The following is a 120,670-nucleotide window of genomic DNA, read 5'->3' on the forward strand; positions in this document are numbered from 1 at the left end:
GAGCGTCCCTGCCCCAGAGGCAGGAAGGGCACTGGATCCCTCAGCTTCTGACACACACACACACACACACACACACACACACACACACACACCCAAATGCCCTTTGGTCAAGGGCCTTCCCATCATGACTGCATTTTGCAAATATCGAGATTCGCAAACGCCGGGAGCCCCGCCAGAGGCAGCCCAAGGCTCCATGCTGTGCAGTCTTGGGCAATCACTTGGCCTTTCTGGGCAACACAGGGATGATGATACCGACATCTCAGAGGATGGCTCGTGCGGGACGCAGCTAGGAGCCCACAAACCCTTGAGCGGAGCGCCCTCTGTTGGTCGCCCTGCGGTACTGCTGTTCCTCCCTGGCGCCGGCGGAAGATCAAATTCAAGGCAGTTATTGAAACTCCGCAGAGGGCGCGCCTGTTCTGGGTGTGAGTGTCCAGGCGGAGGCAAGACAGGCGCGGTTCCCGCCCAATTCGAGCCCACATACTCTAGTGGGGCAAAAAGACAGTCACAGATGCAATATAGAGTAAGCTCATGATAAATGCTGGGAGACACCACCACAAAGGTAGGAAAACACCCTACTTGAGGGAAGGGTTTTTGGAGGAGGTGATGTTTAAGGTGAACCTCAGGGGACTCAGCCACATGAAAATCGAGGGATGAGCTCACTGCACGGCGATGAGAGAGGAGACTGGTGGGCATGTGGGGTTTGAACAGGCCAACAGGAGCGGGGGCCAGTGTAGCAGATGGCAGGTGCTCGCCCTCCAGAGGCCGGAGCCTGTCAGGGACCCTGCAGGGCCCCGGGGCCGCCTTGACACATCACTCAGGACAGGATTGCTGCATAACAGACAGCCCCAAGTTAGTGGCTTAAAATCATGAAGATGCTCTGCTTCCCACCATCCTGCATCCATGGGACACTCATTCCATGTAGTGTCTGCTGAGGCTGGGACCCTGAGGGTGGCCTCTTCCCTCACCGTCTGGGACACACACATAGAAGTCTCCATGGTTGCCAAGTTCATAGGCTCGGCAATGCCACCAGAGACCCACCCTCAGCTCACGATCCTCAGACCAGCAGGTGTCATGGTCACGAGCGAGCGGCCCGAGCTCTACCACCGCAGGCGGGCTCAAAAGTAACCACGGAGAAGAGAAAGGCATTTGCTTCCTGTGCCTCCTTTCACTCGGCGGGAAGCCGTCTCTAGAAGCCCCTTGCAGGCTCCCCTCAGGCCTCATTCCTAAGTCAGTCCTGGGAAGGACCCCCGGTGAGCCGTGACCACCAGCATTGGCTTCCTCCATCTGAGCACAAGTGGAGTCTTTTACGGAGAAGAAATGTAGGCCGTGGCCAGGGTGGCTCAGTCGGTTGAGCATCATCCCATGCACCAAAGGATCCACAGACTCGATTCCTGGGCAGGGCACCTGCCCGGGTTGTGGGCTCAATCCCCAGGGGGCTTACAGGAGGGGCCAACCAATGTCTCTCTCTCACTCTCTTTCTCTCTCCCCCTCCCTCTTTCTCCCCCCCCCCTCTCATCAATAAGAACATATTTTTTTTTAATAGAAGGAATGTAGGATAGAGTCGGGTCTGCTCCAGCACTGAGCCAAGCTCCCAATCTAACCATTCATGCAACAGCCCTTTCTGAGAGCCTTCTGTGGGCCCTGCCATTCTAGGTACCAGGATGTGCAGGATGGGACACTCTCAAGCCCTCATTTGAAGAGGTGATTTCTACAAAGCAGAGGAGAAAATAAGTGAGTCAACAATGTCATTTTAGGTGATGACAAATGCCTCGGAGAAGTAAAACAAAATGCTGGGATGCAGAGGGACCCAGGACTGGGGCTGCCTTCCCGAGTAGGAGCTGGCCTGGGACTCGTGTGGGCAGAGATCGCAGGCAGAGGGACCAGCAGTGCAAAGGCCCCGAAGAGGGGTACACACCCGGCATGTTCATGGAGAAGTGACAGGAGGGGGCAAATGAGGGCGGAGGTTGGAGGAGTGAGTGGGCCCCACACAGGACCTAGTGGAGGGGCACTGGGAGGAGCTCCGGCGATACCCAGTGATGAGCACCTGCAGAGTGGAATGTGGATGCTGAGAATGCGGGCAGGCCATTCTCCTGTTGCCAGGTGACCACAGACACATTGGGTGTGTTGGGAGTAAGGTTGAAGGGCTGGCGAAGGGCCCTGTTCATGGGGGACTATCGGCAAAGTTTGCTCAACCCTTACCATACCTCGAAGGCCGAGGACAGCTCGGGAAGGGGACAGAAAGATGATGCTCTGGGCCTCCAGAACCCTGTGTACGAGGGCCTACGGTCCGCGGACCTCAAATACAAAGACCTAGATGATGGGAAACTGGGGTTCGAAGACCAGGAAGAGGAAACTCCCCCTGAGGAGGTGACCGAGGAAGAACTTACAGATGCCCAGGAGCCAGGAGAGGCCCTCCTAGCGGTGAACAGGGCCCTGGAGAAAGAGGAGGAGGGTGTGGCTGAGATGAGGTGGGTATGGGGAGCGGGGCTCAGGCGCTGGGGAGAGAGCCTATCCCCACGTCCACCCTCTGTCCCCGTGGCCTCTGTGTCACTGCTGTTAGTGTGGGTCTCCCCGCCCCCCGGCCCATGTAGTCATTCTAGGGTGAGGGTATCAGACAGAGCGGGCAGTACCCCCACTGGCCTCCGAGGTGAAGTTGGCAAACACAATCTCTGTCGAGGTAGCAGGTGAGTTACAGTGGGAAACCCTACGAAAGCTCCGATTTTGGAGTCAGACAGTGTTTAGATGCCAGAGTTGAGAAGTCAAGACAGGTGGCCCTCACTTAAGAAAGAAATGGGGACGGTCCTGGCTCAGAAGCCGCCACCATTCCCACTGTTACAAATTGCCAGAAAAGTTGAAGGTGGCTGGGAGCTCATGAGCTGGTGGAACCGAGAATTGGGGAATCAAGCATTTGGGGGACTGATTTTTGGCAATTGATGGTATCCTGGAAAGAGCCAGGTGCCCCTCACCTGTGGACTCAGTGTGTGCATCCCTCCCTCCCTCCACTAGGCCACGTTCTGGGCTCTTCCGGACTGTGGCTGTCTAGGCAGGAAGGAGGCCAGTGGGTCAGCAGGAGCTGGCCAGTGCCCTCCCCCATCGGCTGCCCTTTCTGTGGGGGAAAAGGTGCAGGCAGTGACAGGGCCCAGGGAGGACATCTGAGCCCAGGGCCAAAGGAAGTGAGGAGAAGGCCCGTTCCTTCCATAGTCTGGGGGCTGCCCGGGGCCTCTCTGTGGCTCAGTCCCCCTGGGGGCCTGGATACACACGAGATGAGAAAACGTCTCATGTAATAACTGCAGCCATCCTGCGAGGTGGGGGCGGGTCTCTATTCCATTTCACAGAGGAGGGAACGAGGCCAGCTGGCCAGGGTCACACATCTGGCTGCCGCTGGGGTGAAGGTGGCAGTCCACCTCTTTGGATGCCAGAATTCGCCCCCAGAGAGGCCCCTTCAGAGGGCGAGGAGATTCAGGGGGGCTGGAAGGCCAGAGACTCCGGCCTCACCATCCAACTCTCCCCAAGCCGGCTGTCCATCACCCAGAGGTTCCCCAGCACCTTCATGAGAAGAGGGAAGAAGAAGAAGAGGCGGCTTCTTGAGCTGGCAAAACCCAAGACCAACTGGCAGACCTTGAAAAACAAGTGAGCGCTGCAGGTGGTCTTGCTGGAGGCGGGGATGGGGGTCTGCGAGGGGGAGAGCAGCCCCTGGGGGTCCCATCTGTCACCTGCATGGTAAACTTGGGGTGAAGAGTCAGGGTACCAACCATGGGGGTTTGGGGGGGCGTGGTGGCCGGCAGTGGCCTCTGGGTGCTGGCCCAGGAGAGTGAGGCCCAGGAGAGCACGTGGGAGCTGCAGAGCAAGGCAGGGGCTGGGCTGTCTCATCGCAGGATGGGGTGCCGCTGTAAGGGCTTTGTCTGGATCTCCCCATGCATGACGAACTTGCGGTTCTGTGTCTACTGGTAAGTCCCAGAGTGTCTCCTCTCTCCACCTCCTGCCCGTGTTGGGGGGAACAGCCAGGCCCCAGGCCCCTTTCCTTAGTTACGCCTTTTCCCCAGCTCCCCACTTCGCTGCACATCAGCCTTGCTCACAGTAATCTACACTGCCCCCTGTCTCTAAGATTCTCCTCCCCATGTCCCTCTCTGACCTGCCCCTCTCTTGTGCCTCCACATTCTCTCCTTCCTTCCCACTGGTCACTCCGCCAGGTCTTCCTCCAGCCACCCTGCCTCTGCCTCGCTGTGTCCCCGTCTGCACGTGTGTCTGTGTTTGTGGGGAGCCCTGAGTTTTGTTTCAGAGCAGGGCTTAGGGAGCCTCTGCCCTGGCTTCCCTCACCCTGAGCCACGACTGGATGCATTCCAGGCCATCCGTGTATTGGACAGAGAGATTTCTGGAAGACACCACCCTCTCCATCACGCTGCCTGGTAGGTTGAGCCCACTCACCATCTCCACTTCCCCATTAGTGGCCGCCTGGCTCAGGGGTTGGCCACAGGTGGCCTTTGTCCCAGCCATGGCTCTCGGCCACTCTGTCTGACATGCTGCTCCTGGCCTCCTGGGGCTGGGTTGCCCCCATCTCACCCCAACCCGTGCCCTGTTCAGATTGGGGAGACCTTGGGGACTCCCCTAGCCCTAAGGCCCCTTGGGACTCCCTCAGGCTCCTCCCCTCTCCTCCGTATATCTCCCAGGAGTGTCTGTCCTCCACAGCGTTCCAGGGCCTCATCTCTGGACACGATAACCTCAAGAAGCCAGAGCCAGATGGAAGCTGGTCTTGGGGGTGAGGGGTGTGGGGGAAATTCTCCAAGGGAAACCCCAGTTGGCACCATAGCCAAAATGGGTGTTAGTATTCACTTTACAAAAAGGCTTTCTTCTTCCCTCTCACAATGGTTTCTATCCTCTTTGAGAGCAATGGATCCCTTCAAATAAAACATGTCAAGAAAGCTCATTATTGGAGAGAAGTGAAGGGCAGGGTCTCTCTTGGGGTTTAGAATCTCCCTCAGAGGGAACACTAAGCCCCTGGAAACCCTAGGCCTGTGCAAACTTCAGACCAAAACCCACTTTCCAAACCAGGGCGCCGTTGGAACCATCAGGGCCCTGCTGAGGAACTGGCCCAGCCCTGACGCTCCCATCTTGTGTGCTCGAATGAGACTTCAGGCTCTGAGCCTGTTGTCCCTAGAATGGGGACAGCCAAAGTCACCTCTCTGTACGGTGTCTAATACTAGCTGAACTGTTTGGGCCCATAGTTCCTCACATTTTGCCTCTTGCTTTAGCCCAGCGGTTCTCAACCTGTGGGTCGCGACCCCTTTGGGGGTCGAACGACCCTTTCACAGGGGTCGCCTAAGACCATCGGAAAACACATATATAATTACATATTGTTTTTGTGGTTAATCACTATGCTTTAATGATGTTCAATTTGTAACAATGAAATTGGGGGTCACCACAACATGAGGAACTGTATTAAAGGGTTGCGGCATTAGGAAGGTTGAGAACCACTGCTCTAGCCCATGGAAAGCTGAATTCAGTAGGAAGAGAACCCCAGGGGGTGGGCAGGTTTCAAGTTGGGGCTGTTTCCCATTTGTGTAGCAGTGTCCCGCCGAGTGGAGGAACTTGCTCGACCCAAAAAGTTCTACACGGATTATTGCGACAGCAATAGGTAAGGATAGGAGGGATGGGTAGGCACTCGGAGGGCAGAGTTTGGCAGAAAACCATTCTCTTCCCTTGACAGGCTGTAGCATGGGGGGAGGGGGGTTCAGGTTCTAGGCTAGATAACCCAAGTCTAAGCTGGATGCCTGCAGGCAGGCACATGACCCTTGGGATCTCAGTTCTCCACCTGCAGAGCAGGTGGTAGTAGAGATCACACACAAAAGCTACTTAGTACAGTGCCTGTCACAGTAAGTCCTCAGGAATGTTATTTACGACTATCATGGGTTCTGTTGGCTCTGAAAAGCTAGCAATTGTAAGACATTTTTATTTTATGTACAATGAATGACACAATTCTTTGTTATCACTTAGAACTTTTATGCTTCTCAAAAGTTATCTTCAAAGTTATTTAGACACAAATTTTAATTACCTATATTAATGTATTCAGAAAAAGGAAAATACAATGGACCTAAATTAACTGAAGTGTGTTTGAATCACTTTTTAAAAAAATATATTTTTATTGGTTTTTTTTACAGAAAGGAAGGGAGAGGGATAGAGAGTTAGAAACATCGATGAGAGAGAAACATTGATCAGCTGCCTCCTGCACACCCCCAACTGGGGATGTGCCCACAACCAAGGTATATGCCCTTGACCAGAATCGAACCTGGGACCCTTCAGTCCTCAGACCGACGTTCTATCCACTAAGCCAAACCGGTTAGGGCTGAATCACTTTTTTAAAAAATCATTTTTTATTTTTCAATGACACTTGGCATACATGATTATATTAGTTTCAGATGTACACCGTAGTGATTGGACATTACATAACTAGGTGTTCATCCTGATAAATCTTGCCCCTATTGGACACCATCCATAATTATTAGAATATTATTGACTATATTCTCTATGCTGTACTTTACATCCCCATGACTAATTTGTAACAGCCAATCTGCACTTCTTAATCCCTTCACCCTTTTCACCCTTTCCCCAATCCCCTCCCATCTGGCAACCATCAAAATGTTCTCTGTATCTGTGAGTCTGTTTCTGTTCTGCTTGTTTGTTTATTTTGGTTTTTTTTTTAGATTCAATTGTTGGTAGATATATATTTATTGCCATTCTATTGTTCATGTTTTTGGTCATTTCTGTTCTTCTTTTTCTTAAAGAAGACCTTTTAACATTTCATGTAATATTGGTTTGATGGTGATGAACTCCTTTAGCTTTTTCTTGTCTGGGAAGCTCTTTATCTGTCCTTCAATTCTAAATGACAGCTTTGTTGGGTGGCATAATCTTGGTTGTAGGTTCTTGTTTTTCATCACTTTGAATATTTCTTGCCAATCCCTTCTGACCTGCCAAGTTTCTGTTAAGAAATTGTTGAGTCTTATGGGAGCTCCCTTTAGGTAACCAACTGCTGCTTTTATTTTTAATTTTTAAAATATATTTTATTGATTATTTTACAGAGAGGAAGGGAGAGGGATAGAGAGTTAGAAACATCGATGAGAGAGAAACATTGACCAGCTGCCTCCTGCACACCCACTACTGGGGATGTGCCCGAAACCAAGGTTCATGCCCTTGACCGGAATCGAACCTGGGACCCTTCAGTCCGCAGGCCGACGCTCTATCTCAGGGGTCCTCAAACTACGGCCCGCGGGCCACATGCAAATATAAATATTGTATTTGTTCCTGTTTTGTTTTTTTACTTCAAAATAAGATACGTGCAGTGTGCATAGGAATTTGTTCATAGTTTTTTTTTAAACTATAGTCCGGCCCTCCAACGGTCTGAGGGACAGTGAACTGGCCCCCTGTTTAAAAAGTTTGAGGACGCATGCTCTATCCACTGAGCCAAACCGGTTAGGGCCCAACTGCTGCTTTTAAGATTCTCTCTTTGTTTTTAAACTTTTGCATTTTAATTATGATGGGTCTTCGTGTGGGCCGCTTTGGGCTCACCTTGTTTGGACTCTCTGTGCTTCCTGGACTTGTATGTCTATTTTCTTTATCAGGTTAGGGAAGTTTTCTGTCATTTTTTCAAATAGGTTTTCAATGTCTTGCTCTCTCTCTCTTCTCCTGATGCAAATGTTGGTACACTTGAAGTATCCCAGAGGCTCCTGACACTCTCATTTTTTTTTTGAAATCTTTTTTTCTTTTTGCTGTTCTGATTGGGTGTTTTTGCTTCCTTATATTCCAAATTACTGATTTGAGTCTCAGCTTCATCTACTCTACTATTGATTCCCTGTAAATTATTCTTCATTTCAGTTAGGGTATGCTCCATTTCTGACTGGTCCTTTTTTATGCTGTTGAAGCTCTCACTAATTCATTGAGCCTCCTTATAACCAGTGTTTCGAACTCAGCATCTAGGAGATTGCTTGTCTCCATTTTGTTTTGTTCTTTTACTGGAATGTTATTCTGTTCTCTCATTTGGGACATGTTTCTTTGTCTCCTCTTTTTGGCAGGCTCCCTGTGCTTGTTTGTATGTATTGGGTAGAGCTGCTGTGTCTCCTGGGCTTGGTAGAGTGCCTTAATGTAGGAGGTGTTCTGTACGGCCCAGTGGCACAGTCTCCATGATCACCCAGGCTGGACACTTGCGTTGTGTCTCCCTCCATGTGGGCTGTTTTCACCCTCCTGTTGTAGTTGAGCCTTGACTGCTGTTGGCATGTCAAAGGGGGGGATTTAACCCCAGGCTGATCAGCTGCAAGGACTGACTGTGACCAAAGACCTTTGACCATCCATGGAGGATGAGCGGTGCAGGGGCCCAACCCGCAGAGCAGGACTCAATTCAGCAGAGCACTGATGCCCACTGAGTCCACCCCTTGAGTGTGTCACCTGTGGGAGTGGCTGGGTGGTGATGCTTTGATGCGGTCTGAAACTATCCACTTGGTGTGTTGGCCCTGGGACCTCCTGGGGAGTGCAGGCCAAGGTCAGCCACCACCTGTGTTCTGCCTGGGGCCACTCTGCATGAGCTACAAAGCGATCTGAAGATGGCTGCTACTTGTGCTGGGCTTGGAGGTGGCCAGGCGAGGCAAAGCTTTGAACCAAGGCCGGCTGCTGCTAGTGCTGGGCCTTGGGCCACTTAACAAAAGGTATGGGTTTGCTGAGGCCAAATGCTGCTTTTTTGAGATATTTTAGGAAAATGTGAAGCATGAGCCAAGACCGGACAAACATATGGAAAAGCCACTGGAAATAGCTTGGATGGGCTTGAAAGTTGGGTGGGTGAGGCCTCAGGGTGTCATGAGAGCGGGGCAACACAGAGGAGGCAGGTTGATGGTCTCAGGTATGGTACCCACATACTGGCTCTGTCGGGGGAGAGCTCATCAAAGGAACATGGCCTCTGCCAGCATGTCTGTCTGGGAAAAAGCAGCCACTGCAGCTCTTGCGCTGATGCTGGACAATTCAGTTTCTTCCTGTATGTCTTTGGTGCTTTTCAAGCTGCTGTCCCCGTGCTGGAGCACTGAGGGAGTGAGCCCGAGTAAGTCTGTATGTGAGCCCTTATTGTAAAAATTCTCAGCTAAGGATAGGTTCCACTGATTTTGGAGAGAGAGGAAGGGAGAGGGAGAGAGAGAGAGAGAGAAACATCAATGTGAGAGAAACATCGACTGGTTGCCTACTGCATGCATCCTAACCAGGGATCGAACCTGCAACCTGGTATGTGTCCCAAATGGGAATTGAACCATGACCTTTTCATATAAGGGACAATGCTCTAACCAACTGAGTCACACCATTCAGGGCCATGTGTGGGCCCTATAAGAGGAACTGCCTGGGACCCAAGCAGCCCTCTGTCTCCCTTAGTCTCAATCCCCATTGATTTCTACATCCCGAAGTTATGGGGAGTTCTCTTCTTGGCACTGGAACCCTGGGCTGAGGGGCCTGGTGTGAGGCTGGGACCTCTTGCTCCTCAGGGGAGACCTCTGCAGCCAAGATATGCCCCCCAACTTTTTTTTTACACTATCTTCGTATTTTTGGATTCTTTTTTCATTTTGCTTTTCCGGTTGGGTGTTTTTTGCTTCTTCGTATTTGAAATCATTGACTTGATTCTTGTGATCTCTAGTCCAACTTTTTTTTAAATCCTCACCTGAGGATATTTTTCTATTGATTTTTAGAGAGAGTAGAAGGGACGGAGACAGACACACAGAGAGAAACATCCATGTGAGAGAGAGACATCAATTGGTTGCCTCCTGCACATGCCCTGACTAGGGCCAGGGATCGAGTCTGCAACTGAAGTATGTGCCCTTGACTGGAATCAAACCTGGGCCCCTTCATGCCGGGGGCCAACACTCTATACACTGAGACAAACCAGCTAGGGCTCTCTCCCAGTTTTTATCTGCCACACATGGGTGTGTGACCAGCCTGTTCTGTGCCTCCACCCCTCCTACCAGTCTCGATGTGTCTCCTTCTTGAATTCCCTAGTTGTGGGACTTCCATCCAACCAGATTTCAGGTGTCTCTGAACGATGTTTGTTCTGCAGTTTAGCTGTAATTTTGATGTGGTTGTGGGAGGAGGCCAGTATTGCATTTACCTATGCTGCCATCTTGACAGGAAGTCTGAATCATTTTTGATTCAGAGATGTTGACATGTTTCACACACTGTTTTTAAGCCTGTTTTTGGTGAACATAACTTTTTTATTTTCATGCTGAATGATAACATAATCTGAAGATAATTTAAACTGCAATTAGACCACATCTGTAGAACCAAGAACACATATAACTCGACTTAGGCTATTTCAGTGAGAACAGCTACATCCACACACCAGCGAGGATGACTGTGGAGCTCCTGACGTCCGGCTGGCATGTACAAGCTGCATCCTGACCTCAGAGACGTGAAAATATAAAAAGTCTGCCTTAGATCAATGAAGCGGGGTTTTATTTCTAGAGCAGAGGCATAGCTGAGACCTGATTTTAGGAGGCGTGGGCTCAGCAAACCCAGTGGAAATTCACTTTCCCAGCTTTCTCTGACAACTGCTGGACACACTGCTATCTCTTGTGTTCAAGTCTGGACCCTGGCGATGATGTGGGAGTGGACAGACGGCCCTGGGGGAGGGGGAATGACCTCAGGACAGCATATCTCCAGCCTTGAGAATACATAAGGGCTCCTGTTATGATTCTTTTATGAATCCCTTCTTGGAGGTGTTTTCCAAACCCTCCACTTTCCCTCCCTTATCCCAGGGAACAGAGAAGAGCTGAGAAAGAGATCACACACACACACACACACACACACACACACTAACAGATATCTCCCCCTTTGGCTGAGCTAGTGTCTCAAATGTTGATGTCCCCTAGGACTACCCACAACATGCCCATTTCTCAGTGTACCTTTGACTACCAACTATCTAATCGCCTGAGGGAGCTGGCTACCCCGAAGGTCCGGAATAACATTTGGAACATAGACATGTCTGAGGTAGGTGACTGGCTCTCCTGAGAACCCCACTTCAATGGTAGGGGCACTGCCTGCCCTCAGTGGGCTGGGATCAGGGACCTAGACAGACAAGTGGGAACGGACTCCAGAGCAATAGACGAGTGGCTTTGGCCAGCTGTCTTATTTTCATCAATCTATACTTTATTTCATACACAGACCCATAAACCATAATCATCATGTTTTTAATATACATATACTAGAGGTCTGGTGCACGAAATTCATGCACGGGGGGGGAGGGGTCCCTCAGCCTGGCCTGTGCCCTCTTGCAGTCTGGGAGCCATCAGTCGGACATCCTTAGTGCTGCCATGGAGGCAGGAGAGGCTCCTGCCACCACCATTGCACTCACCAGCCATGAGCCCGGCTTCTGGCTGAGCGGCACTCCCCCTGTGGGAGCGCACCGACCACCAGGGGGCAGCTCCTGCATTGAGCGTCTGCCCCTGGTGGTCAGTGCTTGTCATAGCGACAGATCATTCTGTTCGGTCGATTTGCATATTAGCCTTTTATTATATAGGATGACATCTTCTTGCTTTTCCCCTCAATATTTGTTTTTGAGAGCACATCATGCTGATTTATATAGAAGCAACATTTTAACTGCTTGGTCATGTTCTATCCTACGAACATACCATAGCTAGTTTACTCAGTCCCCTATCAATGGACAACTAGGTTGTTTCCAGCTGCAATGAATACCACTGCCCTCAAATCCTTGTACCCCCACTAGGTGTTTCTCTATATGGTGGTTATCGAGTGTGCACATACTCAGCTTTGTTTGAGATGGACAAATGGTTCTTCAAGTGCTTGTACTAATTTACTCTCCAACCAGCAATGCATGCGGACATCTCTGCTCCCACATTCTTTTTTAAAAAATTGATTTCAGAGAGAAAGGAAGAGGGAGAGAGAGATAGAAACACCAATGAGAGAGAACCATTGATGGGCTGCCTCCTGCACGCCCCACCCTGGGGATCGAGCCTGCAACCCGGCATGTGCTGACCGGGAATTGAACCATGAACTCCTGATTCATAGGTTGACACTCAACCACCAAGCCATGCTAGCTGGGTTCCTCCCACATTCTTGCCAGGGCTTGACAATGTCAGACATTTTCATTTTTGCCTCATTTGTTTGCATTCAGTGATACTTTGTTGTCTTAATTTACATTTCCCTGGTCAACGGAGAGCATTATTGACCATTTAGGTTTACTGTCCTATATGATTAGCCTAGTCCCCTATGGATTCTTTTGGGTTATTGACCTAGAGGAGCTCTTTACATATGATAGCTACTAAGCCTTTTGTTGAACACATTGCAAACTAACTCATTTCCAGCCAGTCATCTGTCTGTTGGCATTGCTTATGGTTTGTTTGTTTTTGTTTTCTATCCAGGGGCCTCTGAGGCATTATGGACTGTTTCACTCTTTCCCCTCTCATTCTGTTTCCAGGTGTCCAAGGTGTCCAAGGCAGCCCAGATGGCCATCCCCAGTTCAAGGATCATGCAGTTGGCAAAGCCCAGGCCTCCGGCCACCCTTTTGGAAGAATGGGACCCTGTGCCAAAACCTAAGCCACATGCATTAAACTATAACCGGCTCCTTTACTTGGCCAGTAAGTAGGTCCTTGTGTCCATCCCCAATGGACATAGGCAGGGGCGGGGAGCAGTCAGAGACTTGGACTTTAGGCTTGCTTCTGCCAGATGTGTGCTTTCCTCTTCATCTCCTCCCTTAGCTGCAGACCAGTTGTTGGATTCCTGTGGGTAAGTCGTACTGTGCAGGCTCCCAGGGGAAGAGAGGCAACCGTCAGAGGGGGCCATGGTCCTGAAGCTGAGTGCTGTCTGAGTGGGTCTCCTAGCAGGACAAAGGGGTGCAGAAGAGAAAGTTGGGGGGACAGGGCCAAGAATGAGGGAGCCAAGCTGAGGCGACGGGCAGCATTGTTTTCTAAGCCTTACCCAAGGACATGCTGGAGAGAGAGAGAGAGAGAGAGAGAGAGAGAGAGAGAGAGAGAGAGAGATCAGAGAGAAACATAATTTGGTTGCCTGACCAGGAATCAAACCTGCAACCCTTTGGTGCATGGAACAGCACTCAACCAACTGAGCCACTCTGGCCAGGCATGAAGGACAGCTTTGAAGGGGAGTTGGCCTGATTCTCTTCTGTCCTTTAAAACAAATGAGATACCCAGTCTCGCCATGACAACAGTAATGTGTACCAGCTGTAGAGAATTGGAAAAATGCAGGCTAGCCTAGAGAAGAAAGGAACCCACCCAAACATAAAGCAGTTTTGTGTGTTTCCTTCTGGGTGTAACACTTGCAGAGCCACAAACGCCTGCCGTTGAGTGTGTGCCCGTTGAGTGTGCATGCGACAAGCGCTCTCCTGCCAGTCCCCTCCCGTCACACACTACATCCAATGCACTGACAACTCCTGTGGGCTTGGTCTTCTGAGCACATGAAGAACCCGCCCACAGCTCCCCCTGCCCTCCGCATGGCCCCCTAAGGTGTCCCTGGACCAGAGCAGTCACCTCCACCCTTATCCCTGGTGCCACCCTTGCCCGCTTCCCATGTGGCAGCCACAGAGGTCCTGCTAAATTTAAGTTGGATTCCCCCCTTCTCTGCTCATGACCCTCCCAGGGTCCTGTCTCACTCTGTGTGGCCCACAGGCCCTTGTGATCTGTTTGACCCTTGCCCACCCCCTCTATGTGGTTCCTCTCCCGCTGCCTAGAACACTGATCACAGACACCTGCATGGCTCACTCTGCCCCCCATGGGGCGGAGCTCCAATATGTCCTCTAGGTGAGACTCCTCTGAGCGCCCTGCTTAACCCATGAGCTATGCCCACCTCTGGACACCTGTGTGCACCGTGACTGCTCTGAGCTCTTTTTCTGCAGCATCTGCTGCATTCTAACATACATATTTACAATATATTGATGTGTCTCTTCATTCTCTGCGGTCTGTTATAAGCCAGGCCTGCAATGCCAGAGGCTTTGGAGATGCTGTGTGTCCCCTACTCCTGACAGATAATCACCAGAAGGTGTGGCTGGCCATTCTGATTCACTCTGCTCTGTCATCTCCCCAGTTTTCTATTTCCTGTGTTTTTTGGTTATTGATTTAGAGCAGCTTTTTATATAAGGTGATCCCTAATCCTTTGTTGAGCACATTGCAAAATACCTTCTCCCCAAATCCGTATTCTCTTTTAACTCTGCTTACAGGATATTTTGTTTGTTTGTTTAATCCATTCATTCATTTATCCTTTACCTTAATACTTATTAAATGATTGGTTAAATGAACAAAAACATATGAGTACATATGCACTGCTTCATAAGACCGTTTTGTTTCTCTCTCACATATACCTGGAATATAAATATATACACATTCGTACCTACACATTCATCTATATATTGATCTGTATTTCAGATGTACCTATAAATACACATCCGTGTGTGTGTGTGTAAGAATGTGTTGGGTTGTGCTTTTCAAACAGCAAACTTCCACCCACTAATGGGTGTGACCAGCATTTAAAAAATTGAAATGATGACAAACGAAGAGCATGAACTATGTGGGTATGAGTCCATTATTCTCTGTGTGACCACAAGTGTGCTGTGTGTGGTGGTGGATTTCATCAATAGTTTAATATTCCAGAGATTACAACAGTGGAAATACTCCAGAATTCTCACACAGGAGGGCAGAGAAGTCTGGGTTCTGGCCATGGTCTTCCCAGCCCCTCAAGGGGCCACTGAGGCCCAACTGCTTCGGCCTCTTCCCTTTGGAAGGAATGGTCATCGGCCCGGCAAAGCCCTGGTACAGCCTGGATGGCCTTGCCCAGCAGTGGGCCTGTGTGGGCTTGTGACTGCCTGGGGGAAGGAACCCCACTCTCTTTCATCAAGGGCCCCTCCACCGAGGCAGGGCCTGTCCGCTGAGAAGCGGGGAGATGGCCTTTTCCATTTGCACAGGGGCTCTAAACCAGTGGTTCTCAACCTTCCTAATGCTGCGACCCTTTAATACAGCTCCTCATGTTGTGGTGACCCCAACCATAAAATTATTTTTGTTGCTACTTCATAACTGTAATTTTGCTACTGTTATGAATCGTAATGTAAATATCTGATATGCAGGATGTATTTTCATTGTTACAAATTGAACAAAATTAAAGCATAGTGATTAATCACAAAAACTATATGTAATTATATATGTGTTTTCCAATGGTCTTAGGCGACCCCTGTGAAAGGGTCGTTCAACCCCCAAAGTGTCGCGACCCACAGGTTGGAACCGCTGCTCTAAACAAAGGGGTTAGAAAGGAGCCTGAGCACCCCTCAAAGCCAAGGATCCTGAGGTTTTCAGACACTGATGGCTAAGTGACCAGTAGTGATCACCTCCCTTCTAGTCCCTAAAGGAGGGGGTGGCAGTGAAAGGGACCCTGGCTGAGCCACAGTTCTCTGCACTTCAGAGCTGTCTGTCATGACAACAGCCACTGGCCATGATTTCAATGCAATTAAAATCAATCTATCAGTTGATGTAAATCAATTAATTGCTTTCATTAAAATTAAATAGAAGAAAACTCCAGCCCATATCAGGTGCTGCCGCATGTGGTTGGTAGCAGCCATGTTGCCAGCACTCCTGAGAGGGCCTGGCTGAGGCTGCAGTCATGTTGGACAGTGAGGGCAGGAACCCAGAACGAGGTGGGAGACTGAATCCTGAAAGGACCTGTGCACCCAGGAGCTGCCCTGGATCCACGCAGCAGGCCTGCAGGGCCAGCCAAGGAGAGCTGCCTCCTGTGGCCATTACTCGCCCCTTCTCCCCACCATGACATCAGAGGACGGAGGAGGGAGTGTGAACGGCCTACTGAGCCCCCAGGACACTTTTGCCTGGCCCCTCTGAGTCCCCTGTCCAGGATGTGACCATTTGAAATATTTTTTTCCTTACAATTTACCCTTTTATTATTTTTATTTTTAAAATACATTTTTATTGATTTCAGAGAGGAAGGGAAGGGGGAGAGAGAGAGATAGAAACATCAGTGATAAGAGAGAATCACTGATCAGCTGCCTCCTGTACATGCTGGGGTTGCGGGCCCCCTACTGGGGATTGAGCCTGCAACCCCAGCATGTGCCCTGACCGGGAATTGAACCCAGGACCCTGCAGTCCACAGGCCAATGCTTTATCCACTGAGCTAAACCGGCTAGGGCCAATTTATCCTTTTAAAGTGTAATTCATTATACCTCCATAAAAAAGAAAGTACATTTCAATGCTTTTTAATACACTCAGAGTTGTGTACTCATCACAATACATTTTAGAACATTTTCATCACCCCAAAGAGAAACCCCTTATTAGCAGTCACTTTCCACCCTGTCCCCAGCCCCTGACACCCACGAACCCACTTCCTGTCTCTGTGGGTGTGCCTGTTCTGGGCATTTCACATTGATGGACTCACACACCGTGTGGCCTTTTGTGTCTGGCTTCTCTCACTGAGCATCATGGTTTCAAGGTCCATCCAGGTTGTAGTGAGTGTCAGTGCTCCACTCCCTTTCATGGCCGGGTGATATTCCAGTGTGTGGATGGGACATGTTGTGTTTTTCCATTCCTTCATCACTGGAGAGGCCCTTGAACCTGGGAACTTTGACCTTGCGGGTTGCTCTCCCTCGGGGGAGTGCCTGATGCTGTCACTCTCTCCTGCCCCTGTAGTGCCCAAGGCCCAGTCAGATCAGTGTGTTCCTGACCGAGATCCACGCTGGGAGGTGCTGGACGTCACCAAGAAGGCAGTGGCCAGTGCCCGGATCCGCGTGCTGGCCAAGCCCAAAGTGCGGAAGGAGCTCAATGAGGGCTACGACCCCTACTACATTTCCCCGGCTTCCCTGAAGGCTCGGGCATCCCCTCGCCTATATGAGCTCGCCACCCCCAAAAGCATCACCAAAAAAGTGTGACTGAACCCAGGCCGGGCCTCTGAGGCCTTATTCCCAGTAAACACCCAAGTGCATCCTAACCTTGTATGTGTGGCTGGCTCTGAGAATTTTGGCCTGGAGGGGGGAGGGCAAGCTGGAAGGCCAAAAGGATGAGAAGAGGAAAAATAATAATATTTATGTTCGCATCACCTGTGATTTGTACAGTCCTTTATTTCCACAATCACTTTTCCCCGCTGTCTTGACTTTCTCAGATGTCACACGTCAGCCTCCCACAACTGCACAATTTCCCCCCGAATCTATGTCCAGACTTGCTTCTCCAGATCCGTCCGAGGAACTACCAACCACTCATTTGTGCAAGACGCCTTGGCCGAGCGAGCTTCACGCCCTTCCCGCCTGCCTGCCATCCGGGGCCTTGTGGGGTGTACCTTCCCAGCTCGCTCCACGTCTCTGCTCCCGGCCACCACCGGAGTCCTGCCGGACGCCTCCGCCTACTCACTGCCCCGTCCTCTCTGGCTCTCCATAAACCACCCGCCCGATGCTCACAGCACTTGTAAGTCTGAAATTTAAAATGTAGCGAACCCAGGCTGTACTGTTCAAATTCTCCCGCAGCGCCCACCACAGGTTCAGAACCTGCAGACGGTCCATCGTCATGAATTCAGAGCCCAACGGCCGGCCATGGGTTTGAATACACCTTTCCATCCTCAGTCGGCACTCGCGTTCCTTGGTATAGACAGGGTCGCAGTGCCCGTTAAAACTCGCCCGACGGTGCACCTCGCAAGCTCCCCGATCGGTTCTTTGGAACACGGGATGGACCATCACTGATGAAAAACTGAGGAAAGTTCCAGAACCACGCTACCGACGTCGGTCCTGGCACTACCACTTGTGCATTGGGTGCCCCATCATTCTAGGCCTCAGTTTCCTCACCTGTAACACCGGGTACTTACAGTATTTAGCGAAGCTATTGGCAGGGGCAACTAGGACCAAAGCTCCCGACACAGGTGGTGGTATCAGGAATCAATGTTTTTATTAACAGCATCCTCCACGTCCCACGCCGAGGCCGAGACCCCCAACCCTCGCTTCCCGAGCCCGCCCCGCCCCCGCACACATCCGCGCAACCCCGTCCGCGCACCTACTACGCCCCGCCCGCGCCCCGCCCTCACAGGCCACGCCCTCACCAGGCCCCGCCTTCCAAGGCGCCGCAGCCAATGAGCCCGCGGCTCCGTATCCGGGGATCCCGGTGCGGCCACCGCCTCCCGCGCACACACGGCCATGGCGGAGGTGAGTGAGCGGGCCGGGGGAGCCGGCCCCCCACCTCCGCGCACCCGTGCTCCCCGCCGCCGGACCTCAGCCACGTCGGGGCCCTGGGCGCGGAGACCCGTCCCGCCCCCGGCTCCGAGGATGCGAGGCGTTACCCAGGGCGCTGCGTCCGTTGGGACCCGAGGGGCGCGGGGCTCCGTCGATAGCCGCCCCCGGCCCTTGCCCCCCCTTCCCCGGCTGCCACATCGCGGGCTGCAGTGCGCATGTGCAGGAGCCGTGGCGCTGGCGGGGGCTGCGGAGTGGGGAGGGGGCGAGGAGGGGGCGCCCGACGGGGGCGTGGGAGGTGCGCCGGGGTGTCCCCTCCCTCCGCTGGCCCGGCGGTGCGCGTGCCGCCCCTCCCCTGCCTTGACCAACTTTGCAGAGCACTCTCTGGTCGCGCGGTCGCGCTCTCCCCGCCCAGACCCTGCTTGGGACCCAGCGCCGCCGCATCCCGCTCTCGAGCGCCCAGGTGCGGGGCACCGCGGAGTCGCCCTCCCGCCAGATGCCGGGCGGGATTCGAACTCTAGGTTTCTTGAGGGCGGGTAGAGTTAGACCAGCCTTTCCCGGGGACTCGAAGTTACTTCTAGGAGCCTCTTCTCTCCGTCCGGGAAAGCAGGCCCAAGACCCTTACCCCAAATCCTTGAGGCCTGATAGGATTTGGAATTCCGAGCTTTTCCGGTTTATGGATCTGTCTGTGGAGTTTGGAACTGTGATGCTTGACCAAACTCACCTAGGCCATCTGGGATCAGGAGCGACACCTAAGAGCTTCTTGCCAGGTCAAAGCAGGGACGAAAAACTTTCACTTTGGGGGGGTTTCTTGACTTGGGAATATTGAGTAAGACAGTGTGGACCTGCTCTCACCTTCTAGGACACTAGTGAGGATGAAATGAGGTAATGCACCTGCTAGGGGCTCAGTAAATGTGACTTTTAGTGCATGGTGATTCCTTCTGGGGACGCAGCAGTGAAGGCCCCTGCCAGACAGGTCCACAGACTCTGCAAGTGGTCCTCACCGAATGGGTGGGCGGTGCCACTGAGGCCAACGGGGAGGAAGGTACTCACTCACCCCATGAGGTGCAGCAGTTTCGCGGGATATTCGGCCTGGTCATGGCCCCACGTCTTAGCAGAACTTGGGCAGGTGTTGCGGAGGGCAGGGCTGGCCATTCTTTCCCACCAGGGACTTTCTCGGGGGCAGCAACAGGCTCTGCATTGGTGCCAAAGAGGGTGTGGGCAATTGGGTGCAAGGCTAGACCTCTCCAGCCAGTTGTGGCCCTGTGCTGGGTGCCTGGATCCAAAGGGGTCTTAGAGAGTTAATCATCCTTTCTTAAGGGGCATTTAGGGAAACAGGCCTCGTGGGGGCAGTGGCTGGCCTTACTGTTTGGAGGGAGGTGGGGTGGTTGAGAGAGAGAGAGAGAGAGAGAGAGAGAGAGAGAGAGAGTTTGTGTGTGTGTGTGTGCGCGCGCACCCGCACTCTTGGCTCAGGGGCATGGGTGGTGGTTTTCCTGGGCACCAGGTGTCATTGGGGCAGCACTCTTGGCCTGGAAGATAGCTGTGTGTCATGGATGGAAGGACAGATTCCCCAGCCAGCCTGCCTGGATTGCTGCTGGGTTTGGCTGTTGACTTTGCCTTGCCCAATGTTGAGGCTCTGGAGCCCTCACAGCAGCCAGCTGCCCTGGGTGCTCCTGTTACCCCTGTTGACAGTTTGGGGAGGTGCCCCTTTGAGTGAATTTGAGTTGGTTTCCTTGGAGAAAGCCTACATGTGGGGTCCCCTATATGCCTGGCTCTGTGGGAGGCCCTGAGGGCCTGGTTGTGAGTAGAAACCCAACAGTGACGGTCCTAAAGGGCCTTAGGGGCTGCTGGTCAATAAAGGCACAAGTGTGCAAATGTCGGACATGGTGGCCAGGGCCAGCCTCTGCCTAGGAGACTTGTGGCTCTGGAGCCTCTTATTCTTTGTGACTTGGGGCAGGTTACTGAATATCTCAGCCACGATTTCCTAATCTCTGAAATGGGAAGAGCCGAGGGCAAGAGGTTGCATGAGATCTGAGCCTCATAAAATCACTGATAACCAGCTGTGTAACCGATGAAAATGGCGATGTGTTACCTAGCAGTAAGCACTTGATCAGGATTCACTGCTTTTCGTCATCTCTAAAGTAGCCATCAGTACCCTGTCGGCACTGTGAGAGGAGAGGCGGTGCTTGAGAGTGGACGGGGTGCTTTGTACTGCTTTCCTCATACCGAAGTACATGGTCATTGCCTTGTGCTTAAACGCCCCCCATGGCTGTCATCATCCCCTCCCTGTGGTCTCCGCCTGGTGGTGTGGTCCCCACAGGTCTCTGTCACCCACACCAACCCCCTGGCTCTTCCTTTTTCTTGTGTACTCTGCACCTGGAGGCACTCTGCTACCACAGTGCTGTTCCAGTGCTCCACAGGCCCTACCTAGAAATGCCCTCGGGGGCTTTCCCTGACCCCAGCTGTGCAGGCCCCCGCCCTGTTTTCTCCTTTAATACTGTGTATATCCACTTGTTTGTATCTGTGTCACCAACTAGACTAGGAACTCATGTGGGTGGAGATGGGCAGAACCTGTTTCTGGATTGACCTCCATGCACCCAGTGCCTACTGCCTTTCCTGGCCCAGAGGAAGCACTCGGTAAACGCTGGTCTAATGGAGCAATGCAGTGCTGCCCAGTGGGACCGGCCACCTTTGCTGGTGTGGGTGAAGGATGTTTCATTTAACTATTGCTGTGAAATGAGTCACTTGGAAACTGAGTTTTTCTAACAGTCATTTTATTATTATGTTTCATAGTCCTGAGGGTTGACTGGACTCAGCTAGGCAGTTTTCATTCAGAGTTAGTCATGTGGTTGGAGTCAGGTGATGGCTGGGGCTGGAAGGAAAGCTTCCTTGCTCAGGTGTGGCTGCTGGTGCAGGCCACCTACTTGTGGCCTGTGTGGCTTGGGCTTCCTCACAGCATGGCAGCTGGGTTCCAACAGTGACTGTCTCAGAAGGTACCAGGTGGAATCTGAGTTGCATTTTACCGCCTAATCTAGAAAGTCACATAGCACCCCTCCCACCAAAGTCACAGGCCCACCCCTGCGGACAGCGAGGGGGTGCAGAACCCCACCTCTTGAAGGGAGGCAAGCATATTAGCATCACATGGGAAGAGCGTGTGGGGTGCACCAGCTTGGAGAATTGGATCTGCCACAATGTCACTGGGGGTTAAACTGGGAGGGGCTAAGTTGGATGCAGTCCTGGAAGAAGGCTGTTCTTCGCCTGAGGAGTCAAGGCTGCCCCCCTCCAGACAGGGCCGTCTTCCAGCTGATGAGCTTGTACCTCCTTCGTGCGCAAAAGACCTGGCCTGGACACCAGGTTATGCGGCCCCCGCTTGTTTGGGACTGAGTCTCTGGAATGCTATCTTTCTTCCTTCTCTCCCCCTCCCCCCACTGTTTTTACCCAGAATGCCCTTAGCCAGCTACCCATCCTTCTTTTTCCATCTTGGCAAGAGGAGCAGTGACTGCTGGAATTGTGGTGGTTGTGAACCAGGGGAAGTGCAGGCCGTGGGAATGCCATTGAGGGTGGGCTTGCACTGGAAGTCAGGGAAGGGAGAGGGAAGAAAGTTTGGAAATTCTTTCTAAACTTTTTTTTCTAAATTTAAAACTTTATTTTAGTAAATATTCTAGTATTTTTCCTTTTTTCTTTTTGCAAACTGCTTTATTGATGTATGATTTACTTGTTTTAATGTGCACAGTCCAGTGGTTCATAGAGTTGTGCAACTATCATTAATCGATTTTAAAACATTTTCATTTCCCCCAAAGAAACCTTGTATTCCTTGGTTGTCACTCCCCATCCTCCTCCCCCGTCCCCGCCACCCATGAACCCACTCTCTGTCTCTGTGGATTGCCTCTTCTGGACATGTCACATGACCTTCATGTGTTCAAGGTCCATATGTGGTAGCAGGTGTCAGTGCCTCGTTCCTTTTCATGGCTGAGTTATATTTTATTGTTTTGTTTGGTATTTCTGTTCATCAGCAGATGGACATTAGGGTTCTTTCCACCTTTGGCTGGTGTGAGAAATCCTGCTATGAATGTTTATATGCAAGTTTCAGTGTAGATGTACAGTTTTCTTTTCTCTTGGATATCACAGGGGAGGAGGAACCTAACTTGGTCCCTTTACTCTCCTAGGTTCTCCTTGAGGTTCCTGTGATTTAAACTGACAAAAGGCAGCCTAACTAATAAGAGTGAAACAAGTAGTGCCCATCACACGGAGAACTAGGTGATGGGTAACTGGGGTGGTGAGGATTTGGGCTTCAGTAGCATCTAACAGTAAACTTAGAGGAGTGACGACAAAGGAAAAAGACTGAGTTTCTAAGGGCATCAAGTTGTGGGAAGGTAAACATGGGGGAACTAGTGGAAATTCAGGCGAGTCAGTAAGGTCTTGGTGTGCAGATTCTCTCTTGGTGCCATCTTGTCCCCAGTGATGCGGGGGCTCTCTTCCTGGTTTGGGGGAGCACCCTCACAGGAGGTTATGTTCTGCTTTCAGCTCATCCCGTGTCTGGTTTTCTCAGTTGTCTTCTGTTTGAAATAATGCTTATGCCAGAGTGGTATTTTGGGGTGGCATACTCTGAACCCCTAGGAGTGAAATTGCCAGTTAACACTGTAGTAAACTTTTGGAGGAACTGTAGATTGTTTCCCAAAGTGGCTGCTCCATTTTACATTCCCTCCTGGATGGTCTGCATTCTTCCTGACACAACTTGTTCTGTCTTTTTAGTCATAGTCATTCTGTGGTTATGAAGTGGTATCTTACTGTGTTTTTTATTTGATTTCCCCTGTTGAATATTTTTTCACATGCTTATTGGCTGGCCATTTGTGCATCTCTGGAGAAATGTCTTTTCAGACCCTTAACCCATTTTAAAATAGGTTATCTTGTTATTAATGCATTGTAAGAATTCTTTATATATTCTAGATGCAAGTCCTTTTTCAGCTATATGATTTACAAGTATCTTTTCCCATTCTGTGAGCTGTCTTTTCACTTTCTTGATAATGTCCTTTGAAGCACAAAAGTCTTTTATTTTTATGAAGTCCAGTTTATCAATTTTTTTCTTTTGTTGCTTGTGCTTTTGGTGTCTTATCTCAGAAACCATTGCCTAGTCCAATGTAACAAAGATTTATCCCTATGTTTCTTTCTAAGAGTTTGATAGCTTTAGCTCTCATATTTAAGGTCTTTGACCTATTTTGAGTTAATTTTTGTATATGGTGTAAGATAGGTGTTCCGTTCTGTTCTTTTGCATGTGAATATCCTAGTGGTCCTAGCGTCATTGTTGAAAAGGCTGTTCATTCCCCATTGAATTGTTTTGTCACCTTTGTAAAAATTCAATTGATTGTATATATGTGGGTTTATTTTTGGATTCTCATTTCTATTCCTTTGATTTAAATGCCCAGCCTTATGCCAGTACCACATTGTTCTGATTGCTGTAGCTTTGTAGTAATTTTGAAATCAGGAGTGTTCTCTTTCAAGATTGTTTTGGCTACTCTGGGCCCCTGGAGTGTGCATACTATTTTTGGAATCTGTTTGTCAGTAGACAAGTAAAAGACAGCTGAGATTCTGATAGGCACCGCATTGAATCTGTAGATCAGCTGGGAATATTGACATCTTAACCGTATTAAGTCTTCTGAGCCATGAATATAGGTTATCTTTCCACTTATTTAGCTCTTTAATTTCTTAAACATGTTTTGTTTCAGAACATGTTTTGCACTTTTTAGAGTGTAAGTTTCTAACTTCTTTTGCTAAATTTATTCCTAAGTATTTTATTCTTGTTGTAAATTGTTTTCTTAATTTTATTTTTGGCTTGTTAATTGTTAATATATGAGAATAAAATTGATTTTTATATGTTGATCTTGTAATCTGCTACCTTGCTGAACTTATATATTAAATATATAAGTTTTTAGTGGATTCTTAGTACCTTCTATGCAAGATTATTTTGTCTGCAAAAAGAAATAGCTTTACTTTTCGCTTTCCATTTTGGATTCCTTTTATTCCATTTTCTTGCCCCGACTAGAACCTTCAGTGCTACTTTGAACAGACATGGTGAAGGCGGACATTCCTGTTTTGTGCCTTTCATCACTAAGGGGTGTTTTTGGATTTCATCAGCGGGTTCTTTATGAGTAGTTTCCATTCTTTCCCTAGTTTGTTGACCTTTTAAAAAAATTTGAGGTTTTTATTATACCACAAAATATACCCATTTAAAATGTGTAATTCGGTGGTTTATAATATGCTCATAAAGTTTTAAAACTGTCACCTCTATCTAGTTCTGGGACATTTTCATCACCCCAAAAGGATGCCCAACCCCATCTGTAGTCATCCTACCCCCTCTTCAGTCCTGGGCAACCATGAATCCACTTTCTGTCTCTGGGTTTGCTTGTTCTGGACATTTCACATAAATGGAATCACATACTGTGTGGCCTTTTGTGTTTTCAAGGTTTATCTACCTATTAATGTTTCACTTCTTTTCATGGCTGAGTCATATTCCAGTGTGTGCGTAGACAACACCTTGTTTATCATTCGTATGCTGTAGGACTTTTGGGTTGCTTTATCTTTTGGCCTTTGTGAATCATGCTAATGTGTGAACATGTGTGTTTAGTATGGATGCATGTTTTTAGTCTTCTTGGGTATGTACTGGGAATGGAATTAAATGCTGGGTCATTTGATAACTCTATGCTTACTTTTGGAGGAATTTCCAGGTGTCCCAAAAGTGACTATTTTGCCTTTTGAAGGCTGGGACCCTTGTGTAATGGGCATGGCTGTCAGTGAATGCCCATTGGGTGTGTGCAGTAGGACTGTGTGTGGGCCTAGGTTACCTGGTCCCTGTGTCCTGGGTGAGTGATAACCACTGTTAGCTACTGGCTGTGTCAGGCTCCTCACAGTCCCCTGTGGGTGTTGTTTTCCCCCTTGGAGATGAGGACATTGAGGTTCTGATGTTTAGAGCTGCTGTATAAGCCTACTTCAGTGCATCCTCTGTGTGCTTGACTTAGGAGCAGGGGAGTAACTTCTAGCAGCTACATGCCTAGTTCCACTATCAGTGTTCCCTCCTCAGCTCCTGGAAGTGGCTCACATGTGTAATCCCCCAGAGTCCAGATGAGGCCACTCGGAGAGCCAGGCTTGCTTTCGGTGGGCTCTAGGCTGGTTGAACTAACCTGTTTCTCTTCCTTTGTAGGCCTCCTCGCTGGAGAGGCAGAGCCCTCAAGTGGTCTCCTGCCTTACTCACAGTTTGTGCCCCAGGGAGCCCGGATTACCGACAACAGCAGGTGCCTCCTTTGCCCCTACCTTCCTCCTCCCGGGGTCGTGGGGCCACTGTCATTGTAAGAGACAGAACCTTGCTCAGCCTGGCAAGACAGAGATGGGGTGCAGATGGAGTCCAGGGACAGGGGTACAGATAGAGTGGCCAGGACTCTTTCCCATTCTATATTGGGGCCAGGCTACCCAGGGGAGGATCAGTGCCTGTGTCATGGCTGAAGGAAAATGGAGGAGCTGAGGGAGGTAGAATGGGTGCTGAGTGGGCACCACCCTTGGGTGCCCTGCACATTCCCTGAGCTGGCCACCTGCCCCCACCCTCCTGGCCCCTGCACTCCTCCTACTGCTGCTGTGTGCTTTGGACTAACTTGGAGGACCAGCCTTGGCCTTCATGGCTCCATGACTTGGGTTGATTGAGACTTTGTTATTTTGTTTGTAAAATTCAACTTACGGAAGACCAATCATGGAGCGATACCAGTGAACACATCCTGGCTCTTTTGGGAAAACTAAAAATCTGGTAACATCTACCACCCATTGGGCCGTGCATGGGATACGGCTGTGGTGAAGAGGGAGAAGAAGGGACTGGCATTTGTTGGGCCTATTGCATGCTATTCATTGGCATTCTCCCTGTACTGTGCCTGCAATGACTCCCAGAAGTGGGTGTGCAGCGTCACCCTTGTGTTTCCTGAGCTGAAGGCCTTGCCCAAGCCTTGCAGGCACCAGGAACCAGGTGTGGAGCCAGCTTTCTTGGGTCCCTGTGCTCTATTCATGCTGACTCATCTGGGGCTCATCTCTTCCTTGTCCACTTGCTTTCTCCCCAGACCCTCACAAGCATCTGTGGTCAGGAAAACACATCCCTAAAATGCCTAGAATTCATGTGCAGTTAGCCAGGTGTGCTCTTGTCAGAAGTCCTTCTGTTGGAAGTTCCCACATTGTAGACTGACATTGCTGACTACATGCATATATAGACACAGCCATACACACACAGCTTCACATATGCACACAGCCTCATAATGCATACACGTATACATGCACACACACAGCCTTACACGTACTTGTGCACACGCATCCACACACTACATTCAGATGAGCACATGTCATGCATGTAGGTATACACAGCTGCATGCACACAGCCCCACTACGAGCACACATGCAGGCACATGTGCCTGCACACAGGCGTATAAATGCACATGTACAGCCTAACACAGCTGCATTGATGCACATGTATGCACAGGCATGGCCTTTCATATATGCACGTACACACATGTGCACTGGCCCCCCACCGTGGGCTTTGTCCCTGGTGGCAGTTGGGCCACTGTTGCTTTTTCTACCTCAGCCATCTTCAGTCTCAGTGTGATGATGGAGATGGGTGGGGTGAGAGCTGATGCAGGTGGTGTCCCTCTATAGGTGTGTCAATGGGCTCTGCAGACCAGCAGTTCAACCTCGCAGAGATCCTGTCGCAGAACTACGGCATCCGGGAGGAGTGCGAAGGGACCACAAGACGCCCAGCACAGCCTGAGGAGGAGCTGGACAAGGACTTCATTTCCCAGGTACTTGGCTCAGCTGAGCCCTGTACCCCGTGTGGGTGTAGCCCTGCTGGGCAAACTCCACAGGTTCTTTTGGCTGAATTGGTCTGCAAGCTGCTCAGATTCTGCAATGACAAGTTCTACATGCACATCTGTTTGCAAAGTTCTAGGCCCTGTGCTAGAAGCTGAGGTCACAAGGGACAGGGCAGCTTGTCTTGCCTTCAAGGGGCTCTAGGGTTATAGAGTAGTGGGGTGGCTGGACATTAAATCTACCATTCTCAAACTTTTTGGCCTCAGAACTCCCCACCCTCTTAAAAATTATGAGGATCTCAAGCAACTTTGATGATGCAGTAAGCCCATTGTTAATAGAAATAACAGATTTTTATGAAAATGAAAAAATAACTTTTCCAAAACAAAAATAAAATTAAGGAAGAGTGGAATAGTTTTACATTTTTGTAAATCTCTGAATGCAGGAACAGTGTAAGAGAATCCAGCTGCTGTCCTGGCAGATGTGTCTGTTGTGATGTGTTCTTCTGGTTGAAGTGTGAAGCTGACCTCATGCAGATGATCATGAAAAAAGGGTGGAGAATTTAACAGCCTTTCAGATAGTTACAGTTATTTTTTGATGCTGGACCAAAATTCAGCAACTAGTCATTTTGTAAAGGGCGATTGCAAAGCAGGTTCAGTAGCCATATCAAATGAGCTTCCTGTACTTGGTTATGTCACAATCCAATGATCTTGAACTTTCTGTGGATCTTAACCCAGGTGTAACCTTGTCATCTCTGCACTGGTGACATGTTTGCAAAACCCTGGCTTTCTAACAAGTAGATCTTCCACATGTTGACAGTTTACAATATAAAATCTAAAACCATACATTTGTTAATACCAGAGACCTGGGGGCTTAAACACCAGACATTTATTTTCTCATAGTTCTGGAGGCCAGAAGTCCCAGATCAAGGTCTTACAGGACTGTTTGTGGGGAGGCCCCTTCCTGGTGTGCAAGACACTGTTCTTACCAGGTCCTCACATGGAGGGGAGAGAGTTTGCCTATCAGATCAGAAGTCAGGGCCCCACACTCATGATCCCGTTTAACTTTAAGTATTCCCATAAAGGCCCATCTCCAAATATAGTCAGTCAGGTTGGGGATTAGGGACCCAACATATGAATGGGGTGGGGAAACACAAACATTTAGTCCATAACAGTACCAACACTGATTTTTTTTTAAAAAATATATTTTATTGATTTTTCACAGAGAGGAAGGGAGAGAGATAGAGAGTTAGAAACATTGATGAGCGAGAAACATCGATCAGCTGCCTCCCGCACATCTCCCACTGGGGACGTGCCCGCAACCCAGGTACATGCCCTTGACCGGAATCGAACCTGGGGCCCTTCAGTCCGCAGGCCGACGCTCTATCCACTGAGCCAAACCAGCTTCGGCCCAGCACTGATTTTATGAGACGTCTTTAAGTATTGGGATTTTTTTTTAAGGACTAACCATCGGCATTTGTTTAGCTTGGTGTCATGGATCACTTGGTGCCAATTTGCTCTTATAACCAAAACAAATGTCTTCTCTTCAAAAAAGAAAAAAAAAATTTTTAAAGTTCAACATGAATTTAAAACTTCTCAGAACTCTTATACCTAAATCAGCTATTTGTTAGCTAAATTCTTAGGTCTAGATTTTCTTAAAAACTAAGGTAAAAGCAGAAACCCTTTCATTTCGTATTGCCTATTACCAGAGGCTGTGGGAATTATCAAGTTCACATTGTCAGATCCATGTTTCCCAAAATTAGAATTTTTTGCTTAAAAGCTCATTTTACTCTCACAGCAATCACAGCAGTGATTTCTTTGGACGTAGCCTTCCACTTATTTTGTGTCTGAGATGATGTCTGCCTGGTACCAGCTGACAGACTGTTGTTGTCTGCCCGCAATTTTTTTTCTTTTTTTTATAATCCTAACCCGAGGATATTTTTTCTATTAATTTTTTTAGAGAGAGTGCAAGGCGGGAAGGGAAAGAGAGAGACAGAGACAGAGAAAAACATTGATGTGAGAGAGACATCAATTGATTGCCTCCTACATGTGGCCCAACCAGGACTGGGGATTGAACCCGCAACCCAGGTACATGCCCTTGACCAGGAATCAAACCTGTGACCCTTCAGTGCTCAAACCAACGCTCTAACCACTGAACCACGGGATATTCGTAATTGAAACTAGCATCTTTTTAAAACTGAGTGGGTGGCAGTAAGGAACATGCATTGGCAACTCACACACTTTGTGCTCCTGCCTCCACTACAGGATGCTGTCCACAGACCATTGACTGCTCCATCAGCACAAGTGATGAAAGTATTGGCATCATAATGTTGTGAAGGTTCCAGGGAACCTGGGCATCTTTGGGCCACTGTGTGAACCCCTCCAACCAATGCATAATTAGAAACTGTGATGTGTTATACAAGAACTTGGTTTAGAGGAAGGGCTGGGAGGAAGCTGGGTGGTCTTCCACAGCAATGGAAGTCCCAGCACAAGGGCAGGGCAGAAGTTGGTAGGGGTGGCAGATGTTGACCCCAGAAAGAATGAGAAGGAATGCTCAGGAGGCTGGAGGCTGACAATGACCCCTGGGGTCAGGACAGAGTGTGGTCAGAAGGAGTAGAGGTTTACAGGAGGGTGAGAAACCGATTTGAAAGCAATACTGGAGAGGAAGGTGGTAATAGTTTTTGTTTCTTTCTTTCTAATAATTAAATGTCTTATTTCTGGCCCTAGCTGGTTTGGCTTAGTGGATAGAGTGTTGGCCTGCAGACAGAAGGCTCCCGGGTTTGATTCCGGTCAGGGGCATGTACTTTGGTTGCAGGCTCCTCCCCTGCCCAGACCCTGGTCAGGGCTCGTTCAGGAGGCAACCAATCAATGTGTTTATCTCACATCGATGTTTCTCTCACTTTCCCTCTCTCTCCCACTCTAAAATCAATGGAAAAATATCCTCGGTGAGGATTAAAAAAACAAAAATCCTATATAATAAAAGGCTAATATGCAAATCAACCAAATAGCAGAATGACTGGTCGGTATGACATGCACTGACCACCAGGGGGCAGATGCTCAACACAAGAGCTGCCCCCTGGTGGTCAGTGGGCTCCCATGGGGAAGTGCCGCTCACCCAGAAGCTGGGCTCATGGCTGGCGAGCGCAGTGTCGGTGGCGGGAGCCTCTCCTGCCTCTTTGGTAGCACTAAGGTTGTCTGACTGCCGGTGTAGGCCTGCTCCCTGCAGGAAGCGGGCCTAAGCTGTCAGTTGGACATCCCCTGAGGGCTCCCAGACTGCGAGAGGGCACAGGCCGGGCTGAGGGACCCCTCTGAGTGCATGAATTTCGTGCACCAGGCCTCTAGTAAATAAATGAATGTCTTATTTTCTATTGGGTGGGCTTTGAGTATGCCCTGGCTGGTGAGTTCAGTGGTTAGAGCATCGCCCCATGGACCAAAGGGTCGCAGGTTCGATTCCTGGTCATGTATCTGGGTTGCAGGTTTGATCCCAGGCCCCAGTCGGGGCATGTGTGGAGGCAATCAGTCAATGTATCTCTCACATCAATGTCTCTCCCTACTTCTCTCTCTTTCTCTTCCTCCCTCTCTTCCACTCTCTCTGAAAAAGCAATGAAAAGTATATTCTTAGCTGAGGATTTTAAAAAAAGAAAAAGAAAACAGTGTGAGTAGTTCTGGTGTTCCCAATCCTGCCTTCCTGTTCTGACTGTGCTGGGATTGTTCTGGCTGTGCATTGTTGCCCAGTGAGGGCTGACAGCATCTGTCACACAGATTGGGCATCTATCTCTTTACTTAGTGTACTGAGTGCTTTATAAAATCAGGTGGATGTTGGATTTTACCAGATGCATTTTCCACATTTGTCCAGACATTGATATGTCTTTGCCCTCCTGATTTATTGATGTCATGAGTTCTGTTAGATTTCCAGATAGCATGCCATCCTTGCTTTCCTGGAATCAAGTCTGAACGGTTTTGAGCAGGGAAGCTTTTCTGGGCAGTGCAGTGTGGACTGAGAGGCCAGTCCTGGCTCCACCCTTTAAGGCTGGTGACCTGGAGCACATACCTGACCTCTCTGGGCTCTGGTGTCTTATCTGTGCTATCCTGGGGGTTGTAAGGGAGTCCTTGGGTAAACGTCTGGACCTGGGGTCTGCCTGGGGTGAGTTGCCAGAATGTGACAAATTGCCCCTGGTTGTGGTGGCTGAAGGGGCTCAGACAGGAGGAGGGGTAGCTGAACGCCTAGACAGCCCCTCCTGACAGAGTTCTATTCCCCCTCAGAGCAGTGACATGCCCCTTGATGAGCTGCTTGCCCTCTATGGCTATGAGACAACAGACCCCATCTCGGAGCGGGAGAGTGAGGGCAGCGATGCCACAGCCACCCTCCCAGACATGACCCTGGACAAGGTGAGTGGGGTCTCTTCCTGGAACTTGAGGGAAGATTTAGGGAGGGCAGGGACGAAGGCCTCAGAAAAGAAGAAGTGCGAGGCCTAGATTACTTCTTAGAGGGGACTCTTTTGCTCCCCAGGGTCATAGCTGGTGTATTCAGGGTTAGAGTGGCCACAGAGAGGGAGCTGAGATGAAAAGACTCTGACCACTGGCCAAAGAGGGGCAGAGTGGAGACTGGGCTGGAGTCATGCAGCTGGGAAGGAAGAGAATGAGTGAGGTCCTGACTCTCCAGTCCTGACAGGTCAGGGGTGGTGCCAGGAGGAGGGCTTTATTACCAAAGCTGAAAACAGATGCACAGGGAGAGAGCAGTGGCTGGGGGTCTAACCATCCCAAGGCAGACATAGGCGATATTCCTTTCTGGACTGCAGGGTGTGGGCTCAGGGACACAAGCATCCATGCTGGCAGCCTGGCTGCCCTGCCCTGGCCCCTAGTCTCATCTGCAAAGTGGGAAGAGCAGCCCCACGTGAGCCCTTGCTGTTCCCAGAGGGAGGACCATCCAGTTAGTGTCACCGTTGTTGTTATTAGTGTTATCTTAAGATTGTTAAAGCAAACTGCAAAAATGTTCTTTACTTTTTGTTAAAAGGAACAAATAGCGAAGGATTTGCTTTCAGGGGAAGAAGAGGAAGAGACACAGTCCTCGGCCGATGATCTCACCCCATCTGTTACCTCCCACGAGGCTTCTGACCTTTTCCCTAGCCAGAGTGGACGTAGGTGTCCTGCCTGCTCCTCCGCTTGGGCTGGGGCGGCAAGGCTCTAGTGAGGCAGACGGGGGCCTGGGCTACGCGGGGGAAATAACTCAGACGCAGACGTACGGTGCCGCTGCGGTGCCCTGTCTCTCTCTGAGTCTCTGGGGTTTTCGTCTCCCTGGCCAGTGAGCCGAGACTCTTTGGCTTTAGTTTACAGGAGGAGGGAATGTGTTGATTCCTATAGCTTTTGGAATCAAAAGGCCTGTCAGATGTGGGGGCAGTGTCCCAGCAGCACGAGGTGCTGGGGGCTCACAGCTGGCAGTTAGCAAATCCCCACACCTTTGCCCGTGGCGCACCTGTCATCTGGCCAGGGCTTGGGACATGCCTCTTCTCAGGAGTGGCATGGTGTGGGGGTCAGGTGGATGGAGAGTGGGATGGAGGCTGCAGCAGGGAAGACCTGGGATCCACTAGCTGGGGAGCGACCCAGTGCCACAGATGCATCTCACCTGCATCCCCTTTCCCAAAGCCCGCTTCCTGACTGGCACAGAGAAAGAGCTGGGCTCTTCCACCTCATCGGACACTGAGGAGGACCCTCTTCCTGCCAACAAATGTAAGAAGGTATGTGGCCCTGACCCTGCAGTACCTTCAGTGTGGGTCTCTGCCTGGTCCTGGGGCGAAGACAAATGCACAGCCTCTGAGAAGTGGGCTGCTCTGGGACTTGGCCATGGTGTTGGGACCTTGAGCCCGTGCTGCTGTGGCATTGGCTGGCCTGGGGATGTGGCCCCAAGGTCCTGTCCTGAGTGCTCTGAGCTGGGCATCAGGACACCTGGGTCCGTGGGCCTCATCCCCTTGATACATGACTGGCTATACTGAACAGATGGACAAGTAGATGGAGACACATGGTGACTCACACACCCACACACACCCAGGTCTCTGCCTCCCATTCTCAGACCATAGGACTTGGCATCTGTGGAAAGATTGCACCGACCAACACAGCCCTGGGCTCTGAAAAGTGGCTGGGCCTCCCACCTGCCCTGACTCTCCTGTGTCTTTGCCTTTGCAGGAGATCATGGTTGGGCCTCAGTTCCAAGCCGACCTCAGCAACCTGCACTTGAACCGCCATGGTGAGAAGAGTAAGTGGGGCCTGGATCATGGTGGGGACAGGGAAAAGAAGATGAAAACCGCACTCCAGTCAAGAAGGAACTTGCTGCACATCCAGTCAGACTTAGTTCCCCAATCCTCTGAGGGCTCAGGCTGGCTCAGGTGCCTGCCCTGTGCCAGCTGTGGCAGCAGGTTTGCAGAGTGCTCAGTGGGCAGGAGGAAGTAAGGGAGACTTGCCTCCTGCCCAGGGCTTTTCACTTTTCTCTGGGCACTCATGCTCTTCCCCACTTAGCCCACAGGCCTCTCCTTTACCTTGTCTGTGTCCTGTCTCAATATCCTCCAGAACCAGTGTCCCTCTGTCCGGCTTTGTCTTTCAGGGTACTCCCTAACTTGGACTTGATATTTATATGTCTGTCTGTAGAGGCTTTTGTTTTTTAAGGTAGGAATTGTTGCCTCCATTTATAGGTGAAGAAAACAGGATGTGAAGTCATTTACCTACTGAGTCTTGTTTTTCTTGCCCCACAGCCTCTACAGGCTTGGGACTGGCACTCATTTTTCAGGAGGCTTTTCTAGATAATTCAGCAGCCAGGATTGGGGGTAGGGTGGGACAGACAAGGGAGAGAGACTCTTAGTAAAGGGTAAGGCCTCCCAGGGCAGAGGCTGGGATATTGGTGTGATGTGATGTGCTTGCTTTGTTGAAGGCAGTTTGGGCAAAGGATGGCAGACAGGATGGTGAAGTTAAGCTGGGTCACAAGGGACACTGCAAGTGAATCTCTGCATCTGACCACACCTGGGACCCTCCCCCAGAGAAACGCACCTGTACACACCTTAGCCACACCTTTAGAGGGGCCAGAGCTGTGCCAGCCTTGGTCTGGAGCCTAGCCGTGGAGTATGTCCTGCCCTTGCTCTGACCCCAAGCTTGCCTATAGGGAACAGGTCTTTGGTACTGTGGGGATGGGAGCTGGCCTCTCACTCATGTTACACTGTGAGATTAGACCCATGTGTGTGGCATGTGCATCTTGTGTGTCATGTTCCCTGTATGGATGTACTACATTGGTCAGCCCTTCTCCTATTGGCTGATACTATGGTTGTCTGCAGCTATGGTTATGAACATCCTCAGGCGTGTCTTAGTGGACACACTCATTCCTGGACAGATGACTGAGGGGCATATGGGGGCCCACATGAGGTCTGTGGATGGTGCTTAGAGGGCTCTACCAGCAGGATGCGCGTCTCCAATGCTCCACGTCCTCATCAACACTTGATATTATCTTTCTTGTTGCTTTTAGCCCTTTGGGTGGGTTAAGTCATGTCTCTTGGTAGCTTTCATTTGCATTTCTCTGATGAGTAATACTTGGTCTACTGTCTCATGCGAAGAGCCTGCTCCAGGCCTTTCCCATTTTTAAAAAAAAAATATATTTTATTGATTTTTTACAGAGAGGAGGGGAGAGGGATAGAGAGTTAGAAACATCGATGAGAGAGAAACATCGATCAGCTGCCTCCTGCACACCCCCCACTGGGGATGTGCCCGCAACCAAGGTACATGCCCTTGACCGGAACCGAACCTGGGACCCTTGAGTCTGCAGGCCGACGCTCTATCCACTGAGCCAAACCGGCCAGGGCTGTCTTCCTCTTTCTTATTTGCGGGGCTCCTCCTGCGTTCTGGATGCAGGTCCTGTGTGGGCGCTGTGCACTGCACGTTTTCTCCCAGAGTCCAGCGTCCCAGTCAGGATTTTAGCCACTGTGTGTGCTGTTGAAGGGGTCGCCACAGGTCTGGCAGATAGTCTCCTTTATTGACTTAATTTGATTTTTGTTTTATGATTGGAGGTTGGATTCTGGGTCCATTTTACTCCCCATAAGAATATTCAGTTGCTCTGGCACCACATATTGAAAAGGTAATTTTTCCTCCACTGAAGCGAAGTGGTGCCTGTGTCGAAAACTAACTGTTGGTGGTGTGTGCGCTGTTTCTGTGTTTCTGCTTCCACGTTGGGGTATGCAGGTCCTCTAGCTGTGAAGTATTGTTGCATGTTCATGTAGGTTTGTAAATTAGCTTGTCTGTTGCCGTGACACTGCCAGTCATGTTATTTTGTGTTTGTCCTTGGTAGGCTTTGTGGTCAGGTATGCTGGAAGTGCCTTTTACTAACATCAGGGAAAATTTGTGTGATTGTTACGATTTCTTCTTTATATGTTTGGAAGAATTCCTTAGTGAAGCTGTCTGGGCCTGGGTTTTACTTTAGTTTCATGTTTGTGGAAGAAGATTTTTAGTTACAAATTCAACATATTTAATAATATAGCTCTATCTAGAGTTTCTGTTTGTTTTGATATGTTGCATTTTTGAGGCATTTATCCCACTAGTAAGTTATTAACTTTATTATAAAAAAGATTGTAATATCCTATCTTTTTAATGTCTGTAGGATCTATAATGATGTCCCCTTTTTGAGTCCTGATATTGGTATTTTGCATTTTCTCCTTTTCAGTCCCTCTTGATCAGTCTTATTAGGAGTTTGTTACTTTTATTGCCCTTTACCAGGATTTTTCTCTGTTGTCTGATGGCTACTTAATTCATTTTTATCATTTTTATTTTTATCTGTATTTCTTCCCTCATAGTTTATTTCATTTTAGTTTGTTATTCTGTAGTTCACATTGTGATAACTTCTCCCACTCAGGGGTGTTTTAGAAGCATTCTGTTTAATTTCCAAACATTGGGGAATTCCTAGTTATCCTACTGTTACTGATTTCTAGTAGAAGTCCAGTGAACATACTCTGTGATTTCAGTCCTTTGAAATGAGTTGAGCCTTGTTTTATGGCCAGTATTTAGTCTATTTTGTAAATGCTGCTTTCTGTTTTTATATTTGAAGTGTATTTTCTGTGTATGGCATATTTTTGGATCTAATTTTTTTTTAATCCAGTTTGATTCTCTTTTGCCTTTTAATAGAGAGTATGTAGTCCAGTTACATTTTGGACTATTTTTCATGCAATTGTGAAAATAATTGGGATAAGTTACCATCTTCTGTGTGTTTTGGTTTTTTTTAATATATTTTATTGATTTTTCACAGAGAGGAAGGGAGAGAGATAGAGAGTTAGAAACATCGATCAGCTGCCTCCCGCAAATCTCCCACCAGGGATATGCCGGCAACCCAGGCACATGCCCTTGACCGGAATCGAACCCGGGACCTTTCAGTCCACAGGCCGATGCTCCATCCACTGAGCCAAACCAGTTTTGGCATTCTGTGTGTTTTTTCTTTGTTCTATCTGTTCCCCCCCTTTTATTTTATTTGTCTTCTTTTTGATTAGTCAAGTAGTTTTATTCTATTTTTTCCTCCTCTTTGATATGGTAAGTTTTCATTTTTATATTACCTTTTCAGTGATTATCCTACCTTATGCTGCAAGAATTTTTAAAACATCAATACTTGACTAGTCAGGGGCACTGATCTCATTTCCCTTAGATTGTCAAATAAAAAAAATGGCAACAGTCAACACAAATAATAGCTGTCTGGTGTGAATAAATCAAAATTATACAGTATATTTTAGTCAGATTGGCAAAACATATATTTTTTGGTGTGCTGTAGAATTTTAGTAACTAGTTTATGTGCGCCATGAGATGAGAAAGGTTGAGAATTGCTGCTTTAAATAAGTGCATTCTAACCCCCTCATCTGTCCTTCCTGTTGTGCTGCTGCTGCTTCTGCAGGAACTCATGTGCCACCGTGACAACGTTGTGGTTTTCATGCCTGATGTTCCCTATGCTTATTCACAACTGCCTGGATAGTACTGTTCACTCCCTCCAGCTTCCATTTGGGATAATTTCCTTCTACCTAAAGAACTTGCTCTTTAATATTTCTTGTGATGTTGATGAATTCTTTCAGCTTTTGTTTATCTGGAAAGTCTTAATCTTGATTTCACTTTTTAAAAAATATGTTTTTATTGATTTTAAAGAGAAAGGAAGGGAGAGGGATATAGCGATAGAAACATCGATGAGAGAGAAACATCAATTGACTGCTTCCCGCAAGTTGGGCATGTGCTGTGACCAGGAATTGAACCAGTGCAGTGACCTCTTGGTTCATGGGTCAATGCTCAACCACTGAGCCACACTGGTGGGCTGATTTCACTTTTGAAGGGTATTGTCATGGGTCTAGTTTTCTAGATTTGCCAGCTTTTTCTTCTCACGTGTGAACCGTTTTGTTCCATTGTCTTTGGTATCTGTTGTTTCTGTGTCAGTCAGATGTCTGTCTTACTGTTTGTGTTGGAAACCTTGTTCATTGTTTCCCTGCAGGTTGATTACATTTTCTTTTGTCTTCTAGCATTTTTACCAGATGAGCCCAGATGTAGTTTTCTTTGACTTTGTCCCTACTTTTTGTGATCTGGAGTTTGGTGTCATGCATCAGTTTCGGAGAATTCTTGGCCATTGTCTCTTCAGATTTTCTTCTGTCCCATTTTTTGTTCATGTCTTCCGTGACTCAATTATACATATGACTGTCTTCTTCATCCCCTAGCTATGTTCTCTTCAAATTCAGTTTAATTCCTTCTCTTTAATTTTTATTGAATTCTTTCAATTTAATTGATCATGTCTTCTGCTATGTCCAAGCTGCTATTAGAGCTGTTCAGTGGGTTCGTAAACTCACAGGTTGTATTTTCCAGTCCTGGAAAGTCCATGTGATTCTTTAAAGTCCTGTCTGCTAACTCTGATTTCCAGCCATTTGTGGATTTACCTCTGTTCCATGGATTTTCTCTCACATTCACATGCTAGGCAGGTGTAGGGCTAAGGTTGCAGGATGATGTTATTTTATTTTTTCCAGAGAGTGGCCTGTGGTCCTCTTGGGCCAACCACCCTGGCCAGGCTGGGACTTGAATCAATATGGAGGGGCTCTTGCATTGGGAGAGGTCACAGCTTCTGTGGTTCTTGGCACCAACCCAGGAGTTGTTGGTTCCCAGTCAATTTCCCAACCAGAGACATTCCAACACAGGAGCCATTTTTCTTAGTGTGTTTTTCACTTTCTGGCCACTGTACTGGGCAGTTTGGTTTGTGGTCCCTGTGACTCTTCCCTAGTTAGTTAAGAGGTGCTGGCACTGGGGTCTTTCCAAACTCAGCCCTGCGATCTCCCTTCTGTCTCCCCATCAGGTCCCTCCCCAGCTAGAGGTTGCCACCCACTGCCTGCATGGGACAGGACTCCCCTTCCCTGGGCAAAGTACACTCAAATGTGGCTTGTAGGATGCAGTGGTTAGAGTGGTTGTTGCCTAAGCGAGACCACTGGGACCCAAGTTCTCACTGCCATTGAGTCCAGGCTCTTCACTCAGCTTCCTTGGGACTCTGTTGTTCAAGACTTGCAAACTGTGCAAATGGCTTTACCCTCCCTGACCCGTTACCTACAACTCCCTCCCCTAAGGCCATGCTCAGAAGTCCCCCCTTCCTCAACCCAGACTACCTCCTGCCTCCTCCAGGAGGCTGCCTTGGATTTCCCAGCTGGGAAGCACCCAGTTGGCCTCCCACAGCTTCCGCCTTTTGTTGTTGCCCTGACCACCTCTGGCCTGGAGGGGTGTGTAAGGGATGGGTCCAGGTCACAAGAACTGGACATACAAATTAGCAACTGTCCTTTGGAGGTGCTGTGACAGCCAACCTGGTGGATGCTTGTGGGGAGGGAGTGTGTATTCTTTGAGGTGTGGGCATGGAATTTGTGCCCACTGCTGACCCTGGCACTCCCTCTAAACAGTTTATGAGAATGATGACCAGCTGTTGTGGGACCCCAACATCCTCCCTGAGAGGGAGGTGGAGGAGTTCCTGTACCGGGCAGTCAAGCGGAGATGGCACGAGACGACCGGGTCTCAGCTCCCAGAGGGAGAAATGGTGAAAGATAGTGAGCAGGTAGGCAGCATGCTGGGTGGTGTGAACACCCCCATATCCTTGTCCCGATGGTGGTGTAAATGCCCCTGCATGCTCCCACCTTGATGGTGAGGTAAATGTGCTCTGATAGCCCCACCCCAATAGTGATGTGAATGCCCTCATTATCCCTACCCTGATGGTGTGAACACCCTGGATATCCCTGCCCTGATGATAATGTATATATATGCCTCAAACATCCCTGCCCTGATGGGGTAAATGCCCCCAGTATATCCATCTTGGTTGTCATTTGAACACCCCCATATCACTTCCCTGATGGTGTTATAAACATTCCCCATATCCACAGCTGATGGTGGGGTGAACACCCCCATATATCCACCCAGATGATGAATTAAATCCCCCCCAATACCCCTGTCCAAATGGTGTGTGTACCCCTATATGCCTGCCCTGATGGTGGCATGATTGCGCCTATTTCCCCTCTCTGATGGTAGGGTAAACCCCCAATATCCTCGCCCTGATGGTGGTGTGAATGCCCCATATGCCTGCCCAATGGTGGGGTAAATGCTCCCGCTATTGCTGCTGGTGAGCAGGTGGGAAGAGGCTTTCCCTCCCCCAGGCGCTGTATGAGCTGGTGAAATGCAGTTTCAATGTGGAGGAGGCTCTGCGGAGACTGCGGTTTAACGTGAAGGTGATCCGAGGTGAGTGCCCTGCCTGCCCACCCCCACCCTTACTAGCTGTCCCGGTCTGGGCACTGCTGACGCCACTGCCTCCTCCTGGTTGTAGATGGGCTCTGTGCTTGGAGTGAGGAGGAGTGTAGGAACTTTGAGCATGGCTTCCGAGTGCACGGGAAAAACTTCCACCTAATCCAGGCCAACAAGGTGAGAACACAGCCCATCCTGCTCCCATTGGGCTGCACCATGGCCTCCTTGGGGCTGGAAAGAACCTGGGAGCCTGGGCACATGGCACCCTACACCCCACAACATGAGTTTGTGACTCCCTTTACCAGGCTCTTGAGGGTCCTCTGAGCTGAGGGCGAAAGCCCCGGTTTCCGCCTCTCACTCCTACATGCCTGCTCTCACGTTCTAGTCTCCTCTGTGAAGCCACTTCCTTCCCCCAAAGAAGGCTCCAGTATGGGAAATGGACATGATGGCATCTCAGTCTCAGAGAGCTCAACCACCTGTGCCAGAGCCTGTGCTGCTGTACTGACTGCCAGCCTGGACCCCACTCTCAGCCGCCAGCCATGGGGAACAAGGGTCTCTTAGTTTGATCGAACCAAGGAAATAGGCCTCTCCTGCCACCTGTGACGAATGCTCATGACCAGAGGGGCTGCTGAGTACCAAGCCCTGCCCTGCCCTGGACCTGAGCCCACCTGTTTTTCTTAGACCTGAGCTACTTTTCTTCCTCTGGACCTGAGTCCCCATGTCCTTCCTAGACGTAGGTCCCTCTCCCTGGGTTCTGGCTGGATATGCTCCTGTGACACTGTCTCAGAGTCTGAATTTCCCTTTGTCTTGCCATGGCTCGCTCTCCTCACCCATCTCCTAGTGGGTTTTTGCCCTTCTAGGGAAGCAGCCCCGGCCCCTTCCTCCTGTTCATGGTGACACAGCCTGTGGAGAAGCAGGGCCTGGCTGAAACCTAGCTCACATTCGGGGCCTCTGTCCTCTCTTGGGAGGTTGGAGTAAGTGAGAGTCTGTGCGGGGACAGAGGATGCTCAGCTGGCCTGCCCAGTGTCGTTTCAGGTGGCACTAGATTCTCCAGGCAGATCAGCTCCCGGGTGGCCTGATGCAGTGTCCTGTTCCCTGCATTTCCACTGCAGCCGAGGCTGCTTCTGTGAGCAAAACTTCACATGCATCCCTTCCACATGCCTGCCCCATGGTTACCACACACGTTTTAAGTTTGCACCTACCCTGGCCCCACGGAGGCTGTGACACTCTCACTATCAGTCAGACCCCCTGATGCACAAGGGTGTCATTGGGAAGAGGGGTCAGCTCGTGTGTGCCCTGCCTGCCCCCCTGGTTCCCAGGCCTCCCTGGGCTCTGTTGTCTGTCCCTCATCCTGGGGACCAGCAGGTTTCTCACATGTACCTGTAACAGCCCTGGCCTTGCTGTGGGGCTCATCCAAAGTGAAGATGCCCCAAGAGGTTTTGCCAGGTGGCATCCAACTCCATGCTGGACTGTCCCTTATCTTTCTAGGGTGCTGTGTATGTGACCTGAGTCGGGGTTCATGAAGCCCCAATGTGTCCTTTAATGGCATTTCATGTGCTCATAGACAGCTCTCCCTTGGGGTGTTAGTGATGTTCCGTGGGAAAAGCAAGCTTGGCCAGGTTGCATGTTGTCCTCTCTGGGTAGAGTCTCTGTCCCTGGTGTCTGCATGAGGGCTCGTTTTCCCCCTCTGCTGGGCCTGCGATGAGCAGAGGATGAGGTGGACACTTCTGGGAGCTTGGCGAGGTCTGAGGAAAGGGAAGTGGACACTGGACACATGGACCCAGAGTGAAGAAGAATGGGGTCCCATGTCAGCAGGTGGTGGAGCTCTCTGAGATTGAGGTGCCATGTTCAAGGCAAAAGGATGAGCCGTGGACATGGGGGTGGCCTGTGAGCTTTAGATGGGGGCTGGAAGTGGGTTCAGAGGACACTGGGGTTGTGGCAGATCTTTGAGAGCGCTGGTTGCTGTAACCTGTTCCCGCTGCCCTGGGAAGCGGAGGGAGCTGGGCGTGTGGGGCCCAGATGACACCACACTGTCCCTCAGGTGCGTACAAGGTCTGTGGGCGAGTGTGTGGAATACTACTACCTGTGGAAGAAGTCTGAGCGCTATGACTACTTCTCCCAGCAGACGCGGCTGGGCCGGAGGAAGTACGGCCCATCAGGAACTACGTATGTGTGGCGGGCTTCCAGCAGGACCTGGGGTCAGGGGACGACTGGGAGTCCCAGGGAGCACCTCCCGCCTGAGGCAGCTGTCTCTCTGCAGTCCCCCATGGTGACATCTTTCCACAGGGATACAGACCAGGACCTAGATGGCACTGACCCCGATGGCCTCGCCCGTCCCCGCTCCTCACCGCACCTGCCCCCTGCCGCTGATGGCCTAAGTTCTGAGCAGGACCCTCTGGCACGGATGCACATAGGTAAGAATGTGGGTGGGCCCCTATCTTTGGGGGAGCACCCTTGTAACGCACTCTGACCTGTGCCAGTGAACACTAAGGAGCAGGTGTCTGGGAACCATTGTCACTTCACCCCATGAGGTGTCACACATGTGCGTTGTCATCGGAGCTTGTTGGTTTCCCATGTGGAGAACTGTGTGCCCTGCAGCCCAAAGTAGGGTCTCCTCTCGGCCCCAGGTGGCTGGGCCCCTCTCTGGGGCTGGGGTGTGGGACTCCTCTCTGGATCCCAGGTAGTTGCAGGGACTCCTCTCTGGTCTAGGTGGTTGGGGCTCTCCTTTCTGGGCCCCAGGTTCGAGGACTTCTCTCTGCATCCCCGATGGTTGAGGGGGCTCCTTTCCGACTCCAGGTCAGAGGGCTCCTCTCTGGGTCTCTGGTGGTTGGGTGGGCTCCTTCTTGGCCTCATGCTGGGGGGCTTTTCTCCGGGCCCTGGGTGGTTGAGGAGGTGAATTTCTGGTCCCAGGTTGGGGGCTGTTCTCTGGACACCGAGTGATTGGTGGTGTGGAGGGGAGCTCTTCTCTGGGCCCCTGGTTAGGGGGCTCCTTTCCAGGTCCCAGGTTGGGGGTGGTTCTCTCTGGGCCCTCCGTGGGTGCCAGGTGGTTGGGGGGCTTCTCCCTGAGCCCCAGGTTGAGGGGCTCCTTTCTGGGTTCCAGGTTGGAGATTCCTCCCTGAGTCCGAGGTCAGGGGGCTTCTCCCCAAGCCTGGGTTGGGGGGCTTCTTTCTGGGCCTCAGGTGAGGGTTGCTTAGCCTGAGCCGCATGTGGGAGGTTTGGGATATCTGAGCCCTCCCCAGCATCCTGGGCTCAGGGCTACACCAGAGCAAGACAAGGCCCAGTTAGTAACTTCAGTTTCTGGAGGTGAACACAGAGGGAAGGACAAGGACCTTTGCTCTCTAAGTCTACTGGGCTCGGGTTTAGATTGTCCCCTGGTTCCAGAATCTGGTTGGTCCCATATTTGTCTGGGAGGACATCCACATCTACCCATCCCGGTGTTGCCTGTCATGCCCCTGTGTACAGAGCTCCACAAATTGCACGTTTACCTTGACTTGGCAGTGCGCTCAAGCATTGTGCTGTTGTTTTGAATCCGTTGTGTTCTGTTCTGTTCGAAAAACGAGTCACAACCTTCCAAGGCAGGGCCTTAGCCTGGGTACAGTTTAGTATAACTGGTTTCTTTTGTGGTCATGTGTATTTCATGTATTTGTGTGAAAACATCAGTGACGAGGGGTCTATAGGCTTTGCTTTCCCAGAGATTTGGCTGGAGCCTGCATAGGTTGCATCCTGAGGACAAAAAGTGTGATTTTTAAGCTAATGCACCTTAGCCAGGATGGTTGTGGATCCTGGGAGGGCTGTGCGTGGCTGCTGCTGGGGCCTGGCCTCAGCCGTGTTCTCCCCTTCTAGAGCCGCTGAGCATGGACGGCGTGACTGGCAGTGTTGGTGAACCTGAGGGAGGCTCCAATAGCCTCCCATCCTTGGAGCAAGAGCCCTGTCTGTTCCAGCAACTGGACACCCCGCCAACTGTGCCCGTGCCCCAGCAGCCCCCAGCCCTGGCTGAGCCGGCCTTCTGCCCTTCCGCTGCAGCTGCTCCAGAGCCCAGCACCAGCTCGAGACTGGCTGTGGACTTGGCCCTGCCAGGGGCCCTTCCTGAGGAGCTGCCCCAGGTCTCCAGCCACGTGGATATGGATGGAGAGCCCGAGGAAGCTGTGGCCCCTGCACAGGTGGCCTTGTCGGTCACTGAGTTTGGACTCATTGGCATTGGGGATGTGAATCCTTTCCTGGCTGCCCACCCAGCGTGCCCGGGCCCTGGGCTGCACTCGGAGCCCCTGTCACAGTGAGTGCAGCCCCCACCCTAGGGGCCCCCAGCCTCAGGCTGAACTGAGGAGAGCGGGAGGGGTCTGCCCTGAGGGCCCGAGGGTGGTGTGGCCCATGGAGCAGGCTGTTTGTTTCTTTAGTTTTATTCTCTTCTTTTAATTTGGCTTAATTTATTTTTTTGACTAGGTAATAACATTCATATGGTTCAAAACCCAAAAAGGTACAAATGGGGCCAGTGCTAGTCTCCTCCCACCCCTGCCCCAACCACCAGCTCTCCCAGGCCCACGTGAAAACACGGTCTGCTGGCGGGGGCAAGGTTGGGAGCCATGTGTTTGGCCCACAGCGCTCAAGCCGTGCAGTCTGTGGGACTGGACTGACCCTTTCTTGGTCTCTCTCTCGGTCTCTCCCCTCACTGCAGCTGTAACGTGATGACCTGTTGATTCCTGGCCACAGGCGGGTGTGTGTGGCCTAGACTGGACTTGGGGCCACTGTGGGTCCTGCCTCTGTCAGTCTTCCCGACCCTTTTCCTCGTGGGCCTCGGGTAACGCCATCTCTGCTTCAGAACACTTCAAGGACTAGGGTGAGCAGTGGCAGGGCTATCAGCCCTGCCCCTCGCCACACAGCCCGGCACCCTCAGCACCTGGCACCACTGTCTGGCTGCAGGCTGCCTCCGTGGGACCTGTTGGGCAGCTGGGTGCAGAGGGCCCGGCCCCCTCTGGCCAGCAGAGGCAAAGAAAGGCATCCCTGCCCGTCAGGGAGATGGGGAGACAGGGCAGGACGCCACCCCCCCACCAGCAGCCTCTGCCCAGGGAGCCCCCCAGCACCTGCTTGGCTCTGTCTCACTGCACCTGGCAGGGCCATGGGCTGCCCCAGCCCAGGGGTCGGTGAGCAGCTGCTACTCGGTGCCAAACCCCACGGGGCACAGAGCCATATACCTCGACGTTGGCCCCGCCCCACCTTTGACCTCACCCACTCTGTCCACTTCAGGAAAAGCCGCACTTTACGCCCACCTGCCTCCTCTCTATCTGCCCCAGGGCTTCTCAGCAGCCTCCTGGGTTCCAAGAGACAGGTGACTGACACCCCCTGTTGCCTGCAATGCCGAGGGGCCAGGCTCCAGCCTGTTTTTCTGACCCTGCGGGTCGTATTTCTGTTGAAGCTCCCCAGCAAGATGGTTTGGGGTCCTGGTCCGTTTCTTCCCCCCACCTCCCTCTTTTTATTTATGTTTCTGTTTACAAATTGGAGTGGGGTCCTCCAGGGGGGCAGGGCAGCACCCCCAGCCATTGGGTGTCATCAGGAGAGTTTTGGCTCGAGCCCATCTGCAGAGTTGGACTCAACCTTCCCTGTCACTCCACCAAGGACCACACTGTGAAGTGAAAACTGCCTTGAATCTCTTGCTGTTTTATTTATTAAACTTTATTTGAAGCCCCGTGGGTGCCTCGTGGTGGACTGGGCAGGGTGTGTGGAGGTGCTGGGGAACCACAGGTCATCCTCGCCACGTAGTCACTTGGTGGGCTATGTACCGGGCATCGTTGAAGGATGGGGTCATGGTCCATGTCAGGACGACCGATGTGAGGGAGGTGGTCAGTTAAACGGAGGGGACATTTAATCTGGAAGCTGAAGGAGAATCATCCTGTTTTGGTGAGGGCTGGTGTGAGCCAGGCTGAGGTCACCACCAACGCAGAGGTAGGCCGGGGCCGGAGTCCTAGGAAGGAGGTGCAGGCCGGGAAGGAGGGAGAGCAGCTGAGGGTCTGGGCCGGCCAGCAGGTTTTGTCCTGAACCCCCTGGAGGGGTAAGCAGGGGCTGGGTCAGTGTGGTTTTCAGAGCTTCCCCAGAGGAAGTGCAAACAGGCTGGGCAAGGGCAGGGGACATGCAGGAGGGCCAGCCTGGACCCAGGGTATGAAGACCAAGGGCAGATGGATCCGGGGCTGGTTGTGCCCAGATGTGTGGGAAAGTCTGGTGTCTCCTGGAATTCGGGGCTTAGTCCTTCAGAGCTGGTGGTGCCAGCGCTAGGAGCAGGTGCACTTGGGGGTGGGATGCCACGGCCTTGAGAGTGGTTTTCACTGGCGTTTTCAGTCTGTTCTCATTTGCTTGAAGTATTTGAGAGGTATTGCCCGACTATATTCTGGTTTGCTCTGCTTTCGAGAAAATTGCCCTTGTCCTTCCTTACCTTTGTGTGTGTATTTACTTGGACAGCTAAGATTTGTACCTTTCTCCCTGTTTTATTTATTTATTTTTCAGTTACAGCTCACATTTAATATGATTTTGTGTTAGTTTTAGGTGTACAATGTAGGTGGTTTTCTCCCTGGTATTGAACAGTGAGGGATGGCCTTTCAGACCGGTTTCTTTCACTTGGTGATGTGCACCTGAGGTTCCCCCGTGTCTTCTCGTGGCTGCATAGCTCATTCTTCTTATTGCTGAGGAGCATTTCATTGTCAGATGGACCACAGTTTTTCGTCCACTCACCTCCTGAAGGAAATCTCGCTTGCTTTCAGGTTTGGGCACTTATGGGTGAAGCTTCTGTGAACACTGGTGCAGATATTTGTTAGGACACAAGCTTTCACCTCATTTGGGTAAATACTGGGGAGCTGAATCTTACGGTAAGAGTGTGTTTAGTCTAGTCAGAAACCACCAAACGGTCTTCCAAAGGGGCTGCACCATTTGCACTTGCACCAGTGATCAAGGAGAGTTCCTGCAGCAGCTCCAGGGCCTGGCGGCACGTGCGCTGTCCTCGGTTTGGATTTCAGCTGTTTGGACAGGAATGTGGTGGTAGCTCATCGTTTTCTGTAGCTTTTAGAGATGGGCTCTCATTGCTTCCCACAAATGCTCTTCGCTCCCTCTCACTGGCCAGGAAGATCCTTGAGGATTCCTCCTTCATTTCTGAAACTTATTTTTCTTTTTTGGCAGGATCAGCATTTTAAAGATGTTCCCTTGACTCTCGGTTTCTAATGAGAAATAGGTCATTCTTGTGTTTTCCTACATGAGACCCACCTTTTTTCTTTGTGATTTCCTTTTTGTCTGGATGCCAGCATTTGAGTGTGATGTGCCAGGGGTAGGTCTCCACACGGAACTGGTGGGGCCTAAGGACTGCCTTGCATTGGTGTTGGGCATCTTGGCTGTTTCTTCCGATATGTCTGCTGCTGTGTTCTCTCTTCTCCATTTGGGCCTCTAGTTACACAGGAGAGCACTGGGTATTGTCCCACAGATTTCTGTGTGTTTTATTCTTTCTGGGTTTCTATTTGGATAGTTGCTGTGGACTGGTCTGTGAGGTCCCTGGTCCTCTTTTCTGCAGTTTCATACTGCCACGCAGCCTATCCCAAATCCCCACTGTTGGTTTTCTATTTCTCTGCTGAAATTCTCCACGTTTTTCATCTTTTCCTCTACATTCTTTAACCTCTTATAATGCCCTGTGGTAACACTACTCCTGGGCTGCTGTAGGGAGCACATTGAGGCAGTGGGTGCCTGGCAGATTAGTGCCCCTTGAGTGTCTGGAGGTCAGGGCCAGGCTGTGCTTTGCCTCACTGTCCAGCAGAGGCGGCTCCTGCCGCAGTACCCTGTAGGTAGACTGGAGTCTGCAGCCTCTCCTGATCTTGGGACCTAGTGGTGGGGGCTCAGAGTAAAATACCCCAAAATACCACCCCCCAACCCTGAGCAGTAGTCAGGGAAGGTGGGGTGGGGTAGGGGTGGCTCAGGGGCTGGACTCTCCATGAAGAAATAAGCTCTTGTAGAAGGAATAAGCTGCTCACGGCCTCATCCTGTGAAAGCCCAGCCCGCACCGAGCCCCTGGAGTAGCAGTCACTCTGGTGATCTCCCGCCCCGGGACTAAGTCATTCATTATTCACTAAGTCAGTGGTCGGCAAACTCGTTAGTCAATAGAGCCAAATATCAACAGTCAATGATTGAAATTTCTTTTGAGAGCCAAATTTTTTAAAACTTAAACTATATAGGTAGGTACATTGTTATTAACTTAATTAGGGTACTCCTAAGGCTTAGGAAGAGCCACACTCAAGGGGTCAAAGAGCCGCATGTGGCTTGCGAGCCGCAGTTTGCCGACCAGGGCACTAGGTCACTTTCGTTCAGGAAGCTTTGATGGATCATCTACTCTTTGGGGGACCCTGCCCTCCTGGAGCTGACTCTGGGAAGGATTCTGACTCTGATAAGTGGATAAACACACACACAAGCTGAGATGATGCCAGAGCTTAGAGGAAGGAGGTGGCAGGCTAGGGTATAGGGCCGGGAGGGCACTGCAGTAGGGGTCATCTGCAGGAAGTAACTTCATGCAGGACTGAGGGTTCCCAGGATGCTGACTCGATGCTGAAGCTGGGAAGGTTTCCTAGACTCAGGCTGTGTGGCGCTCAGGGACAGTAAAGTCCTTGGAGCAGGTCTGGGATTCTGACTTACAGGTGACCCCAAGTACCTATTCAGTTAACCTTCCAATAGTGCTTTTGAATGAGACTCAGGACCAGCCACCCACTTTGCCTTTCCTGTCCAAACATACCATCACAGCCCCCCAGAGGTACAGGCTAGACTGCAGGACCTGTAGCAGGGCTTAGAGCCCCCAGTCTGGGAGCCAACTCCCAGTATGCTCTTTGAGCCCCAAGAGAAGTATAGAAAGAGGTGAGAGTGGTGGCTGCACTCGGTGGCACCTATCGTGTGCCCAGCACCTTTCTACCCACTTGCCAGGCGTCTTTCCCTTAATCTCCACAATACTTTTGAAAACAAACTTGGAGTCCCTCAGGTTGCATTGAGGCAACAGGGGATGAGAACATAACCTTCTGAGCCGCTTGGGAGTGACCAGGCAACACGGAGTTGGTGGGATCTATAGGGCAGATGGGCATGGTTCCACCTGGTACATCAGTCTCCTTCCAGCTTTGCCATCTGCAGGTAAGGTAGAAGCCATCCAGTCCTGGCTGCCAGCCCAGGCTCTGCACCCTGAGCAGGACTCGCTGGCTCCATTTCTCTGTAAAGGGCCAGGTGTGAAAGCTTTTTTAAGTGGGGACCCCAGCTAGCAGGTGTAGAACCCTGACCCCAGTCTTAACACTAATCTTAATTCCTACTGCCCTGCTAGATTTTAATCCTGACCTTGTCCAGGTATTTTAAGAACAGGATGAGATTGAGGTCAGTGGGGAGGGGCTGACAGCCAACCAGCTCCTCCAGCCTCATGCCCCTGCTCCAGCCACTCCTGCCTCACCAGGGATCAGGCCAAGCCCCTTCCTACCCACAGTGTGTGCCTGCCGGAGCCTCCCTGGAGACCCTCCTGGATCTGACCTTGTAGCACCCACCCAGGCTGTCTCCACCACCATACCCCACTTTGGCGAGTGTCTCACAGCTAACCTCCCCCCCCCCCCCAGCACACAGTAGGTGCTCAGTAAAGAACCCCTCCATTTCCTTGATTCCAATACAATGCTGGAAGTGTTGATGAGCTATCAACACCTAGAGCGGTAGTCACTCAATTGAAGCGAGGTTAAAGTGAAAAAAAGTGCAATAAAGCTAACATTTCTGTAACATTTTTGCCCGGCTCTTCAGTATTTTATCAGGTAATTCTCACAACCCTAATTCGGTTCGTGCTGCATGAATGAACGAATGAATGACCTGGGACCAGCCTTTCCCTGGGGCCCGCCCCACCCTGTGAGTGGCAGGAGTAGAAGCCAATGAGCAGAACCCGAGCCTGCGTGGGGCGGGAGTCACGCGGGGAGGGAAGGAGCACCCGCGGGATCCAGCGGAGCCTGAAACTGGGCCCTTGCGATAGCCTCACCCCTTACCCAGACTCTAGGAAAACCCTCCGGCAATTCAATCTGATGCTCCGAGCCGCCTTGGAGGAAGTCGCGGGCGACTTGGACTCCTCCGGGCTTGCGGTTGGGAAGGGGGGTTGGTTGCTGGTGACGTCCTTTCCACACAGTCGCCACCGCAGACGGAAAATTCAGGTCCACAAGTTTCCAGGCAGGACCTTGTCATGTTCTGGGTGGGCTGAGTTGTTGTGTGTGTGTGTGTGTGTGTGTGTGTGTGTGTGTGTGTGTGTGTGTGTGTGTATTGGGGGGAGGGGGTGGTCGGGGAGTGTCTCCAGCCGCCGCTGCTTAAGGACAGTTGATTGGGGCGCAGGGGACTTGACTCAGAGACATTTATCCCCTAAGCCGGCCGTCTGGACAGTGGCCAAGATAGAGGTCTGTTGATCCCTCCAGGAAGCAGGGTCAGGGGTCTCTGTATTCAAAAGCTAGGGCCTGCCCCTCTCTGGACTTGACTCCCTTCATCTCTAAAAGGGGCCGAGAACATCCTCTGCAGGATCATTGGAGGTCGCGGGTGGTGAAGGTGGTTTAGAGGTCAAGGACATGGAACCTTGGGGCCAGGCGACCTGGGTTCCAATCCCAGCTCCTTTCTCACGGTGTCACCTTGAGGGTGACAGAACCTTTGCCTATCAAGCCTTCTGCCAGATCTAGGCAGGTCTCTCCAGGTGGTCGCACTCCCCTAGGCCCCATGTGATCCCAGCCAAAAGGATCCAGTGTGCGTGTGTGGACGCAGGCTGGACGTCATGGGCCCCTTGAGTCTGTTTCCATGGCGTGGGTGGTTTTGACCCCTCGGTGCCTCCCAACTCGCGCTCCCTGGACCTGTGTGGTGCAGGGCACAGACGCAAACTGTAGGTGTGAGGAGTGCCTACCTCCCGGCCCCTCCGCTCCTCTGTCACATGGGGTCAGTAAGTGCTACACAGCAAACTGCCTGGCACCGTCTCCAGAGCGGGTGTTGAGGAATCTGATCGTCTAACTGCCAGGGGTGGCAGATCTACAGAACCTCTGCAATTAAGCCTCAAGACACCATCAATTTAATTTTTAGGCACTTACTGACTCAGGATATTGAAATGTACACGGTATGAGTGCCGTCTCCAATGAGGAGAGGAGGCTCAGAGAGGAGGTTGGGGGACTTACCCTGTGGAGCCCAAGCTCAGCTCCCCCACACCTCACAGTTCTGCTGGGGCTGCGCATTCACCCCTCACTCCTTTTCTTTTCCTTTCTTTCTTTGCTCTCTCTCTCTCTCTTTCTTTAAATATATTTTTATTGATTTCAGAGAGGGAGGGAGAGCTAGAAATATCAATGATGAGAGAGAATCATGAACTGGCCGCCTTCTGCAGGCCCGCCATTGGGGATGGAGTCCACAACCCTGGCATGTGACCCTGACCAGAATCAAACCCAGGACCCCAAGTGGCCAAACTGGCTAGGGCACCCATTCTTTTCTTGTCACCTCACCCCACCCGGTCTCAACCGGCCCAATACGTGTGACCGGGCACTGACATTCCGGTGACCGGGGCTCAGTGTCCCTGAGCCTGAGCCTTCCGGCCCGGGGGCGGGGTAACTGGGCACTGACGACCCCCACCAGCTCAGAGACCCCTCCTCCTCCCCCGTACCCGGGTCCCCAGCCGCGGCGCGCAAGCACTCTCCACCCCGCTCCTTCCTGTGCGCCGCGGGCGGGGCGGGGGCAGAGTCCGCCCCCTCCCCTGGGGCTGCCCCGCCCCGCCTGTCGCTCCCCTCCCCTCCCCTGCAGGGCCAGGCTCTGCGGCCATGTGACCCTGCGGCCGCCCGGGACGGGACGGGACGCGCTGGGGCTGGCGTCGCGGGTCGTGGGCGCTGCCCGGGGCGGGGGTGGCATGGAGCGGAGGTGGGTCTTCGTGCTGCTCGACGTGCTGTGCGTGCTAGTCGGTAAGAGCCGCGGGAACCCGGGCGTGTGGGGGGTCCCTCCCAGGGGGTGCCCGCCCCCGCCCCAGCCCGGCCCCCCGCGAGGGTTGCTGGGCGCGCGAGGGCCGGCGGCGCCCCCGCTTCTCCGAGGCCGTCTCTAGAGGGGTGACTCGGGGAGGACCCTCGGCGCACCTTCCCGGGCCGGCGCCCGTCCAGCCTCAGTTTACCCGCTCGCGCCGGGTTCATGAGGAGGTCATGAACGGCACCGGGGTTGGCACCCCCGCCCGGGTAGCAGGAAATCACCGCAGGGGCCGCGAGCGCCCCCTCTCGCCGCGCCCCCCTTTCCCGCCGCGCCCGACCGGGCGGTGATTCACCCGGGCGGCGGCCCGGCAGGGGCGGGGCGGGGTGGGGGTGCGCCGCGGTGCGGGTCTGGAGGACCTTTACACCCGGCTCAGGGCCGGCTTTCCCAGGGGCCGGGGAGGCTGAAGCCTGGCCCGGGACGCGCAGCGCGTTGGTGGGACTTGAACCAGCGCAGCCGGGGAGACAACGGAGAGAAAGCCGGGCCCCGGGCTGCGGATGCACCGCGGGCTTCGGGGAGGCGCCACCAAACCTGTTGGGCGGCTTTTCGGGCCAGGCTGGCGGAGGGGGCAGCCCGAGGCCCCTCTCTTCCCCTTCCCTCCCCTTTCCCAGGGTCCCGGAAACAAAGGCTGAGTGTTTGCTCTGGGGCTGTGAGGGCAATGGTCCCGGAATTCTACCCGCGGCGGGGGGAGGGGCCCCTCCGGCAGAATTCGCCCCCTGCTCCCCAATCTGGTTCTTGCTCCTTAAACCTGCACGGGGGTCGGGGGTCGGGGGTGGGGCGGGGGGACCGAGAGACCGGGGGATGGAGGATTCAGTCCTGATGGATGGCAGAGGCCAGGCCCTTCTCCCATGTCCCAGATGAGACCCTTTTTGGGGTGTGCCAGGTGGCAGCAGGAAGTCCCCTGGTCACCATATCCCGAGCATCTGTTATTTATTTAAATATCTGTGTGGAACTTACTGTATGCCAGACGCTAAGCAACATGCAAATAACCCTTTTTCTCCAAACAGCCCGTGGAGGATGAGCTCTTATAATCCCCAATTTCATTCCGGAGAGGTCACAGCGGGGCAGAGCTAAGATTAGGTCGTGTGCTGCTGCTGTGTGCCAGAAGTCGGCTCAGGCAGACTGTACCCCCATTCTAGAAGATTCAGCACATAAACAGTTCCGTTTCAAATGCTTACAAAGGCCCTGACCAAACACTGGAGGTCATGGGAGCTGAGCGGAGGGAGGCCCTGATTTCAGTGCCCAGAGCTCTGCTTCCCAAACCCCAGGAAAGCCGAGCTCTGGTTCTGATGGGTGTGGGAATGTCCAGTGGAAGGGGCTGGGGCAGCAGTTGGGAGGCGGACTTCTCCTCCCAGGCGCCCTGGGTGACTTGATTTCTCAGCATCTTCTAGCTCTGCCCCCACACCAATGCGCACACACACAACTTTGAGAGACTCCTCCTTGGCCTCTCTACCCCCACCCTTGCCCTCACTCACAGCAGCCAGAGGGATCCTATGAAAACAGGCTCCATTCCTCTCTCCAAACCCTCCTGTGCCTCCCGCCTCACAGCAAGGTTCACATTCTTAGAATGTCCTCCATCCTCCAACCCCCAACACAGTCCTTCTTCCCAGTGCTCCAGCTCCCAGGCACGGTGGCACCTGCGGAGCTTTGCGCTGGCTGTTCCCGGGGCCCGGCACTCTTCCCCAGATGTCCCCCGAACTTCCTCATCTCCTCCAAGCCGCCTCCTCTGGGGCCTACTCTGCAATCCCTGCTGAAACCTGCAGCCACCTCTCTGGTTCCAGTCACATTTACTTTCTCTTCATTTCTAACCCCTCAGCTCCCTGAGGCGGACCTCTGTTTTCCTCATGGCGTCTTTCCCCAGGCTCTGCATCCGAGGTGCTCAATACCATCACTAAAGGGTCCCTGGGACCCTACGATTTGTTGGGAGGAGTTGGCTCTACTGTCCCCAGAAGACACACCCTTTTACACTTGTCACCTGCCCTGCCAGGGGCAAAGGACACCCTGCTGGAGTTTGTCTCTGCACCGGCTCCATAGAGCAGGGAGCCCTTCATGGGAAGGGGGAAGGGTTCCGGCTCAGCAGGGCCCCAGTGCCTGGGTGACTTACCCTTTCATAATTTGGTTTTGTCTGTGCCTCCTGAATGTGTCTTTGGACTGAGCTCCCAGGTCTGGTCTGTCTTGGTCACTGTGTGGCCAGCTCAGGGACAAATGAGAACTGTGGGCATCTCAGATCCAAGAGCAGAAAGCCCTTATAACAGACTAGAGGCCCGGTGCACAAAAATTTGTGCACTTGGGGTGGGGGGGCGTTCCTCATCCCGGCTCGTGCCCTCTCGCAGTCTGGGACCCCTTGGGGGATGTCCACCTGCTGGCTTAGGCCTGCTCCCTGGGGGGATGGGGCCTAAGCTGGCAGTCAGACATCCCTCTGGCAGCCCGGGAGCCCTCAGGGGATGTCCACTTGCCAGCAGGGAGCAGGCCTAAGCTGCAGTCAGACATCCTTAGTGCTGCTGAGGAGGCGGGAGAGGCTCCCGCTGCCACCACCACCACTGTGCTGGCAGCCGTCAGCCTGGCTTGTGGCTAAGCAGAGCGCCCCCATGTGGGAGTGCACTGACCACCAGGGGGCAGCTCCTGCATTGAGCATCTGCCCCCTGGTGGTCAGTGTGTGTCATAGTGACCAGTCATTCCCAGTTGTTCTGCTGTTGGGGTCAATTTGCATATTACCCTTTTACTATATAGGATGTTTATTAAATGCCTGGGACTCAGCCTTGAGCATGACAGCCTCCCGCTCAGGTGCTCACAGATGGGTGGGGGGGGGAGGTTAATCAAGTATCAATGATTATATAATTATATAAAAGGACAAGAAACAGGAAGAACTGAAATTTCCTTCTAGGAGAGTGATTACTTGGGTGGGACAGTCAGGAGGGGGGAATGGAACTGAGACCAGAGGGAAGTTAACACATTGTTTGCGGGTAGTTTTTATCGCACCCTAACAGGTGGCGCGGGCCATTTTTGCTAATTTTTTGCGCAAATGGCAACGTTCAGTAAAATTGCAATAACTTTAGTTTACGTATTTATACGTTACCCGCATTCTACCGCTAGTCTATAAAAAGCGTATTAATACGTGTCCCGCGCTCTACTACACTGGTAGAACGTATAAATATGTTTCCCGCATACAATGTGTTAAAGATGTTTTGGGTAGAGAGAAGGACATGTGCAAAGGTCCTGGGGTGGGTGCTTTCTGGGTTTGTTCCAGGAGCAGGAAGGAGGATGGAGGGAAGTGGGGTGAGGGGTAGGAGGTGTGGGGTGGGAATGGTCCTGGGGAGGACATTGCTGTTAGTATCTAAGGATGATGGGGAACCCTGAGGGGGTTTTCATGGTGGGCATGAAGGTGAGGAAACCAGGAGGGAGGCTGAGGCAGGTGTGCAAACTCCAGAAGGCTGGTCTGTGTGGCCCTAGGGCTGGTGCTCGGGGAGAAACATGTGACTACATGGTTTCTCTCCTCCGCTCCCAGCCTCTCTGCCTTTCGCCATCCTGACGCTCGTGAATGCCCCGTACAAGCGAGGGTTCTACTGTGGTGATGACTCCATCCGGTACCCCTACCGTCCAGACACCATCACTCATGGGCTCATGGCCGGGGTCACCATCACTACCACCGTCATCCTTGTAAGGCAGGAGGGGCTGGTAGGGCGGGAGCATCAAGTATCTGCCCTGGGTGGTATTTGTGGGGAAGAGGACCCCCTTCAGAGTTCCCAGTTCCCTCGTGGCCTCAGGGAAGCCAGAAATCCTAAATCCCTTTCAGTGGGTCGGACTGAGTAAGTGCCTGGCAGAGACCCCACGGTTGCTGCTCTGGTCCTGCCCTGAGGCGACTTGGCTGATCCCTTTGCAGGTCTCGGCCGGAGAAGCCTACCTGGTGTACACGGACCGGCTCTATTCCCGCTCCAACTTCAACAATTACCTGGCCGCTGTCTACAAGGTGCTGGGGACATTCCTGTTTGGGGCTGCAGTGAGCCAGTCCCTAACAGACCTGGCCAAGTACATGATTGGCCGGCTGAGGCCCAACTTCCTGGCAGTGTGTGACCCTGATTGGAGCCGTGTCAATTGCTCCGTCTATGTACAGGTGGAGAAGGTGTGCAGGGGAAGCCCTGCCAACGTCACTGAGTCCAGGTGGGTGGTGGATTAGCAGCCTTCGCTCTGGGTGATGCTGGGGGAGCTCAAGCCATAGACACTCCCACTCCCTGGGGGAGAATGGGGGCTGGAGAAGGGCCCTCAGAAGCTGGATGTTGAAGAATGAATTGCCAAATGGAGAAGGATAAAGAGGTACCTCATTGGGCAACGGACAGGGAGGGAGCAGGGCCGGGAGGTGCCTGTGGGCCTGGGCCCTGCAGACAGGGAGGTGAGGTGGGGCTGGGGTGCCAGGCCCTGGAGCAGAGCAGCCAGTGTTAGGAGGGGTTACCCATCTCCCCTACATTTCAGGTCCATTTTCATGCTTTTGCTCTGTCCTCTCATCATCTCTATTGATAAACTTTTCACATAACGGACTTCCTTATTTTCTTTTAAAAAACTTGAAATAAAGTTCACATAGCATAAATTCACTATGTAACCACTTTAATGTGTACAGTTCATTGGGTTTTAGTACATTTGCAATGTTGTGCAGCCATCTCCACTATCCTATTTCAAAATATGTTCATCACACCAGGAAGAAACTCCATGCCCATTAGCTACCCCCCCTTCCCCTAGCCCTTGTTAAGGACTAACCTATTCTCTGTCTCTGGATTTACCTATTTTGGACATTTCATATACATGGAATCATATACTGTGTGGCCTTCCTTGCCTGGCTTCTTTATTATTATTTTTTTAATCCTCACCCAAGGATATTTTTTCCATTGCTTTTTAGAGAGAGTGGAAGGAAGGAAGGGAGGAGAGAGAGGAGAGAGAAACATTGATGTGAAAGAGACACACCAATTGGTTGCTTCCAGCATGAGGCCTGACTGGGGCCGGGGATCAAACCTGCAACCCAGGTACATGCCCTTGACCAGGAATCGAGCCTGCAGCCCTTTGGTGTGTGGGCGGACACTCTGATCACAGCCACACTGGCTAGGGCTTGCCTGGCCTCTGTAATGTTCTGAAGGTCGTCACCCGTACTGTAGCTTCTGTCAGTTTTTGCTTCATGTATTTAGGTTCTGTTGTTAGATGCATATATCTTTGTACTTATGATATTTCTTTGACCCCTTTATCACTCTAATGTCCTTTCTTTCTCCTAACATTTTTTTGTCTTAAAGTCTGTTTTGCCTGATAGTAATATAGCATAGCTGCCCTGCCAGTCTTTTGGTTACTGTTTGCATGGAATATTTTTTCCCATTCTTATACTTTCAACCTATTTGTGTCTTTGAATCTAAAGTGAGTCTCTTATGCACATCATAAAGTTAGATATTTTAAAAATCCATTCTCTAATCTCTGCCTTTTAGATAATTTAATACATTCAACATGAATGCAATTACTGATAAGGAAAGACTTTTATTATTTGTTACCTATACATTATATATGTTTTTATTTTGCTTTGCTTTTAATTTCTCCATTACTGTCTTCTTTCCTGTTAAATAGGTATTTCTTATGCAAAAAGTTTGCAGATATATAGTTACATATATATATACACACACACACACACACTAGTAGCCCTGTGCACAAATCCGTGTGCCAGTAGCTTGCTGCTGCTCCCAGTAGCTCTCCACCCACTGCCCTGCCCTCCTGTAGCTCCCCCCTACTCCTCCCCCCCGTCCCCCCCCAGCCATAGCCATAGCTTGCTGTCCTGCCCCCTCTTATAGCTCTCCGCCGCTCGCTTGTAGCTCATTGCCCACCCTCCTGCTGATCCATGATCCGGTCGTTACGCATCACGGCGTAATGACCATTTGCATATTACATCTTTATTATATAAGATATATATATATATATATATATATATATATATATATATATGTATGTATGTATATATACACACACACACACACACACACACACATACATACACACACACACACACCAGGCGTCCTCAAACTACGGCCCGCAGGCCACATGCGGCCCGCCGAAAGCATTTATCCGGCCTGCTGGGTGTTTTTGCCGCCGCTGCCTGTCCTGCTTAGCAGCCAACTCGTCCCGGGCGCGCAGTGCGCATGTGTGGAATGTCTGAGGGACAGTGAACTGGCCCCTGTTTAAAAAGTTTGAGGACCTCTGATACACACACACACACACACACACACACACACACACACACTATTGTGCACCCCCTTTGAGGTTATTGTCACAAATTATATCTTTATACATTGTGTCCTATCAACATAGATTTATATATACTGTTTTATGCAGTTTTTAAAATTGAGGTGTAATAACATATTAGTTCAGGTGTACAACATAATCATATGATAGTTGTATTTATTGTGAAATAATCACAGTAAGTCTTATTTACATTGTTAGTGTTTCTTTTTTAATCATATAGGAAAAAACCCAGGAATTATAAACCAAAAGTACATTAATACTGACGTTTCTATTTTGTAGCTACCTTTACTGGTGTTTTTTGTGTCTTTGTGTGGATTTGAGTTACTGTCTAGTAGTACCCTTCATTTCTCCCTGAGAGAGCCTCCCTCTTAGCATTCCTCTCAGGGCGGGTGTACAAGCATTGAATTCTCTAGATCTTTGCTTATCTGGGAATGTCTTAATTTCTCCATTTTTAGAGGATAATTTTGCTAGATATAGAATTCTTGGTTGACAGGTTTTTTTCTGTTTTAATTATTTGAATATGTAATCTAGCACCGTCTGACTGGCATGGTTTCTGATAAGACAACTGCTAATCTTATTGAGGGTCCCATGTGCACAATGAGTCCTTTCTCTTGTCTGCTTTTAAGAATGTCTCTTGGCTTTTTTTTGGTAGCGTGATTATAATGTGTCTCTGTGTAGATGTCTTTGAATTTATCCTACTTGGAGTTTATTGAGCTTCCTGAGTGTGTAAAGTTTTTCATCATGTTTGGGGATTTTTCAACCACTATTTCTTCAGATACTCTATCTGCCCCTTCTCTCTCTCCTCTTCTGTTGGGACTCTCATTATGTCTAACACTGGCCATGTTGCCAAGGAAAATTCTCCCTTAGATTGTGGGAAGGTCAGTGGAAGAGGACAGAAGACCAGGAGGGTATTGAAGGTAGAGATGCAGTCTGGGCTCAGAGCATGGGCCCTCCTGATGCCCGCTGCCCTCTCCTCTCTTAGGTTATCTTTCTACTCTGGACACTCCTCCTTTGGCATGTACTGCATGGTGTTCTTGGCGGTGAGTTGGTTTTCCTGTGCCTCGCTTGGTGTGGAACCGTGGCCAAGTCACTCCCCTTTGCTGGCCCTCAGTTTCTGCATCCATAAAACAGGGTGGGTGGAGGAGGGGATTGGTTGGGCTAAGTGGTTTGTTCATAAAAACTGGAGGCCCTGGGCCTTCTGTACTCTTGGCCTCGGGCTCCCATCTGTGCCTTGGCCGTGGGGTGAACCTGGCAGGCTCCTGAGCTCATGGCTGCCCTCTGCACCCCCAGCTCTATGTGCAGGCGCGGCTCTGCTGGAAGTGGGCACGGCTGCTGCGGCCGACGGTGCAGTTCTTCCTGGTGGCCTTTGCCCTCTATGTGGGCTACACCCGCGTATCTGACCACAAACACCACTGGAGTGATGTCCTCGTGGGCCTCCTGCAGGGGGCACTGGTGGCCTGCCTCACTGTGAGCTCCTGGGCCCCAACATTTTGCCCTGGGACCCGCTTACCCTCTTCCTCCCTTTTATAGTCCCTCGTTCTCTACTCCCGTCTTTCCCCTAAGATCCCAGTCTTCCCACCCCAGGTTCTGCTTTTCTTATTGCCCCCAGCACAGCTCTCATCCCCTCGTGGGGTCTACCACCCCCCCCCCCACTCGCTTCCCAGGGTCCCATTCCCCACCCCTCTCACCTGGGTCCGGTCCGGCCCCGCCCAGCCCACTTTTGCCTCTTTTCCTCGCCCAGGTTCGCTACATCTCGGACTTCTTCAAAACCCGGCCCCCACAGCACGGCCTGGAAGGAGGGGAGCTGGAACGGAAGCCTAGCCTGTCACTGACGCTGACCCTGGGTGAGGCTGACCGCAACCACTATGGGTACCCAGTCTCCAACTCCTGAGGCAGGAAGCCGCCCAGGCAGGGCCCCAGCTGGAACTCAGGCTGTGGGTCAGGACGTCCGCGGTGCCGGCAGGGCCCTCGCCTGGGATGGCCATGAAGTGCTCCAGGCTCCAGGTGCTCCAGGCTGGTTCCCAGAGGGGTTTCTATGGAACCCACCTCCTGTGCACTGGACAAGGGGCCTGGCCTGGTGGTGACCCTCCTTTATGAATAGAGCTCCCTCAGTACCCTTTCTTTTGTTGGCTTAAGGAAGGGACCAAGAGATCTAGATAAATGCTGTTTTTGTAAAATGTATTATGTGGATTTTTAGTAAATTAGGGCATTTGCTTGACAAATGTTATCAGCACCTCTGTTCCTCACGGCCATTCTGAGGACTGTTCCTACAGCAGCGGGGAGAGCCCGCCCTTGGCAGCGGCTCAGCTGAGCTGTGTTGTGAAGTCAACAAGTGGTTGCGACGTCAACAAGCCAAATGAAAGTCACAGCCACGCCTTCCGTCGGTCATTTCTTTCGAGGGCCCTGGTTCCTGTTCGTACCGAATGGCATTAAAAACCTACATCATGTGGGAGCTAATGTGCTCAGGTGACCGTGCAAGGAAATGTGTGCATGCATCCCCACCTGTGTATACGCACCTAAATATAAAGGTTTCTATGTGGAACTGTCTGTATCTATATTAAGCTAAAGATGCATTTATACTGTTGTCTCCAGCCTGATCCATTATCACATGGACAGTGTAACCTCCCCTTGACCGGGGTTCGAACCTGCAACCTTGGTGTATCGGGAAGACCCTCTAACCCAGTGGTTCTCATCCTTGGCTGCACATTAAGAATCCCCTGGGAATCTTTTTTTAAAATCCTGATTTCTGGGCCTCATCCTCCGGAAATTCTGTTTCTTTGTTATGGGGTGGGGCCACAGCATTAGTAACAAAGAAACAGAATCCTGGAGGATGAGGCCCAGAAATCAGGATTTTAAAAAAGATTCCCAGGGGATTCGAATGTGCGGCCAAGGTCGAGAACCACTGCTCTAACCAATTGAGCTACCCAGGTAGGGTTGTCTGCCGCGTACTTGATTCGTCGCTCCATTCCAGATTATATAGAGAGTGGTTTCAGGTTTGTAAACTACACCAAGGGAAATGACTATAAAATAGAGCGCACTGTGTCCATACAGTACATTCTGCTTTAGTCTATAGATTCTGTTCCTTTTCAGAGTTATGTAGGTCAGCACCTTTGGCCCCACCACCTACAGTGACTTCCTTGTCTACATTTCTAATACGGTTACATTCTTCGGCATACTCTGTATTCCATTCTGTGACACTCCCACATCCTAAATAACTTAATTTGAATAGGTTATGATTTAGTCTCTGGGCTGTAAAAAACTATGGGTTTTCATAAATGCACAATGGCTGATATCCGTCACTAAAATATTCTGTGGAACATTTGAACCCTCCACACCGTGGTCTACCATCTCTGTAGTTTTGCCTTTCCCAGAATGATATAGAAATGGGGTCATACAGTGTGTGGCCTCTTCATACAGGTTCTTTTACTTGGCGATATACATGTAAGATTCAGCCATATCTTTACATGGGTTTGTTTACATAAGGAACGTTCAAGCCTGTAGAGAATTTCTGTAAGAGATTATTTGAGCCAGAACTGGCTATAGTTGCCAGGAAGCACGCTCTCAAATGCACCTGAGAAGCACAGTTTTGCAGCGTCTCATGCCTTTGGAACTAAGGAGGGAATGGAAGGGAGATTACATGAGCCAGGAGGTTGGAGGAAGGGGGGTGGATTCAGATATTTAATAAGATTACGTTCTCTCTGGAGGGTAGTTATTTCAAAAGCATGTTTCAGCTTACTTCAAAGGTGTGTTAACCAGGATGCACAAAAACAATGGCTAGGGCTTGCTTAAGGCAAAGAGATAAAAAACCTTTTACTAGAAAAGTTATATGCCTGGGGCGTGGCTACCCACCGAGACCTTCTGAGTTAGGAATTTGCAATCAGATCTCCCCGTGAGGTTACTTTGGGTAGAACCCCCTCCTTCTCCAGGTTGGGGTTCATTCCTTTCTGTTTTGAATTGTGTTCCACTGCTTGTGTAGCCGAGGGAAGTAATTTCCCTCTACCAGGTTGGTGGAGACTCCCCTGTAATAAAGACAGATTAACAGGAGAAAACCAAGTTTATCTCCCTGACCCGTGAAGGATAGGAAAACTGAGTAGTTCCCTGAAGTAGCCCAAGTCACACTACCTTAGATACCATCTTGAGCTAAAAACAAAAGAGAGATGTTGGGGTGGGGGAAGCCCTTTAAGGCAGGTTGTCCAGCAGAACAGTAAACGAGGGTATGGTTGTTAACGCAGATTTAAGTCGGGGCCTTCACTGAGAATGTAGGCGGTGGGAACGCACCAGGTGTCTGGCCCGTGGGCTCAGACCAAACCTGGGTTCGGCAACCTGGGTACTTGGGTTCTGGCTAGGAAAGAATTCAGAGCCAAGACCCAAACTGTAAGAGAACGTTTATTTGGGAAATCGCAGAGGGAGAAGAAGTCATTCCCAGAAGAAATGGGCTTAGGAAGTAAGTTCTAGAGGTAAAGGAGTGTGGGAGTGAGGAAGCTAACGCTAAAACGGTAACGAGCCTGGAACAGCGAGCCGGAAGGGGAAGGCGGGTGTGTGCTCCTGGGAGGGAGAGCGCACTGGGTCCGCTGCTGAGGGTTTTAGGGGTGCTTTCCAGGTGCGGCCATTCAGGACTGTGCTCTGCACTGATTGGCTGGCAGGCACCAGGGCAGGAGGTCACTATTCAATGCAGCGGGGCCTGAGGGCAGCCATGGCTGGTCTGTTGCTTACCTGGGCTGGAGCTGAGATACAACATTTCCCCAGGCAGGAAAGGATAGTTGTGGGTGCGTTTTGGTGTCTGTTGTAAAGTTTGTGTCTGCGTTCATTTCATCCCATATGGTCTCCAATTAATTACACTTCATGTGTTTTTGGAGGTCATGAGATGGATGATTTTATTTAGCTTCAATTTCCCAAATTTAATGGATTCAGCTGGATTGCCTCAAGGGGGCGTGGCCTCCACTGAACTGTGAGCACCGCGCATCCTGTGCTGGGCGCCCAGCTGAGCCCACCTTGAAGACCCCACTGGCGCATGCGCGTTCTGACCGCTGCATGCCTTCTCCCCCAGCAAGCTGAGCTCCGTCTCCTCAGGGTGCACAGGAGACCCCACCAGACCTTCCGGAGAATGTGGGGACAGTGGGAGCCGTGTCTGTGCAGAGGACGCGGGTTTACCTCAGCACCCGCCCTGGAGGCTCTGCTATGAGAGGAGAGTTGTTTATTTTTTCTTTCGTTTTTTAATTTTTTTTTTATTTTGTTGGTTTGTTTTTCTGTGTGGTGTAACCAGTGTGTTGATTTTTTGTTGTTTTGTGTGTGGCTGTCCGTTGTTACCACCACCATTTATGAAGGTTCATGTCTCTGTTCTCTGCTCTGCTCACATTGGCCCGTGTCTGTTTTTATGCCAATACCAACACCTGTTTTGGTGATGATCGCTTTGTAATGTAGCTTGAAGTCAGGGATCCTGATGCCTCCAGTGTTCTTTTTCGAGATTGCTTTGGCTCTTTGTGATTTCAAAAAATGTTAGGAATGTGTGTTCTATTTCTGTGAAAATGCCATTGGAATTTTGATCAGGATTGCCGTAAATCTGAGGATCCCTGTGGGTAATAAGGGCATTTTAACGATATTAATTCTTCTCATCCATGAGCACGGGATATCTTTTTATTCATTTGTGTCTTCCATTTCTTTCATCAGTGTCTTGCAGTTTTCAGTGTATGAGTCTTTTGCCTCCGTAGCTAAATTTATTTCTAGTTATTTTGTTCTTTTTAATACAGTTGTAAGTGGGATTATTTTTTACTTTCTCTTTCTGGTGGTCCATTATTAGTGTATAGAAACACAACTGATTTGGGTATGTTGGTTTTATATTCTGCAAATGTACTGGATTTTGGATTCTGCAAACAAACAGCGTTTTGGATGTGGAGTGAGGATGTGGGAAATTGGAATTAAAAAGTTCTGCTGTACCTACCACATCCCAGGGCATCTGTGATCCCCAAGGCATCGTGGCCACTAAGATAATCTTCCCATAATGCCTCTCCCTGACATGGGGACTGCGACGTGGGCGATTAGCTTCACCACGCTGGGGGAACTGGGTCTGCGTAGGACTTGGCCTCTAACAAACTTGGCTCTTCTCTGTTTCTCTGGCTTGGTATTGACACAGGTGTTTTGAATATTGATTTACTTTCCAGTAATTTTAAAAGTCTAGAAAAGGCCCTGGCCAGGAGGCTCAATTAGTTGGAGCGTTGTTCTGTACACCAAAAGGTTGTGTGTTCAATTCTGGTCAGGAGGCAACCAATTGCTCTGTCTCCCTCTCTCTACCCCCCTTTCTCCCCGCCCCCCCTCCTGTTTAAAAAAACCCCACAGCCCTAACTGGTTTGGCTCAGTGCATACAGTGGAGAGAGCTTCGGCCTGCGGACTGAAAGGTCCCAGGTTCGATTCCTGTCAAGGGCATGTACCTTGGTTGCGGGCACCTCCCCCGGAGGGAGTGTGCAGGAGGCAGCTGATCGATGTTTCTCTCTCATCGGTGTTTCTAACTCTCTATCCCTCTCCCTTCCTCTCTGTAAAAAATCAATAAAATATATATTTTTAAAAACACACAAAACAACAAAAAAAACCGCACATATCCACGGGTGAGGATTTAAAAAAAAAAAGTCCGGAGGATTTTCAGTAGCAGCACCGACATGTACCCGTCTCTGCACTCAGTTCCGCAGCCGTCATGGCTTCGCCACATTCGCTGTTTCGCATGAAGCACTGCGGTGTGTTCTATGCAGAGTAAGTGCTCTGTCCCAGAAGATCGTGCTGGTTTCCATGTTGTAATCTCATCCATGGTCCCAAGGTCTTTCTCCATTTGAGACCATCCTGTTTTTCTGGTCTGTTACCGAGACTTACCCTCATTTTCACAAACCTGATGGAGTTAAAGTTCACAGATGACTCTGACCTGGGTGCCTGTTTCTGCCCAGCTTCCTTCACTCCGGATGGATGTTTCTTTCAGTGTTGTAACATGTGTCAGTACTTCGTTTTTTTTCATTGTGATTTATTATATGCACCATGACATTTACAGCTTAAACCATTTGAGGTGTAGAGTTCTATGGCATTAACTGCATTTACAGTGTGTGCAACTATCAACACCATCCATCTTCAGAACTTTATTTTCCTCAAGTGGAACTGTATCCATTAAACACTTCCTTTCTCCTTTCCCCCTATCCCCTGACTACATTCCACTGTCTCTGAATTTGATTTCTGCAGGTACCTCCTATAAGTGGAATCATTTAATATTTGTCTTTCTGTGACTGGCTTATTTCACTTAGCATGATGACCTCAGGGTTGATCCATGTCGTAGCCGGAGTCAGAATTTCCTCAGTTTTGAGGCTGAACAATATCTCTCTGTGCATATACCACGTTGTGTTTGTCCATTCGTTCATTGATGGACACTTGGGTTGCTTCCAGCCCTGGCTACTGTGAATCTGCTGCTATGAATATGGGTGCACAAATGTCTGTTCAGGTCCCTGCTTTCAGATCTTTGGGGTATGTACCCTGAAGCAGAATTGCTGGATTCTACATTAATTCTGTGTTTAAGTGTTTGAGGAACTGCCAGTGGAGTTGTTGAACTATTTGGTAATTCTTTTGAGGAAACACCAAACTATTGTACACAAAGTAAAATGGCCGCACCATTTTACATTTGCACAAGCAATGTCTAAGGGTTCGAATTTCTCTATGTCATTGTTAACATTTATTATTTGTAGTTTTCTGGATTATAGCCATTCTAGTGAGTGTGAAGGTTTACCATTGTGGGTTTAATTTGCATTTCATCACGACGAAGGATGTATAACATCGTTTCCTGTGCTTGTTGACCATTTGTGTGTCTTCTCGGGAGAAGGGTCTCTCCGAGTCCATTTTAAAGATTTAGTTGATGAGTTGTACAGGTCCTTGTGTGTTCCGGATAACAGTTATCAGAGCTACAATGTGCAACTATTTTGTTCCATTCTGTGGCCTGTCGATTCACTCTCTAGATAGCTTCTTTTGATGCACAAAAGGTTTTAATTGTGAGGAGATCTCATCTATTTTTTTCTTTCATTGCCTGTGCTTTTTGTAAGATCCAAAGTCATGAAGATTCATGTTTTCTTTGAGAGTTTATTTTACCTACTACATTTAAACCTGTTATATATTTTGAGTTAATTTCTGTATGTGCTGTGAGGTAAGGGTCCAGTTTCATTGCTCTGCTGGTGAATAGTCAGCACCATTTGTTGGAAAGACCTTTCTTGACCCAATTTGATGATGTCTGCCCCTGTCGAACATCAGGTGTCTGTGGACGGATGGGCTTATTTCTGGGCTCTCACTTCAGTTCTATTCATTTATATGTGTAGTCGTGTGTCACATAATCACATTTTGGTCAACGACAGACCACATGTACAATCATGATCCCATAATATTATACTGGAGCTGAAAAATTCCTATGGTCTAGTGATGATGCAGCTATTCTCATGTATTTGTGGTGCTTCTGGTGTGAACACACCTACTGACAGTCATATAAAAGTGTAGCAGATATAATTAAGTACAGCACATAATGCTTGAAAATGATAATAAATGACCGTGTTACTGGTTAATGCATTTACTATATAATACTTTTATCATTATTTTAGTGTCCTCTTTCTACTTACAAAGTTTCCTGTGAGACATTATGCTGTGTGACACCAACACCAGCCTCATACATCTCATTTCTACTCTCTCTTTTTAAAAGTTATATTTTTAAATTAAATTTATTTTTATTTAAAAATGTATACATTTTATTAAAATTAAAATGACATTTAACAATTTCTAACTTACTGGTTTATGTTACAATGTAGTGTTGAACTTTAATTTTCCTTATGTAAATATTTAAATTTTAAATCTTTTTTATTGTGGTAAGGTACATAATATGAAGTTTACCATTTTAGTCATTTCTAACTATACAGTTCAATGGCTTTGAGCACCTATTTTTGTGCAACCATCATTCATCTCCAGAACTTTTTACCTCCCACACTGAAACCCTGTAGCCATTAAACAACTCCCCTTTCTCTCTCCCTCTACCTTTTGGCAACCACTGTTCTACTTTTTATCTGTATGAATGTGACAATTCTCAGTACGCCGTACAATATTTGTCCTTTTTAACTGTTTTCCCCACACTTAGCATAATGTCTTTGAGGTTCATTCATATTGTGGCATATTGGAATTTACTTCCCTTTTTAAGGCTGAATAGTATTCCATTGTGTGTTTATACCACATTTACAAATTTTAAGTCTTTATGCTTTGTCTCTCAAATTAGATTGTAAACTTCATAAGAATAGACACTTCATATTGTTAATATTTTTAGCCCATAATATAATATTTAATGTTTTATAAATGTTTGGTGGTAAACAAACCAATTGGAAGTAATCTGATAAATTAGGAATACTATTATTATTCTCTCATTATTCTTTTTTTACAGAGGAGAAAACTGAATCTTGGGCAGTCTAAGTTTTTTTAAAATCATTTTTTTATTTTTCAGTTACAGTTGACATACAGTATTATTATATGAGTTTCAGGTATACACCCAGTGACTGGACAATGTGGTCATCCCGATAAATCTTGTACCCATCTGACACCATACATACTTATTAGAATATTGACTATATTCTCAATGCTTTACATCCTCATGACTATTCTGTAACCAATCTGTACTTCTTAATCCCTTCACCTTTTTCATCCTTTCCCCAACCTCCTCCCATCTGGCAACTGTCAAAATGTTCTCTGTATCTATGGAGTCTGTTTCTGTTCTGCTAGTTTATTTTGTTTTTAGATTCCATAGTTGATAGATATTTATTGCCATTTTATTGTTCATCATTTTTATAGATTTTCTACTTTCTTCTTAAGACCCTTCAGCATTTCATGTAATACTAATTTGGTGGTGATGAACTCCTTTAGCTTTTTCTTGTCTAGGAAGTTCTTTATCTATCCTTAGATTCTAAATGATAGCTTCGCTGGGTAATCTTGGTTGTAGGTCCTTGCTATTCATCACTTTGAATATTTATTGCCATTCCCTCTGGCCTGCAGTTTCTGTTGAGAAACCAGCTGACAGTCGTATGGGCACTCCCTTGTAGGTAACTAACTGCTTTTAAGATTCTTTGTTTTTAACCTTTTGCATTTTAATTATGATGTATCTTGGTGTGTGCCTCTTTGGGTTCATCTTGTTTGGGACTCTGAACTTCCTGGACTTGTATGTCTATTTCCTTCACCAGGTTAGGGAAGTTTTCTGTCATTTTTTTCAAATAGGTTTTCACCTTCTTGCTCTCCCTCTTCTCCTTTCTGCAATCCCATGATGCAAATGTTGGTTCACTTGAAGTTGTCCCAGAGGTCCTGATACTCATTTTTTATTTTGGATTCTTTTTCTTTTTGCTCTTCTGATTGGGTGTTTTTGCTTCCTTATATTCCAAATGACTGATTTGATTATTAGCTTCATCTACTGTACTGTTGATTCCCTATAGATTATTCTTCATTTCAGTTAGGGCAGCGGTTCTCAACCTGTGGGTTGCGACCCCTTTGGGGGGTCGAATGACCCTTTCACAGGGGTCGCCTAAGACCATCGGAAAACACATATATAATTACATATTGTTTTTGTGATTAATCACTATGCTTTAATTATGTTCAATTTGTAACAATGAAATTGGGGGTTACCACAACATGAGGAACTGTATTAAAGGGTCACGGCATTAGGAAGGTTGAGAACCACTGAGTTAGGGTATGTTTCACTTCTGACTGGTCCTTTTTTATGCTGTTGAAGCTCTCACTACGTTCATTGAGCATCCTTATAACCAGCATTTTGAACTCTGCATCTTTTTCTGGAGTTTTGCTTTTTCCTTTGGGACATGTTTCTTTGTCCCTTCATTTTGGCAGCTTCCCTGTGTTTGTTTCTATGTATTAGGTAGAGCTGCTGTGTCTCCTGGGCTTGGTAGAATGGCCTAATGTAGTAGGTGTTCTGTAGGGTCCAGTGGCACAGCCTTCATGATCACCCAAGCTGGGCACTTGAGGTGTATCTCCCCACCTCTCCCCTACCCCCCTGTGGGCTATCTACAACTTCCTGTTGTAGTTGATTGAACCTAGATTACTGTTGGCATGTCAATGGGAGGGATTTATCCCCCAGGCTGATCAGCAGCAAGGACTGGCTACTACCACCAACCACCATGGAGGATCAGCTGTGCAGGGGCCCACCCCACAGAGTAGGACTTAATTCAGCAGGGCTCTGATGTCTGCTGAGTCCACCCCTCGAGTGTATCATTTGTGGAGGTGGTTGGATGTTGCTGTAATGTGGCCGGAAGCTGTTTACAAGGTGCCCTGGCTCTGGGGCTTCCCAGGAGGTGCCAGCCAAGATCAGCCACCACTATTGTCCTGCCTGGGGCCCCCTGGCATGAGCTACAAAGTGATCTGAAGATGGCTGCTACTTGTGTTGGGCTTGGAGGTGCCCAAGTGAGGCCAAGCTGCTGACTGAGGCTGGCTGTGGCTAGTGCCTGGTCTGGGGCCAGAGGTATGGTGCAAGCCATTTGTATTGAAAAACTACTGGATAGGCCTGCAATTTGGCGGGGCAGGGTCTCAGGGAATCACCATGGCGGGGGCACACCGTGTGAGCCAGGTCGATGGAGACTCAGATATGGTGCCCATTTGCTGGCTCTTTGGGGCAGTTGTCTCAGAAAAGGAACAATAGCCTCTGCCAGCACTTTTGTCTGGCAGAAAGTTGCCCCCTCCCAAGCTCTCAGTTTGATGCCAGACAATTCAGTTTCTTCCTCTTTGTCCCTGGTTTCTTTCAAGCTGTTGCCCCAGCACGAGTCCAGAGGGAGTGAGTCTAAATAAATCCGTGCATGGGCTCTTTATGAGGAACTTCCTGGGATCCCAGCGGCTCTTTGTCTCCCTCAGCTGCAACCCTGCTGGTTCTTACAGCCAGAAGGTATGGGAACTTCTCTTCCTGGTACTGGAGCCCTGGCTGGGGGAGGCGGGGGTGGGAAGCAGGTGCAGCTTGTTCTGTCTTTGTCCCTCCTACCGTTCTCAATGTGGCTGATTAAGTTTAGAAAGTTAGATTTAATGTTAGTGTTAGGTTGAGTTTAAGTATAAGGTTAAGGTTTATGTTAAGGTTAGGTTTATGGCTATAGAGAGCATCAGGTATAGGGTTAGGGCTAGGATTGTGGTTAGGTAGAGTTAGAATTAGTTTAGGATTAGGATTGGGTTTAAGATTAGGTATAGGGTAATGTTTAAAGTGAGGATCAGGTTTAGGGTTGAAGTTAGGTATAGGGTTAAGGTTAAAGTAGGTTTTGATTTAGGTTTGAGGCTAGCTATAGGTTTAGGGTTAGTGTAGAGATAAGGTGAGGTAGAGATTATGTATAAAATTAGGTTTAAGATTAGTGTTAGGTTTAAGTTTTAATTTAGGATTAGGCTGAGGATTAAAATTAGGGTTTTAGGTTTGGTATAGGGTTAAATTTAGTGTTAGGTTTAAAATTAAGGGTAGGGTTAGGTTTAGGGTAAGGGTTAGAATTAGGGTTCATGTTAGATATAGGCTTAGGCCTAGGGTTAGATTAAGATTATGGTTAGGTTTGAGGTTATATATTTAGGTTGAGGGTGTTAGCATTTGGTTTGGGGTTAGCACTAGATTTATGTTTATGGTATAAGGCTAAGGGTTAGAGTTAGTTTTAGAATTGAGATTGGGTGTATGGTTAAGATTAAGGTTAGGATTAGGTTAAGGGTTAGGATTAGGTATAGACAGGCATAATATTAGGGTTAAAGTTAGCATTAGAGTTGAGGTTTAAATTAAGGTAGGGTTAGGGTTAACAATAGGGTTAGGGTTTATGTGAAAATTAGGTTTGAATGTTAGGGTTATGGTTAGTGTTGAGATTAGGTGTAGGGTTAGGATAAGGATTAGGTTTAGGGTTAGTATTAGGTTAAGAGTAGTATATGGTTAGGGATAGGGTTCCAATTGGATATAACATTAAACAGTTAAGATTAAGTTTAGTGTTGAATTTTGGTATAGGTTTAGGGTTAGGTTTGATGTTAGTAGTAGTGCTCAATTAAGGTTATGATTGAAATTAGTATGTCTTTGGGTTAGGGTTGGTTTTGAGATTAGAATTTGGTCTGGTTTCATTTGGTATAGCTGCTACCTTTGATGTCAATGGCTTCTCATCTGAAGGAGTCTTTAATATCCATTATTGAGTGTCAGAGACAAGGGAAGATGTTCATTTGCAGTTAGACATCTGATAAGGTTCCTCCCAATGAGGTTGGAGAGTGAGTGGATTTTATTTGATTTTCTTTTTTCTTTAATAGAGAGGAAGGGAGAGGGATAGAGAGTTAGAAACATCAATCAGCTGCCTCTTGCACACCCCCTACTGGGGATGTGCCCGCAACCAAGGTACATGCCCTTGCCTGGAATCGAACCTGGGACCCTTCAGTCCGCAGGCTGACACTCTATCCACTGAGCCAAACCGGTCAGGGCTGATTTTCTTAAAAACACACACACACAAAAACAATATCTAAAGTCTGTGCCTTCTGCAACCTTTCTGTGAAAGGAGTGATTAATTACCAACTTGGCAGTTTCTTAAAGTGACTCTATCAAACACTGGCAATAATGTAAGATGTCTCCTTTCAATAATTTCAGCTCATAAGTTTCTTCCATCTAATTTAAGTCAGCTTAAATGCACTATGATGCATGAAAGAATGCAAAAACTCTAATCTGGGCAGCCAGGGATCATTAAAGAACCAAGTGGTTGTCTTGGGTTTCTTATAGCCCTGTTTGTTTAATTTACAACCATTGTTTATCCATACAATATACCTTAAAAGTTTTTTTTTTTTATCACTTATTTTACAATGCTTCCCATAAAATTTAACACAAAAGACAAATCTTTTGAGTGGTTCCAGAGGTCCTTCTGCAATACTGCAATGTTACTTCTACATGTAGTACTGAGATTTTAACCCATAAAACCTCAATTTCTAATGAAAACTAAGATGTAAGCAATTAGCATTCTTTATATTGGACATTTTATAACCTCTAGAAACATATTTCATAGACATCAAAGTCAATGATTATAGACTTATTTTTGTAAGACCTGGGTAAAATATTAATGATTCAAAAATTTAAAGTAACAAAAATTTAAACTAACTTTTATTTGTTAAAGTTTAATTTTAGATCATGTAAACTTGAAAAAGCATTTGAGCTCATTTCTATATTTTAGAATACCCACTCCTTACTAGTGCTTGCCTTTAAATTAATTTTAACAATACCATCTGGAGGTAGAAAATTATCTCACATTTAAACATACATATATAAATAGGCACAAAGAGAGAACAGTTGGATCACAATTTTGGGAGACATTTTATTTATTTACACACACACACACACACACACACACACACACACGAGGCCCAGTGCACGTGCACGGGTGGGGTCCGGCAGGCCCGGCCCCAATTGAGGTGGATCAGGGCTGGGCCTGTTGGGAGAAGATGGCGGGAGGTTGGCCAGCTGGCCCACCCCCATCGGGCCTGATCAGGGCTGGGCCAGCTGGGGGGACGGGCTGCAGGCAATTGGTGGGCCCTGCCCCTGATTGGGTTGGGGGGCCAACTGGGGGTGGGCTGGCCATGGGGAGGGGCTGTGGGCCAGCCGGCCATGCCCCTGACAGGGATGGGGGTGCCGATCTGGGGTGGGGCTGGGTCAAGAGAGGGGCTGCAGGAGGTTGGCTGGCCAGCCCTGCCCCCTATTGGGGGCAGGGGGGGCAACCAAGGGTGGGGCCAGCCGGGGGAGGGGCTGTGGGCCGACCAGGGTAGTCGGGGCCATTGGGGGTGGGGCTGGCTAAGGGGAGAGGCTACAGGAGGTTGGCCGATTGGCCCTGCTACCTATTGGGGTGGGGGGTGCGATCAGGGGCGGGGCAGCTGGGGGGAGGGGCTGCAGGTTGGCTGGCCGGCCCCACCCCCTATTGGAGTGGGAGGGGTGCCATCAGGGGCGGGGCTGGCCAGGGGAATGGGGGAGCATTTGGCCAGCTGGCCCTGCCCTTGATCAGGGGCAGGCCAGCCCTGATAGGGCCGGTTCGCCGGCCATAGTGGGAGTCATAGCAACCGGTCATTCTGGTCATTCCGGTGTTACGGTTGCTGGCTTTTTATATATATGGATATGTGTGTATGTATGTCCTTGACAAGTCAAGTGCCAAATGACCTTCCCCCTTTTAAAATAAGGTCAGCCATCCGACATAATAAAAGGCTAATATGCAAATCGACTGAACAGTGGAATGACTGGTTGCTATGACATGCACTGACTACCAGACACTCAACGCAGGAGCTGCCCCCTGGTGGTCAGTGTGCTCCCACAAGGGGAGTGCTGCTCAGCCAGAAGCCAGGCTCACAGCTGGCGAGTGCAGTGGCAATGGTGGGAACCTCTCCCACCTCCGCGGCAGTTGGACATCCCCCAAGGACTCCCGGACTGCGAGAGAGCGCAGGCAAGAATTTCATGCACTGGGCCTCTATAATATTCAGTAAAGAGGCAGTGGTTAAGTGCACAGACTGGGTTCAAATCTGGGCTCTATCATTTACTAGCCAGTAACTCAGGCAAGTAACATTAAGTGTACCATACCAGTTTTCTCATCTGTAAAATGGGGATATTAATAGCACATACTTTTGAAACTTACATTGAGTACTCAATAAGTTAATATTCATAAGGCATTCAGAAGAGTGTCCAGTATATAGAAAGAGCTATATAAGTGACTGATCATTTATTAATGTATTGAAATACTTGGCTATAAAAATATGGCCCCTACATAAAAAGAAGAAATTCACAAGAAAATAATCCTGTTGCTTAGTTACATTGCATCAACATACGTAAATAAAAGTTACAAAATTACAAAAATGAATGTTAATTTATAACCAAAATGGAAGACTTGAATACACATCTATTACTAAATGTAAATAAGTTTGAGGAAAAAACTTTGTGCATACTATATAAAAAAATGAGCTTGAGTTAATGGGCATCCTATATAATAAAAGGCTAATATGCAAATAGACTAAACGGTGGAACAACCGAACAACCAGTCGCTATGATGTGCACTGACACCATGGGGAGTGCACAGAACATGGTGGGCGTCGGCTGCAGTGGGATGGTGGAGCAGGAGAGCAGGGGTGGCAGACCAAGGCGGGACACCGGTCACTGTCATCGGGGCGAGCCTCTGGTCGTTACTGAAAATTCTTTGCTCCCATGTGCTGTGATCCCACCAGGCACTTGCACCCACTGCCAGCGACAGCCCAGCTTGTACCAGCTGTGGGTGCTGGAGCCGTTGCTCGCATCTACTGCCAGTGCCCAGCGCTGGTCCCAATTGCTTGGCACCATCAGTGGGAGCAAGCAGCTGCCAGCCCTGATCACTTCTCCAACTCCCTCTGCTCCTGAGGGGCGATTGGGGCAGCAACTGCTGCTCACACCCGTTAACAGTGCCGGCCACAATCGCGCCTTCAGTGGGTGGGAGTGGCAGCGGCGGGAGTGGGGCTGCAGGCAGACAGGTGACCGGGGGTGCGGAGGATGGGCCGAGACCCACTCCTGTGCCTACTGCAGCCTCACAGCCCACAGTTCTTTTCAAGGTGCATGAATTCGTGCACTGGGCCCCTAGTATACTCTGTATTTAAAAATTACAGAATGCACAATGTTTTTAAACAAATATGAAACATTTATAAAATCTGACTAATAGGTTTACCAGTAAAATATTGCATTCAGGTGGATATTAACACACCTCCTCAAAACTAAATCCCCAAAATCACTCAGAGGTTACTTTTAATAATTTAAGGAGAAGCCTAAGAAAAAGCAATCTAGAGTTGATATAGCCAATCAGAAGTTTCTGGGGAGCCCATATCATTGTGATTTTAAAAATCATCATAATCAAAATATAGCTTTTTCAATTCTAGGCTTTGAGCCCACTTTCAAGGGAACAATTAGTAAAGGTGAAGAGAATATAGTGAGGCAAACAAGCCAGATGATGTTCCACCCAGTGGCTTCTACCTACTTACGGCCAGAAGAGGAGGTCAACACATCCTTGGGCTTCAGGAAAGCTTACATACTGAGTGTTTTCAATACTGCCTGACAGCTTGAACAAAATGTTTCTTTAAGTGAGTAAGTAGGGGAGGATGGGCACTGAAGAAGCAGCTAAAAGTAACTGCTATATTAGGATATAAATATAAAAAAGAATCAACATCATAAAGTCCACTTGACAAAAATGCCATTAAATGAGAAGAAAAGTATATAACATATAGTGTTTCATTATGATAAATGAAATCACTCAGGAGACATTCAGAAATACCTTTGTCATGTATTGATATCTTCAAAGAGTAAATATTATATACCAAACTATGGAATAAAACTTCAGGTTTATTTTAGGGTATAGCTATCGACATAAATGTTTATACTAAAACAACTGAAAATAAATAAATAATGGACCAACCTAAGGATTAGACACTGTTAAAGGTAATATACCACACTCTTAAGGTTTACATTTTCCATTCCCAGTTTAAATTATTTTGTGGCTACTCCGTGAAGAGGTGAGGCTGAGCCATCCTCGTACCGATTACATTCCTAGGGTCTCCCTCTACTGTGAATCCTCACAAGTCAACAAAGACAGGAATCATGGAAAGATCTTCAAAATTAATACACTGACAGGTTTTGCATCCAGGGAGTATTTAATATTTTCCTAATGTAAAGGGTATCATTAAAGGCATTCCCTCAATCTTTATATTCTGTGCAGTGAGTTCTCAGTTTCCTAAGAATGGGAAAAATGGAAGACTTTCCAGTACTGATTACATTTAAGAGGACTTTCTCCCCAGAATAAATCCTCACCTCTCTCAAAAACTGAGAGAACATTAAGGCTTTACTGTTGCATTCAGAGTACCTCACCAGTGTTTTCTCAGTAATGTGAATGTGCTGTGGGGTTTTCACATTCCTTATATGAGTATTCCTCTACTGATTTATCACGTGTACTGGGCACATTAAGGTGAGTTTGAGCTGAAAGCTTTCCACAAAGATTGCACTCATAAGGTTTTTCTCCAGAGTGAATTAACCTGAGAGTTGCTCAATGATACTTCATATCAAATCAATGTGGAAAGCTGAAGGCCTTTCTTCACCGAGTTCATGACAAGCATCTCAGATGTTTCCCAAGGATCTCTCTCTCCTGGTATACACTCCTTGTGTAGGCTTCTTCCACACTGTATCAGGATTGGTCTGTGCGTCCAATACAATATGGAAGTGATAACATGCCCTTCCAAGGCTAGATTATAAAAGACAACATGGCTTCGGCATTAGCTCTCCCTCAGTCAGATGCTTTGGAGGGAACCTGGTGCTACACATAAAAATGCTCAGGCCCATGGAAAATCCTACATGGTGAGGAAATGAAGGTTCCCTGGCAACATCCAGCACTAACTTTCCAGGCATGTGAGTCAGCCATTTTAGAAAAGACTCTTCAGCAGTAAAAATACAGATGATTGTAGCTTCTAATGACAATCTTGACTGGATCCTCATGAGAGACACTGAGCCAGAACTACAAAATTAAGCCATTTATGAACTTCTGACTTTCAGAAATTGTGAGATAATAAGTGTTTGTTGTTTGAAGCCACTATGTTTTGGAGGGAAATTGGGTAGGCAGCAACAGGTAACTCTAACACCTGGCATGAGTTACCACAAGTTGTCTGAGGGATTAAAAAATCAATGAATGCTTTCCCAGTTACTGTATTCAAATCCACCTATTATGTATTTTCTTATGCACAGAAAGGTAAGAATTAGTGGTGAAAGACTTTCCACAATGGTTACATTCATAGGGTTTTTCTCCAGTGTGAGTTCTCACATGTTTCTTAACAGCCGAGAGATTATTAAAAGCTTTTCCACAGTTACTGCATTCATAGGGTTTCTCTCCAGTATGAATTCTTTTGTGCACAGTAAGAGAAAAGCTACTGCTGAAGGATTTGCCACACTGATTACACATATAGGGTTTTTCTCCAGTATGAGTTCTCATATGCTGTGTCAGATAGGAGCTCTTTCTGAAGGTTTTCCCACAATCATGGCACTCATAAGGCTTCTCCCCTGTATGGATACTATTGTGCCCAGTAAGAGAGGACCTCGTGCTGAAGGCCTTTCCACACAGATTACATTCATGATGATTCTCTCTCGTATGAATTCTCTTGTGGCTTTTGAGGTTACAACTAGTACGGAAAACATGAAAACACTGGTTACATTCATAAGGTTTTTCTCCAGTGTGAATTCTTACATGCAGTCTGAGGGATGAGGGATCATTGAAGGCTTTCCCACAGTCATTGCATTCATAAGGTTTCTCCCCATTATGTATTCTCTTATGAATAGTAAGATAAGATCTACTGCTGAAAGATTTTCCACATTGATTACAGTCATAAGGTTTTTCTCCAGTATGAATTCTCTTGTGCTGAGTAAGGTTAGATTTTGTGCTGAAGACTTTAAAACACTGATTACATTCATTAAGTTTCATTCCAACATGATTTCTTTCCTGTTGATAGAGATAAATAACTATAATTCATAATATTTTTAATATTCAGTGTTGTCATACAAATTCTCTCCCAGGAATTATGCTAATTAATATAATTGATGTTTTCACTATTTTCAGTGCTTGTATAAGATATGTGCCCAGTTTGAGCTCGTAGAAGTTAAAAAAGATACAAGTCCTTACCATACAAGAGCATTTTTTGATAAATTTAAGACCACTTTATGATTCAACAGACAATATCTTAGTCACATTTAAGGAAATAATTTACTTCTGGAAACTCTCAGTGAAAAAACTAGTTTGAAGCTAACTTATAATTTTCTCCAAATTCACAATTTTCCCACAACATCTCTCCAGAGACACCATTTTATCTTGTGTAAATGATACTCCTTTTTATCTTGTGGTTTTCTAACTTAGAGAATTCTTCTACTGTGAAAAACCAAGAATCACCATGTTAGTCTTACCGCTTTTACACCATTAGAACGTTTTTTCCTAAAAACATGCTTCTTAGGTGTTAACCATTTGGCTTTAAGTATAGTCTCCACATCTGAAACAAATTGAAAAGGAATTTAAGTTGGTAGAGAAAAGAAATAGTATACACATGAGTAAAGCTAGACTCTGAGAGATTAGGGTTTTTTAGGAGATTTGCAGTGAAAGGGATGAGTATGCAAATTGTAGGTTTTAAGAAAGGATTCTAGAAGGATTAAGATTTGTCAGAGATTTCTAAGAGAAGGAATTATCAGGGATGTAAAGTAGAAAGAAATTGGACAAAAAGTTAAAAAAAGACTTAAACAAAACAAGACAAAACAAAAACAAGGGGAGACGAAAGCCTATGAGTCCAAAGTAAAGTATAAGATGCTGAACAGCAAGTTAAAAGGGAAAAAATGCTCATATCAAATGTTCTTGGCCATCTCCATCAGAAAAAAAAAGGACATTTTACAAAGTTCTCTGATATTTCTTAATGTAATACGTACTTCCATGTCCCAAATCACTGGCCACAGCTATTCCTCACAAACAGTCATATCCTCCTGGTGCTCACCTGAACAAATGCCTGGGAGAATTCCTCTTTCTTCTGTCATCACCTTGTCTTCTTGCCCCAACTGAGAGATTAGGCTGAGTTTATCAACATGATACCCTAATCATGGAGAAAAGACATGCTGAAGGGGACTGTGCTGGTGACAAGCAACTCCATGAAAATGAAGCCAACAATTCCATAGAGGCCAAGTGAGACTTTTAGAGTAATGGAATAATTATACCTAAATTCTAATAATTACTATAACTCCCAAGGAACAAAAATACAAGATCCTTATTCAATATCTAGGTGACAGGGCATAAATATCTAGGGGTTGACCTTTGAATGAGGGGATTAGGGGAACTGACTACCTGCACAGTCAAAACTCTGCATTTAATTTGATTCCCCCAAAACTTTAGTTGTCCCTTGGTATCCGTGGGAGATGGGACCTCCTGTGGATACCAAAATCCACAGATGCTCAAGTCCTTTATATAAAATGGCATAGAACAATGCATACAGTTTGCTTTCTACATTCACAGATTCCCAACCCATGGATCAAAAATACTGTTTTTGATCGGTGGTTAGCTGAATCTTCAGGTGTGAAGCCTGGGGTATGATGGGCCAACTGTATAATTATTGAAAAAATATCTATGTATATCTATGTATAAATGGACCCATACAGTTTAAACCTGTTATTCAAGGGTCAACTATAGTCCCAAAGCCCATGTCAAAGTCTAAATTACACACATCAGAAGCTCTAAAGATTTTAACCATGGAGATAATAAAGTCAGGGTAAGAAACATATTCAGTTCATAGGGTAGGCATCAGTCACAAAGCTCTGTGAAGGTGGAGAACATGTTTGTCTCATTCATGTAATGAGTACAGACCCAGGAACACAGACTGAGGAACACAGAAGTGTGTAAGAAATTCTAGTGAGAAGTCATGACATTGAAAACAAGAAATACTAAATTCCAAAAGCCCATCCCTATACAATGAATAAACTGGCAAAAACTTTAAGAGTTAACTTTATTAGATTATAGCAACCAGGAAAATGCTTAATCAAGGAAAAAAAAACAGCTGATATTTTAACTGATCCTTGATTAATTCTCCATTTCATGCTTTGGCCGTGACCTTGAAGACAACAGCCCACATTCCTAATACTGGAGGGAGCAGAACGGACCATTATCTCAAGGAACTGTGATTGTTTGTTTAGACCTTTCTGAAGGTTTGGCTCAAAGGGCTTGCCTTTATTTATCTAATCCCAAACTCTCCAAGGGCTGAGCTATGCTAAACACATTTAAAGGCAAATATATCAGCCGCCGCCACCTGAAGCGAGGGAAAACCGTAGAAGAAAACAAAAGACTGACCGAAAACTTGGGAGGAAAAGTGTGGAACAATGTATTTTTGAGAATTTTTGAAAAGCTCTTTCCTTCATATTCCTTTTGTAGTTGAAAAAAGGGTGCTGTAATAAATCATAAATTCCTCCCCTCGCTGGTTTGGCTCAGTGGATAGAGCATCAGCCTGAGAACTGAAGGGTCCTGGGTTCGATTCTGGTCAAGGGGTTGCAGCCTCGATTCCCAGAAGGGAGTATGCAGGAGGCAGCCTATCAATGATTCTCTCTTATCATTGATGTTTCTATATTTAAAAAAATAGATCATCCCACTTCTAGGAATATATCCCAAGAAACCAGAAACACCAATCAGAAAGGATATATGCACCCCTATGTTCATAGCAGCACAATTCACCATAGCTAAGATCTGGAAACAGCCTAAGTGCCCATCAGTAGATGAATGGATTAGAAAACTGTGGTACATCTACACGATGGAATACTATGCTGCTGTAAAAAGGAAGGAACTCTTACCATTTGCAATGTCATGGATGGAACTGGAGAGCACTATGCTAAGTGAAATAAGCCAGTCAATAAAGGAAAAATACCACATGATCTCACTCATTCATGGACATAGAGACCATTATAAACTTTTGAACAATAATAGATACAGAGGCAGAGCTGCCTCAAACAGATTGTCAAACTGCAGCGGGAAGGCCGGGGAGGGTTGGGGGGCAGGAGGTAGTGGGGTAAGAGATCAACTAAAGGACTTGTATGCATGCATATAAGCATAACCAATGGACATAAGACACTGGGTGATAGGGGAGGCTAGGGGACTGTCTAGGGCGGGGGGATAAAATGGATACATATGTAATACCCTTTGTAATACTTTAAGCAATAAAAAAAAAAAATAAAGTAAAAAAAAAAAATAGATCATAAATTCCTAATTGGACAGGTCATGGTGGGTAGTCATACAACACAACTTTGTTTTTTTAAAATAGTTTATTGATTTTTAGCGAGAGGAAGGGAGGAGAGAAATGTCGATGTGAGAGTGCAACATCAATTGGCTGCCTCCTGCACGATGACCCCTACCGGGATCAAGCCCACCACCTGAGCATAGATGCCTTTGACCGGGAATAGAACCGGGGACCCCCTGGTGCATGGGACAATGCCTAACCAACTAAGCAACACTGGCCAGGGCACAACGTAACTTCTTCTTCTTCTTTTTTTTTTTTTTATTAACATAACTTCTTTAGTGAGAGGTTTTTAAGCAAGCCCTGCCCGTTGGTCTTGAGCATCTAAATTAATACAGCTTACTCCCCGAAGGCATGACCACCCTAAAGAAAGCGCATAATCTTAACCATCCTGTAATTTGATCTACACCTTGCTTGCTTCCATTTTCCTGTAATCTTCCTTGTGTTCCCTCCTTAATATCAAATGCATAAAAGAAACTGAAAAACTGCTATTCTCCAGAGCATTTGAGATTTTGATTCCTGGTAATTGTCATCAGTTTTGCTCAAATGAACTCTCATAAAAATTCTTTACTGCTGAACCGGTTTGGCTCAGTGGATAGAGCGTCAACCTGTGACCTGCGGACTGAAGGGTCCCAGGTTCGATTCCGGTCAAGGGCATGTATCTTGGTTTCGGGCACATCCCCACTGGGGGGCATGCAGGAGGCAACTGATCGATCTCTCTCATTGATGTTTCTAACTATCTCTCTCCCTTCTCTGTAAAAAATCAATAGAATATATATATAAAAAAATTCTATTCTATTGATTAAAAAATCAATAGAATATATAAAAAATATATATATAAAAAAATATAAAAAAATTCCCTTCTCTGTAAAAAATCAATAGAATATATAAAAAAATCAATAGAATATATAAAAAAAATTCTCTGTAAAAAATCAATAGAATATATATAAAAAAAATAGAATATATAAAAAAAGATTTTAACCAAACTTGATGAAAAAACATGGCCATTTTTGACATTGACACTTTTAATCTGGTAGCCTTGTGCATACTCGGGGTGGGCACATGCTCAGAAAAGACGTGAAAAAGCACTAAGTCCTCAGCTTTGGCTGACCTTTAGGCTTTATTCATAAGCAGGCTGTGAAGGCTATGGCGAGTGTAAACCCCATTATATACTCTGAGCCCATCTGCAGAGACTAGGAGACGTTTGTTTCTGTTCCAGGTATACAAGGCGTTTTCAACATAGCAGTCTTCAGTAGCCACACACAACAAATACAGACATTACCAAATTAGTTCAGAAACATCACTAAACATACAGCAAAAACAAACCCTGGGGATGAGAAAAAGCTGATTCCAGAATTGCCATATGATAGTATCACAAATGTCTAATTTTCAGCCAGTAAAATTACAAGGCAGGCAAAGAAATAAATTTATGGCCCATTATAGGAAAAATATAGAAATGGTCCCTGGGGAAACCTAAACATTAAGCTTAGTAGATAGAGAATTTTTAAAAATATACTTTATTGATTTTAGAGAGAGAGGAAAGGAGAGGGAGGAAGGGAGGGCGGGCGAGAGAGAGAAGCATCAATGTGTGAGGGAAACATTGCTTGGTTGCCTCCCACAACCTGGGTATATGCCCTGACTGGAATCAAACCAGTGACCTTTTGGTGCACAGGATGATGCTCAAGCAACTGAGCCATACTGGCCAGGGCTAGATAAAGAATTTAAAACACCTATTTTAAATATGGTTAAAGACGCCGAAACCGGTTTGGCTCCGTGGATAGAGCGTCGGCCTGCAGACTCAAGGGTCCCAAGTTCGATTCCGGTCAAGGGCATGTACCTTGGTTGCGGGCACATCCCCAGTAGGGGGTGTGCAAGAGGCAGCTGGTTGATGTTTCTCTCTCATCGATGTTTCTAACTCTATATCCCTCTCCCTTCCTCTCTGTAAAAAATCAATAAAATATATTTTTAAAAAAAGAATATTTGAAGAGATAATGGCTAAAGACTTAACCAAACTTGATGAAAAAACATAAATATACACTACCAAGACTGAAAAACCCCAGATAGGTTAAACTGAAAGAGACAGAGATCACTCCCAGCAGTAATGTATCTATTTTATAAGAAATGCTATTGGGACACTTTCAGACTGAAATAAAATGACAATGAATATTACTCAAATCCACAAAAAGAAATAAACAACACTGATAAGGAAAATACATAGGTAAATATAATTGTCAATGACAATTGCTTTTTGAGGGGTTTATAACGCCTTCATTTCTGTTCTGTAACTCTTTTTTCCTATATGACTTATAAGAAATGCTGCCCTAGCCAGTTTGGCTCTGTGGATAGAGCATCGGCCTGTGGACTGAAGGGTCCTGGGTTCGATTCCAGTCAAGGGCATGTACCTCAGTTGCAGGCTCCTCCCTGACCCAGGCCCTGGGTGGGGAGCATGCAAGAGGTAACCCTCTCTCTCACATTGATGTTTCTCTCTTTTTCTGTCTCTTCCCCTTCCACTCTCTCTAAACATCAATGGAAAAATATCCTTGGGTGAGGATTAAAAAAAAAGAGAGAGAAATGCTTAAACCAATAATTGTAAATCTATGTTAATAGCCACACAATGTATAAGATATAAGGGGTGATAAAGCATTATAAAGTGAGGGAGGGGATATGCATGGTATAGCTATATAGGAACAAAACTTTGGTATGCTAATGAACAAAGTTGGTATTAAATCAAAATAATTATAAATTAAAATGTTAATTATAATCCCCAGGACAGCCACTAAAAATAACTAAAAAAAAATGCCAATGTTACCCCAATAAATTCAATAAAAAACTAAAACTAAACTGAACAAAAAATGAGCAGGGAATTAAAATGGCCCACTAGAAAATACAGAACACAAAAAAATAAATAATAATGGAGGAATTGAGGAACAAATAGAACACAAATAACAAAATGACATAAACAGGTTCTTCATCAGTAACTACAGGCCCAGTGCATGAATTTGTGCACAGGTGGGGTCCCTTGACCTGGCCGGCAATTGGGGCCCTCTTGCCCAGTCCCCATCAGCTGGACCCCAGCAGCAAGCTAACCTACTGGTCAGAACGTCTTCCCCTTTGTGGTCAGTGTGCATCATAGCAACTGGTCGGACACTCAGAATATTACACTTTTATTATATAGGATTATCTTACATGTAAATGGATTAATCTGTGTCCAACTAAAAGGCAGATTTTGGTAGAGTGGACAAAACAATCATCCAATTATATGCTATCTATAGGACACTCACTTTACATGTAAAGACATTAATTGGTTGAAAGTCAACTGCTGGGAAAAAATTTTTTTTAAAATATATTTTACTGATTTTTTACAGAGAGGAAGGGAGAGAGATAGAGAGTTAGAAACATCGATGAGAGAGAAACATCGATCAGCTGCCTCCTGCACATATCCTACTGGGGATATGCCTGCAATCAAGGTACATGCCCTTGACCGGAATCAAACCTGGGACTTTTCAGTCCGCAGACCGACGCTCTATCCACTGAGCCAAACCGGTTTTGGCAACTGCTGGGAAAATTTATTCCATGAAAACAGCAGATAAAAGAGAGATTGTGAAGCTATATTAAGTTCAGGCAAAATAGACTTTTAGACAAAAATTTCTATAAGACACAAAGAAAGATATTAATAATAAAAAGACAACTTCATCAAGAAGATATAACAGAGACATATATGTACCTAACAACAGAGCTCAAAAATATATAAATTCAAAATTGACAGAATTGAAGGGAGAAATAAAGACTACAGTAATAGTTGCAGACTTCAACATACCACATTGAATAATAGGCAGAAAGTAGTTAGAAGACCAACAAGGAAACAGAGGACTTCGCTAATCCTATACACTAACTGGACCTAATCCTATCGAATAATAGACAAACATGGTAATTAACCGTACCTCTGACACGCTTCCCATTGACTAATCAGGGTGATATGCAAATTAACTGCCAATCAAGATAGCGGCTGGCAGCCAGGCAGCTGAAGCAAACAGGAGGCTTGCTTGCTCCAGTGATGGAGGAAGCCAAGGTTCTCCGCCTGCCGCTGCTGGGCTCTGAGCTTGCACTCTAAGAAACAATGTTGAAATTATAGACGCTAAACAAACCCCATGCTTTCAGCCAGCCGGCCAAGCTGGAGTTGCAACAGAGTTTCGATTATAGAAGCCAAACAAACCAGATACCTGCTTTCAGCAGCCGAGGCCTCAGAGCTGGAGCCGAGCCTCAGAGCTAAAGCTGGCTCTCAGTTCCAGTGAGAGCCATAGAAGGTAAATAAATCCCAGAATAAAAAGAAAAAAGAAAAAAAGGAGGGGTTGGGAGCTTCAGTCACCCGCCAGCCTGAAAACGGCCCTCAGCCCCTCACCCAGACTGGCCAGGCACCCCAGTGGGGACCCCCACCCTGAAGGGTGTGTGACCAGCTGCAAACAGCCATCATCCCCTCATCCAGGCTGGGCAGGCACCTAAGCGGGACCCCCACCCTGATCCGGACACCCTTCAGGGCAAACCAGCCGGCCCCCACCCGTGCACCAGGCCTCTATCCTATATAGTAAAAGGGTAATATGCCTCCAGGCACTGGGATCAGCGGAGCTGCGAGGCCTCCTGGCACCGGGATCAGTGGAGCCGCGAGGCCTCCTGGCACCGGGATCAGTGGAGCCGCGAGGCCTCCTGGCACAGGGATCAGTGGAGCCGCGAGGCCTCCTGGCACCGGGATCAGTGGAGCCGCGAGGCCTCCTGGCACAGGGATCAGTGAAGCCTCCCAGCCCCAGGATCAGCGAAGCAGTGAGGCCTCACTGCCCGTGTCAAGCAGAGCCACGAGGCCTCGCAGCACTGGGATCAGCGGAGCTGCAAGGCCTCCTGGTCCCTGGAGCAGCGTGACAGGGGGAAGAGCCCAAACCCCTGATCACCCTGCGGCTCTGTGTGTGACAGGGGGTGGGGCCACACCTCCCTATCCGCCCTGCTCTGTTCATGACAGGGGAAGGCGCCCCAACCCCTGATCGGCCCTGCTCTGTGTGTGACAGGGTGCAGTGCCCCAACCACCCCATGGGCCCTGCTCTGTGTGTGACGGGGTGGAGCCGCAACCTCCCCATCAGCCCTGCCCTGAGTGTGACAGGGGGGAGTGCCCCAACCCCCTGATCGGCCCTGCTCTGTGGGTGACAGCGGGCAGCGCCCCAACCCCCTGATCCACCCTGCTCTGTGTGTGACGGGGTGGAGCTGCAACCTCCCCATCGGCCCTACTCTGTGTGTGACAGGGGGGAGCTCCCCAAACCCCTGATCGGCCCTGCTCTGTGCGTGACAGGGGTAGCTCCCCAACCCCCCTGATCGGCCCTGCTCTGTGTGTGACAGGGTAAGGAGCCCCAACAACCCTGATGGGCCCTGCTCTGTGAGTGACAGGGGGCAGCGCCCCAACCCCCTGATCGGCCCTGCTCTGTGCATGACAGGGGGTGGCGCTGCAACCTCCCCATCGACCCTGCCTTGAATGTGACAGGAGCGGCGCCCCAACCCCCCAATCGGCCCTACCCTGAGTGTGACTGGGGGTGGCATCGCAACCTCCCGATCCGCCCTGCTCTGTACATGACAGAGGGCGGCACCCCAACTCCCCAATCAGCCCTGCTCTGAGCCCGACCAGGGGCTGCACCTAGCGATTGGGCCTGCCCTCTGCCACCTGGGAGCGGGCCTAAGCCAGCAGGTCGTTATCTCCCGAGGGGTCCCAGACTGTGAGAGGGCACAAGTGGGGCTGAGGGACATCCCCCCCCACCAGTGCACAAATTTTTGTGCACTGGGCCTCTAGTCCTATATAATAAAAGGCTAATATGCAAATCGACCGAATGGCAGAATGACCACTCACTATGACATGCACTGACCACCAGGGGCAGACGCTCAACACAGGAGCTGCCCCCTGGTGGTCAGTGCACTCCCACAGGAAGGGAGAGCAGCTCAGCCAGAAGCCAGGCTCATGGGTAGCGAGTGCAGCAGTGGTGGTGGGAGCCTCTCCCGCCTCTGCAGCCGTCGGACATCCCCGAGGGCTCCCAGACTGAAGAGGGTACAGGCTGGGCTGAGGGACACCCCCACCCCAGTGCACAAATTTCATGCACTGGGCCTCTAGTAGACATATAAAACAATCCATCCAACAACAGAATACATATTCATCTCAAGTGTATATGGAACATTCTTCAGAAGAGACCATATGTTAGGACACAAAACAAGTCTGAATAAAAAATAACAAAGAAATCATACAAAGTATCTTATCTGACCATAGTAGAATCTTATTACAGATGAATAACAAAAGGATATGTAATTGGAAAACTTAATATTGTTAAGATGACAATACCCAATCACATTGATCTACAGATTCAATGTAATCACTATCAAAATTCCAACAGCTTTTTTTTTTTGCAAAAATGGACAAGCTGATCCTAAAATTCATATGAAATTGCAAGGGATCCTTAACAGACAAAACAGTTTTGAAAAAGAAAAAAGAGACACTCATGCTTCCTGATATCAAAACTTACTTTACATTACAAAGAAATGGTAATGAAGACAGGAGGTACTAGCACAAGGACAAACATATAGATCAATGGAATAGAATTGAGTGTACAAAAACTCATACGACTATGGTCAAATAATTTTTGACAAGGGTGCAAAAAACTGTAATGAGGAAAAGAATAGTCTCTTCTTCAAAGTTTTGGGGCAACTTTTGCAAAACAGTGGAGTTGACACTTCCTCCAAACCATGTAAAAATTAACTTAAAGCCCTGGCCAAGTGGCTCAGGTGGTTGAAGCATCATGCCATCTATATATATATAAAAGGCTAATATGCAAAGTGTCCCCTCGGGAGTTCGAGTGGGAGTTTGATCGTTCGCTATGATGTGCACTGACCACCAGGGGATGGTGTGGAACAAAGGAAGGCCCTGGATGGCAGCTGGCAGCCAGGAAAGGAGAGCCCTGGCTGAGAGCCGGCAGTCGGGAAAGGAAGGCCCCAATCAGCCCTGATCACCAGCCAGGCCTAGGGACCCTACCCATGCACAAACTTCGTGCACCGGGCCTCTAGTATACATAAAATCTTCTAAAACTGAATCAAAAGAAACAGAAAATCTGAGCAGACTGATTATAGCTAATGAGATCAAAGGAATAATAAAAATACTTCCAACAAACAAAAGTCCTGGACCCTTTTGTGCACTTGCTGGGACTGCAAACTGATGCAGCCCCTATGGAAAATAGTATGGAGACTCCTCAAAAATCTAAAAATAGATATACCATACAACCCAGCAATTCCATTCCTGGGTATTTACCCAAAGAAACCAAAAACACTAATTTGAAAAGATACATGCATCCCTATGCCCACTGCAGCATTATTTACAATAGCCACAATATATATCGAAGCTACCTAGGTGTCCATCAACAGAAGAATGAATAACAAAAATGAGGTACATATATACAATGGAATATTATGCAGCAATAAAAAAGAATAAAATCTTGCATTTGTGACAACATGGATGACTCTAGAGCAGTGATGGTGAACCTTTTGAGCTCGGCGTGTCAGCATTTTGAAAAACCCTAACTTAACTCTGGTGCCGTGTCACATATAGAAATTTTTTGAAATTTGCAACCATAGTAAAACAAAGACTTATATTTTTGATATTTATTTTATACTAGAGGCCCGGTACACAAAATTTGTGCACTCAGGGGGAAGAGGGGGGTCCCTCAGCCTGGCCTGTGCCCTCTCGCAGTCTGGGACCCCTCGGGAGATAACGACCTGCTGGCTTAGGCCTGCTCCCAGGTGGCAGAGGACAGGCCCAATCCCTAGGTGCAGCCCCTGGTTGGGCTCAGAGCAGGGCCTATTGGGGAGTTGGGGCGCCGCCCCCTGTCATGCACAGAGCAGGGCGGATCGGGAGGTTGCGATGCCACCCTCATTCATGCTCAGGGTAAGGCCGATAGGGGGTTGGGGCGCCGCCCCCTGTCACACTCAAGGCAGGGTCGATGGGGAGGTTGCGGCGCCACCCCCTGTCATGCACAGAGCAGGGTCAATCAGGGGGTTGGGGCTCTGCCCCCTGTCACACACAGAGCAGGGCCCATCAGGGTTGTTGGGGCTCCTTACCCTGACACGCACAGAGCAGGGTCAATCAGGGGGTTGGGGAGCTCCCCCCTGTCATGCACAGAGCAGGGCCCATCAGGGGGTTGAGGAGCTCCCCCCTGTCACACACAGAGCAGGGCGGATCAGGGGGTTGGGGCGCCGCCCTCTATCACCCACAGAGCAGGGCCGATCAGGGGGTTGGGACGCCGCACCCTGTCACACACAGAGCCGCAGGGCGATCAGGGGGTTGGGGAGCTCCCCCGTATCAGGCACAGAGGAGGGCTGATCAGGAGGTTGGGGTGCCTTCCCCTGTCACAAACAGAGCAGGGCAGATAGGGAGGTTGTGGCCCTGCCCCCTGTCACACACAGAGCGGCAGGGCGATCAGGGGGTTTGGGCGCTGCCTCGTCACGCTGATCCCAGTGCCGGGAGGCCTCTCGGCTCTGCTGATCCCGGTGCTGGGAGGCATATTACCCTTTTACTATATAGGATAGAGGCCTGGTGCATGGGTGGGGCTGGCTGGTTTGCCCTGAAGGGTGTCCTGGATCAGGGTGGGAGTCCCCACTGGGGTGCCTAGCCAGCCTGGATGAGGGGATGATGGCTGTTTGCAGCTGGTCACACGCCCTTCATGGTGGGGGTCCCCACTGGGGTGCCTGGCCAGTCTGGGTGAGGGGCTGAGGGCTGAAGCTCCCAACTGCTCCTTTTTTTCTTTTTCTTTTTATTCTGGGCCAGCTTTAGCTCTGGCTCCAGCTCTCAGGCCTCTGCTGCTGAAAGCAGGAATCTGGTTTGTTTGTGTTCTATAATCGAAACAATGTATAACTCCAGCTCTGAGATCCCAGCTCGCTGAAAGCAGGTTTCTGGGGTTTTGTTTAGCTTCTATATTTGTTACAATGTTTCAAACTGCAGGCTCAGAGGCCTGCAAGGCAGGCGGGGAACGTTGGTTTCCTCTGTCACTGAAACAACCAAGCCTCATGTTAGTTTCAAGCTGCCTGGCTGCCGGCCGCCATCTTGGCTGGCAGTTAATTTGCATATCACCCTGATTAGCCAATGGGAAGGGTAGCGGTCGTACGCTAATTACCATGTTTCTCTTTTATTAGATAGGATATTTAAATGCCATTTAACAAAGAAAAATCAACCAAAAAAATGAGTTCGCGTGTCACCTCTGACACACGTGTCATAGGTTCGCCATCACTGCTCTAAGAGGGTATTATGCTATATGAAATAAGTCAGGCAGAGAAAGGCAAATACTGTATGGTTACACTTATACATGGAATCTCAAAAACAAAGGAACAAACAAAACAAAAACAGACTCATAGAAACATAGACCAAAGGGATGGTTGCCAGAAGGAAGGGGGTTGGGAGGATGGATAAAAAGGGGGAGTATAGCCAATAATATTGTGATAGGTTTGTATGGTGACAGATTATTACTAGAATTAGTGGGGTGATCACATTGTAAGGTATAGAAATATCAAATCATTATACTGTACCCTAAAACTCATATAACCAATATAATATTACATACCAGCTGTACTAAAATTTAAAAAATTAAATTAAAAAAAGAAAATGGAAAGACACCACAGAATGGGAGAAATTATTTGCAAATCATATTCTGAATAAGGGTATAGTATTCAAGATATATTATGAACTTTTACAACCCAAGAACAAAAAGATAACCAAATTTGAAAGGACCTGAATAAACATTTCTTCAAAGAAGATATACAAATAGTTAACAAGGAAAGGGAAAAATGTTCAAGGTCATCAGGACGAAATGCAAATCAAAACAAGATGCCACTTCATACCCATATGAATGGCTATAATAAAAAAACAAAAACAAATGTTGGGGAAGATGTGGAGAAATCTGAACTCATATGTTGGTACAGATGCTGGGGGAACAGTTTGGCTGTTTCTTAATAAGCTAAATATCGTAATACTACAGGCCTGTTGCACGAAAAGATTCGTGCAATAGGCCTTCCCTTCTCCTGGCTGCCAGCACCAGTTTTCCTCCAGCACCCGGCACCCAGGCCTTCCCTCTGGGGGAGCCGCCTTCAGTCTTCACTGCTCCGGCAGGAGCCGCCTTTAGTCTTTGCTCTGCCGCTTCACACCTATGTATGCAAATTAACTGCCATCTTTGTTGGCGGTTAATTTGCATATCTTGCTGATTAGCCAATGGGAGGCATAGCGAAGGTACAGTTAATAACCATGTTTGTCTATTATTAGATAGGATGTGACCCAGTATTCCATTCCTAGATATATACCCAAGAGACATGAAAACATAGGTTTAAATAAAAACTTGTATATAAAAATGCATAGCAGTATTATTTATAACAACCTGTTATGTGGCAACAACCCAAATGTTTATCAACCATTGAATGGGTAAACAAAAAATTGTATACCCACAAAATGAAATATTATTCAGTCATACAAAGGCATAAATAACTGAGATACATACTATAACACAGCCAAACCTTTATACATTATACTGCCTGAAAGAAGCCAGACACAAAGATCACGTATTTTATGAGCCGATGATATAAAATGTTCTAAAATAGGCAAATTCATAGAGACAGAAAGCAAATTAGTGGTTGCCAGCAGCTGGGAGTGGGGAATGTAATGAGTATTGGCACTTAATGGGTGTGAGTTTCTTTTAGTGGTGAAGACAATTAGTGCTGATGGTTGCACAACACTGTGAATACACCAAAGCCACTGAATTGTATATTTTAAAATGGTTATGACAGTAAATTTTATGTTATATGAATGGTGCCTCAATTTTAAAAAAAAGGAAAGACTTGTTGCTTGAGTTAAGAAATAAATGCAGGAATGGTGTCAGGCTTACCAAGCGATGCCAGGTTCCTGCAGTTCTCCAGCATCACATCTTTGTACAGTGTTTTTTGAGAAGGTTCCAGCAATGCCCACTCTTCTTGGGTAAACTCTACGGCCACATCTTTGAAGGTCACCATGTCCTAAAGTCATCGAAAACAATATGGCTTAGCCAAGGACCACTGATGTTATATAGGAAAAGGGCCAAGATGGCAAGAGTGGGGACCGGCAATTCGAAGCAGAAGGTGTATTTTGTATCTCAGAGTTCTGGGCTCTACTCTAATTTGCTTTTGGACTCAGCCCTCACTCTCAAAGGTTGAACATAGGCCTGAGAAATTGCAGAAATCAGAAATATTTGGTAAACATATGAATGATTTCCTAATGGCCACCATCAATTGCTTGAGTTTAGGAAACAGTCATGTCTTTCCTTAATGTCCCCTTAGAAACTATCAGCAGAACCTGAGAGAGTGACCCTGCAGGAAACTTTGCAATGTAGTAAATACTGGCATATACTGACTTTGTTTGAGCAGTCTCTCACCCTCCATTAGATGCTCAGAGATCCTGGATGCCTGAAGATCTGGTTTGGCTGTGAGGCTGCAGGTCATTGAAAGATAATAAGTTCAACTTTGGCCAAAAAATAATGATATGGAAAAAGAAACATATGACTCACCGGTAACCAGCTTGTCGGGAAGCCATTAACAAACCCTTCCTCCTCTGTGCATCCTTTTTGAGGGGGTGTTGGGTACAGGGAAGACTGAACTGGAGAAGTAGAAATGAGTCATAAATAAGTCACAAGAATCCAGGTGTATCTATACTCTAACACTCACAAACTCCCCTCCTACCTGTGAATAAACACACACACACACACACACACACACACACACACACACACACACACACACACACCCCTTTCATTAAAAAACCAGAGCAGAGCCCTGTCTTACCAGGGCCAGAAAACAGAGCTCAAGAGTCGTATTGCACTTGAGGAAGAGATTCTTCACGTTTCACAGAATTTGAAAATCCAAGGGACATCATTGTCATTTAATCAGGTTTATAAAAAGAATTAGAGATGAAATTCAAAAGCTCCTGCACATTTACCACACAGATAACATCTCCACAGTCACAAAAACTATGGAAATCCCAAATACCCAAAACCTAATTAGGGACCAGTGACCTCTGAGCTCCACTCCTGCCTCACCTGCTCAGCCCCTCCCCTACCGCCTCGGTGGTACAGGGGCCTTTAACACCTGGCCTCTGAGAGCTGCTGGGACCCCACAACTTACCAGAGGTGGGGAATAGAACCATGACAAGATCCTATGATTCAGCCAGTAACTTTTCCTAAACAACAGAGCAATGGAAAAACCAGGAAGCTTCTCTTCTTACTCCCACAATGCAGTCTGGAATAAATAAGATAATATGAAAAAGTCATAGCTTCTCTCTTTCTCTAGGTTACTGAGGACAAATCTATCTTAGCCGCCCATCATGTTCTCCTTCAAAATGCAATGTCTGCTATTGGGCCTTTATTTTGCCTAGCAGTTGATAAACCCAGGGCTGTTGATGGCAAAACTTGTCTTCTGTCCACCATGGTAAGACCAGTACATTACTGCCCCACCCCATTTTATTATTTACTTATTTTAATCCTCACCCGAGGCAATATTTTCTTTAAAAAAAATTTATTTCAGAGAGAGAGGGAAAGAGAGAGAGAGAGGAACATGGATGTGAGACAGAAACATTGATCGGTTGCCTTCCATATGCGTTCTTACTAGGGATTGAACCCAAAACCTGGGTATGTGCTCTGACCAAGAATCGAACCCGTGACCCTCCAGTGCACGGGACAACTCTCCAACCAACTGAGCCATACCAGCCAGGGGCTGCTCCACCTCCTTTTAAATTCTCAGATTCACTTAGTCTCATCCATGTGGTTGTCACAATCACATTCCCACCTTCAAACCCTATTCACTTGAGACTTGGGCACCTGACTTCCATTATTCTTTCAGCTCCAGTCCCATTTCACTCAGATGATCTCAGACTCACTGTGTTATGAGTTTGCTTTACTCCACCTTTGCCACACATTTCTATGGGCACCACCCTGGGCTTGCTCATCACCTGACACTGCTTCACTATCCAGAACAGTAGTTCAGAAATTTCCCTCTTTCTGAACACAACCTCCCCAACTTTTACTTTGTTCACTCATTTTTTCCTTTCACTACATGTGTCTTCTACTACATAAAGAACTCAGTCCACCTACTGTCCTCCCTTCTTGCTACCCTCAGTCACCTTCTCTCCTCATTTCATGCTTACCCAGCCTGGATTACAATGTCCCTCATTTCCACAAATTTCCTTATCCCTAACCCCCACCTTCACAGTGCTCCGGCAGAACTCTGACCACATGATTCCAATCATCTGCCTGCTCTGTGACAGCTCTTGGGCAGACCAGCCTGCAGGAGAACTGAGCTATTGTCACCTTTAGACAAATATGATCACCAACATGAAAAGAGCCCTCAACCCTGCAGGACAATCCTGTAAGTCAATGGAGCTTCCTACTAATCAAACCTTTCTAATCTCTTTAAATCTCACCTTTTCCCTCTATGGCAATCAGCTTCCTATGTAGCCTTAATGATTCAAGCCTCCTGATAGTCACGCCTGCATTCAACTAGGGCTGAGCTGTGTGACTAATAAAATACTGTGGAGGTGACTTCTAAGTCTGCGTCCTAAAAGGCACAGCAGTTTCCACCTTGGTCTCTTGCACTGCTTGCTCTAGGGCAGCGGTTCTCAACCTGTGGGTCGCGACCCCTTTGGCGGTCGAACGATCCTTTCACAGGGGTCGCCTAAGACCATCCTGCATATCAGATATTTACATTACAATTCATAACAGTAGCAACATTACAGTGATGAAGTAGCAACGAAAATAATTTTAAGGTTGGGTGACAACATGAGGAACTGTATTTAAAGGGCCAGAAGGTTGAAAACTACTGCTCAAGGGGTAGCCGTGCTGCAAGCACACGCACGTGGTCCTGTGGTGAGAGATACTTGGAGAGGAACTGAGGCCTCTCTCCAACAGCCAGCACAAATGCCAGCATGTGCGTGAACCACCTTGAAAGCGAATCTTTCAGCACCCGTCAAGCCTTCAGATGACTGCAGTTTCAGCTGATACCTGGCTAAGAAATCATGAAAGAGGGGGTTGGGGGGCAATGGGGGGGGGGATAAGGACACATATGTAATACATTAATCAATAAAGAAAAAAAACAGAGCATAAAAAAAAAAAGAATTCTTCAGAAAAAAAGAAAAAGAAATCACCGAAGTCCCTGAGCCAGAACCTTGAACCTAAGATGAATTCCTGAACTACAAAACCTGTGAGACAGGAAATGACTACTATTATTTTAAGTGACTAAGCTTAGCAGCAACAGGTAAGGAATATACCCTGACCTTCAGCAGATGGCCCCACATCCTACTTCTCAAAGTGATCATCATGAGAGGACTCTACCTTCCTGATGTCAAAATGACAATCTGAACGTTGTTTCCTGCCGCTCTTCTGTTAGAAACCAGGAGCTGTCTCCCCTTTACAAGGCCAGAGTCTACAGCTTTGTTGTGTCCCATCCCACCTGCCCTTAGGAGCTGCACACTATTGATGACTTCTTGTTTACCCTTCCCTCCAAGCTCTCCCACTCTACTAGACTCTCTCACCATTAAATCCAATGCAGTATTTAGTAATGAAATACGTCTAATAGCAGTTTTCTTTCCAGTTACTGCTCCATCTCTGCCTCTCAGTGTTTTCACTCTCTGTCTCATTTCCTCATGTCCCACTCACTCCTCAACACAGTATAATTTGTTTCTACCACTACCAATCCAACTGGTAGAACCACCAATAATCTTATTCACAGAGATGTAGACTGCAACTACACTGATACCAGTTCTTATCAGTCAGATCAACAAAGACATGGCGGGCCACTTCTTTTATTGGCAAGGCTGTATGGAAGGAAATGCACTCTCATACATTGCTGGGGTACAACTCCTATGGAAGGAATTTGTCAATGTCAAGCAAAATCAAAAACATTTACTCTTTCACTGTCAATGGAACCTCTAGGGATCTATTGCAACAGTAACACACATGCTAAAAGACCTGGGTGAGTTTAGTGTAAACCCTGACATTTTTTTCTTTTTTTGTAATGCAAATGCCTGACTTAAGCTTTGATTCCAAGACAACATCCATTTCAAAGAGGCATCCAGTACAAATACAGCTGTCTCTAAAAAACACATCTGGCAGTCTCAGGACTGTATAAAGAGGCCAGCTGCCTCCGATACAGAGGCTCTTTATTTTAGAGCTCTTGATTGATTTTAATTACTGACCATTTGGACTACCTGTTTGTTTTCTCTTCCTGCACTTCAAATTCTTGTTCTTATGTTTTAAATTCACCAATAAAGAGTGAATCCATGAACCTTAGGCTCCCACCCTACATCCCAATAAAAGCAGAACCCTAGTCCCATGAACTCTCTTTACCTATGACATTCCTGTGTGGGCTAAGGTGTGCTTTCTAGGTCTTGTAAGTCATTAACCTGTATCTTTTCAGTTTCCTTATAGTTATTGGTGAAGGGCAATCATAATCAGAACCACAAGGGCTGGTCTGGAACTTCTAGGAATCTATTTCAACATTGGTTATTAATAGGCTGAGATCAGCACAGAACAGCGAGAGTATTCACTGTGGCCTTATTATACCGTAATATCAAAGGATTGGAAACAACACAAATGACCATCAATAGGGAATCAGTTCAATAAACTATGGGATACCCACATCATGAAGAAACATGCAGCCAAAAAAAGAAAAAGACAATTTCTATGTATTGATAAATTCTTATCTTCAATAAATTTAAGTGGAAAAAAAAATCAAAATACCAAGCAGCATATATAGAATGTAGTAACAGAATAAAATATAATTCCATAAAACTAGCTTCTTGAGGTCTCTATGTGTATCCTCCCTGCACCTAAGAGATGAAAGCAATAAATGGTGTGAGTGTGTACAGAGAGGGGAACATAAGACACTAAGAGTGAGTGTGGGCCAGGTGAAAAGGAGTTGTAGGGAGTCGATGACTCCTGGGCCTGTATGATAGACGGGTTAACACTCCTGCTCCAAAGATGTCCACTGCGCAGAACCTGTGAATGTGCTACCTTAGAAGGCAAAGAATTTTACAGATGTGATCAAGGTAAAGATCTTGAGATGGGGAGAGGATCCTGAATTAGCCAGGTGGGCCCAATGTCATCACAAGGGTCCTTATAAAAGAGAAGCAGGAGGGTCCGGATCTGCAAAAGAGATGTGATGATGAAAACAGAGGTCAGAGAGAGAGAGAGAGACTGGAAGATGCTACACTGCTAGCTCTGAAGATGAAAAGAGAAGCATTAAGCCAAGGAAAGAATGCAGGCAGCCTCTATATGAAGATCAAGGCAAGGGAATGGATTCTCCCCAGAGACTCTTGAAGGAATGCAGTCCAGCCAACTCATTTAGGATTTCTGACCTCCAGAACCACAGGAAAATAAATTTGCAATGCATTAAGCCACAAAGTTTATGATAATTTTACAGCAGCTATAGGAAACTAATACAGCCTCTCAATCAAACCCTCCCTGAGCCTTGGTGTGAGTCCAGCAGACCCACATGACTGTGGCAGAATTTCCTTACCTGCTGCAGGTGGAGGATGGCTCCTTTCTCCTCACCAGGCACCCAATTTGTAGTTAGGAAGAGTCACAGTCACTGAGCTGAGGAGAAAGAGAAGAGGTAGGATCTGCTGGGGTCCAACCCCAGCAGGTCCAGGGGTCCCCAAAGGTGTGGACGGAGTCTGCGAAGAAGGAATGACACGGAGACAGCGTTCAGTTGATCAGCAGCCTAGCCAGGATCTCTAGCCAAGTTCTGGTTAGGATCTCCAGCCAAGTTCTGTCTAGGATCTCCAGCCAAGTTCTGTGTCTAGGTTCTCTAGCCATGTTCTCTCGCTAGGTTCTCCAGCCAGGTTCTGTGTCTAGGTTCTCCAGCCAAGTTCTGTCACCAGGTTCTCTAGCCAGGTTCTCCAGCCAGGTTCTATCCAGGTTCTCCTGCCATGTTCTGTTGCCAGGTTCTGTTGCCATGTTCTCTCGCCAGGTTCTGTGTCTAGGTTCTGTGTCTGTGTTCTGTGTCCTGTTGTCTTGTTACATCTGTATTTATACCAGTTGATTCCAATCCTATCAATCTCTATTCTAAAGGTTAGGGCGTTTCTTATCTCCATTCCAGGGAGTAAAGATTATGTAGCTTAAGCATGATTGTTCGTAGTTGAAGTGATTAACTACCCGCCTAGCACTTAGTTAAGGGGTTTTATTCCCTCCCTAACTTCAGGGAAAAATCCCTACCTGGGGAAACAACCTTTCTCGGAGAGGTGACCTTGGTTAAAACACATAGCGCCAAGAAGGTGAGCAAACATATTAAGAACAGTATGCCATATACACCAGGTCCCTTGAAACATATGCTGTGCAGATGTTTCTTCCCTGCAGCGACTGTGTCAAGCAGCAAGGATGGACTGGCTCCCGGCAAGGATCCACCCAGCTCACAGAGCCCCAAGAGGAGAGGACACTGGCAAGTTGCCTGGGACACTCTCAGACCCCAAGTACCCCTTCAAGGTCTTTCAGCAGTTGGAGTTCACGTGAGGGCAGAAGGGGACTCTGCTCAGGTTACAGATTCAGAGACTCCTATCTCCTCTTGGATATGCTGGTGCTGGGAAGGTCACAGAGAACGGGCCTCTTCACACCAGTGTTGCCTAACAGAACTGTCAGTGACAGAAATGTTCTTTAATTCTGCTCTGTCCAGTGTGGCAGCCACTAGCCACAGGTGGCTACTGATCACTTGAAATATGGTCATTGGGACTGAGAAGATGAGTTTTTAGTTGTATTTTTCATTGGTTTAACTGAAATGGCGGCACGTGGCTAATGGCCACCGTGGTGGACAGAGGAGTCCTACATATACTCAGGCCTGACTTTCTTTCGGATGTGGAGGGGCGGACCTGTGAGTGGCAAAGTGGGGTGAAAACATGGACCTGGGAGAGGGTGATGCCTGCAGGTCTGCATGGACAGGAGCTAGGAGCATAGTAAATGCTCTGTGCTACCTGACAAATGCATGCATGAATGGAAGCATTATAATATTCTCTTAGTTCTAAACTCTAAGGTCTCTTTTTTTTTTCTACTTCTTTCCTCCTCCACAGCCATTATCCAGGCCTGGGGTACAACCATCTTAATCCTAAACTTCTTCCTATCACCTTCTATCTTCCCTCTTAAGTCCTCGTTCTTAATCCTGAAGTCCATTTTAATCGGCATGCAAAAACCAAGTGCTAACCACACATCCTCTTCAGCGTCTGCTCACTGGCTTTAAAACAGAGTCAAAAGTAATGCCTGACCTGCTCCTGCCTGCCATCTGTCCAGCCTGGCTCACATTCCTTCCCTAGGTTGTTGTCCTGGCTTCAGCCACCCCTGTCTTCCCAGTTTATGGAGAACCCCAGGCTCTCCTGCGTTTGGGGTTGTTTTCAGGCAGTTCTCTCTGCCCAAAGTGCTCTCTTAAATGTACTCCCACACCTTCACGCTAGTCTAGTTCTATGACTAGCAAAATCCAGCCCCAATTTTAGCTCAAGCTAAATATCAGGCCTTCTCAAAGTGACTTCCTTGTTCCCTCAGGTTGAGTCCTCTGTGCCAAGCTCCCACATCACTTACGTAATTAATTGTTTAGAATGTAAATTCCATGGAGGCAAGACAAGGTCTGCTTGGTTCTCCAGGGTCCCTCTGCATCTGGCTCAGGGCCTCGCTCATGGAGATGATGAACCATCCTGGTTTGCCTATGACTGTCCTGATTTGAACACTAAATGTCCTATATCCTGGCAAATTCCTCATAGCCGAATAAATGAGGATGGCTGGTCCCCTAAATTGCACACTCAAAAAGGATCTGTTGTATGACAAGCAAATATTACCCTCAACAATGATACAGGAAAGCTAATGAAAAAGGCACGGATATATATATATATATATATATATATATATATATATATATACTCCCCCCCCCACACACACACCCACACACACACAATGATTAAAGCCCAACAATTGAATATAAAATTACTTAAAATGCTTCTCTTCAATATGAATCACCAGACTGTTATTTCAGAAAAGTTTCAAGAAACAAAGTTAATTTCTATTAGAAGGCAAGTTGTGGAGGACAGTCTTTGGAAACTGGCACCCTACCCTTCAATCTGTAAGTTGTTGTTTAATATTCCTCCAAATGATTTTAAATCTCATTGAGAAAAAATTCCACTTGTCCAAAATACATTTGTTTGTTGGTCAATTTAAATTTATGTTACTAATATAAAAAAGTTAAAAACTTTTTGTCTCCCTGATGCCCTCAAATCTTTGTGGAGGATTTATAGAGCTTTAGAAGTCAAACTCAACAGGACTGAGGAATGTTGCTAAATATTCCTGCTAGTCTGTAGTTGGATGACTTGTCATACTTCATATACATGTAAAAATTATATATTATACTTATATATAAAATACCAACATTTTTAGTATATAATGTGAGCAAATACATATCTCTGTACTCTTACACATTTTGTTATTTACCTATTTAATGTGTATTTATTTTCAGGTAACTGTATTTATTGAATTATTTACATACATATAGCCACACACACCTTACTATCTTTCCCTTGAATATAATGCATCAAACGTAAGAAATTTTTCTTAAGATTCTCTCATTCTTGCCCTGGCCGGTTTGGCTCAGTAGATAAAGCCTCAGCCTGTGGACTGAAGGGTCCTGAGTTCGATTCCTGTCAGGAGCACATGCTGGGGTTGGGGGTTCGATTCCTAGTGCGGGGCAGCCGATCAATGATTCTCTCTCATCATTGATGTTCCTATCTCTCTCTCCCTCTCCCTTCCTTTCTGAAATCAATAAAAATATATTTTAAAAAAAGATTCTCTCATTCTTAGTGACTCTGTGTGTTTCCGATCTGAGCTCAAGAAAGTCCATTAGCAGTTTCTCTGCCCAGTGGAGGCAGGTGGAACCTGTTGTCACAAGTTCCACACAGCCCTCACCTGGTCACACAGGACTCTTAAATCAGTGAGGAAAGGTGAGCCTCAAACCTGGTTTCAACTCAAACCTGAACTCTAGAGGTGCTTTTCTTGTCTGAGGAGGAGAAAAAAAAAAGCACAAAGATTGCCTTTGAGGCCTTTTACAGAGCATAATACAGTTACTGAATGGCAAAGCCATCCCATTCACGTTTCTTTTCTGAATTTGCTGATGAACGTGTAATTGTTGGCTGTGACTGGAATTTCCTGAGTCCCATCCAGCCAGCTGCTCCCCAAGCGGGAAAGCAGGTTCATGCTGTGTGCAATTGGCTCGCTCAGCTCATTTGGCTGCAGAGTTTTGGGCGACTCCAGTCACTTTCAACGCGGCTTGTCACTTGGGGGCCCTATCCATGACTCAGCTGACTTTTAACAATTTCCACAGTTCGTTCAGAGCCCCAGAGGCTGTAAGGCCCTAGGGCAGGGCTTCCTAAGCTCAGCCCTACTGACGTTTGGGGCTGGATAATTCTTTGTTGCGAAGGTTGTGCATGGAGGTCGTGGAGCGGCATCCCCGGTCTCCGCCCTCCAGATGCCAATGGTACCCGCCCCGCCCCCTTGTAATAACCCGAACACAGCCTCCGGACTAGGCTGCAAGTCCGCTGGGGGCCATCATCACACCCGGCGAGGGGGAAGGGGGCTGGGGTGGGTGGAAGCTCGGAAGGAGGGAAGCGGCGCGCAGAGCTGGGAGGTACCAGCAGCTCCCGGCAGACAACGGTCCCGGGCGGGACAGCCAGTCCCCGGGCCGTGACGGGGTGCCCTCAGCCCACGCCCCTCCCTGCAGCGCCCCGACCACCCGCAGCTCACCGCGTCCTCCCCTCGCACTGCGGCCAACCGTACCACGTGGACGCCGTCCCACCCAGAGAAGACGGAGCACACACCACGAAGCCAGCCGCCACGGCAGCCTCCGCGGCGCCTCCCCGCGCTCCTACTTCCGGTCTCGGGCTGGCGGCTCCGCACGGGCTTCCGGTCACGGGCTGCCCACCGCGGAGAGCGAGAATCTTGGGGGCTCGGGGCAGAGGTGGTGATCCAGGCGAGCGGGGGCCGGGAGAGACCCACGGGCGGTGTGTGAGCAGAGACTAGTTTCTGGGGTCGGGACTAGGCTCTGGGAGACGCCAGACACAGAGGGCGTGGCTGTGGGCGAGGACCTGTTCAAGGGGTGGGGGCTGGTCAGGGGCCAGGGGGCGTGGCCGCAGATGGTACCAGGGGCCAGGGGGCGTGGCCTCAGGTGGTACCGGGGGCCAGGGGGCGAGGCCGTGAGTGGTACTAGGACCAGAGGGCGTGGCCGCAGATGGTACCAGGGGCCAGGGGGCGTGGCCGAGGGTGGTACCAGGGGCCAGGGGGCGTGGCCGAGGGCGGTACCAGGGACCAGGGGGCGTGGCCGCAGATGGTACCGGGGGCCAGGGGGCGTGGCCGCAGATGGTACCTGGGGCCAGGGGGCGAGGCCGTGAGTGGTACTAGGACCAGAGGGCGTGGCCGCAGATGGTACCAGGGACCAGGGGGCGTGGCCGCAGATGGTACCAGGGGCCAGGGGGCGTGGCCTCAGGTGGTACCGGGGGCCAGGGGGCGAGGCCGTGAGTGGTACTAGGACCAGAGGGCGTGGCCGCAGATGGTACCAGGGGGCGTGGCCTCAGGTGGTACCGGGGCCAGGGGGCGTGGCCGAGGGTGGTACCAGGACCAGGGGGCGTGGCCGTGGTTGGAGGCCAGTTTGCCCCTGGGGCTGTGAAGGGGACCGGCATGCAGGTGGTACCAGGCGGAGAGGACTGGGTGATGGGTGGGGACCAGATTCCCGGTTAAGGCTGTGGGCGGGAACCAGACCTGAGGGTGAGGCGGGAGTAGACGGGCAGGATGGTGGACAAGACCCATTCCAGGGGCGGGGATGAGGCAGGGATGGGGCTGGAATAGGTGAGGGGGGCTGAACAGTGGGTAGAAAGCTCTAGGGGCGGGCCAACGTGGGGCTTTCCTGGATCCCTGGACTTTACAGTAAACCCTCGGTTTTGCGAATCTCCATTTAAAGGACTTCAGATTTTTAAAAAATATATATATTTTATTGATTTTTTTACAGAGAGGAAGGGAGAGGGATAGAGAGTTAGAAACATCAATCAGCCGCCTCCTGCACACTCCCCACTGGGCATGTGCCCACAACCAAGGTACATGCCCTTGACCAGAATCGAACCTGGGACCCTTGAGTCTACAGGCCGACCCTCTATCCATTGAGCCAAACCAGCCAGGGCGAGACTTCAGATTTAAGGGACAAAATTTCCAGTCCATATGTCATATGTGACAGCACCCTGTTAATTGTAAAATGCTTTTAACCAACATTGGCTTATAATTAACAGGGTTTTTTTTCTTTTTTGTTTTTTTGGTTATTCACTATTTTAAACAAATTTTAGTGAATAGGCCATATGTTGGGAAAAAAAAAAAACACTAGTTAAATTTTGCTGACATGATTAAATTATTACGTATCTACGGCTCTAGTTTACGTATTAAATTCAAGTCACTGCCAATAAACAATGTTGGGCGAATGATTAGCACATAACCACAGTGCATCACCTATGGTACCTGGTTCTGTTGTTGCATGGGGTGACTGTCTGCAGCAGTTTTAACCCTGCCGGCTGATGTTCCCACTTGCCCTAAGCCACACCCCCGTTGTGTGCATTTGTTTACTTTCAGTGACTAGTGAATGCACTCTTATTAGACCTATTCATTATAAACTAAAATTATTGTAATACATATAGAAAATTTTCTGGGAAATTAAGCTTTTCATACATACTTGATTTTAATTACACAAACGTGTCTATATAAGTAAAAAGAGGTAAACTAATTTGTCAATTTTTTAACATCCATTTGGAAAACATACTTTATTATATAATGACTTTCAGCTTTAACAGACCCACACCTGAATTAGTCCGTTATATCTTCCATTATGTCCAGGTTTTACTGTACAGGAAAGGTAACAAATTTCCTTCAATTTTTTCAACGCGTTCACACAACCTCACAAATCCTAATAGAACAAGAAGCACATGTTTAGGATTTTAATTTTGGGGGTGCATGTTTTTGTTATTAATTTCTTTTTTAAAGTGGATTATATATTCGAATTTCTTGCTGTCCCAAACCAATAGAGAGGGATCTAATTCTATAGCTGCAGGGGAGAGGGACTACATCATAGAGAAACATACAGGAATACTTCAAAGATGGGTATAAAGTCAGTAAAATATCCTCACTCCCACTCCTGTCTCCCAGTCCTTTTATCCTGACATAAACATTCTTTTCTCCTTTGCCCTTCCAGATAGTGTGCATACGTATACACATGTCTCTATGTTCAAACCCAAGGGGAATGTTACCAAGGAAAAATTGAAGCTGGTAAATTGTCTCATGCATCTGGATATACTGAAAACATCTTTATATTTCTGGTGGAGAGAGATGAACCAGTGATGAATTGAGAGGAACACACAAGGGAAGTTTACCATTGCAAAGGTCAAAAGAAAAAATTAGGAAGAAAATGTATTCATATTATCCTACATGGTACTTCTCTGGATAAGATTTATGTCATGAAAAGGTAGACATTTATGTGACAAGACAATCGACATTAAATTTTGATTTATCCAGATTCTTTAAATAAATATACTGGGCAAGGTAAAGAGAAATACATGCTAATTTTTTTCAAGGAAGAAAGTGATGAGAAAAAATTAAAAGCTGAAAAATGAAAAAGATGCATAAGTAGCTCATGTAGAAATAGGGTTACAACCAGAAAAATGAAGTGGTTTCTGGGAGTCTGAGTAAAGGGTGGAGAAGGTAGATTTTTATTATAAGTCTCATACAGTATTATTTGAGATATATGTGGAGAGAGAGAGGTATTGTATTCCAAAGGGATCATCAAACTCTAAGAGGAATTTATAAAATGATTCACTTTGCAACAATGGAATGTATCTTGAAAATGGCACACTTCAAGAATAAAAGTGATAAGGCTATGATCATTTTGGTGGAAAAATGAATGGGGCATTACTTTCCAGTAGACATGATGATAACCATTTTATATACATTATTTCTAAGTATTTTCATAGCAACTCATATGGAAGATGCCATTACCTATCCCATTTTACGGATGAGAAAGTTGATGGCAGCATATTGCTTAAATGTTCATATTATATAGAACTTCTCAGGAGATATTTTTAAATTGTTTATTGAATTTTCATTTCATTATCATAATATGCATCATTCTTCCGAGAAAAACAAGTACATGTATTTCACTCATGTGGAATCTAATGAACTAATAAAATAGAGACAAAATCATAGAAAGAGAGCAGGCTGACACCTGTTGGGTCGGGGGGTTGGTAGGGGTGATGGAGGGTTTGAGCAAAAATGAAAAAAGAGAAGAAACTCATGGACATGGACAACAGTGTGGTGATTGCAGAGTGGGGAAGTGGAGGAAGGTACAGGAAAGAAATGGTGATGGACAGAGACTTATCTTGGGATGGTGAACACAATACAGTATACAGATGACTTGTAGAATTGTGCACATGAAACCAGTGTAATTGTGTCAACCAGTATCGCCCCAATAAATTAATAAACAAAAACCACATAATATGCACCATTCTAACACATAAGCAAAGAGAATATAGAAAACAATAAAACTACAGTTTTCTCCTGACATAGTTAAATATATCAATCACTTTATTAATTTCCAGCTGTATTTAGGAAGATACTTCCTATCCTAAAGGTTTATTTAAAAACTCTACTAAATATTCATGAGCTTATATCAATGCAAATCATAATTAGGCAAGATGAATCTGGAGAGTGACAAATATTAAAATTTTAGTAATTTAGAAAGGTAATTTATTACATTAACTAATGAATATAAAAGTTATTTTTTTTCAATCTCATTAAATACCAGGAAAACATTTGAGGAAATGCATTGCAGCATTATTCACAAGAGCCAAGAATTGGAAACAACCTAAATGTATGTTGATAGATGAAAGGATAAGGAAATGTGATATATGTATGTGTGTGTGTGTGTGTGTGTGTGTGTGTGTATAAATATATATATATAATTATTCAGCCTTAAAAAAAAAAGGGAATCCTGTCATTTGTTGCAATAGGCATGTACCATGAGAGTATTATGCTAAGGGAAATCAGCCAGGCACAAAAGGACAAATATTGCATGATTCTACTTAGATGAGGTGTCAAAAGTAGTCAAACTCATAAAAACAAAGTGGAATGGTGGTTGCCACGGGCTGGGGGCACAGGAGGCGGGGAGCTGTTCGGTGTGTGAAGAGTTTTAGTTACGCAGGGTGCAGCGTAGTCCTGAGAATCTGCTGCATAGCAATGTGCATGTGCTGACAATATTGTAATGTACACTTGGGAATGTTGGCAGGGGGAATTTTGTGTATTTTTCTTTCCCACAGGAAACAAATTAAAATAACGATATTTATTCCTAATATATAATTCACAGAATGAAAAGACATTTTTTAATTTGGAAAACATTAGAAGGGCCTTAAAACCTGTGCTGTATTAGTTTGCTAGGGCTGTTATAACAAAGGACCACGGGCTGGTGGCTTAAACAATAGAAATGGACAAATTCCTAGAAGTATAACCTACTAAAACTAAATCATGAAGAAATAGGGAATTTGAATATTCCTAAAACTAGCAAGAGGATAGAATCAGTAATAAAAACTTTCCAACAAAGAAAAGCTCTGGACCACATGACTTCACTGTTGAATTCTATCAAATATGTAAAAAATGGTTAGCACCACTCCTCCTCAAGTGTTCCCAAAAAGTGAAGAGGAAACACTTTGTAGTTTATGAAGCTGGTATTACCCTAATACCAAAGTCAGAAAAAGACAATACAAGAAAAGAAAGCTATAGACCAATATCCTTTATGAATATTCATTAATATTTATCATTCTCTAAAAAGCTAGCAAACCGAATTCAGTAGCCTCTTAAAATGATCACACACCATAAGCAAAATGGGATTGATTGTTGGAATCCAGGGATGGGCCAACATATGAAAACCAGTGTAACACACCACATTAACAAAATGATGGGGGTGGGGCAGAACACGCTCATCTCCATTGATACAGGAAAAGCATCTGAAAAAAATTCAACACCCTTTTGTGATAAAAATATTCCACAAAGTAGGAATACAAGCAAATTTCCTCAACATAATAAAAACCAGGTATGGAAACCCAACAGCTATCTTCACACTCAATGCTAAAAGTCTGAAAACTTTTCCCTTAAGGTTGGGAACAAGAGAAGGATGTCTGCTTTTGTCACTTGCAGTCAGCATAGTATTGGAAATCCTAGCCAAAACAATTAAGGTAAAAAGAAGAAATAAAAAGGTATCTAAATTGGAAAGGAGGCCCGGGCCAGTGTGACTCGGTTGGGCACCATCTCGTGCACCAAATGGTTGACGGTTTGATTCTCAGGGCACATGCCAGGTTGCGGGCTGGGTCCATGATAGAGAGCGTGCAGGGGCCAGCTGATTGACATTTCACTCACACATTGATGTTTCTCCCTCTCTCTTCCTCTCTGTCTAAAAATAAAATAAATTAAAAAAATAAATTAAAAAAATAAATTAGAAAGGAGGAAGTACACTTATTTTTGTTCGCAGATGACATGATCTTATATGTAGGAACTCCTAAAGTATATGCACACATGCATGTACACACACAAACACATGTACATGCACAACACAGCTAACAAACGAATTCAACACAGTTGCAGGACATAAAATAAAAATGCAAAAACTGTGTTTCTATACACTAACAATTAACAGATCCAAAAAGAAATTAAGGAAATAATTCCATTTACAGTAGCATAGAAAAGAATACAATTTTTAGGAATAAACAACTACTGAGACAAAAGAATTGTACACTGAAAACTACAAAATAATGTTGGAAGAAATTAAAGGAGATATAAATAAATAGAAAAACATTTCATGTCATGGGTTGGAAGACAATACTGTAATAATGAAAATACAACATAAAGTGATCTACAAATTCAATGCAATATGTATTAAAATTCAATGACCTTTCTACAGAAATAAAAAATTTATCCTAAAACTCATATTGAGCCCCGACTGGTTTGGCTCAGTGGATAGAGCATCAGCCTGCGAACTCAAGGGTCCCAGGTTCGATTCTGGTCAAGGGCATGTGCCTTGGTTGCAGGCACATCCCCGGTGGCGGGTGTGCGGGAGGCAGCTGATCGATGTTTCTCTCTCATTGATGTTTCCAACTCTCTATCTCTCTCCCTTCCTCTCTGTAAAAAATCAGTAAAATATATTAAAAAAACAAAAAACAAAAAAACAACTCATATTGAGTCTCAAGGCACTCCGAATATGCAAAACAATCTTAAAAAAAGACCAAAGTTGGAGGTAACACACTTCTTAATTTCAAAACTTACTATAAAGTTACAATAATTAAAACAGTGTGGTACTACCTGAAACTAATATAAAATAATATTGAATATCAACTATAATTGAAAAATAAAAAGATAAATAAGTTACATAATTCTTTTTAAAAATTTATCTTTTTTGTTTTGTTTGTTTTGTTAATCCTTACCTGAGGATATTTTTCCATTGATTTTTAGGGAGAGTGGAAGAGACAGGGAAAGACACAGAGAAACATCTATGTGAGAGAAACACATTGATTGGTTGCCTCCTGCATGAGTCCTGACCGGGGCCCAGGGCTGGGGAGGAGCTTGCAACGGAGGTATGAGTGGCCCTGACCAGAATCAAACCTGGGACCCTTGGGTCCATAGGCTGATGCTCTATCCACTGAGCCAAACCAGCTCAGGCTAAAATTTATCTTATTGTTGACAGTATTACAGATATCCTCTTTTTTCCCCCATTGACCCCTCTCCTGCCCCCTCCCCAGCCCTTCACAGCATTATGGGTTAAGCATATATGCATGTAAGGTCTTTGATTAATCTCTTCCTGCCCCACCCCTTCTCTCTGAAATACATCAGTCTGTTGCATGCTTCTGGGTCTATTTTGTTTGCCAGTTTATTTTGTTCCTTAGATTCGGTGGCCAGCTTCGTATGTGTATGTACGATGTTGAAGGCAGCAGCGACACTGAGCTTTGGCAGATGTGAATGTGCAGGGAGAGACCATAAACTTGAGCTGTAGTGCCACCTTCAGGAAAACAAAAGAGCAGCTGTCAGCACATCTGAAAGCACGCAAACTTAAGAATCCTACTATAGAAGGAGCGCATAGTATGGAGCTGCTATAATCACAGAATACCTGATAAAGGCTTAGAATCTCTAGCAAGGCTGATATTATTACTTCATATGTGATGACAGCAATGCAAAAATTTAAGAAACATAAAAATAAGCAAGGGCCCGAACTGGTTTGGCTCAGTGGATAGAGCGTCGGCCTGCGGACTGAAGGGTCCCAGGTTTGATTTTGGTCAAGGGCATGTACCTTGGTTGCAGGCACATCCCCAGTAGGGAGTGTGCAGGAGGCAGCTGATCGATGTTTCTCTCTCATCCATGTTTCTAACTCTATCCCTCTCCCTTCCTCTCTGTAAAAAAATCAACAAAATAAAACAAATAAGCAGGGAAAAAGGACACCACTAAAGCATCACGATACGATTAGGAACCAATGACAAAGACATGGAGACCTATGATTTACCTGGTAAAGAACTAATGGTAGCTTTTTAAAAAACACTCAATGAGCACACACAAAAAAATACACAGAAAGACAATTCAGCAGAATCAGGAACACAATGCATGAACAAATTGTGAAGTTTAACAGAGATGGATATCATAAAAAAAACCATATTCTGGCCGAACCGGTTTGGCTCAGTGGATAGAGCGTTGGCCTGCGGACTGAAGGGTCCCAGGTTCGATTCCGGTCAAGGGCATGTACGTTGGTCTGGGGATGTGCAGGAGACAGCTGATCGATCTCTCTCATCAATGTTTCTGACTTTCTATCCCTCTCCCTTCTTCTCTGTAAAAAATCAATAAAATATATTAAAAAAAACCCATATTCTGAAGCTTATGTATTCAATGAATAAAATATAAAATGCATGAAAGAGTATCGACAGCAGAATGGTCCAAGCAGAAGACAGAATCTGTGAGACACAAAAGGCAGGAACTTTGAAATTATCCAGTCAGAGGAGAACAAAGAAAAATAAACAAGAAAGTGTAAAAAAAAAAAAAGCCTATGTGATTTATCAGATAGGACGAATTTGCCAGATATTGACATTACATAAGGAGAAGAGAGGCAAACCCTTATTTTAAAAAAAATAATAGATGAGAACTTCCCAAATCTGGGGAGATATTTGATATCCAAGTTCATGAAGCTCATAGGTCACCAAACAAACCAAACCTGCACAGGTCCTCAGCAAGACATAGAAAATTGTCAAAAATCCAAGGCAAGGAAAGTTATGAGCAGCAAGAGAAAAGAAGATTTTGTCCTCCAAGGGATTTCTCAGGCAAGGAGAGAGTAGCATAAAATATCCAAAGTGCTGAAAGAACAAAAACCACCAAATAGAAATACTCTACTCTGACAAAGTTATCGTTCAGAAATGAAGGGAAAATAAGGACATTCCTAGGCAAACAAGAGCTGAGGGGATCCATCGCCAGGAGACCTGACTTACAAGACGTGCTGAAAGGGATTCTGTGAGCTGAAAGGGAAAGATACTAATTGGTAACATGAAAACATATTAAATGTTTAAAAGCCTGGTAGTTAAAAACACTCTAATACTGTAATAAGGTGGTGTGTAAACTATTTAAACTGGAGTATCCTATATAATGAGGAGCTAATACGCTAATTAGACCGAGCAGCCGAACAACCTTCCGGACAAAGCCGGGGCCTCAAGGGCCGAGCCCCGAGCACGAATTTTGTGCATTGGGCCTCTAGTAAATGATAAAAGACAAGAGTATCAAAGATAACTAAAGTTACAATAATTTGTTCATGAATACACAATGTAAAAAGAGGTAAATTGTGCCATCAAAAATATAAAGAGCGTATAAAGAGTGCAGTTTATAAAAGAACAACAAAGGAAAGAAATAATAAAAGTCAGAGTGGGAATAAACAAAATAGAGTCTGAAAAAACAATACAAAAGAACAATGAAATAAGAGCTAGTTCTTTGAAAAGATAAAGAGATTGATAAACCTTTAACTAAACTCATCAAGAAAAAAGAGAGAACCCAAATAAATAGAAATGAAAGAGAAGTAACAACTGACACTACAGAAATTCAAAGGGCAAAAAAATCAGAACAACTAAATGCCAACAAATTGGACAATCAGGAAGAAATGGATAAATTCCTAAACACATACAATCTCTTAACACTGAATTTAAAACAACAACAACAGAAATTCTAAATAGACTGATTACAACGAATGAAATTGAAGCAGTAGGCTTCACAGGTGAATTTTACAATGCATTCAAAGAAAAACTAACACGTATCCTTCTGAAATTATTCCAAAAAATTCAAGAGGAGAAAAGACTCATTTGGAAAAGCTCATTTTACAAAGCCAACATTATCCTAACTCCAAAACTAGATAAAAACACTACAAAGGAAGAAAATTATAGGCCAATATCCCTGATGAACATAAATGCTAAAATCCTCAACAAAATACTAGCAAACCTGATCCAGCAATACATGAAAAAGCTCCCACACCATGATAAAGTGGGTTGGTACAATATCCACAAATCAATTAATGTGACACACCACATAAACAAAATAAGGGATAAACATTATATAATAATACGAATAGATGCTACAAGAGCATTTGACAAAACCCAGCACCTTTTTATGATTAAAAAAGTCTCAGCAAAGTAGGAATAGAGGGAACATACCTCAACATAATAAAGGCCACATAGGACAAACTCACAACTAATTTCATACACAATAGGTAAATCTAAGATCAGGGACAGGATAAGGTGCTTACTCTCAACACTCCTATTTAACATGCTACTGGATGTCTTAGCCAGAGAAATTAGGCAAGAGAAAGAAATAAAAGGTACCCAAATTTTAAAGAAAGAAGTAAAATCTCTTTTTGCAAATGATATGATTTTTATGTGTAGAAAATTCTAGAGACTATAAAAAATTGTTAGAACTAATTAACCAATTCATTAAGGTTGCAGGATGAAAAATCAATATGCAAAAATTAGTTGCGTTTCTATATATAACAATGAACAATCTGAAGAAGAAATAAAATAACCCTATTGACAGTAATATAAAAAACAGTAATCACAAAATAAATTGTACTAACAAATCCATAGAAAATTCATATATTAGAAGTTTTCTTGTGAGTATCTTGTAGACATCAGCAGTTGCAGCTCCTGCGTGACTGAGGAATGACCCTGGCCATAAGAATTGGGCAAGTGTCAGCAATTCACGTCAGAACCAGTGGAAACATGGTCTGCATGGCCTGTTCCCGGACATCAGCAGTACAATTGCAGATAGAGAAATGAAACAATTCACACAGGAGAAAACACTGAAACCACCCAAGAGCAGAGCTGAGAAACTGCACATCGTTAGAGATTCCTTAGTTCCCCTCCTCCCCTGTTTCTTCTATATAACCCAACCGAGATGCTGGGATGGTTTTGAAGGCATGAGCCAGCTGTCTCGTCCTGTTATTGAGTCCTGAATAAGCCTCTTTTCTTCTCAGTCAGAACCTGTCTCACAAGTTTGGCTTTAGTGGCAGCAGGCAGCTGGACCTGTGAGTCATTTTCTTCTTTTTAGTCTAGCTCCATTTTCTTCTTTGGCATGTATCTGTCCAATATTCCCAACACCATTTATCTTTACCCCATTGCATGTTTTTGCCTCCTTTGTCAAATATGAATTGACCATATAGGCATGGGTTGATTTCTGGGCTCTCTATTCTGTTCCATGGAGCTATAGTAGTATGTCTGTTTTTATGCCAGTACCATGCTGTTTTGATTACTATGGCTTGGTAGTATATTTTGATATCAGGTAGTGTGATTCCTCCAACTTTGTTCTTTTTTCTTTAGATTGCTGTGGCTATTTGAAGTCTTTTATGGTTCCATATACATTTTTGGAATATTTGTTCTAGTTCTGTGAAATATGCCATTGGTGTCATGATAGAAATGGCATTGAATCTGTAGATTGCTTTGGATAGTATGAGCGTATTAATGATGTTAATGCCTCCTATCCATGAACATAGTATATGCTTCCACTTGTTTGTATCTTCTTCAATTTCTTTCTTTTTAAAAAAAATATATTTTATTGATTTTTTACAGAGAGGAAGGGAGAGAGATAGAGAGTTAGAAACATCAATGAGAGAGAAACACCGATTAGCTGCCTCCTGCACATCTCCCACTGGGGATGTGCCCGCAACCAAGGTACATGCCCTTGACCGGAATCGAACCTGGGACCCTTCAGTCCACAGGCCGACTCTCTATCCACTGAGCCAAACGGGTTTTGGCCAATTTCTTTCTTGTATCTTATAATTTTCTGAGTACAGGTCTTTTACATCCTTGGTTAAATTTATTGTCTAGGTATTCTTTTTGAAGCAATTGTGAATGGAATTTTTTTCTTGGTTTATTTTTCTGATAGTTCATTACTGGTGTATAAAAATGTGACAGATTCCTGGATATTTATTTTGTATCTTGATCCTTCATTGAATTCACTTATCAGTTTTAGTAGTCCTTTGGTAGAATTTTTAGGGTTCTCTCTATATACATTATCATGTCATCTGCAAATAATGACAGTTTTACTTTTTCATTTCCAATTTGGATGCCTTTTATTTCTTTTGGTTGTCTGTTGCTATGGCTAGAAATTCTAGTAGTATGTTGAATCAGAGTGGTGAAAGCGACCATCCCTGTCTTGTTCCCCATCTTAAGGGAAATACTTTTAGTTTATTCCAGTTAAGTATGATGTTGGCTGTGGGTTTGTCATATATGACTTTTATAATATAGAGATATAATCTCTCTATTCTCACTTTGCTGAGAGGTTTTATAACAAACTAGAGGCCCGGTGCACAAAAATTTGTGCACTGGGGGGGGTGTCCCTCAGCCTGGCCTATGCCCTCTTGCAGTCTGGGACCCCTCAGAGGATATCCACCGGCTGGCTTAGGCCTGCTCCCTGGGGGATCAGGCCCAAGCTGGCAGTCAGACATCCCTCTGGCAGCCTGGCAGCCCTCAGGGGATGTCCATTTGCCAGCAGGGAGCAGACCTAAACTGCAGTTGGACATCCTTAGTGCTGCTGAGGAGGCAGGAGAGGCTCCCACCACCGCTGTGCTGGCAGCCATCAGCCTGGCTTGTGGCTGAGCAGAGCTCCCCCTGTGGGAGCACACTGACCACCAGGGGGCAGCTCCTGCATTGAGCATCTGCCCCCTGGTGGTCAGTGTGTGTCATAGTGACCAGTCATTCCCAGTTGTTCTGCTGTTAGGGTCAATTTTCATATTACCCTTTTATTATATAGAATAGAGGCCTGGTGCACGGGTGGGGGCCACTGGTTTGCCCTGAAGAGTGTCCTGGATCAGGGTGGGGGTCCCGCTGGGGTGCCTGTCCAGCCTAGGTGAGGGGCTGATGGCTGTTTGCAGTCTGGTCAAGCCCTCCAGTGGGGACCCTCACCCCATGGGGGTTTGGCCATCCTGGGTGAGGAGTTGAGGGCCATCTTCAGGCTGCCCACACCCCCTTTAGGGTGGGGGTTCCCACTGGGGTGCCTGGCCAGCCTGGGTGAGGGGCTGATGGCTGTTTTCAGACTGACCAAGCCCCCCGGCAACCAGAGCTCCCAGCCTTTCCTTTTTATTTTAATTTTTTATTCGCTCCAGCTTCGTGGCCATGGCGACTGGAAGCAGGTATCTGGGGTTTATTTACCTTCTATAATTGAAACTTTGTTGCCTAGAGAGGAGGCAGCAGCCGGCTGGGAAGCTTGGCTTCCTCCATCATTGGGGCAACCAAGCCTCCTGCTCACTCCAGCTCCGTGGCTGCCAGCCGCCATCTTGGTTGGGTTAATTTGCATATAGTCTCTCTGATTGGCTGGTGGGCATGGCTTAAGGCATAGTGAAGGTAAGGTCAATTTGTATGTTTGTCTTTTACTAGTGTAGATTAGAGTCCCAGTGCATGAAATTCATGCATGAATAGGGTCCCTAGCAGCTGCCAGCTGCTGCCTGGGGCCTCCCTTCCCCTGGCTGCCGGCTGGGGCGGAGCCATCTGGGGGAGGGGGGTGCAGGTGGTTGGCCAGCCAACCTTACCCCCTGGTCAAACTCCTGGTTGAGGGGGTAATTTGCATATTAGGCTTTTATTATATAGGATGGGTGCTGGATTTTATCAAATGCTTGTTCTACATCTATTGATATGATCATGTGGTTTTCATCCTTCAGTTTCTTTGTTTTGTTAATCATCACCTGAGGATACTTTTCTGTTGGTTTTTAGAGAGAGTGGAAGAGAGGGGGAGAGAAGAGAGAAACAGAAATGTGAGAGAGACACATCAATTGGTTGCCTCCCACACGTACCCTGACCAGGGCCAGGAATCAACCTGCAACCAAGGTATGTGACCTTGACCCAAATTGAACCTGGGACCCTTCAGTCATCAGGCCGATGATCTATCCATCGAGCAAAACTGGTTAGAGTTCCTTCATTTTGTTTATGAGGTGTATCACATTTATTGATTTGGTGGATATTGTATCAACCTTGCATCCCCTGAATAAATTCCTCTTGATCATGGTGTTTGATCTTTTTAATGTATTGCTGGATCAGGTTTGCTAATATGTTGTTGAGGATTTTAGCATCTATGTTCATCAGGGATATTGGCTTATAATTTTCTTTCTTTGTAGTGTCTTTATCTGGTTTTGGAATTAGGATAATGCTGGCCTTGTAAAATGACCTTGGGGGTGTCCCCTCCCCTTGAATTTTTTGGAATAGTTTGAGAGGATAGATGTCAGTTCTTCTTTGAATGTTTGGTAAAATTCACCTGTGAAACCATTAGGTCCAGGCCTTTTGTTTGTTCGGAGATTTTTTATTATTGCTTCACTTTCACTGGTTGTAATCTGTCTATCTAGATTCTCTGATTCTTCCTGATTCAGTTTTGGAAAATTGTATGTTTCTAGGAATGCATCCATTTCATTCAGACTCTCCCATCCATTTCATCCAGATTATCCAATTTGTTGGCATACAATATCCAATATATTGATCTTAAAACATTGAGAAAAGGTAATAAATGGAAAATAAATGGTAAGTAGAGGCAAAAGTGCTTTAATCCTTGGCCCTTTCATGAGAATGTAGTCATAATTTAATGCTAAGTTACAAATGACATCATTATTGCTGTTGCCTATGTCTTGGTGTTGGATACATTTCCCCACTAAAACTATAATTAGTGTTTATAAATAACAATTACAGTCAATAATATCCATGGATAGATAATTTAATTAAAATATTTCTTAGGAGCCCATGAATAACAATTAACATTTATGAAGCCTCCAATATGCACTAAGCCTTTGCTGAGTCCATGCCACAGAAAAGAACTCAACACCTGTTGGGAAGACCTACATAAACATATTAAATTATAATTGAACCCATTCTTTTAAAAATATTTTTATTGATTTCAGAGAGGAAGAGAGAGGGAGAGAGAGATAGAAACATCAATGATGAGAGAGAATCATTGATTGGCTGCCTCTTGCATGTCCCATTCTGGGGATCAAGCCCACAACCCAGGCATGTGCCCTTGACTGGAATCGAACCTGGGACCCTTCAGTCCGCAGGCCGACGCTCTATCCACTGAGCAAAACCAGCTAGGGCTAATCCATTCTTAATAGCATAGTCATTAATATCTTAGGAACAAAATGAGAATGGGTTCCCTACATGTTAATGAATATTCTACTAAAATGGGTTCAATTGTCATATGATATTTTGGAAACAAAGCTGGACTTTGCATAGATTTTAACATACTGGTCTGTATTGTAGATCTCTGAGAGTAGCATGCTGTCTTTCCCAAACCTGTTAGACCAGCATATCTTTCTTCATGGAGTATTTTAATGAAAAACGCATTGAGAAATTCTGGCGATGGGGAGAAAACATATATGGAAAATGTCTAAAATACAATGTGGAATAAGATAAACATGCTAAAAAGAGCACATTCTGTCACTCTTGGCAGTCCAGCTACAGTCCATAAATCACGGAAGAACACAGAAAGAATAGTGAATGCAGTTTGCACAATCTTAGGGAATTTTCATGACTTTGCTGTGCCAGCCATTATCATCAAAGGAAGCCATCTGATGGTTCATAAGCGTTGGCTCTGACAATAGCATAAACATCCCAATCACTATAACAACCCTCTTCCTAATTACTAATTGTGGGAGCTCTGGCTCAGCGACCTCTGTTTTTGCAGAATATTGCTCAAGCCTCCAGAGTGAACACATCAAGAGCCAAGAGCACCACCTGGTGGCTAATCCTCTGTCCAGCATGCTGCAGGCGGGTTTGCAATGCAGCTCCAGGCTATCAGGACGGCAAGACCTGCCCACTGCAAGCATCCTGCCGATTTCTAGGAAGAAAAGCATCCCAATCACACACCATTTGCACAGTAATAAGCTCCCATTCTTCCCTGAATGGGAAAAGTCCCAGACCCACTAGTGATGAATCTATGTTGAATTTTCAAAACATCATAGCAAGACAAGACAGAAAAGTAGAAACTAGAATGTGGGAATCGGTTCACATTTGGTCTTTAAGTAAATGTATAGAAAGCAAGTCTTCCCAGACCCTCTTCTGAAAATCTACCTTAACTGCATTCAATACTGTCAACGAGAAATGAGTAAATAAGTAAATAAATGTCCTCTTTAAAATGAATGTGTAGCCTGGCCGGTATAGCTCAGTGATTGAGCGTCAACCTATGAGCCAGGAGGTCACAGTTCGATTCCTGGTCTGGGCACATGCCCAGGTTGTGGGCTCCATCCCCAGTGGGGGGCGTGCAGGAGGCAGCCCTTCAATGATTCTCTCTCATCATTGATGTCTCTATCTCTCTCTCCGTCTTCCTTCCTCTCTGAAGTAAATAAAAAAATATTTTTAAAAAATAAAATAAAACTGCCAACAAGAAAAAAGTGCACGAATGCTGTATTTCCTTCCCATGAGAAACATAATAACCAGTGTGCCTCATTCTAAGGTTCCCAGGAGCCTCTCCCTGGGAATTCAAAGTGTAACTCAGGAGAGTGACGTCAGCACGATGGCAGAGCGGCAGAGTGTAACTTAGTTCACCTGCTGAAGGCTGCACCACATGCCCGAGTTCTCGCAGCTTGTGAAAGACATCGCCAGAACGTTCTTGGAGTTGTGGAATGTGCGGCTTCTGGAGTCAAGCTGATTAGAATCCAAATCCCGGTTCTGCCACTGAGAAGAAACCTGGGCGCGACCCTCAGTCTCTGAGACCCTCAGCTTCTTCTGTAAAAGAGGTGCGTGATGCTGACCTCAGAGTTATAGTGATGAGCAAGCCAAGTCAGGTAATGCAGGCAAAGCGCCAGCCGCATTATCGGCACATGGCAGGCGCTTCGAGTCTGCTTTCTTCTCCTGAAATACAATTTTGAGATTATAAAATGCCCCTTGGGTATTACTAAAGAAAAAAAATCTGAAATTAAACCAATATCAGATATAATATTTCTAGAAACTCAATTAAAAGGATATTTAACATCTAGTACCATTAACCTGCAGAGAGGCCTCAAAAACAGACCGAGGAAAAAAGTGTGAGGATCTTGTCACAAATAAATCTAGAGACAGTTTCCTCTTTCCTTAGGCAGCAAATGTCCCATGGTCTTAATTAAACTTCCAAATTCATCTTGATTCTTCCTCCCATTCCTTCGAAAATCTTTTCTGATGTAGGTCTTCAGGCTTTCTTCTCTCCCGTAATTACCAGCTGGAAGGTCTATCAAATATGCACACACACATTCCCTCTGTCTCTCTATTCCTCTCTCTCTCTCTCTCTCTCTCTCTCTCTCTCTCTCTCCCTTCCTTCCTCCCTCCCTCCCTTCCCACTTCCCTCCTTTCCTTCCCCCAACCCCACCCCTTGCCCCCCGAATTGTTTGAGTCCTTTGGGAAAAAATTGTAATGACACTGTATTTCTATAGGGAGTCCCTTCACTGTTTTGTTGGCCAAAGAGTAATGTTCTGAACATGGAACTGTGTGGTCATTGTCTGGCCCACCATGCGTAGACTTCTTATCTTTGCAGATCACTGGGTGGCTCTTAATTACCTGTAGATTAAGTCCAAATTCCTTAGTTTGATCATCGAAGCCCTTCCCAAAGGCCCAATCATCCAGGCTCCTCTTCTGCCAACCCCATTCACGTGGTGTTCTGGTTACTCTGGATACCGTACTATCCCCTAAACACACTAACCTTCCAGGGAACACCGCCTAAGAGTTGTACACACCGTTGCCTTTCATGCCGCATGATCCTTGGAATGCCCTCTCCCCACACCCCTCCCAGGCCTGGCAATAGCCTCCTTATGTTGAGGATCCATCTTAAATGTCACCCTCACTCAGCCTGGGCTAATGACTCCCTCTTCCATGCCCCAGCAGACAACAAGAATGGACCCTATCACCTGTTGTTTAATTGGTGAGTGTGAATCATCCCCCATAGAACCAAGTTTCATGGTCCTTTTATCTAGATCCATTGTTCCAGTGCCTTTGGTGCATTATTATTTTTAAATATATATATTCCTTTATTGATTTCAGAGAGGAAGAAAGAGGGAGAGAAAGATAGAAACATCAATGATGAGAATCATTGATTGGCTGCCTCCTGCATGCCCCCGACTGGGGATCAAGCCTGCAACCCAGGCATGTGCCCTTGACTGGAATCGAACCCGGGACCCTCGGGTCTGCAGGCCGATGCTCTGTTCACTGAGCCAAACCGGCTAGGGCAGGACAAAAATTTTATATAAATGTTACTGTTGAAAACAGAAATTAAATCCAATATGATTAGATTCCATTGTGACTGACAGACAAAAAAAATCTCAAAAACAGGGTTTACTTCTCTTTTAAGTACCTGAAGTACGTTTGGTGCCCATCATGTGAAGGATCCAGGCTTCTGCCACTCTGTTATGCCCCAGGCACACTTCTTTTCTAATCTGCACTTCAGGATCCGAAGTGGTTGCTACACCTCCATCCATCACACCCACATTCAATCCAGCAAGAGACAGGAAAGGGAAGAAAAAGGGCACATTCCTTCAGTTCAAAACCCTTCCCAGAAGCCATATGCTCTCTTTCCATGTCCTGGCCAGAAATGAGTAAACTGACAACACCTAGCAATAGGGGAGCTTGGGAAGTGCAGCGTCTTTATCTCAAGTTTCACTTTGCAAACAAAAGCACGTACCCACGAAACAGACTCCCTGCAACTGTTGATGACATGAGCATTTGAACTTGTGCTCAAGGCAGAGTAGTTAATGCAATGCACTTAGCATTCATTATTGTGATTCAAGCACATATTTTCATATGCATTATGGCTAGGACTTAGGCTTAACTCAGGCATGTGTGAGTATGTTATTGCCATCACTGCCTCTGAGATTGTCTCCGTCTACTGTGAGCAGGATTGCTCTGCGCAGCTTGGGCTGTTAGACACAGAGCCCCATACCTCGTTAATGGTGTTAATGGAAAACAGTTCATAAGCAAGTTATGTAACTTAATTGTAGTCAAGAAATCACCTCAGTTATATTATTCAAAGAAGTCACATCTTAAATTTAAGGACGCAAATGGAGTCCTTCCCTAGGGAAGTGTCCCCTCCTCTCATAGTCTCATCTTAATGGCAGCACCGCCATCTTCCCACCTGTTCAACCAGGAGCCTGGACATGTCTCTATTTAGTCACCAAATTCTGTTGATTCTTCCTGTTTCGGTTCTTCCCTCTACCCTCTGCCCCTGGCCTTGGGCATTCCCCT

The 120,670-nt window shown here is 47.1% G+C and overlaps 4 protein-coding genes and 1 long non-coding RNA gene across 12 annotated transcripts; 3 read left to right on the forward strand and 2 right to left on the reverse strand.

The window, feature by feature from the left end:
* The first annotated feature begins 2,163 nt into the window (after positions 1-2,163).
* On the forward strand, positions 2,164-16,985 carry SPMAP2 (sperm microtubule associated protein 2). The gene is made up of 8 exons (XM_059695270.1): positions 2,164-2,468; positions 3,514-3,630; positions 3,876-3,947; positions 4,345-4,406; positions 5,563-5,632; positions 10,884-11,001; positions 12,449-12,608; positions 16,665-16,985. The coding sequence occupies exons 1-8, from the start codon at positions 2,164-2,166 to the stop codon at positions 16,901-16,903; spliced, it is 1,143 nt and encodes a 380-aa protein (XP_059551253.1). The 3' UTR covers positions 16,904-16,985.
* A 1,076-nt stretch (positions 16,986-18,061) lies between these two features.
* MIER2 (MIER family member 2) lies at positions 18,062-45,440 on the forward strand. Its single transcript, XM_059697496.1, has 14 exons — positions 18,062-18,160; positions 25,380-25,470; positions 26,864-27,006; positions 31,273-31,398; positions 32,024-32,147; positions 32,653-32,744; positions 33,190-33,259; positions 38,931-39,082; positions 39,675-39,756; positions 39,842-39,936; positions 41,801-41,925; positions 42,046-42,173; positions 43,603-44,032; positions 44,432-45,440. Exons 1-14 carry the CDS (start codon positions 18,152-18,154, stop codon positions 44,451-44,453), a joined length of 1,689 nt encoding a protein of 562 aa, XP_059553479.1. The 5' UTR covers positions 18,062-18,151; the 3' UTR covers positions 44,454-45,440.
* Positions 45,210-52,020, reverse strand: LOC132235319 (uncharacterized). The gene is made up of 2 exons (XR_009453001.1): positions 51,864-52,020; positions 45,210-45,627 (listed from the first exon to the last, which is right to left on the reverse strand). It is a non-coding gene; the product is annotated as an uncharacterized LOC132235319 (long non-coding RNA).
* PLPP2 (phospholipid phosphatase 2) lies at positions 51,538-60,556 on the forward strand. Its single transcript, XM_059697497.1, has 6 exons — positions 51,538-51,695; positions 55,256-55,407; positions 55,631-55,908; positions 58,997-59,054; positions 59,305-59,481; positions 59,756-60,556. Exons 1-6 carry the CDS (start codon positions 51,644-51,646, stop codon positions 59,903-59,905), a joined length of 867 nt encoding a protein of 288 aa, XP_059553480.1. The 5' UTR covers positions 51,538-51,643; the 3' UTR covers positions 59,906-60,556.
* A 14,739-nt stretch (positions 60,557-75,295) lies between these two features.
* Positions 75,296-101,999, reverse strand: ZNF558 (zinc finger protein 558). 8 transcript variants are annotated; one of them, XM_059697509.1, is made up of 9 exons: positions 101,729-101,999; positions 97,405-97,481; positions 94,094-94,173; positions 93,019-93,132; positions 92,406-92,494; positions 91,752-91,878; positions 78,541-78,636; positions 77,966-78,048; positions 75,296-77,507 (listed from the first exon to the last, which is right to left on the reverse strand). In XM_059697509.1, the coding sequence occupies exons 4-9, from the start codon at positions 93,038-93,040 to the stop codon at positions 76,725-76,727; spliced, it is 1,200 nt and encodes a 399-aa protein (XP_059553492.1). In that variant the 5' UTR covers positions 93,041-93,132; positions 94,094-94,173; positions 97,405-97,481; positions 101,729-101,999; the 3' UTR covers positions 75,296-76,724. The 8 variants fall into 8 exon arrangements, with proteins under 8 accessions (XP_059553492.1, XP_059553487.1, XP_059553490.1 ...); XM_059697504.1 differs by having other exon boundaries at positions 101,655-101,999; XM_059697507.1 differs by lacking the exon at positions 94,094-94,173.
* Between the last annotated feature and the right edge of the window lie 18,671 nt (positions 102,000-120,670).

Source organism: Myotis daubentonii, chromosome 5 (assembly GCF_963259705.1).
Source record: "Myotis daubentonii chromosome 5, mMyoDau2.1, whole genome shotgun sequence".
NCBI lineage: Eukaryota > Metazoa > Chordata > Mammalia > Chiroptera > Vespertilionidae > Myotis > Myotis daubentonii.

Coding starts and splice junctions, on each gene's coding strand:
- MIER2 (XM_059697496.1), top strand. Junction 32,745..33,189: donor CTGCCAACAAATGTAAGAAG/GTATGTGGCCCT, acceptor TTGCCTTTGCAG/GAGATCATGGTTGGGCCTCA. Junction 39,083..39,674: donor TGGTGAAAGATAGTGAGCAG/GTAGGCAGCATG, acceptor TCCCTCCCCCAG/GCGCTGTATGAGCTGGTGAA.
- PLPP2 (XM_059697497.1), top strand. CDS start 51,644: ATGGAGCGGAGGTGGGTCTTCGTGCTGCTCGACGTGCTGTGCGTGCTA. Junction 55,909..58,996: donor GCCAACGTCACTGAGTCCAG/GTGGGTGGTGGA, acceptor CTCCTCTCTTAG/GTTATCTTTCTACTCTGGAC. Junction 59,055..59,304: donor ACTGCATGGTGTTCTTGGCG/GTGAGTTGGTTT, acceptor CTGCACCCCCAG/CTCTATGTGCAGGCGCGGCT.
- SPMAP2 (XM_059695270.1), top strand. CDS start 2,164: ATGGGGGACTATCGGCAAAGTTTGCTCAACCCTTACCATACCTCGAAG. Junction 3,948..4,344: donor TTGCGGTTCTGTGTCTACTG/GTAAGTCCCAGA, acceptor GATGCATTCCAG/GCCATCCGTGTATTGGACAG. Junction 11,002..12,448: donor GGAACATAGACATGTCTGAG/GTAGGTGACTGG, acceptor TTCTGTTTCCAG/GTGTCCAAGGTGTCCAAGGC.
- ZNF558 (XM_059697510.1), bottom strand. CDS start 93,040: ATGGTTCTATTCCCCACCTCTG. Junction 92,495..93,018: donor GGTTCTATTCCCCACCTCTG/GTAAGTTGTGGG, acceptor CTACTTCTCCAG/TTCAGTCTTCCCTGTACCCA. Junction 78,049..78,540: donor TCTCCCAGGCATTTGTTCAG/GTGAGCACCAGG, acceptor AATTTGTTTCAG/ATGTGGAGACTATACTTAAA.